At 32.3% G+C, this 143306-nt stretch overlaps 15 protein-coding genes, 2 long non-coding RNA genes and 2 other non-coding genes across 20 annotated transcripts in view; 13 read left to right on the forward strand and 6 right to left on the reverse strand.

Moving 5' to 3' along the window:
- Window positions 1-3209: 3209 nt before the first annotated feature.
- TRNAP-AGG (transfer RNA proline (anticodon AGG)) lies at window positions 3210-3281 on the forward strand. The gene has a single exon. It is a non-coding gene; the product is annotated as a tRNA-Pro (tRNA).
- Window positions 3282-5226: 1945 nt separating this feature from the next.
- On the forward strand, window positions 5227-9460 carry LOC112734597 (uncharacterized). Its single transcript, XM_025783984.3, has 2 exons — window positions 5227-8696; window positions 8794-9460. Exons 1-2 carry the CDS (start codon window positions 5411-5413, stop codon window positions 9135-9137), a joined length of 3630 nt encoding a protein of 1209 aa, XP_025639769.2. The 5' UTR covers window positions 5227-5410; the 3' UTR covers window positions 9138-9460.
- A 2848-nt stretch (window positions 9461-12308) lies between these two features.
- On the forward strand, window positions 12309-14237 carry LOC112734598 (tetrahydroberberine oxidase). Its single transcript, XM_025783985.3, has one exon. It carries the CDS (start codon window positions 12450-12452, stop codon window positions 14049-14051), a length of 1602 nt encoding a protein of 533 aa, XP_025639770.1. The 5' UTR covers window positions 12309-12449; the 3' UTR covers window positions 14052-14237.
- Window positions 14238-15147: 910 nt separating this feature from the next.
- Window positions 15148-17121, reverse strand: LOC112734599 (NADH dehydrogenase [ubiquinone] 1 alpha subcomplex subunit 13-B). The gene is made up of 3 exons (XM_025783986.2): window positions 16552-17121; window positions 15567-15638; window positions 15148-15471 (listed from the first exon to the last, which is right to left on the reverse strand). The coding sequence occupies exons 1-3, from the start codon at window positions 16764-16766 to the stop codon at window positions 15327-15329; spliced, it is 432 nt and encodes a 143-aa protein (XP_025639771.1). The 5' UTR covers window positions 16767-17121; the 3' UTR covers window positions 15148-15326.
- A 2722-nt stretch (window positions 17122-19843) lies between these two features.
- On the forward strand, window positions 19844-21285 carry LOC112734601 (probable small nuclear ribonucleoprotein F). Its single transcript, XM_025783988.3, has 5 exons — window positions 19844-19978; window positions 20071-20158; window positions 20336-20373; window positions 20477-20541; window positions 20950-21285. Exons 1-5 carry the CDS (start codon window positions 19973-19975, stop codon window positions 21017-21019), a joined length of 267 nt encoding a protein of 88 aa, XP_025639773.1. The 5' UTR covers window positions 19844-19972; the 3' UTR covers window positions 21020-21285.
- A 134-nt stretch (window positions 21286-21419) lies between these two features.
- LOC112734600 (urease accessory protein G) lies at window positions 21420-24444 on the reverse strand. Its single transcript, XM_025783987.2, has 6 exons — window positions 24018-24444; window positions 23845-23905; window positions 23359-23560; window positions 23074-23195; window positions 22857-22961; window positions 21420-21699 (listed from the first exon to the last, which is right to left on the reverse strand). The coding sequence occupies exons 1-6, from the start codon at window positions 24272-24274 to the stop codon at window positions 21616-21618; spliced, it is 831 nt and encodes a 276-aa protein (XP_025639772.1). The 5' UTR covers window positions 24275-24444; the 3' UTR covers window positions 21420-21615.
- Window positions 24445-25934: 1490 nt separating this feature from the next.
- Window positions 25935-28302, forward strand: LOC112734602 (uncharacterized protein At2g34460, chloroplastic). Its single transcript, XM_025783990.3, has 4 exons — window positions 25935-26554; window positions 26851-26970; window positions 27541-27813; window positions 27919-28302. The coding sequence occupies exons 1-4, from the start codon at window positions 26237-26239 to the stop codon at window positions 28072-28074; spliced, it is 867 nt and encodes a 288-aa protein (XP_025639775.1). The 5' UTR covers window positions 25935-26236; the 3' UTR covers window positions 28075-28302.
- Window positions 28303-29461: 1159 nt separating this feature from the next.
- Window positions 29462-29545, forward strand: TRNAL-CAA (transfer RNA leucine (anticodon CAA)). Its single transcript has one exon. It is a non-coding gene; the product is annotated as a tRNA-Leu (tRNA).
- A 364-nt stretch (window positions 29546-29909) lies between these two features.
- LOC112734604 (uncharacterized protein At4g18257) lies at window positions 29910-32092 on the reverse strand. The gene is made up of 3 exons (XM_025783993.3): window positions 31815-32092; window positions 31151-31471; window positions 29910-30477 (listed from the first exon to the last, which is right to left on the reverse strand). Exons 1-3 carry the CDS (start codon window positions 32090-32092, stop codon window positions 30303-30305), a joined length of 774 nt encoding a protein of 257 aa, XP_025639778.1. The 3' UTR covers window positions 29910-30302.
- Window positions 32093-32232: 140 nt separating this feature from the next.
- LOC112734605 (uncharacterized) lies at window positions 32233-33587 on the forward strand. The gene is made up of 3 exons (XM_025783994.3): window positions 32233-32355; window positions 32994-33276; window positions 33385-33587. Exons 2-3 carry the CDS (start codon window positions 33024-33026, stop codon window positions 33417-33419), a joined length of 288 nt encoding a protein of 95 aa, XP_025639779.1. The 5' UTR covers window positions 32233-32355; window positions 32994-33023; the 3' UTR covers window positions 33420-33587.
- A 189-nt stretch (window positions 33588-33776) lies between these two features.
- Window positions 33777-38741, reverse strand: LOC112734603 (DNA replication licensing factor MCM3). Of its 2 annotated transcripts, none has more exons than XM_025783992.3 (16): window positions 38572-38741; window positions 38364-38473; window positions 38048-38256; window positions 37629-37759; window positions 37310-37548; window positions 36988-37224; window positions 36684-36838; window positions 36394-36602; window positions 36111-36276; window positions 35834-36036; window positions 35578-35637; window positions 35213-35484; window positions 34961-35035; window positions 34620-34758; window positions 34470-34532; window positions 33777-34205 (listed from the first exon to the last, which is right to left on the reverse strand). In XM_025783992.3, the coding sequence occupies exons 1-15, from the start codon at window positions 38635-38637 to the stop codon at window positions 34473-34475; spliced, it is 2331 nt and encodes a 776-aa protein (XP_025639777.1). In that variant the 5' UTR covers window positions 38638-38741; the 3' UTR covers window positions 33777-34205; window positions 34470-34472. The 2 variants fall into 2 exon arrangements, with proteins under 2 accessions (XP_025639777.1, XP_025639776.1); XM_025783991.3 differs by having other exon boundaries at window positions 34429-34532.
- Window positions 38742-56056: 17315 nt separating this feature from the next.
- Window positions 56057-60177, reverse strand: LOC112734606 (3-oxoacyl-[acyl-carrier-protein] synthase I, chloroplastic). The gene is made up of 7 exons (XM_025783995.3): window positions 59389-60177; window positions 58439-58870; window positions 58064-58237; window positions 57382-57495; window positions 57142-57243; window positions 56558-56624; window positions 56057-56454 (listed from the first exon to the last, which is right to left on the reverse strand). The coding sequence occupies exons 1-7, from the start codon at window positions 59842-59844 to the stop codon at window positions 56387-56389; spliced, it is 1413 nt and encodes a 470-aa protein (XP_025639780.1). The 5' UTR covers window positions 59845-60177; the 3' UTR covers window positions 56057-56386.
- A 1240-nt stretch (window positions 60178-61417) lies between these two features.
- Window positions 61418-64327, forward strand: LOC112734608 (high mobility group B protein 14). Its single transcript, XM_025783998.3, has 6 exons — window positions 61418-61718; window positions 62220-62360; window positions 63099-63156; window positions 63480-63524; window positions 63866-63946; window positions 64039-64327. Exons 1-6 carry the CDS (start codon window positions 61654-61656, stop codon window positions 64087-64089), a joined length of 441 nt encoding a protein of 146 aa, XP_025639783.1. The 5' UTR covers window positions 61418-61653; the 3' UTR covers window positions 64090-64327.
- A 725-nt stretch (window positions 64328-65052) lies between these two features.
- On the reverse strand, window positions 65053-67887 carry LOC112734607 (uncharacterized protein ycf23). The gene is made up of 9 exons (XM_025783996.2): window positions 67412-67887; window positions 67104-67169; window positions 66767-66841; window positions 66494-66556; window positions 66286-66345; window positions 65974-66063; window positions 65771-65878; window positions 65526-65648; window positions 65053-65385 (listed from the first exon to the last, which is right to left on the reverse strand). The coding sequence occupies exons 1-9, from the start codon at window positions 67610-67612 to the stop codon at window positions 65254-65256; spliced, it is 918 nt and encodes a 305-aa protein (XP_025639781.1). The 5' UTR covers window positions 67613-67887; the 3' UTR covers window positions 65053-65253.
- Window positions 67888-80714: 12827 nt separating this feature from the next.
- LOC112735627 (uncharacterized) lies at window positions 80715-85523 on the forward strand. The gene is made up of 2 exons (XM_025785154.1): window positions 80715-80747; window positions 84945-85523. Exons 1-2 carry the CDS (start codon window positions 80715-80717, stop codon window positions 85521-85523), a joined length of 612 nt encoding a protein of 203 aa, XP_025640939.1.
- A 22745-nt stretch (window positions 85524-108268) lies between these two features.
- On the forward strand, window positions 108269-112005 carry LOC112735628 (gibberellin 2-beta-dioxygenase-like). The gene is made up of 3 exons (XM_025785155.2): window positions 108269-108531; window positions 108804-109146; window positions 111766-112005. The coding sequence occupies exons 1-3, from the start codon at window positions 108269-108271 to the stop codon at window positions 112003-112005; spliced, it is 846 nt and encodes a 281-aa protein (XP_025640940.2).
- Window positions 112006-121586: 9581 nt separating this feature from the next.
- Window positions 121587-126920, forward strand: LOC112734609 (uncharacterized). Its single transcript, XM_025783999.3, has 11 exons — window positions 121587-121897; window positions 122427-122597; window positions 122690-122745; window positions 123256-123321; window positions 123465-123572; window positions 123744-123810; window positions 124017-124101; window positions 124903-125063; window positions 125696-125797; window positions 126199-126421; window positions 126517-126920. Exons 1-11 carry the CDS (start codon window positions 121859-121861, stop codon window positions 126648-126650), a joined length of 1212 nt encoding a protein of 403 aa, XP_025639784.1. The 5' UTR covers window positions 121587-121858; the 3' UTR covers window positions 126651-126920.
- A 3481-nt stretch (window positions 126921-130401) lies between these two features.
- On the forward strand, window positions 130402-131945 carry LOC140182846 (uncharacterized). Its single transcript, XR_011879045.1, has 2 exons — window positions 130402-130706; window positions 131752-131945. It is a non-coding gene; the product is annotated as an uncharacterized lncRNA (long non-coding RNA).
- Window positions 131946-141777: 9832 nt separating this feature from the next.
- LOC140182848 (uncharacterized) overlaps window positions 141778-143306 on the forward strand; it is a 1917-nt gene continuing 388 nt past the window's right edge. Inside the window, exon 1 of the long non-coding RNA XR_011879047.1 lies at window positions 141778-142101. This is a non-coding gene — a long non-coding RNA (uncharacterized lncRNA). The remainder of the gene's footprint in view (window positions 142102-143306) is intronic.

Here is a 143306-nt window from a genome sequence, read left to right on the forward strand (position 1 = left end):
TCCAGTTGAACCTTCACCTATACCCATTGACCCAACTCCACCTAGTTCTTTATTTTCTCCAACAACCTCTCCTTCTTCCTCATTATCGTTTCCTAACCAAGTTGAACCCATGACCACCGAATCACTTTCAACACTAGACACCAGTCCACCGTCACCTTCTTCACCACCTGAGCAACCCTATCCTCGTCATTCCGACCGGCCTCACCGACCTCCAGCATATCTCTCTGATTACTTGTGTAATTCCTCTCTCATCTCTACAAATCAATATCCCTCAAAGTGCAAGTATCCTTTATCTTCAGTCATGTTTTTTTCTTCTCTTTCATCTTCACATAAAAAGTTTCTTTTATCTCTACATTCTGACGTTGAGCCAAAGTCTTTTAAGGACGCCAATCAACACTCTAATTGGCGTAGTGCTATGAAAGATGAGTTGGATGCTCTTGAGCTGAACAAAACTTGGCGTCTTGTTGATTGCCTTGCAGGGGTTAAGCCGGTTGGCTGTAAATGAGTCTATCGCATCAAACGCAAGCCTGCTGGTTCAGTTGATTGATATAAAGCACGCCTTGTGGCTAAAGGGTTCACTCAAATTGAAGGTGTTGATTTCTTGGAAACTTTCTCCCCTGTTGTCAAGCCTGCCACTATCAGATTAGTTTTGGCATTGGCCTCTATGAAGTATTGGCCTATACATCAGTTGGATGTCAATAATGCTTTCTTACATGGGGATCTTTCTGAGGATGTTTATATGACTCTGCCACCCGGATTTATATCTTCTCAACCGAATCAATGCTGTAAGCTACTAAAGTCACTGTATGGTTTACGACAATCTAGTCGTATGTGGTATGCCAAATTTTCTCATCTTTTGCTATCTCATGGATATCAGCAGACCTCATCTGATTATAATTTATTTGTCAAATTCATTGGTGATCAAATTTCTATCCTTTTAGTCTATGTTGATGACATTGTTCTCACTGGTAATTCCATTTATGAACTTGCTGCCATTAAGTCTATTTTACACCAACACTTCCGAATTAAAGACTTGGGCCCATTAAAATATTTTTTGGGTATTGAAGTTGCTCAATCAGAGAAGGGAATTTGCTTATCTCAGAGAAAATATTGTCTTGATCTTTTGGAGGATTCTGGTTTATTAGGTGCTAAACCTGCCTCTGTTCCAATGGATAGTACCACAAGACTATATCAAGACAAAAGTCTCTTGCTATCCGACCCTTTTGTATATCGTCGTTTGGTTGACCGTCTTATCTATCTCACCACTACTCGACCGGACATCATGTATGCCACTCAACAATTAAGTCAATTCATGACATCTCCTACTGAATCTCATCTTCAAGCTGCCAAGCATGTGTTACGATATCTGAAAACTAGTCCCGGCAAAGGACTTTTCTTTCCAAGGGAATCAGAAATTCAGCTTCTCGGCTTCAGTGACTCTGATTGGGCCGGATGTCCTGATACTCGGCGATCTTTAACAGGTTATTGTTTCTTCTTAGGCAGTTCTTTAGTCTCTTGGAAGACCAAGAAACAAACCACCGTTGCCCGCTCTTCCACGGAAGCAGAATATCGTGCACTTGCCAACACAACTTGTGAACTTCAATGGATACTAAATGTGTTACAATTTTTACGCATCTCTTCTATCCGCCCACCAGTTTTATATTGTGATAATCAGAGTGCTCTTCATATTGCTGCTAACTCGGTTTTTCATGAACGGACCAAACATTTAGAGGTTGATTGTCACTTGGTTCAACAAAAAGTTCAAGCTGAAGTGATGAAACTTCTCCCAATTCCTTCTTCTGGGCAACTAGCTGACATCTTCACCAAGCCTTTGTCTCCTCAACCCTTCCATCTTAATCTGAATAAGCTTAGTGTTCTTGACATCTTTCATCCTCCAGCTTGCGGGGACGTATTAAACCACTCTTCCACCTTAGCCCATGACAACAATAAAGACGTCTCACGGCCCATAAATTCAGCCCAACAGAATACACAAATTAAATGATAATTTAGTCTTTATCTTATCTGATAGTTATCTTTATCTTTATCTATATCTTATCTTTATCTACTTTTATCTTTCATAGGCCAATATTCTATATATACTTAATTTTACTTTCATAGTTTACAATTCATTCAATCAATAATCAATAAAATTTCTTCATCTTTTTCTTTCACAATTCTTTTATTTTCCTATTCTTTCACAATTTTATTAATCTGCATACCACATCAGTACTTCCTTTTTGATCTTCTTATTTGAATTCATTTCATTTTACTTTAAGCTTAACAAAATACTGGCCAAACAGTTGCAGTTGTTCACACGTTACTCAATTTTTCCATCTCTTAAATATCTATTGTTGCTGAACTGATAAGTTTTTCTCTTTGAAGGTTGAATCTGAAATATTCTGCTTTCATGGTGGGTTTTTCCCTTCAACATTCGTAATTTTGTTTGTTTTCATTTTTCATATTTGGTGGTAAATATATGGTGTCTTGTTTGCAGGAACAAAAGGTGGTTACCATGTTAAGTGCCTCTAATCATTGTTACCTATGTAAATGTTAGAATGAGTGTGTACCTGTCCTTATCCCTCTGCAAATGAAGAACTTTAATGAGGTGGGATCCATCATCCATAGGTACAACTGCATCTGGAAGCAGCCATAAGAAGTGTTCTGAGCATATTCTCTCTTTCCTTTAGTCTTATCATATTTTTAACACTCTGTCTCTTTAAGCATTGATGTAGCCATTGCTATGAAGGTTTTGGAGAGGATGCTTCAATTTTAGTTCTGCTAGCTTTGATAGGGAACAATCATACACCCCTTAGATATTGAAGAACAAAATAGTATATAAATTAGAAAGGTGAAAACCATGTATAGGAAGACAAATTTTTCTATTAAACCAAATTAAGGCCTTGTTTGGAAAAATAAAATATTGGACGCTTAACTAGTAAATACAGTAGGTTAGGGCCTAACTAGTAGTTAGAGTTTAGTTACAGAACTAAGAAGCAAATAATAGATGAAACTAATTGATAACAAAACAATAATTGTAATTATCTTAACTAATACTTAATTTCCTACAGTATCTCTCACCGTTTCTTCTCCTTATCCTTGTGTAAGGGTGCTGAATTTGCTATTATAAGTTACACTGTTACAGAGTTGGTTCTGACTTCTCAGGTAGATTCAGTAATTTACTAAAATTTAATTTTACCATAACCAACATTGGGCATTTGGTCTAGTGGTATGATTCTCGCTTAGGGTGCGAGAGGTCCCGAGTTCAATTCTCGGAATGCCCCTATTTTCATCTTATTTTATATTCCAGATTCCAGATACCTGCACGGATTTCATAAAATTACACACTTCGAAGTGATAAGTTTATTATCTTCTACGAGCTAGAACTCGAGGTTGCTGTCCAAGGGTTACTTCCTTATCTCCTTTGTTTGGGCTGATCTGTATTTGATATACAAATTAAATTAACAAAAGTGGCTTTTTTTTTGCATACCAAAAAAAAATTTTAAGTTTTTATTTCTTATAGATAACTAACTAGTCCACACTCATCCCCCAAAAAAGAAGATAAACTTGTCCATATTTTGTTGTGGGGGAGTTAAATTGATTTCTGAAATTTGACCTTTGTATAAAAAATATTTTCGAAATTTTAATTGTATTATAAAAATATATGAAATTAAAAAAATTATACCATCTTAGTCTCCGTCTCTTTTTCATTGAGTTATTTGTTATACCGTAAGTGATATGACATATAATTAGTTTTAGCATTAAATGTTTTTGAAATAATGTTATTTTATCTCAATAAGCTATAAAATATTTTATCCCCACAAAAAATGTATAATCATGAAGGATAATTATGTCGTTCATCAAACATTTAGCCCAAAAATAAAAGCAACTATGTTTTGTCTAGTCCAATATAAAAAAAATGTACAAAGTCATCACGGTATAAAGAGTAATTTGATGAAAAAGGAATAAAGAACTAATACGGTGTAATTTTTTTGTTTTTGAGAATGTTTACAGTGCATTTAGAATTTAAAATACCTTTTTAGTACAAATATTCAGTCTCAGAAATCACTTTAAAATTTAACTATTTGTTGTAGTGATTGGAGAATTCTAGTTTAATGATTAAAATTAAAATAAGCAAATATACATCCAAGCGTGTTGAACTTGGCAGAAATTCCATGACGTCGCAATAATTGTTAATTCTCAGAATCTATTGCAGAATTCAAAGAACATGACAGTTGACTATGATTATGACTCTAGTGACAAAGCCACTCCCCCCTCTTGTCCCATTTAACAATTAAATTAATCTCGTTAACAGCAGAAATATGCCACCGAAATATTTTTCATCATCTCCATTCCCACCAACTATTTCCACTCTCATCCCCTCACTTTTGAGAAGCAGTGGTTTCTCTACAGGGACAGTCCATTGCCGACTCAAATATCACAAACCTATACTCACCTAATAATGTTAAAATAATTTTGGTGGTTGTTATCTAAATTTGAGCAACTTGCATGGCAGAATATGTCACCAACTTGTGATCTTTTTCACACACATTCCGCAAAAGGCGTTCATCATTCATCAATATCATCTTAATTTATTAGCTTTAGCTTGGCATTATATATATTAATATTGCATTTTCTAAATGTATTAACAAAAGAATACATAATCCGTATAATACGCGGCTTATTAACAAGTTTGAGGAATTCAAACCATATTCATATTTAGTAATACCACACCGCACACAGATAACCATGTAGCTAGTTTATACTTTCTAGTCTATTAAATGCACTACCAACCCCTATTGTTCTTTTATTAAGGGAAAAATATAGGCAGACAATGAAAATATTAAACAATGTGAACAATGAATATATTGGATGTTCAATTTACTAAGTATGCGGATGGTTATTCTAATATTAAGATTTAGGTGAGTAATTTAGGAATGTAGTGTATTTTATTTGAATTGGGCCAATTTTAAGACTCGTTGTTTATATTATTCAAGAAATTGGTTACCTAGCATAACCTTTTATTATGTCCTTGGAGCTTATACATCTCTTTCCATCCCTTTAAATCTCTGTTACATACAGTAATTCTTTAATGTTCTACTCTATTTGTTCAACAATTAGTATATTGTGTTGATAAAAAACTTGGTATATCTACACATAATATGTTTGAAAGGGAGGAAATAGTATTTTCTATTTGCCTCCTCTTTCTCCCACTAGAAGCTTTTCCTTAAGGATATGCTTCCATGTTAGGCACTTAGGCGTGTCTATTTGACTCAAAGTCAACTTGATAAAACTAAACAGTCACGGATTTTTGTCCTTGCACTCACATCTCTGCCAATGACTCAAAGTACTCAAAGTAATTGACTTTGCAGCATACCATGTGGGTCCACACTCTCATTAAATTCACCAATGCATGTCCACTTTCAACTTCATCATTCGAATGCTCAAACTCAAGAGTGTGTATATATATATAGGCTTCATTTACTTCACATTTCATATCACCAACCAGCAACTAAACATTCTTAAAAATATTCTACAAATGATGTTGCTTTCTCCTAAGATTAGTTTGAGTATAGTCATAGCCCTTTCCATTGTAACCATACTTTCATATGCAGATAATAATACTGGGCTCTTGGAGGTTGAAATTGAAGCCTTGAAAGCTTTCAAGAACTCCATCACCCTTGACCCAAATGGAACACTTGCTGATTGGATTGAAATCCACCCTCATTGCAATTGGTCTGGCATTCAATGTGACCCTTCTTCAAGCCATGTGATCTCAATTTCTCTGACTTCTCAGCAGCTCCATGGAGAGATTTCACCATTCTTGGGAAATATTTCAAGCCTTCAGGTTCTTGATTTATCTTCAAATTCATTTACCGGCCATATTCCTTATCAGCTAAGTCGTTGCACTCAACTCACTGTGCTTGGTCTCTTTGAGAATTCTCTCTCAGGACCAATCCCTCCCGAGTTAGGAAACTTGAAAAGATTGCAGTATTTGGATTTAGGAAGTAACTTCTTGAATGGAACCCTTCCTGAGAGCATATTCAACATCACTTCTTTGTTGGGAATTGCTTTCAATAACAACAACCTCACAGGCACAATACCATCACACATAGGCAAGCTCCTTAACCTTATTCAGATGATAGGATATGGGAATAGCTTGGTTGGGTCTATACCTCCTTCAATAGGGAATCTTGAAGCTTTGAAGGCTCTTGATTTTAGCCAAAACCAGTTATCAGGTGTAATACCTAAAGAGATTGGAAACCTGACAAATTTACAATCCCTTCTCTTGTTTCAAAATTCATTGTCTGGTAAAATCCCTTCAGAACTTGCCAAGTGTAAGAATCTCTTAAACCTTGAGTTGTATGAAAATCACTTGTCTGGAAGTATTCCTCCTGAGCTAGGAAACTTAGTTCATTTGGAAACATTGAGGATATTCAGCAATAACTTGAACTCCACTATTCCACCTTCCATATTCCAATTGAAATCATTGACACATTTAGGCCTCTCAGACAATAACTTGGAGGGAACAATATCTCCTGAGATAGGATCTTTGAGTTCCTTAACATACCTAACCCTGCATCTAAATAAGTTTACCGGCCGCATCCCTTCATCCATAACAAGCTTGAAAAACTTAACATATCTTTCAATGAGCCAGAATCTTCTTTCAGGTGAAATTCCTTCAGACATTGGTGTGCTTCATAATTTGAAGTTTCTAATCTTGGGCTTCAACCATTTACATGGTTCCATCCCTCCTAGCATTACCAGTTGTACTAGCTTGGTAAATGTAAGCTTAGCTTTCAATTCATTCACTGGCAAAATTCCTGAGGGCTTTTCTAGGATGCCTAATCTTACTTTCCTATCTTTTGCTCACAACAACTTGTCCGGGGAAATCCCGGACGACCTTTTCAACTGCTCAAACCTTCATACACTAAGTTTGGGAGAGAACAATATGAGTGGAGTAATAAAACCAGGCATTCAAAACCTGTTTAAGGTTCAGACTCTGCAGCTGAATGTAAATTCCTTCATAGGATCAATTCCACCAGAGATTGGAAACTTAAGTCAGCTCATCACTTTAACCCTTGCTGAAAACAAGTTATCTGGTTCAATTCCACCAGAATTGTCCAAACTTTTTCTTCTGCAGGGGCTCTCCCTCCATGACAATGAGTTAGAAGGTACAATACCTGATACACTCTCTGGTATCAAACCACTAACAAAGCTTTTGCTGCATAGAAACAAGTTGGTTGGTCAGATACCAGATTCTATCTCACAGCTTGATATGCTTTCACATTTGGATCTCCATGACAACAAGCTGAATGGTTCCATTCCAAGAAGCATGGGGAAGCTTAATAAGCTTTTGATGTTGGATCTCTCTCACAACCACCTCACAGGATCAATTCCTAGTGATGTCATTGCACACTTCAAAGACATGCAGATGTATCTCAACCTTTCTTACAACAACTTTGCTGGAAGTGTTCCAGATGAGTTGGGCATGTTGCAAATGGTACAGGCCATTGATATTTCAAACAATAATCTTTCAGGTGTCATTCCCATGAGAATTTCCGGGTGCAGAAATCTGTTCAATCTTGATTTTTCAGGAAACAAGATTTCAGGCCCAATTCCTGCAGAAGGTTTTAGTCACTTGGACTTGCTTGAAAACTTGAATCTTTCAAGAAACCATTTAGATGGTAAAATCCCTGAAGTCTTGGCACAACTTGAGCATCTCATTTCAGTAGATCTTTCTCAAAATAACTTGAAGGGAACAATTCCTCAGGGCTTTGCCAATCTCTCCAAGCTGATGCATCTCAACCTTTCTTTCAATCAACTTGAAGGCCCTGTGCCTATGACTGGAATATTTGCACATATCGATGCATCTGATATGAAGGGAAACCAGGATCTTTGTGGAGCAAAATTCTTAAGGCCATGCAAAGAAGGTAATAATCATGCTCTATCCAAGAGGAGCATAGCTATTATCGCTGCGCTTGGATCTCTTGCAATACTCCTACTTCTAGTGCTTGTGATTTTGATTCTCAATCGAGGCAACAAACTTTGCAATTCTAAACAAAAAGAGAGTGGTGAGAATCAAGAACCAGATTACAGGACAGCATTGGCTCTTAAAAGATTCAGTCCAAGGGAGCTAGAGAATGCCACTGGCTTATTCAGCACTGACAACATCATTGGTGCTAGCAATTTGAGCACAGTTTACAAGGGCCAACTTGAACAAGGCCAGATTGTAGCTGTCAAAAGATTGAATTTGCATCAATTCTATGCAAATACAGATAAGATCTTCAAAACAGAAGCCAGCACCTTGAGCCAGCTGAGGCATAGAAATTTGGTGAAGGTGCTTGGTTATGCCTGGGAGAGTGGGAAATTGAAAGCTCTAGTTCTAGAGTACATGGAAAATGGGAATTTGGATACCATCATACATGACAAATCGGTCGATCAGTCTAGGTGGACATTATCTGAAAGAATCCGTGTTCTGATTTCTATTGCTAGCGGATTGGACTACTTACACTCTGGTTATGACTTTCCCATTGTGCACTGTGACTTAAAACCTTCTAACATCCTTTTGGATAGAGACTGGGAAGCTCATGTCAGTGATTTTGGAACAGCTCGAATTCTCGGACTTCATTTGCAGGATGGTAATACCCTTTCCTCATCTGCAGCTTTGCAAGGCACAGTTGGCTATCTTGCACCAGGTTAATATCCTGCACATTTTCTTCAATTTTATATATACTATCTGATGTTTTCAATATTGTGATTAATTTTCCACTCAAACATCTTTTTTACTCACAGAAATTGCCTACATAAGGAAAGTTACAACTAAAGTGGACGTGTTCAGCTTTGGCATCATTGTAATGGAGTTTCTAACAAAAAGAAGGCCAACAGGGCTCTCAGAAGAGGATGATGGCCTGCCAGTAAGTCTACCTGAGGCAGTAGAAAAAGCCGTCGCGAACGGAATGAAGGAGCTCATTAATATTGTAGACCCTATGCTGGCCATGGATGACACAAAAGGCCATGTTGATGTATTGGTAGGACTCTTCAAGTTATCCTTGTGTTGTACTCTCCCCAATCCTGAAGATCGACCTAACATGAATGAGGTGTTATCTACTCTTATGAAGCTTCAAACAGCAAGTTAACAAAATTATCTTGCTAAATGATACACAGAATGAAGCCACCTTTGTAGATGGTTTCTTGGCACCAACAAGGGGATGTACAAAAACACATCAACTAGTCAAGCTCTCAATCATAAGTAGTCTATGCAATTTTGCTTACCCAACCAAACCATTTCAGAGTATACTCTAGTATGTAACTTATATGCTTTTTTTTTTTTTTTCAAATTGTTGTTTTATGCCATATTATGTCTGGAACTTTTGGAGATAATCTGAACCTGTTTCTGTCATGGTTTACTATTACTTCTGTTGTGGAAATATCATTTTATGAATCTGAATTTCTGATGCAATCTTTTCTAAATTATTTAATTAACGGAGCCAAGAGAATTCAGTATTAACAGCAACAAATTAGGGAGATTCTGCAATACTGTGGTTCAACAGCACCATTTTTATGTATGAATCCATTTACTTGTCAATTTTCATCGAAAAAAATTTACCTCAGTTATTAACAACTCCAATTAGTTTCGAGTTGATTGAGATATCAACTTATTGGCAGTGTGTTATCTATCTATTTTTATTATATAAAAGTTGATACCAATTTTTTGTATATTAAATTTAAGCTATGTTTCTTCTTCTAACGATGCTATGTTATCAATTTTGATTACTTGACAAAACTTTAGAAATTAACCAATCAACTTTATAAAATATTTTAAGTTATAAAATATTCAAATTCCATCATATTTGACCTACTTATATATCATACATAAGACTTTTACCAGTATTACTTTATTTCACAATTTGTGATTCGCCTAACAAAAAAATTTGCACCAACAAATAAAAAAGAGTTTATCTACTTAGAAATGATTCTATTAGATGATTAGGTACAAAATAAAAATGTTTATTGTATTTTTAAAACAAATTTACAAAAAACAACTCTCTTATTATTTTTTTACTATTTATATTTTTTTTTAAGTTTTTGTAATACTTTACATATAATTATATTTTAAAATCCTTATAATTATACTTATTTCAATATACTATTTAAATCAAACAATCAATTTTGATTATTTTTTTAATATTATTTTAAATTTGTATCATTCGAGACATTGTCTAATAGAGTGAATTAAAAAAATATTAACAAGTATTTTTACTTTATACTATTTAAATTATTCTTATTAAAAATAACTTATTCAATATATATACACAAGACAATAAATATTCTAAAAAATTTTATTCTTATTATTATAGATATCATTGAAAATATATATGCACTAGGAAAAAAAACAAAAAAATGTCAAGAAAAATGTAAAAAAAAAATACAAAAAATGAAGTTTTCATGCTATAACATAAAAAATTATGATAGATTCAAATTATAAAAAATTTTATCAAATTCTGTCAAAATTATACTTATCACTAACTCAATAATTATTACATATTCAAACTAAATTAAAGGTTACAAATCAAAGTGCTACAATAATTTTTGTGTTATTTGATTAAAAAAATAAAAAAAATTATTGGGCACGACTGTCTTAAATCTAATTACACTCCAAGTCATCAAGGACACAAAAACACTATCTCAATTGAAAAATTTGTACAACCTTACACTTATATTAGAAGTCAAATTAAATGATTTTTACTTTAAAAAAGGCTCTCAATTGTTATCAAGATATTTGTTTCAACAAAAAATACTGAAATTTGACTCTTATTACAACAAATCTAACCGGTAATACTACAAAAATTCATTTATTCAAAATATCATTTATATTCTTCGTTGATTATAGAAACTAACTTCACCAACACTAATATTATCAGATCTAGATGACATACTAATTAAAAGATTAAAGAGAAAGAAAAGTAAATGAATCTAAGATATATCTCATGAAGAATATACATATAAAGATAGAACAAAAAAGACAATAAAAAATGTATACAAATTAATAGTTTAAAAAAAATATGTCTTCATAAGAATATATGAAAAAAGAAACAAGTCTAACAACAATTAAAAATAAAAAAAAAAGATAAATACTATATAAAAAGACTAAGTCTATCAATTAAATAAATACAAAAATAAAAATAATAAATAAAAATGTAACTTTAGATAACATTAATATTAAAAATTTTTATATTATAAAATATTGTAAATAAAAAATACATTAAATTTAATATTAATTCATATATATTTAATTAATTTTTAAATAACTTTATTAAAATATATTTTATACTATAAATATTTATTAATTTACCAATGGCATGAGTCTCAATCTAGTTACTTGAAATATCAATTATCAAGGTTTTCTTTCAATGTTGATTTTCAAAAGTGTAAATTATAGTTCACACTTTTAAATAGATTTGATTGTAGTTAACATCACATGTACAAAAGTCTTACATGTATATACTTTATTATTATTATCAATAAAAGTGTTTCAAAATCCTGGAATAAAAAATATTTGATAGTAAACTCAGTGTTTATAATAAGGAAGAATTAAACCTGACTATTGACCAATTATTGGATAATGGAATGAGATTTTCTTTTAGTGACTTTGAAAAATCACCACATGGATATAAGTCATGGTAGCGTGTTTGACTGACATGATCGCCAGTTGCTATGGCCCATGGCAGAGTTCAAGATATGTCTCATCAAATTCGAATAAATTAAATCAACTTTGAATTAGTAGGATTCAACTTTTTTATTAATAAATTTTTAAATAGAGTTTAAATTTATAATAAATTAATATTTGATAATATTTATATATTATTATAATAATTAATAAAAATTATAAATTTAACTATAATTATTTTTTTGTTTTATTATTTTACTATTTTTATTTTCTTTTAACTCTACTGTTTAAGTCTTTATCAAAAGTAAAATTAGATTAACTTTCATAAAAAAAAAAGTAAAATTAGATTAGACATTATCACTAGTTGTAACCTGCAAGTAATAAAAAAGATACGTAATATCTTGTGAACTTTAAATATTTGACCAGCAATATTTTAAATGAATACTCAATAGAAGATTTTGTAATTATCTTTATGATGTTTTATTTTAATTATTGAATGATGACTAAATAAATAAATATTATTTTTATTTAAAATATGACCAAATAAATAAATTATACTTTTAAATAAATTTTTTTATAAAAAGATGTTTTTTTTAATCTTAATTAAAGTAGATGTCAATTTTCTATAGTCATACCACTAGCCTAAAGAAAAGTGAAACTTCTCCAATTTTTTTTTGTTTAAGTAGAAGTTCTAAGACATATTCATCATATTAAATGACAGTGGCGTGGTGCTTCTCAATTTGCAAAGTGCAACCACTAATAAACCAACAGAGTGCAAGAAATGAAGCGAGCAGGAGTAAGCTCACATTTGATTGCCATAATTTATGCTCTTTTATTTTCATTTAATGCTTCTGCATTTGATGATACTCATAAAAACTTCCTTCAATGTCTATACCATAACAACTCCACATCACTATCCAAACTTGTTTACACCAAAACCAATTCATCTTACTCTTCAATACTTCAATTCTCCCTTCAGAATCTCAGATTCTCATACAACAACACTCCCAAACCCCTTGTCATCGTCACACCCCTGCAGCCTTCCCAAGTTCAAGCCACCGTAATCTGTTCCCAACTCCATGGCTTGCAGATTCGAATTCGAAGCGGCGGCCACGACTATGAGGGCCTCTCCTACGTCTCTCAACTTCCATTTGTTATCATTGATTTCATAAACTACAGAAAGATCCAAGTGGACGTAGAGAACAGAGCAGCATGGGTTCAAGTTGGTGCAACTGTTGGTGAACTTTACTATAGCATTGCCACCAAGACCAAAACTCTTGCTGTTACAGCAGGTGCATGCACCACCGTAGGAGTTGGAGGACAATTCAGCGGCGGTGGTTATGGATCCTTGATTCGAAAATATGGGCTCTCTGCTGATAACATAATCGATGCTCACATAATTGATGTGAAGGGTAGGTTTCTTGACAGGGAAGCCATGGGTGAAGATCTTTTCTGGGCCATTAGAGGTGGTGGTGGAGCAAGCTTTGGAGTGATCTTAGCATGGAAGATCAAGCTCGTTCCGGTTCCATCAACCGTGACACTGTTCAGAGCTCCTAGAACCTTGGAACAGAATGCAACGAAGCTTGTTCATAAATGGCAGAGTGTGGCAAGTAAACTCGACAATAATCTAGTCCTTGGTTTGTTGTTGCAGACGGTGAATTCAAGCATTAACAAAGGGGAGTTAACTGTGCAAGCTTTGTTTAACGGCTTGTTTCTTGGAGGTGTGGATAAGCTTCTTCCATTGGTGCAAGAGAGCTTCCCTGAATTGGGTTTGGCTAAAGAAGACTGCACTGAGATGAGTTGGATTGAATCTACTCTTTATTCATCGGGATCCTATGGTCAACAACCACTTGAGGTTTTGCTCAACAGAAGTCAAGTCAACACAGATAGTTTCAAAGCAAAATCTGATATTATCACAGATCCTATTCCTGAGAGTGGCTTAGAAGGATTGTGGCGTTTGATGTTTGAAGATGAGGCCAAAGATTTGGAGTTGGTTATATTTCCTTTCGGAGGCAGAATGAGTGAGATTCCAGAATCTGAGATTCCGTTCCCACACAGAGCTGGAGTGTTGTATCAGATTCAGTACTCTCTGCACTGGCAACAAAAAGGAGAGGAGGTTGCACAAAGGCGCATCAATTGGATGAGGAAGCTTTATAGTTATATGGAACCTTTTGTGTCAAAGTCTCCGAGAAAAGCATATATCAACTATAGAGACCTTGACATTGGGGTAAATAACATTCATGGCAACACATCGTATGAGCAAGCTAGCATTTGGGGTCACAAGTATTTCAACAATAATTTCAAAAGGTTGGCATATGTCAAGACTAAGGTTGATCCTCTTAATTTCTTTAGATTCGAACAGAGTATACCTACTCTCGTTTGAACTTCCAAGGACAAAAGATAAAATCTCTAACCTCTGAAAGCACCAATCATCTATTTATAATTTGTTAGTGATTAATATGTATTAATGTACTGCCTTTTATATGAAGTAAATACGTGTAATAATCACAAATATGAGGTTAGTCAGAATATTAAGTTCTTTATGTTTCAATAAAAAGTTTTTTGTTTATGTTATGAAAATAGCAAAACATATTTTTATGAATTATATATAATAAAAGACATTTAAAAAATTTATATACTAAATCTCTTATTTTAATTATATATTGTATAAATATATAAATAATAAATAAAAATCAATGTATTTTTAGTTTTTTACTGTAGGGTTTAGAAATATAGCATTCCTATATTTAGTCATGTCAATATTGTTATTCGACTCTTATAGTCATAGCTTCTACCATTTTCTTCTCATATCTTTTTATTCTTTTTTACTTCATATATTACCATACTTAATCACAACAAAACCATTTTTTGTTACCACAATTTCTTTTTTAAATGAACAATGCATTATGAATTTGGTATATAATTCAACTATAAATTTTACGTATTTTTCTCTATTCCCATATCTTAGACTCGTGCATTTTTTTCCTTCCTTCAATTGTCCTCGTTACATTACATTTTCATACCTTCAGCTCACTACCCTAATCTTAATCTTAAAAAATATTGACTTTTGTTAACGCTTAACTTTAAAGGCAAGCAACGAATAGTATGTATTATACACCGTGACAAATAGAAGAATTGGAGAGCGAAATTCAGAGGCAGCATAACTCCTTCTACCTTATCATCTCCAAAACATACAGACACACCCAAATACCTTTTCTACAAATTCCTTCATAACTCCAAATCAGAGCTACCATTACTCGTTTTAATGGTTTTTTCCACATCTCATTGCTGCTATTTCGACACATCTGGATATTTCCATAAAAACAAACAATGGATACGAGATCCAACTTACAAAACGTTATAAAAAAATCTCTTCTATCTTCACTTTGAGACACGTTACTTTTTCCTTCAGCACATAATATCGAATGCCAAGACTGTTCATTCATCTTGATTTACACAAGAAAGGAGGGGATCGACAATTTCAAGTAGAAAGTAATTTTTTTTTTAAAAAAAATCCTGTCTTCAAATAGTGCAACACAATTACAAGTGTATGGTTCCTGATACAACTTTATTTCAAAGAAACTTGACAAAAGTACCATATTTTAAACAATATATGGTGAAGCAACCAATTCTTAATAGTGGGCAGCTGAAATTAACATTACCAAACATCTGGACGCAACTCACCACTTGCCGGCGGCATCCATCTCCCAGAGTTATAGACACTTTCACCAACTTTCCAGCCGGGTACATCCTTCATCACTTCTGCTTCATACTCCAGATATTTATGCCACTCTTTTACAAATCTGGAGAAAGAGATGGGAAAACAATGGTTATGTTCGCAGTTAGCAGATTGAATTTTGTAAGTCTAATCTTAGGGGGCTGGTGGAGTATCTCATACCTCTCGTCCTCTTCAGCCTGAAGCACGGGTAGAATGGCTCGACGGGCAGAATATTTTTCTTCCTTCAGTGCCCTATGGAAGATGAAACATTTCAATATATCAGCTATATTTTTTATGAGGAAAGTAAAGAACCCCTCAATAAAATTATGTAGCTACAGCAAAATCCCAAGTTGCCATAATGCCAACTAAATAATTAAAAGTATGCACTTTAGTTTGCATAGCTCATGCCAAAAATGTACCCCAATTTCCATTCCTTTTTATAGGCCTGTCTCACAAGCATAGAAGAGATGAACGATTTACAATATCATGTTGATTAAATTAAGAGCATGTAAATTCAAAATATCTTGTTTCTCTACAAATTCAATATTGATATAAACAGGAGATACATCTGAATCTGATGCAATTAGCTTGACAAAATCAATCCAAGATAAAGGACTCCCAAAAATTCTTAGGGTCTGCTTATTGTGTTCTCTTGCACCACTTCCAAAGATCAAGGTTCAAATTATTAACTAGTTCAGCCAGAGTTAAGTATATCCTAAACTGTACTACCTATGAATATGATGGATTCAACATGGGTTTGATAAGATCATATTAAACATCGAGACTTATTTTATTCCCATCACAATTCAAATTAGCTTGAAGTTCTAGCGAGATTCAAAGCGGATGTGTAAATTTAACTCCTCGACCTATATGAACCCTGATGATGCCGAAGTCCAATATTCACAGGAAGCAATATCTGAACTAGAATTTTGTAACATTATGAAAAGCATTACAATTAACAACACATCCAGATTTTTGGGAACCTAATTCGCGGAACAAGCAAAACACATCAAAATGGAAGAATTAGTATTCACAAAATGAAGTAGAATCCAACGAAAACATCGAGATACTATCTGATCGAAGGAGCAATGAAACTGAATCAAAATCGGAAACAGAAAAATAAAAGATTGGAGAAAAGAAATAAAAAAAAAAGGGAAGTAAGTACCTTCGGATCTTGTTGCCCTTGCCGACCTGGTACATGCCCCAGGAGAAGGTGCCGAACGCAGCGAGGAAAATGGCGATGGCGCTGGGGCCCTTGTTTGGGATGCGGCGAGCGAACCGGATAGGGGCGAACCCACCGGGGGGCGGACCGTCCTGAAGGACCGGCATGTCCTTCACGCTCGCCATGCCCGGCTTCTTCCTTATCATAGCCTCCGTCATCTTTGCTACTGGTGGTGGTAGTGGTGATTCTCGTGCCTGCAATGTGCGAAAGAAGAAGAAGAAGAAGGAAAACACTGGCAAATACGAAAATGGTTCGTGTGGTCAGTGATGGACCAACATGGGTTGGATTTCGGGTTTTCAAGATTGGGCCGGGTTTGTGCTTATTCCTAGTAAAATTCCAAAATGGTTACTAAACTTTCTAAGAAGCCCTGACCCAAAAAAAAAAAGAGAGGCTAAACTCAAATGAAAAATTTCCAGACAAGCACATCAGTAATTATTAGTTGTACTTATCGTATTGACGAAAAAAAAAAAAAAAGTTGTACTTATCGTGGTAGCACAAGAAGAAAATGAATTCAGCTATTTCAAAATATTTAGTTATTTATGTACTGCATACTCAACGAGAATGGGAGAAGAAGAGAGCGGGAGTTAGTGTTTTGAGGACGAAACACAGAGAGGATGGCGGCCATACCGTCGAAAGAGATAAAGAACAGTGGATGAGGGTGCATCCAGTGCCAAAGAGGATTTTTTACGAGAGAATTTTTCAAAGTCTACAAATGTCTAAAGTCATTGGTCCAGAGAAATCAAAGACCTTTGCATTTGCAGAATCTCTAGCTGGGTATAGTATAGTGACAGTGGTGGGCAAGCAGGGCGATCTCCAATCCGTGTGTAAACTTCACTGAAGAAGCCAAGTGGCAGAGCCTTATCGAGAGATTTTGGTGATCAAGGTTCTTGATAAAAATTATAGTTACACAACTCTTCCACACAAGTTTCGGATGGTTTGGCGCATCAAAGGTGGCTTTGATTTGCTTGATGTGGGGCTTGGGTATTTCATGGTAAAATTCGATGTAGGTGAAGATCATGAGAAGGTCATGCTTGGTGGCTGTAAAATCGTGGGATATAGATTTCCGGCCATGTGAGCAATCCTTCGGGTCTACGCTTGTATGGGTTCGGATTTCGGGGCTCCCAATCTGGTGCTATCAAGAACAGGCCATGATGTTTATTACTTCTGTAATAGGAGTCCCCATCAAAGTGGACCTAACCACTAAGTTGACTGAGAGAGGACGATATGTCCAAGCATGTGTTCAAATAAATTTAGGACTGCCGGTGAGCATATCATATGCGTAACTCATGTAGTGGAGTATGAAAGTTTAAATTTAATTTGTAAGGCTAGCCAGGAAAGGGAGATTGCTTAATAAGGTGGGCAGACTCTGTTTGCTCAATTCGGTAGTGACAACGATTCCTACTTACCGCATGCAAGTATCTCTCTTCCCTGAAGGGATAACTAATAAGATAGAATCCATTATGCAAAACTTTCTATGAAAGGGTCAAGCTGATGGTAGAGGCCTGAATCTAGTTAACTGGAAGGTGTTGGTCACTCCTAAGAAGTTTGGGGGTTTGGAAATTAGAGATCATTTTTGTGCTAATATTGCTCTTCTTAAAAAGCTAGTTTGACAACCTTTTCACCATCCTGACAAGCTACGGGTTCAACTGTTGACGGAAAAATACCATTCTTCTAAGGATGATTGTCTCAGTCGGTCTCGAGGAAGGGGGATCTTATATTTGGAAGAGTATATGTCGAGTTTGGAATATCCTGAAGGAAAGTTTTATTTAGTGCATTGGAAATTTGGAACAGAACTTTTGGTTTTCTAAATGAAGAAGAGAGGGCGCGACTGTGTCATGAGATGGATTATGTTCACATTTCTGATTCGGATTTCAGGATCTTGGACCTTTGGTCATCTGGACAGTGGAACCTTGAGAATATCTATTCTCCTCTATATCAGTCTCTGTAGAGCAACATTAACTCTTACAACCCGGATGTTCAAGCTGGTTCAGGGGTCGGTTGGTGTTGGACTCGTGCGACTTCAAAGGTTTATGATACTCGTAGTGTTTATTTGTGACTCAACAAGAAGATGTTTAGTTGGGAGGATAGGGGTAAATGGGTAATTGGCTTTGGCTTTGGTGTCAACCTGTTCTGGAAAAGCACAAATTTTTGGCCTGGCTATGTCTTTGGGAGGCTCTTACTACTGCTGCATTTCGTTTTAGGAGGAACATTTCACACATGGATAGCTGTCCACGATATTTTTCAGGTCAAGAATCAATTTTACATTGCATTCGTGATTGTCCAAAAGCCCAGCTATTTGGCAAGCTTTGGGGAATCTCCGGTCAACTAGTGGATTTTATGAGTTGGTTCGTACATAATAGCAAACAGTGTCCCTTTAGATTCTTTTCTGGTTTCTGATGGATTTGGCGTTCGAGGAATAACGAGATCTTTCATCCTCACGAGGATTGGACCACAAACAATGTGACTAGTATGACTTTGTCCTTGGAAAAGGAGCTCCAGAATATTTTTGAGTTGCAACGACTCTCTATCCCCTCCACCATTAGTGGTTCTTGGATTCTCCTTCAGTGGGTACCTTTAAGATTAATTGTGATGCTAGCTATCCTTGCAATGGTGCTCGGGTTGGTTTTGCTTGTGTTAGCAGAGATTAGAAGGGAAGGTGCCAATGAGGCTGTCTGGGAACAATTGAGAGTCGTAGCATTTTGCAAGGAAAGTTGTTTACTATTTGGAGAGACCTTCTTTTAGCATGAGATTCGGGACAAATAGACATTATATGTGAGACATATTGTCAATAATTTACAGGATTGTTCTGGTTTTATTGATCATTTGGTGTTAAAAATATGAGATTTCATGTCTTGGAAATAGCATGCTGATCTCCGGTTGATTTTGAGAGATACAAACACAGTAGCAAACATCATGACAAAGACTGCAATGAGGACACTTTCTCAAGTAGAACTTTCGTTGCCTTAAAAAAAATTTGAGAGTAATATTTAACGGAACTGTCTTTCTCAAATAATTTTTTATTTTTTTTCTTTCTTTGTCATTGTTTGTTTTCTTTGTAAGTTACCAAAAAAAATTTAGTTATTTACTAACAATGAATGCTATGGTGCCTAAAACATGGTGCTTAACTTATTAAAAAAGACAAAAAAATAATATTTAATAAATTTTAAATATTTTATATTTACTTTATACATTTTATTTTTTACTTATAAAAATAACTTAGGCAATTACCATAGAATCCACCTTTACTATATTGATCAGAATTTATTTTAGTTTAAATTTTGTTTCGTCACTGAACCCTAACTACAGCTTCAGCAGTTGCTGCTTTAGAGTGCAGAGAGAACTATCGTTGCGATCTCCTCCTCCAATGGCGGTGAGTAACTTTCTCTGTTCGAACTCGCGCGATTCTTTTAAACCTTCCGTTGTTGCTTACTTTAAAAAACTCTTGTTTTTTGAGTTTTGCAGACTATACCAGTGAATCCGAAGCCTTTCTTGAACAATTTGACTGGGAAACAAGTTATTGTCAAATTGAAGTGGGGAATGGAATACAAAGGTATTATCTTCTTTCTCTCTTTCAATTTTCTTCTGTTGTCGAAAATACCTGAAAGGTTGAAATGGAAAATCAAGTTGCAGAAACTTCATAAAACTAGGAGTTGTTTTATCAGTTCGTTCGTTTCTTTTTTATTATTTAGATTTTAATCATCTAGTGGCTATGGTCTTTCTTTTCCAGGTTATCTAGTCTCTGTTGATTCCTATATGAATTTGCAGGTGCACTTTCTAAATCATTCCGTAGATGTTTGTTTGCTCTTGTTAGGGTTCTTGTTTGCCTAGCTATTGACATTGCTTTTCGTGTTTATGGATCTCTCTCTAGCTGGCTAATACCGAAGAATACATTGAGGGACAATTTACAGGAAACTTGGGAGAAATTTTAATCAGGTATGTGTTTTATCCAGATTTTGTATGTGTGGATGCATTCTATATAAATTTTCTATGGTTATGACTATGTCATGAGAATGAAATTGTTGTCTGCATTAGAAGCAATTCTTGTTCTTACCATCTGATTTCTAGCATTTTACGCACATATTTAGACATGATAACATGGTATGGACATTGTTAATTAAATTGTTATTTCAAGATTGCTTACCTAACCAATGTGGCATTTGTACATTTAGAAGATTTGGGAATTTGATCCAGAATTTGAGTATCGGAGTTAAACCTATTGTAGGGGGAAAACTTTCTTTTAGCAAGTTTATTTTATTTGGTTGCAGTGACCTCTTTGATTAGTTTGTGAATAAATTTCTTAGACGAACTAATTATGTTTTTTTTACTGTTTTGTATTTCTAGATGCAACAATGTTCTTTACCTTCGAGGTGTGCCTGAAGATGAAGAAATAGATGCTGCTGCAGAAGACTAGAATGATGAAAGCATCTCAGTGTAATAACATCATTAGACCTCTTAGATTCAGGTTGTGTATTTACGTGTGGATATTTGGGCCAATGGTAATCATCATTTATAATGTTACATTAGAAAGTATATTAACAGGTGGTTACTCCAATGAAGACATTATATGAAGATGTCTTTCTTTATGGAAGTAACCACCATATTAACATTGTGGAGCTCAGTTGAGACTTGAAAATGTCATTAATATCGTATTCAATCCATGCATCATTCAATGGTTCAGTTCTTTTTAAATTATTTTTTGAACAAGTATCTTACAAAAAATAAGAAGAGCTATTTGGTTTATTATATATATGCAGATGAGCGTTAATTTTTTGGTTGATTCAAATTACTATTCTTTAGACCCAGAAAAAAAATTGAACCTAAAAGTGAATTTATTCAAGCCAACGAATATACTTAAATGCGAACTGTTTAATCTGTCTATTCAAAAACCACCAAGATGAATTAAGGCACACAACAAAAGAGGTCCGGTTTACACGGGGAACATCATAGTTTCGAAGCTGCTAACATGAAAAGACAGACATAAGAGGGAGCTGCATTTCAAAGAAAATGTCAATGACGTTTCTTCCCTGTAGCTCTTTCCCAAGCCTGCAAAACATGATTCACAATGTCTTGCACCCCAACCTTATGCTTCACCTGCACAAAATGGAAAACGAGCTTTAACGGAGGGAGACACTAAAATTTGAAAAAGATTACAATCTTCCGTAATATAAACCAATACGTCAACCTTGACGGAGTTTCATAAATCAACGACGAAATCAGATAATGAGATAAGAACATGTTCGATTAACATATTACATATTCACGTCTTCGAGATTAGGCATTCACTTTGTATTAACGGATTCTTTTTTATTTCTGGCTAACTGCAATCAAATGCAGGGTACTTTTTCTCTCTTAACCTGTTTTGCACTCCAAGCAAAGGGTTTAATGTGTGAAAAAGAGGACATTCATTTTTTTTTTGGGAAAGGTGATACTTCTTTTCCAACTTCATTAATCGTTTTAATTCCTTTTGGAGTTAATATTCAATTAGACCCTTTGAAATTTGAAGTCGGATTCAATTTGAGTCTTAAAATTTCAATGGACTCAAATTGGACCCCGAAATTTATAATCGTAACTCACATTAACCCTTGAGCTAATCCCCGTTAACGATGTGTTGATTTGGTACATTAACTTATTGTGATTTGGATTTCTCACCCAGGTTCCATGTGATCAAGATTTGAGTTCCAAAACCTTGATTGTTGCTCCCAAAGCGGTAAAATTTTTAAATTGAACTTGTTATTATCGTCTTCACGAGAATGTTCTGAAGCCGATCAAACTTCTAGGAGGTCTAGTAGGTCTTAGTCACATGGAATAAGTAAGGAGTCCAAATCTTAACAAGTTAACGTGCAAAATCAATATGCCATTTACAGAAATCAGCTCAGGGGCTAACGTGAGTTACTATTGTAAATTTTGGGGGCTAAATTGAGTCAATTATAATTTTTGGGGTTAATTTGAGTTCGACCTCAAATTTCAGAGGTCAAATTGAATATTAACTCAATTTGTTTTACTTAGTCGCTAATACAAAGAAGAGCTAGAGTGAAATTGATTCAGAGACAGTTGTGAAACCTAGTATATACCATCCAAACAAAATCAATATGCTAGCATTTGTTTCATGAACAAAACTATCCAGTAAGTTGTAGCTATGATTTATAACGCCACAAAGGGTGCAAGAATTAAAAGAAAAAGAAAATTAACAAGGCAGATCTAAGTAAAATTAACACTAATTACCCAAATAAACAATGAAGTTAACTAACCTGTGCAAAGACAAATGGCCCCCCATCTCTCATCCGAAGAGCATCCTTTTCCATGACTGCCAAATCAGCTCCAATGGCTGCTGCAAGGTCAGTCTTGTTTATCACCTGGAATTGTCATGTCCAATCAGTTCCATAATCACATTTGAAAATTCACACATGAAGAAAATATATATCAATCAGTTTGGGTGCTAGTTCAACAGACATGCATATCACTTACAAGGAGATCAGCCTGTGTGATTCCAGGACCACCTTTCCGAGGAATTTTATCGCCACCAGATACATCTATTATGTAAATGATATAGTCAGCCAGTTCCCTGCTGAAATTGGCAGCCAGATTATCTGCAGAAGAAGTTCAGTGAGCATCCAAATTTTTTTTTATTGAGCTCAACTTCTAAGGTGATGAAATATATATGTGTAATATGATATATAACAAGCAATCTTGTTAAAGAAAACATTTAGCCCTATTCAAAGTATAGCTAACAATTATTCATGGAAAAAATACCTCCTCCAGATTCACATAGAAGTATATCTGCTTTGTATAAGTTTGAAAGCTCTTCCAATGGTCCAAGATTAATACTGATGTCCTCCCTAATCGCGGCATGCGGGCAGCCCCCAGTTTCTACAGCACGTATCCTTTCCTCAGGAAGAGCTTTGTGCTTCACCAAGAACTCACCATCTTCTTTAGTGAATATATCATTTGTCACCTGAAAACAAATGTAATTTCCAAAATGGTAAAAGAAAATGCATCATACAGTAAAACCAAGAACATGATAATATATTGTAGAAGAAAATTGTATATCTTTATAAGTTTGAAAACACTACAAGTTTTACTATCTCAATGTCTCGTCCTAGTAATAATTTGAGGATAATTTTTTGAAAAACAAAGGTCTCACAGAGAAAACAAACAAAGAAATTATGTATGAACTGTGTAAAAAACTGTCTACAAGATCAAATAATGACTTGAATGCCAAAATTTCATTACACTTACAGCAGCAAGACTGTAGTTATCTCGAAGATGTTCACAGAGTGCCAACATTAATGCTGTTTTCCTGCATTGCCGAGACCAATCAAAATGGTTTCCATGAATTTCTAATTCAAATTAGACGGAAACAATATCGAATTAAATGAATTGAAATTGTATAGAGAGAGAAAAAGACGGACCCGGTGCCGACGGGTCCACCAATACCAACAGTGAAGGCTCTTTCATTGAAGTCTCTGTCGGAAAGAGGTGGAGCTCTTCTGCTGAAGTAGCCAGGTGAGTATATGGGTTCGTGAGAATGCGGTGCGAGTCCATCGTGGCTATGGTACACCCTCCCATCTTTTCCTACCCATGAATTACTACCTGAGTCGTGGTTGTGGTGGTGGTCATGGTCATGGTCATGGTGATGATCATGGCTATGCTCAACCCCTGAAGCCATAGTTGAATTCGATGCTGCAAATCTGCAATACTGAAACTGAAAAGTGGAGATTCTATTGTCTATACAGTAGAAATGTACAATACAAACTGGGGACAGTGGGGTGAATGACTGAATGTTATTGTGCACCCTGTTATGAGAAGGTGCACTGTGCAGCTTTTCTTAAAGCGCCCTCGGCCCTTCAATGCTATTATTATTAGTTTATTAGTTATTACTGTTTAAAATAGGAATAAAAAATTTGGCCTTATTATGCATCTGATGATCTGATCCAGGAATGTGGACCCAAAGCTCTTTTCTCAATGTGAAAACGTGACACTCCATAGTAATAAAACAAGAAACTTGATATCACATTTCATAATGCTTTTTATTTTTTTGTATTGGAGTGCGACTGGTGTTTTATAATAATGTGGATAGTTAGTATATTTTTTTTATATGGACACTATAAATTTGATCGATTTGTGTTTTTTATTTTTTTTTTAAAAAATTTACAAATCTGACCTTTATATTTATACTTTAATATTAAAAATTTTTTAAAACATGTCCCATTTGAGGATTTTGAATTTTTTTTTTAATTTTTTTACTCAAAATTTATCCTCAGATTTTTATCCCTATTTAAAATTGACACTCAATTTTTTATTCTACCTAAAATCTGACCCTCAATTTTCTATCCTTATCCAAAATTTGAACCTCCCATTTGTAGTTTTTAATTAAAAAAAATAATTATCTCCATATCTATAAAAAATATACTAATTTTTTATAATTATGCATTATACACCTTTCTAATCCATTACCAATAAAATGAGCCCATTTCATAATCGTATTCGTGCCCGTGCAGGTGCATAACCAAGAAATAATTTTTTTGTTTTTTAGAGGTTTGAAAAAAACTATTCAAATATTTTTTTTAAAACTAACATTATCATTCCCTAAAAACTAGTTTCTTCTATAAAAAATTACGTAAATGCTACCGTGTTTAAAAAATAGTGTTTATTTATTAAAAAATATTACAAAATTAATATTTAATTTAAAAATATAAAATTAAATAATTTTAAAAATTTAAATTTATTATAAAAAATAAATTAGATAAAATTTAAATATTAACTCATAAATATTATAAAATTGACCAAAAATTTATTCTTGAAAAAATAAAAAAATATTAAATTAATAAAAAATTATAGCTCAAGTAGCATATTTTTTCTATTTCTATCTAAAGAATAAATTTATTATTTGTACTCATTAAAGATACATATACTGATAAATGTACCCATATAAGAATAAAACGACAATTATAACCACAGAAGATGGCTTCCATGTGCCAAGAGTACCCAGACGTTGGTTACACAATTGGTCGATTAGGGTATTATTAGCACATATCGTTCTCAGCGTTTTCTGTAAATTGCAGCACGTACGCGTCAGTCACACGTCGCATCACTGGACTTTTTACATGGTCACGCATAGGCGTCGGCTACGCGTGCGCGTCGTATGTCTGTCCTAGAAAATCCTAGAAAACCCTAAAATACCCTTAAAAAACCGCCGCGTCTTCAAGAAAAGGGTCTCTTTGGAGCGATTGATGAACTGCCGTAAAACCTTTTAGCGGCGGTTTAAAATCGCAGCAAAGACAAGGATAAAAAGCAATAAGAGAGAAAGAATAGAGAAGTGTTAAGGCGAGCTTACTAACTATGACAGAGCGCGACAGAGCCTGAGGAGGCAACCAGAGCTTGAGAAAAGCTATCTTTTGTGGATACAATTATCGTTTTATTCTTATATGAATACGCGTTTATATCTTTCATGGATACAAATGGTAATTTATTCCCCGTCTAAAAATGTGGTGTTCAAAAAGAATTGAAAAGTGTGGTTATAATATTACTCGTAATAATGTGGAGTACGTGGCAGATTTGTAGCGCCTGATTTGCAAATTACAGAAGACGGGGAGTGACTAATGCATGTTTGTGAGTGGCAGCAGTGTCAATGGCTGCTCCTCTTTTTCTAAGATATCCAAATTTCCACACACTCCTTCTCAACTCTACTGCACCCAAATCTCTTTCACTTGTCAATTTCGCCAACATGGAAGCGAGTGAGATCACAGAGCAAGTGGAAGACAAAACACGTGAACAAGAGGATTTGAATGTGAAGAAGAAGAAGATCTTTGTTGCTGGAGCCACTGGAAGCACTGGGAAGAGGATCGTTGAGCAGTTGCTGAAAAAGGGTTTTTCTGTCAAGGCTGGGGTTAGAGACTTAGACAAGGCCAGGGCCTCACTTTCCTCTAACAACCCCTCTCTTCAATTTGTAAGCTTTTTTTCTATTTCTCAGAAAATTTAAGAAATTTAAAGTAACAGTATTTGATATAGGTACATGAATACATGACTAAAGATGATGTTTTGTGTATTATAGGGTGTAACACACTAAAACTAGTCTCTAGTTGAACCAATGTTCATATCAAGATCTTATAATTCAGTTCAATTTTTAGTCACAGTGGCCATTTAGGGTTAATGTACAACTATATTCACTGGTTAGGTAACTCAAATGTAGCTACACCACTAAGACTAGTTGTATCATGAGTCAATGAGTGAGTTTGTGTGCAGGTAAAAGCGGATGTCACAGAAGGTTCTGACAAGCTAGCTGAAGCAATTGGTGATGATTCGGATGCAGTAGTATGCGCCACGGGCTTTCGGCCAGGGTGGGATTTGCTTGCTCCATGGAAGGTTTGTCATTTTGATAATGTAGTAGTTGAATGAATAACCTTGTTGTTATATGTTAGTGCCCTTCACTTTTAGTATTAGCTTATATTGATTACTGGTCTCGATTTGGTCAAGTAGAAATTTTGATTATGTGAACTCAAGGTGATCATTGGTGCAAGCACATTCGTTAATTCTGAATCTATGATGCTAAAAGTTCTGGAGAAGCTGGTTCTGTATGTACTAGAAAGTGGGTACATTATACAACAAAGTTGTGATGTGTTTCCTTCAATCGTGTGAAAGTAGCTGGATTTAGTTTTTCCATGTATGTTTTCTGCACTTTGATTTCATGCTGTGCCTCTTGTTTTAGTAAAGTGACATGATATTGGATTCCCTTCTTTGAGTTGCAATGTATGTGGATTCCCACACTGCATCCATTGTTGGAAATATTATGACTGTTTGTCCCGTGTAAACAAGATGAGTTCATGAGAACAATAACTGAATTACAAAGTTAAATTCACCATTAAAGCAAAAGAAAATTGTAGGAAGGGTGGATTATGCAGTGCTGTCATATAACCAAAGTCCACGTTTTTTCAGGTTGACAATTTTGGCACAGTAAACCTAGTCGAAGCATGCAGGAAACGTAATGTTAACAGATTCATTCTTATCAGTTCCATCTTAGTCAATGGAGCAGCAATGGGACAGCTACTTAATCCAGCTTATATCTTTCTCAATGTTTTTGGACTCACCTTAGTAGCAAAACTACAAGCAGAACAATATATCAGGAAATCCGGCATAAATTACACGATAATTAGACCTGGTGGTTTGAAAAACGATCCTCCTTCTGGAAACGTTGTTATGGAACCAGAGGTATTGACTACACTTCTGACCTTCTATTGCATTTCCACAAGGTAATTTTAGTCTAGTTGTAGAACCATTTTGGGAAAAAAAAAGAATTGATTTTCTTTGTATCAGGATACTCTTTCTGAGGGTTCCATATCCAGAGATCAAGTTGCAGAGGTAGCTGTGGAGGCATTGGTTTATCCTGAGGCATCTTATAAAGTTGTGGAGATAGTGGCTCGCCCTGATGCTCCTAAGCGCTCGTATCATGATCTTTTTGGTTCCATATGACAGCAATGACTTCTCAATATTGCAGACTGGCGAATTAGTTTTGGGGTTCTTTTGCTTTCTTGTAACAAATATCATGTCTTACTGTCATCTCTTCCCACGTTTGTTGCTTCACCTAATTGGTGTGGAAGAATGATATGTGTATATATTTAGACATATATTTTTTTTTACTGTGTATGAGTTAAGGCGGAATCATTGATAAAGAATTCACTTTGAGTACTCTTTATCCAACATTTTCCAGATTTAGATTCTTAGGAGTTTCTTGAAGTAAATATTAGCATAGATGGGACACTTGACAGGTACATAATTTAAATGTCAAATCACAATATTTAGATGAAATACATGTTCCAACTCTCCTTACACAAACCTAATGAAAATAAAAGAATCAAAGCATGCCATTGTCTACTCTCTCAACCAACAGATTACCAGGTTTAGATGAACCAAGCAACTGCAAAAGCTGCAACACCAAGAGCAGCTTCAGCACTGTGATACACTCCTGCGCTTTCCATCGGTGTTGGGGGAATGGCAGCAACATCTTCAACTACACGCTCCGCCACCTCACAATGAGCACAAACCAGAAACAGCATAGCCATAACATAAATAGTGAAAACTACGGCAACCCTGAAAGCTTCCATCTTTTCAGTTAGCTCGCTCACTTGATCAAAGAACTTCAAGTGAAGTGATGCTAACTTGTCTTTCAAATAGTCGAGATGGAAAATGAAAATGCAAAACTACAACTCCTTTTATTGTTGATATTTTAGACAAGTTAGCAACTTTAAGCTGTAATGTGCAGCTTTGACAGTAAACATAATGATTTGAATGTGTTGGGGTTAATAAGCATTTGAATCATAAGCATTATTAAGCATGCTAATACGATTGCAGGGTTGTCAATAGTAAAATATGCAAAATATATAGAAACTTTGTCGTAAAGTAACAAAGATAAATCATTTAAAAAGTATGCTGCTCGTGCAAGTGATGCAAAAACAATGCTACACGTAGCTTGGTATGAGTTTATGTTGCCCTTATTACACTTCAAATTATTGAGGAGGGTGCTTTATAAATTTGTGGGAACAACGTGTTAGGTAATCTGAGCCTCTTTAGCTGGCAAAAAGGATCTTAACAGATAAAAAACAATGGTCAGGATAATTCTTTATGTCTTATGAGTGATTAATAAATACCAATCAACAGGGGAAAAAAGTTCTAACTTCTAATGAATGAAGCTTAGGAGATAATAAAATATAGTAAGAGACACTGTTACCAAATTGCAGTGCCGGATATAGTATATATGCATATAAAATCAAACCCAGGGATTCTACACGATATATCTTCAATAGTTAGTCAATTATTATTTTTGCTTATCATTAAACATCTTACCAGTTATAACGTCGATGTCAGGATGGCCGAGTGGTCTAAGGCGCCAGACTCAAGTTCTGGTCTTCGAAAGAGGGCGTGGGTTCAAATCCCACTTCTGACATTTTTGCATGGTTTTTTTCTTTTCCGTCAGTTTTTCCTCATTGAAATTGTAACTTATCTTCCACTTCCTTCCAAGACAATTTCTATTAGATGCTAGTTTCTTGGACCAACATTACATTACTTTATATGAGTATTGAGAGTATTCAACCATTTTTTTGTTCTTTCGACCCCGAATATATCAATTTATTATGCTTCCCAATCATCGAACAATCTGCCTAGGAGCCAAAACTAGGTCAATTTTTTTCTCTGGAAATGTCCACTGAAATAGGTCAATGTAGGATCATCGAGTTAGGAATGCCGTAGTTTTGCTTTTAACAATTTGAGTATTTAACGACAAAAATGGAGATTAAATAAGAATATTGATATTTGGCAACATGCCTGAGGCACAAAGATATTAAGAGAATGACAACCAATATTTTCCCTCGTTTTAACTGTTTTACACTTTTCTTACCTTCAATCGAAATTCAATATTTCATGTAAACAATGACCAAACTACATCATGTACAACATGGGAGTAACACATTGTGGTTCTTTTGCCAACCCTTTTCCCTTTATCCTGTATCCTCACTTTCTACTTTTTGTTTGTTTGTTGGAACTAATGATTTTCGACATAAAAAAGGACAAAAATTCCTCATGATGAAGAGCTTTTGGTCTGCTTCACATTCAATTCCACATGCCCTTCTTCAGATAAGAAAACAAAAAATCGAGCTTCCCAGACACTGATTCATCATAAATTATTTTAGCACTTGGTGTAGTCATCATGTGTTCTTTATGTCAGATCCAAGTCCTTTGGTTGTGGCTTTCAGTTGCTCCAGCTTCTTCCGAAGATATGCTTGTTTCAGTTTCTCACGATGAGCAGCTACCTGCTCCTGTCTGCGATGTTTGATTTCAGAGGCCTTTTCTCTTGCTCGATTAGCTTCTTCATGAACTTCCCTGCAAAGCAAAAATCATTAAAGCAATTGGATTAGCATAGATTCACGATGTTAAACAGTAAAGTTCACAGCGGAAATCGAAACATAGAAGCAGCCTATGTTCCCCTCTTGACTTCCCCCAAAAAGGATAGAATGGACATTTTCATGGTTGCCTTCCTAGAGGTTCCTATACTTAAGTTATTCCAGAAGATCATAATAGAATGAATAATTACTTTACCAAGTAAAGTATTTACCATATTATGGTTGAGGCATGTATTATTATTATAATGCTTGCCAACATAATAGTTAACTCAATCCAGCAATTGAACTGGACACCATTCAACAACTTGCCCTTATGAAAGCCACAAAGAGGATGTGTTAAAGAAGGGTAAACAATATCAGCTACAACTTATTGTAACTACTTCCTCCAAAAACCAAAGCTCAACCTAAAGAATGCAGAGAATTTCACAAGAAATCCCAGTATATGATTAGATTTGGGTTTCTCAGTTCTCATTCCTGATTCGAACAGCTGAAGACTCAAAACACTACCATTTTCACCACTATTGCCAAACAGATTTAAAAGCTTTGCATTAACTCATCCTTCCTAACCACTAAATCCAAATAAAAAAGGCCTTTTCAGAAAACAAATCACTCCAACATTTATTTATATAAAAAGAAAAGGATCAATCCCATACCAGATATTGCGCTTATGCTCAGCATTATCAACAGCTCCAACTGTTCGCCCCAGCCCAACCTTTTTCACATCCAACATCACAGAAGCATCATTATCAGCGACTTCATTTTCTCGCAGCACAGTCTCAGCAGCATCACGATTTTCCAGCTGTGGCAACTCATCCTGCTCAATACCCTTACGAAAAAAATCTACACAATACTTCTCTTGATCCTCTTCATCAGACAGCTCACCTCTAACCAACTTTTCATACAGCTCGGCCTTCCTCTCCAGCGCTGCATAGCTCACTGATCCATCATTAACCGCTTTTAACTCAAGTTTATCCCTGCAAAATCAGCATCCAGACTTTAGCTCACAATAGCAGAATACAACATATTACAACAACAAAAACATCAAAGAATCAAGTAAGACTGCGACAAAAAAACAAATGAAAGCCAAATCATTACATCCAGATTAATCATCATTAGCCACAAAATTTCAATAAAAATTTTCACGAAAGCTAGCCGGTGCCAATTTCAATGGACATGACAATTCATAACATTGGAAAATAAAACATTCAAATCAAGACACAACGGAATTATCATAATATTCCAAATTAATTAATTGAAATAAACCAATCGGATTAACTTCTAATTAAGCAGAAAATGGAAGAAATTTCGGTAACATACTTGTGATCGCGTGCTTCAACACCAGAATTCTTGGCGGAGAAGGAATCTTTGGGAGCGATCTTGCTCTTGGCGCGTTGGTACTCGGCGTCGGGGCCGGCGAGTTCCCTAGACTTCTTGGAATCTTCCTGAGACTTGTAGAGCTCGGCCTTCAACTCCATCATCGACGACGCACCCACGCCCTCTATGGCGCGGTGCTTCTTCGGCATTATCGACGATTCCGTTAGCCATCCCAGCGATTCAACTACCATCCTCTTCTTCCCGTTCCCTTCTTCCCCCATTCCACTACCTAATTCGGAATGATTTAGGGTTTTCTGATTTTCTCCGATTTGGGAATTTCAATTGCTAGGGTTTCCTTCGCGCTAATTTCGTTAACAACGCTTTTTAAGTTTTAACCGGTTGGTTCACTAAGCCAGACTTAAATAAACCGGGTTAGTATACTCCAAAAATGCAATATTGCAATTTCACCCCTATTTCTCGGTGACCAGCTCTTTCATCACCTTTGCTGCTGCTTCTGAAACTGACATCTCTGGAGGAGTCTCAGGTATTTCTCTCACTCTTCTGTTTAATAAAGCAAGCTCTTTGAATTCAGTATTAAGCGGGTTGGGTTGATATTTTGCAGTCTCTATAATCCTGAACTAAAACTAACACTATTGCATTCTATTAATCATGGGTTTTAATGGGATTCTCCTACGACTCTGAATATGCCGAATGTGAGCTGCTTCCTCGAAATTGGTGCACAAGTATGATGGTTCTTGGTTTGATCAAAGGAATGATTGATAGTTCAAATATGTAGCTTGAAGGGGTTGTCTGGAAGGAATGTTTAGGTTGTGCAACGAAGGTGTTTGATTAAATGCCTCGAAGAAATATGAGTTCTTTGAATTTTATAGTTTTCTCCCTGCTTACCTTTACTAGGTTTAATTTTCGGGAAATTTTGTAGATGAGCAAGTTCAATTGATGAATTAAATTTAATAGCATTTAAAATTCTGTAAAACTTTAAAAATTCATTATCCAAGCACAATTTATAATGATTGGTGCATCAAGGAACCATTGCTACACCTTGAATCCAGATGCCGTTTTTATGAAAAGTCGTGGCTGCTGTTTCTTTCATTCGTGTGTTTTTATCCATCACTAACATAATTTATGCCCCCCCACAAACCATAAATATGCCGACTAAATCAGGTTAGAGCTATAAGCCTTAATTGAACTGTTATGGGGAGTGAAGAAGCAAAGGATCCCTTCAAAGGGGTGGATTGGAAAGCTGTTGGTGGTGAGATGCAGCAGAATCCTAGTGCTAAACCGGCCTTGAAGAAACGGCTCCCCAAGAAAGTTAGGCAAATCCCGGAATACTATTTTCTTCCTCGATGGCCATTATGGAAGGCGTTCGGCTTCTGCAGCATATGCATTGCTGGTGGAGTAGGTGCTGGAATGCTAGTGGAGGCCTGGATTGAAAAGAAAGTTAAAGGTATTCTTGCTCTCTTCTCTTTTGATTGTTTGGAAACCAGTGACTATGTTCTTAGTTTAAACTTCATATTGGACATTCTTACCATAAAATTGTTTTTTATTGCTGCAGAGGATGGAGGGGTTATATGGGAGTTCGATAAGTAAACTCGTGATGGGCAAGCAATGTCCACTGTGCTCCGCACACATTGAATTTAGGGTGTTTATGTGATCTTTCGGGAAAAAATTTAAATGTGTGACTATATTTTTCTTTTGGGGAAATTTGAGGCATTGAGATTTCAAACAGCACCTATAATTATGACATCCTTTTGCACATTTACTTTATCATTCACACTAAATCACACATATGAACTCTTATAGGGAAAGGTTAGTATTTTGCGGTTTTAGTATAGTATGAGAAAGAAATGGAAATGATAAACTATCTTTGCAGAACACTAGACTAAACACACCGCGCAAGCTGTATGCAGGATCTTGTCCGTCACTACTCTATCCCAATCCATGTAATGATTCGTTGGATCCCCTGGTAACATTAGGGTAGAAAATGGAAATTTAGTTTCACGAATCACGAAAATGTACAACTCAGCAACAAAAGATAAAATGTCGATTGCTTTAGAGTGTGCGGTTTTAAGCTAGTGGGTGACCAGAGAAATGCTCAAGTGAGACCACTTGCCCGTACTGAAATAGATAATCAGGCATATGAATATGGTGCCTTAATATGAACAGAGAACTACCCAAAAACAAAAAATAAACTAAGGTTAACAACAATCTTCATGGTCGATTACATAAAATTCTGACTCCTACAAGCTCCACTGCATTTGTTTTTTCCTTTGGTTGAATGTTACTATGAATGAAAGGAAGATGGACAAACTCTGGAGAATGAAAATCCCTTCCATCATGTCGACTGCAGAGGATGCGAACATCAAATTCTTCTCCCTGAAATTCATTCATAGTATGTTAAAATTAAAAAGCTTTAAAACTGCAAACCTCGTCAAAATCTTTCAAATAAATTATCTAAACTCATGCGTTCATCACCCTCATTTTTGTTTTTTTATTTCCTGGCTATAAGAATAGACTATTTGGATAAATAAAATAACAGGGCAGATACATTTTGATTATGACAAAAAAAAGCCATTGATCTATGAAATCGCATACTTGCCAGAAGAATTTTTGTACAAGAGATTGTTCAACCCATCTTACATCTTATGATATCATATGCACCCTTCCATCAGCTATCATCACTCTATTGTCATCTTCCAATTTCTGAAATTCCAAAAAAGACCCAATGATAATGGAGTATTGGAGTTCATGCGGAAAACAGGACACAACAAAGTATACGGAAGCTCATACCTTTAGTAGGTCCAATATATCTTGGGAGCTGTAACTGGAATCAGCTCCTTTGATAACAGTCTCTAAATCTGCAATGGATATAACATCCAGGCGATTGCCACGCATGTGCTGACCAAACAGAGAATTAAACGCTTCGATTCTACATGTCAATGCAGACAAAGTTACATCATATAAAAAACATGTAGAAATATAATAAATAATAATATAGAAAATCCCAAAGATCTTATTAAACATCCTCCAAGATGCTAAAGAAAATAGTTCTTCATTCATTTAGTAATTTAGCGGGATGTCAAAATCTCTTCGGAGGATAAATAAATTCTCAAACAAAGTTGTTGAGAGACCTTTCAGGAGTGAGACTGGCTGCAGATTGAGCAGCTGGTGTATCATCATCTACTTCCATGGCATCTGACGTTGACCTAGCAAACAGAAACAAAGAAAACGAGGGTCTCAAGATTTCATTAATAACCAACTAATTTACTGAAAGGAGACGTCAATGTCGAGGTATCAATAATGCCCTTATGACATAATTTAGCTTCTGGATTAAAATATGGAAGTATGAGTTTCTCCACAATGTAAAGTATATCATTGCTCACCTTCTTCGAGTTCTTGGACCATGATCAGCACCATCATCTCCACCAGCATCATGTTCCGCCTTACGCTTTCTCTCAAGTTCTTTTTCCCTCTCTAGCTCACGCTCCTCCATTTCTGTTAATTCTTTGTGATATATTGCAAAATTAAGAACCTTCAGAGCAGCATCAACATCAGACTTTGAAACCTGCCGGCTCAACTTCAATTTGGCATGAGCCGTTGAGAGACGTATTATAGTTTCTAGCGTTCTGGCAGTTATAGGAAGTGTTCCTCCAGTCTGCATGAAGCCAAAAAGATATCAATAAAATCTTAAACCATCTGTACAATAACAAAAAAACTGATATGCCTTCGGCTAGCAGCTAATGCTCACCTTTGCATTTGAGTTGGCACTTCTGAGCTCAGCATATGCTGTGGCAATTTGCTCAGAAGCCTGTAGATAAAATTCAGATCTAGTCACACGTGAATATATTGGATGGGATGTAATCGCAACCACCATTTAAAGAATCAGTCTTAAGAGGAAGAATTCATTTGTGGCAATTGCAATATAGATGAACAGGCTTTAAAATGAGCAAAAAATAACAGGATGGTAATGCTTTTGAAAACAGGAAGCGGAAAGGGCACATCACCTCATCAGAAAGTTCAGGTTGAATCCTATGCTTAGCATAATGGATATACTTTTTAAGAAACTTTATCGTGAGAGTATCACGTTTGCGACCCCTTTCAGTCTTCTTTCCATGCAGCATTCTGTTATATTTTACAAACACAGACGATTCAGTCTCTGCTTCGTCTTCTCTTCCATACCTTGAGCTCCCATCAAGTGCTGCCCCACCTGCTTTGGGGAGATAAATTAAATAAAAATGTTCACTATCATGTATATCAAGCATTTGAAAATGGGTTATCTACCTCCATCAGTAGCAGGTCGAAATCGATGCATACGCAAGACATGCTCCGATATATGACGATCAATATCGGGATCCATTTGATCCAACACAATAAACAGTAAATCAAACCGAGAAAGTAAGGAGTCTGGAAGTCCAATATTTTTTGTCGGAGTAAGTGATCGATCATACTGTAGAACCACACAGAAAAGCCATCTTGTTAAAAGAAATCATACATTCAGCATAAAATGTTCAAAACTTAGTAATTTTAAACTGGATGGCAAATTAAAAAATGGGATGCCACTTACACTTCCATATATGGGATTTGCAGCAGCCACCACACTGCATCGTGCATTAAGTGATGCATGAATGCCAGCTTTTGCAATAGTCACAGTCTGTTGTTCCATAACTTCATGTATGGCAACACGATCTTGATCATTCATCTTGTCAAATTCATCAATGCAGACAACACCTCTGTCAGCAAGAACCATTGCCCCAGCTTCCAGGCGTCTTTCCCCTGGTGAAAAGTAACTATAATTTGCATTGCAAACGTAATAATATATGTTCCATATGGAAATTAGTATTGAAGGATCTTTACCTGTTTCTTGATCTGAAGTAACAGCTGCTGTCAAACCAACCCCAGAAGAACCCCTACCCGTAGTTGATATGGCCAAAGGAGCAATATTCATAATTGCTCTTAGGAGTTGGGACTTGGCGACAGAGGGATCACCGACCATCATCATGTTGATGTCACTAAAAGAAGCAAGACAAAGTAGCATTGTGAATTTCATATGCAAAGAATATTGCAAGACATGAATGCAAAATAAGAATATATAAACCACAGCTTTATAATGCAACCTACAGCAAGTCAGCAACAGAGGTGATAAGGAAAAACAACTAACCCTCGCAAGTGAGTGCCATTCTTTAAGTTCTTTTCAACTCCACTGAGCATTAACAAAATCACAGCCTTCTTAATCCATGAATGCCCATATATAGAAGGTGCAAGTGAATTACCAAGTAGGTCAAATGCATCATCTCTTTCAGCTATCTTCTTTATGTTTTTCAGGTCTTCAGGACTGTAGATTGGCGCATTAGCCTCTTTGTTGAGAAGAGACACATTGTTGGCTATGAGCACAGTCCTGAATACATATGAATCAATCAAACTCATGTCTGAGGAATGCAAGGGGCGCAAAGGAATTGTAATAGTATATAGTCTAGAGTTACCTGAATACTCCATTTACGCTTCCTTTGGTTTTACCTGGAAGAGCCTTATATATCCCTACAACAGCCACACGATCTCCAGGCTTGCAAGAATCAACAAGGTCATCCTCTGCTATGACATCCACGGTCCTTGGGAGCTGACCAGGAGCAGAGTTCTCAGGAACTTCTTGGATGGACAAGGTTTGGTGATCTTTGTACTTGCACAACCCGTACTCAGTCACCAGCAAGTTGCCTCTTTCATCCTACAACGAGCATTTAATCAGTAAAAAACATCCGGTGGTAACTTATATATCATAACGGACAGGATGGAGTTTGAGATTACCCTTGTAGGATAAACAGACCCTGTGGGCAAGCCCATGTTGGATGTAATATCACGATATTCTCGACTGGTGAATTGTCTAGTGGTGGGGCAGAAATGAACACTTTTAACAACCTTTGGCCTTACAAGCGAACCTATAAATGAACTAGGTTGTTAGCTTCAGCATGCTAAACCAGAGTTTTATTATTCTCAATATCGTGATTGTTTGTACATAAATTCACTTTAAATCAAAGACAAATGGATACGACAACAAATATGGACAACTTCCTAAAGACAAAACCAAGTGAGTACTTGTACCAAAGGCAAAACAGTACATTGAAGACACTAACAAAAATTAAACAACCTCTTATTGATTGTAATAATTTAGTCAACTATTATGAAAGAGAAATAAATTTAGAGAAGAAAGAGGGATGTAAGCTTACATTTGGTGACAATACCCTCAACACAGACCATAGAACCAATGAATTCAGAGAGAAGCTCTCTTGGCGTGACTCGGCGAGAAACGAAAGGTCCTTCAAAACCCACAAGCACCTGTTCCCCTTCCTTTAAATACTTGGGATCAATAGCACGAGCAGCATCAGTCACCGCATCACAGAAAGCTTGCATATACTCGCTCGGATTCCTCAGAATCCTAAAAGAAAAATGGATACAAAATTTTAAAAGATATATATAAAAAAGAAACTTAAGAAGTAAGTATAGCTATAGAGAAAGTTTTAGTAGTGCGAGAGAAGTGGAAACCTGTTACCCAAGTCGCGGAAGCTGTGAAGATCGGAGATGTTGACGATGAGGCGGCGGCGCTTGTGATTGATGAGCGCTTTGATCTCGTCCATGTAAATTCCCTTCCCTACCTGCACTCATTCATTCAGATTCACTCAGCAACCCAACAACGAAAAAAAGAGAAGAAGAAAAGACGAGGGAAAATCGGAGAGTGTTGATGGAATCGTACATCTTGGTCCAAGAAATCGGCGAATTCTCGCTTGTGAGCTGCCCTGACTTCTTCGTTCAAGTCCATTTTGCTGATGAGAGAGAAAGGAAGAGAGCAGAAAATGGCGATGGAGGGAGAAGACTAGAAGAGTTTAGGGAGTTCGTTCTTTTTCAGCGATGCTAGGGCTTTAGATTTGGCGGGAAAATGGAGTCAGGTGCCCGCGTCGTGGCGGGAAAAAATGACCGGTCTGTCCGGTTCCGCTCTCGTTTTTTTTTATCTTGGTCTGGTCCGGTACGATCATGGTCAGCTTTCACTTCTGGGCTTTGGGCCTTTGGTACCCAAAGAAACTATAGTTTACTTTTTAAAACAACTAGAAAACTATCTAGACCCAATATCTTCTTAAAAATGATATCCAGTAAAAAAAATGTCTTGGCCTTAAATATCAATCATGAGAAATTGCTAATGACTTCATAATCAAGTGGTGTTTTATGAGACCGAATATCAGGGTCTGAATCTGGAAGGATAAAAAAGTAATTTAAGCCGGGGTTTTCTCGTCATCAACAAACTATGTTACGAGTATAACATGAAAAGGATTAATCCAATTACGTAGGCATACTTACCGAATGTTTAAAATAAAAACGAGAAAATATTTTTTTTCTTTGTCCTGAAATTTACTACAAATTTTAAAAATACTCATAAGGTTTACTTTGTTTTAATTTTACTTTAAAAAATTTCGATTCACATAAATTCTACCTTTTTAGTTAACGTTATTCAAATCATTAATAGATATTAGTGATATGGCAAAATAGAGTGTCTGATATGATAAGAAGAGTAAAATTTTCAAAATATCCTTACGTGAGTAACCATTTATCTTCTCTTTTTTAAATGATTTTTCAAATTTTTTCTTCTTAGCTATGAAAAAAAACAAAACCAGAGAACTGAGTCACACAAACACGAACAGACTTGGAGGGAGGAGAACGTCACACCATTCTCTTCAAACCACTGTGACAATGCCATCGACATCGAGTAAATCCTCAAAGTGATCCGTGAGATTGATGTCGTGTATTAAAATCGTCCCTGAGATTCCAATTGTACCAATAACGTCCCTAAGATTGAAAAAATTGCACCACATTAGTCCCTAACCCGTTTTCCGTTAACGGTGCGCTAACGTGGCTTGATGACGTGGACCTTTGGTGACACGTGTCACCTCATGGTTTAAAAAGCTTAAAGTATTAAACAGAAGTCATAAAAGGTGGTTCTCTAAGAGTAGCTAAGCCTATCTTAACTTAATCTTGAATCTAAGTCACATTGCCTTTCCTCCATACCTCCATCTCCGATAACATATCACAGACAAATAAGCAGATAAAGGCAAATACAAGAAGGTTACAAATACTGCAGATAGCAAATATACATTTAACATAGCAAATACACTTAGGCACACCCAGTTAATGCATAAACAAGTAATTCAAGTAATATGCACATGATGCATGCCTGTCCTATGGCTGATGAGTCTCATCTGTCGGTTATCAAGCCAACCCGACAAGTCCGGTTTGCTAAACCTTTGGACTGTCCTCCGACGCGCATCCCATGAGTCTATGCATAGCTTTTTCTCATATATATATATATATATATATATATATATATATATTATCAAGCCAACCCGACAAGTCCGGTTTGCTAAACCTTTGGACTGTCCTCCGACGCGCATCCCATGAGTCTATGCATAGCTTTTTCTCATATATATATATATATATATATATATATATATATATATATATATATATATATATATATATATATATATATATATATATATATCAAATCGCTCAATAGGGTACCATTCCCGGAAATTTATAAGTGCCCGGTCACCCTTACGTCATAGGGTCAACAGAGTATCGAGTTTTCAACCTGTTACACGTGGTGGCGAGCCACGGTATTTTACCTAGAGAATCTCGTATCTTAGATCATTTAATTATTCAAGCCAAGTATCATACATGATCATTCATTTGATTGTTATCACACATGATCTTTTGTAACATTTCATAATCAATTCGTCACTTTTCAATTTTACTTCACCTCCAAGTTATCACCATTTCCTAACTTCATCTGATTATCAGGTTTAATACTATTATTTATGACTAAAGGAATGAAAATAGAGGTTTAGAAGTTTGAAATAGAGTTTAAAACTCAGAAAAATCATGTTTGCTGAAAAAGAGGCCACACGTACGCGTGGGAGTGTAAAAATGCAGTTTGCGCGCGCGTCCCCTTGTCATACGTACGCGTGGACATGCATGCTGGCTCACTACGCGTAGGCATAGGGCCACTTGCGTACGCACAACCAAAATGTCCATGCCCATGCGTACGCGTGGACGTACGTTTTTCCAAAAAAACAGATCACCAGAAAGCTGCATAATCACCTGCATAATGACATAATTCACACCAAAACTTCCGACGTGCATAATTTAATTGTTTTAAATCGTTTTTCTTCCGTTCTTCAAATGGCATAAACTTTACAAACCCAATTTTCATTTAAAATAAATTGGAAACAAATTGAGGGTCCAGAAACCAAATTATAGCCCGCCGAAGTTCGGCCAAAAACTAATTTTTTATAAATCACATTAAACCTCCATCTCATTGCTTTGCCATTCACATATTAGCCATTCCTCACCTGTAACCAATTCTAAATCATACAATATCCCAGCCACATGATCTTACACCATTCTATCATCCATCACACATTAACAAGTCACATTCTCACTTTTCAACAATTTCCTCATACACTAGTTCAACATATATTCAAGCATACCACTACCAACATAATCATTTTCCATATCAAAACCAATGTAGCAACCATCATCATTACATATAACCAACCTCAACATAGATATCAAGAATACTAAGCTTTATACATTTCCACGCATTACAGCTTATCTTATGGTTATATAGCCTATGTTTTCATATAACATTATATATTAAATGCAAGAAACCTAAACCATATACCTTGGCCGGTTTCTTCGTAATGATCAAGGCAACTTATTAAAACCAATATAGCCCCAAAAACCTCCACAAAACATCTTCCTCCGCGTTCCGATATTCACAATTTCAAGCTCCAATTATTTATTCACAACCTAATACACATTTATAACACATATATACCCAATTTAATACTCAAAGCATAAATTCAGTAAATTAAATAGGATTTATGGTATCCTTACCTTACCTAAACTTTACATAAGCAAGAGTGAACGTTTTCCTCATGCTAATTGGATCCTAAAACATCAAAGAGCAAAGAAATTCAATACCTCCACTTATTTTTTCGAAATTTTGAGAAGAAGAGGCTAAGAGTGAATAAGCGAATTACCTATGAAATTGTTCCGGTAGAAAAATAGAGCTCGACGCGGTGGTCGCGTGGTCGCAAACGGTGCGGCGATCGGAGCTCGGACAGAGGAGAAGGGCTTTCAGCGTCACTTCTACTGAATTGGGGAGGAGAAGGGCTTCGGTTTACTTAAATGCTGGGCCGGTTTGGGCCACGGGTCTGGGTTGGACCCGATTCAACCGGTTTTGTCCGTTCGGTCCCATCTTGGGCCGAATTTTTCGAAATTAATGTCAAAATTTTCGTTTCGACGAGCTCTATCCTAATTTAATATAATATTCACATTTCTAATTTTCTTTATTAAAAACTAATTATTTACTAATTTAACGGGGTTTACACTATAGAGACCGAAAGAATAATTAAACTTTTAAGTAATTACTCAAAAAGAAAAAGCTAATCTAGTATACCACAAAAGCAAGGGAAAAATTTTATTATTTATTGACAGGATTTACATATTAAAAACTATAAAACGTTAGTCTTGCAAGTGAACAAATAGCCTTCAACCTTTAAATTTTAAATTGTACAATTATATTAAATATATGTCAAAATTAACTATAAATATAGAATATATATTAAAAATAAAATAAATTATATAAATATTTATAAACAAATATTTAGTGAATATTTGTTCTATACAGAAAGCATTTTTGGTAATTTTAATATCTAACCATCTCCTTAGATATGGATCAATTTCAGCAAACAAATGTATCATTATATGCACCATATGGCAAAACAAAATACTCGTCTATCTCACCTTCTGCACTAAGAGGAACCAAAAGCTGTTACTAAAAGCAATATCTTTTATATATATATATATATAGAGGCGAATGCAGATTGAGATCAAATTAGATATGGTCAAAATTTTGATTTGATCTGTACTAAAATTATCGGATCAAATTGGATTTAATATTTTCATTTTTTAAGTTTGGATCTGATCTGCATATTTACAGATAAGATCAGATATATCCATACTACGAGATATACCGTTAAAATCGACGACAACACTATTGATAATATTAAAAATCGACGGTAAAAACGGTCATTTCTAAATTTATCGATTTTTCAAAATTTTAATAAAATCGATGGCTTGCCTTACCATCGATAATATTTGAATAAAATCGACAATCTTCCCGTCTATAATATGAGTTCGAGAATTTTACCTACTTAATAAAATCGACAACGTTTCTATCGATATTTGATTCATTAAAATTGAAGAAATAGCTGTCGATTTAATTATTAAAATATCGACAAGTCCATCGTCTATATTTCATTTTCTTTTGTCTATTTTAAATTTAAAAAACGACAACGATGCCGTCGATTTTAATAGCCATATTTTTTAATTATTTTTTCATTTGAAAATTAGTAGACAATTAACGCAAATAAACTTTTAAATATAGAAATAAAATTCATAATAAATATTAGATACCAAGGCAAATAAACTTTTAAATATAAAAATAAAATTTATACTAAATATTAGATAATGAGTTTACAAACTTATCAAAATAATAAATGATTCTCTAACATAAAGATTCAAGATAAGATAAATAACTAAACTTAGACTTATATTCGTTTAAATTGCAATCCACTAATAATACAAAATATTCAAAGCAAAGTAAATAACCCTACTCGTACTCGTCTAAATAATCCTCATCTGAGTCATCAAGATCATCAGAATCATCCTTCATTTGAGAACTCTGTGGTTGTCCTAGTGGCTGCAGAATAGGTTAGAGTTTTCTACTTGGGGCTGTGCTTTTCTGGGAGCTTAGAAAAGTAAAAGGAGGATGTGGGAGAATACGCGATCTAGAACTATTAGGACCCATGGCCCTCACATACTCAGTCAAGCTGCTGAGTTGATTACTAAACTGATAATTACTGGTGTTGAGATCCTCAAGGATTCAACAATCTATTGCCACTCTCTTTTCTCTCTTTGGTAGTGGTCTTCAAGCTCTCTATGTTTAGCAGCACGTTATTCAATTTTTCTATTGAGTATTGTAATATGCTTTTTAAGATCCAAAACATCGGTGCTGGTGGTCATGGTTGGCCCATCAACTCAAGGTCGCACCATGGAAGAGTCCCTTACCTCACCCATACCATATACCCTACCTTTTTATTTTTCACCCACTGTCTCAATCCATATGCTTTCTTAGAGACAGGCGGTGGATCAATTACACTAGCCTCTATAGCAGCCTGCCGCTCTTGCTCGGCCTGAAACATGCGTTCTTGAAATATATCCTACAACGAGGAGAAATGATGGGTAAACTACTATAAGTATCAATAATGCAAAAGCTAAGGGGATATGTGAAAAAAATAAGTCCAACATTATAACGAAGGAAGGTATCAAGTCATTTATTTTCACACATTCCAATTTACAAAAAAGATCAATTACAATGAAAAAAGGTAAATTAACTTTGTCATTCGAGAGTATTCATCAACCCATTAAATCCTATCCACTTTGTGAGTATGAGTGTGTTCAAAAAATTTATCCATACATGATGGTCTTCCAAGCGATTAATTCTACATAATATAACCAAATTATCAATCAATATATTTATATATAACCATGTTTTGACAGTCTTAAGAAGGAAAGAAATAATCCAACAACTGTTATTACTACAACCTCAAATATTGCTAATAAATTTCTTCTCTTATTTGCCGTATGATTTGGTTCAGAAACATTAACACTATCCATCACTATCCATATTACTCCAAGCAATTGAAAACTGAAAAGTTAAACTTATATAGTTTTACAACAAAATTAAAGCAATTGATGAATGTACTGAACTAATCAACAATACACAATTGTACTATATATATATATATATATATATCAATCAGACAAATAATAACATCTCATTTGTTATATAGCAGAGACTTACACAGAGTTTATATTAATTAATAACATACCATTATTAAAATTCATTATTGTAGTACAAAGATTAACTCCGCCTATGTTACATACACTTGCGGTACATAGCCGGTCCCAAGCCTGGATAAAGGAGGAGGGTTGTGTTAGGTCTTCGGCAACCAACATAAAAATATAGCCGAACCCCCATGACATGAATCAAAGACATTATTGCGCTAAAGCTAGGTCGTTGCCCGGAAGCAACGCGCCGTATGGCTCGAGTACGGTGTCAAAGCAAGAGCCGCTGCATCGGTGCCCAGATGTAGTGTTAAATGAGCAAGGGTTCTCGCGTTTTCGTGAACGGACGAGGGTAAATAAGCTAGTTCACAAAGTAAAAGGTAAAGGTCGAAGTGACAGAAGGTTGAGATTTGGGACATGGAACATAGGCACTCTAACAGGAAAGTCCATGGAGGTGGTGGACACCATGACAAGGAGGAAGATTAACATTATGTGCCTACAAGAAACGAAATGGGTTGGTGCAAAGGCTAGGGAGTTGGATACTTCTGGTTTCAAACTTTGGTATACAGGAAAGGTGAAGAATAGGAATGGGGTTGGAATAATTGTGGATAAGCAGTGGAAGAAGGACGTAGTGGATGTCAAGAGGGTGGGAGATCGGATCATCTCTATCAAACTTGTGGTGGAGGGAGGTGCTTTCCATGTGATTAGCGCCTATGCACCGCAAGTGGGTTCGGACGAACAACACAAGATAAGGTTTTGGGAGGATCTAGAGAGTTTGGTTCAAGGCATACCTTTGGGAGATAAGATTTTCTTAGGAGGAGATTTAAATGGCCATGTTGGGAGAGAAGTGACTGGATATGGGAGTATTCATGAAGGCCATGGTTTCGGGGTGATCAATGCCGAGGGTAAAACTATTTTGGACTTTTCCTCAACCTTTGATCTTCTCATCGCAAATACATGTTTTAAAAAGAGAGACGAGCATCTTATAACCTATAAGAGTGGCATGACAAGCTCTCAAATCGACTTCTTCTTGTTGAGGAGAGTCGACCGGAAATTTTGCATTAACTGTAAAATTATCCCGGGAGAGAGTTTGACAACACAACATAGGGTGCTCGTCATGGATTTTCGCGTCGAGCAAAAGTTGAGGAAAAGACATCATACGAAGAACCCAAGGACGAGGTGGTGGCGGATGAAAGGTGAGGAACAAAGAAGCTTCCTAAGACGGGTAGGAGAAGAGGCAAAGTGGGATGGAAATGGAAGTGCGGAAGAGATGTGGAGGGAGATGGCAGAAGTTATTAGAAGAACAGCAAAAGAAAGTTTTGGTGAATCTAAAGGAATAGGACCAAGAGACAAGGAGTCCTGGTGGTGGAATGCGAGCATACAAGAAAAGATAAAGATAAAAAGGGAATGCTTTAAAGAGTGGTCTTTATGCCGCAATGCAGATAACTGGGAAAAATATAAGGCGGCTAAGAAAGAGACAAAAGTGGCTGTAAGTGAAGCAAGAACAAGAGCATATGAGGGTCTCTACCAGTCTTTGGGCATGAAAGAAGGAGAAAAAGGTATATATAGAATCGCAAAGAGCCGGGAAAGAAGAACGAGAGATTTGGATCAGGTTAAGTGCATAAAGGATAAGGATGGAGAGGTGTTGGCTCAAGAGGAGAAGATTAATGAAAGGTGGAAGAGTTACTTCTACGAGTTATTTAATGAGGGACAGAAGACTCTTCCGAGCCTTGGTCGATTATGCACAAGGGAAGAAGATCAAAACTTTGACTACTATCGAAGGATTCGAGACTTCGAGGTAAAAGAGGCTCTAAAGCAGATGAAAAATGGCAGGGCAGTAGGACCTGATAATATCCCGATTGAGGTTTGGAAGGGTCTTGGAGAAAAAGGCATCAACTGGTTAACCATGCTTTTTAATGAGATTTTAAGGTCAAAGAAGATGCCTGATGAGTGGAGAAAGAGCACCTTGGTACCTATCTACAAGAATAAGTGGGATATACAAAGTTGCGGAAACTATAGAGGGATTAAGCTTATGAGTCATACTATGAAGTTGTGGGAAAGGGTGATAGAACGGAGGTTGAGAAAAGAGACACAAGTAACAGAGAACCAATTTGGATTTATGCCAGGCAGATCTACCACTGAAGCGATATACCTATTAAGAAGGATGATGGAGAGGTATCGTAGTAATAAAATGGACCTACATATGGTGTTTATTGATTTGGAAAAAGCGTATGATAGGGTACCAAGGGAGGTCTTATGGAAGGTTTTAGAAAAGAGGAGAGTAAGGATCGCATATATTCGGACAATTAAAGACATGTATGATGGGGCCACAACTAGTGTGAAGACCCAAGGTGGTGTGACAGAGGAATTCCCTATTGGTATAGGATTACACCAGGGATCATCCTTAAGTCCATACCTTTTCACATTAGTCTTGGAAGTACTCACAGAGCACATCCAAGAGCCTGTGCCATGGTGCATGCTTTTTGCCGATGATATCGTCCTTATGGGAGAGTCAAGGGAAGACCTAAATAAGAAGTTGGAGTTATGGAGAGAAGCTCTAGAAGTGTATGGTCTGCGCATAAGCCGTAGCAAGACGGAATATATGGAATGTAAGTTCAGTCTGAGAAGGGAAAACCCCAATATAGAGGTGAAGATTGGAGAAAACACCCTACGAAAAGTTAAAAGTTTTAAGTATCTTGGGTGCATCATACAAGACAATGGAGAGATTGAACAGGATGTAAATCATAGGATCCAAGCAGGTTGGTCAAAATGGCGGAGTGCATCTGGTTTTATATGCGACAAAAAAGTGCCTTTAAAACTTAAAGGTAAATTCTATCGCATCGCTATAAGACCGGCTATGCTGTATGGTACGGAGTGTTGGGCGGCTAAAGGGGAACACGAACATAAGCTGAGTGTGGCAGAGATGAAGATGTTGAGATGGATGAGTGGTCATACGAGATTGGATAAAATAAGGAATGAAGATATAAGGGAGAGAGTTGGAGTAGCACCCATTGTGGAAAAGATGGTTGAATCGCGTCTCAGGTGGTTTGGACATGTGAGAAGAAGACCGAAAGAACATCCAGTCAGAAGGGTGGATGAGATGGAAGATGGACAAAGGGCGAAAGGCATAGGAAGACCTAAGAAGACTATCCATGAGGTGGTCAAACGAGACCTACATGTAAACGGTCTCTCTGTAGACATGATATATGACAGAGCACAATGGCGTCGTTTGATTCATGTAGCCGACCCCACTTAGTGGGACAAGGCTTTGTTGTTGTTGTTGTATTGTAGTACAAAGATTATAGAATTTTTAAGTCTCGTTTTATGAGTTACTTTCCAAGTCATTCATCAAGTTGCACATAAAAAGAAATTCAATAAGAAACTCCAATGACTTTAAGGGCAAATATACAAACAATACTATTATATACCCATTGTTTCAATTTGGCTCAAACACGATAGGCTTCCCCAATTATTTTTCTCTGATGCTCAAACAATACTACTATATGCCTTTATGCAGCATCTTTGATATTCACAAATTCTAATTTAAATACTGTTATCTAAAAATAATTTTTGGATTTTTGGATAAGAAATGACTTTGTATCATTCCATGTGTTATACCCTCTACAATAGTAACTATTTATTCACTACATTAACATATATGGTATATTTTCGATGACGAATACCTCCACACAATAATTCCCACAAAACTTGGTAATTAATGATATAATCACTAATTTCCTAAAACGTGTCTTAACCCTTCTAAAAAATGTGAGGCCAGATCAAATCTCACAAAATTCCAAACAAGTTTTCTCATGCGTTTTTACTTTAACCAAGTAACTTAAACAATGCATAAAGTAAAAAAGATGGTTTTATAAGCAACTTATCAAGCGTAATCTCACTTCTAGAAAGGTGGTGCTTTTTGCAATGTGAAGGGAAGTACCTCGAGTCGATTTCCTGGCAACTGTATTTCTCACCTGTAATTGTCTATAGGCATCCGTGTCCCAACATCTCATAAATTCACCAAGAACTTCTAGTGGGATCAAATATGCATGGGCACCTTTTTTTAGAATGGCATGGAGCATGCCTCACAGGCGCTTGGCAGCCCTAAACCTCTAAACTTGATAGATGTCATCCTCTTCCGTATCAAAAATGTCAAAGTATTTTTATTTAAAAAAGAGAAATAACATCTTGTTATCATATAACATACTATGATATGTAATATTGTAAAATACGTAAAACAAGGTAGATAACATTTACCCTCCATTATGTCCACCATATTTTTCGAGTATCATCATCTGCCTCATCAAAATTCAGCCAATACTTATTGTCATTTTTCTTAAAAACTTGAGAAATGCGCTTCAAGCCAGGCTTAGGTGGGTGCCAACTACATCAAAAAAAAAATGAGACATGATATTCATAAAATTTAAAGCAAATAACAAACAATTTGGCACCATCATATCTAAGCTTAGGAGCACTTGTGACGGAATGACCAGTGGTAGTGGATGTTTCTTGACCCTGAGTATCTTGGGTACCAGTAGATGTGATTTGTCTTTTTCCACAGGATCCTGCTCGACTGGGAGCTACAATAGTTGGATCACTCTGTGCACTATGTGAGGCAGTGTTGGGAGGCTCATTGGCTTGTTGAGTGCATGATCTTGGCGCATCCAGAGTAGGCATCATGTGTATCTGAGGCTCCTGACAAGAGGGGTAGTAGTAGCAATAGGTGGCGGTATCCCACTGGTCAGAACAGTCGTGCCTGATTCACCCAACAAGACTGTATGGATCCGCATGCAAGTCAAGGGAGCGACTGGTAGAAAGCCTAGACCTCCCATTTTGGCCTCAACCATGGCCACGATCTTCGTCTTTACTAGAGATATCTTGTATAATAGCTGGATCAATCTGCACACCATGTGAGGTAGTGTTAGGAGGCTCATTGGCTTGTTGAGTGCATAATCTTGGCGCACCCTTTCGGCCTTGGCCACGGCCACGACCGCGATCTTCATCTCTACCAACCATATTCTGTACACATTGAAATAAGTAAGTTATTATCCATAACATAACTGATACAAAAAATTACAAAATATGAATTAAAGTAAATTAACATATTTGCAAACTAAGAATTTACAACTAAAACCTCAATTCGAGAGTTCCGAACTTCTATCATCATCAATGTAAGCATCATCGTCATCATAGATCTCAATGTCACCGTCCTCCTCATTGTTTACATTAGGAACCTAGAGGTCAGCCACTTGAAGTTGTATCATATCAACATCTCATGACCTAGATGCTAATGATGGTGGAAGCTCGGTTTTTAAAATGATCCTAGTATGTGGAGGCTCATCATTTTGATACACCTCGGTTTCAGATTCATTTTGTGTTTCCTCCATTATTTTTCGTGGTTTACATGTAATCACAATCTTTTAATTAGGCTTACAACATTGTGGATATGTCATGTAGTTCACTTGTCTAGCTTTTTGCGTAAGGATGAATAGATCATAACTCCCATATCTCCTAGTGGGTAATACTTCAATTATTTTGTAGTCTTTGTGTCTATGCATTTTCTGAGGCCTGGTAGGGTCATACCATTCACAATAAAATAAGGTGACTCTCAAACTAACAAGACTTGGATATTCAACAATCAAAATCTCTTTAAGAGTGTCGTACCAGTCAGATGCATTATTCCCTTCATTACCCTTAACATATATGCATGTATTATCTATCTCCTTTTCACATGCATGCTCAGGAGTTTGGAATATATACACATCGACCTTGAACATATCAACACTCGTGGCCCTAGTTTTTGGACTGAATGCTAAACTCAATAGATGAGGACAAGTTATGCCATTGCTAGGATTTTTTACCTAATTTTGTCAAATAAAATATAGTATTTAGAGAATATTTACATTGACATATTTTGATCCAGTCAACAAAACGTAATAACTTACATGCTCATGAAATAATGATGAAAAGTTGGATAAAGAATTATTGCCCCCATGGATCTGGTCATAATGACTTCTAAATGTATCTACTTCAGGACAATTCAACAAGATATGTAAGTGAGCGGCTTTCATTTTCGGACAATTAGCTAGAGCAGCAGGTGCTGTAGCGAAACTGATTGAAAAGAGAGAAAATCGGCCACATTAAAATTACCTTCTGGGGAGGTCCGTTTGATATCCAAAAACTGCTCAGTAACAGTCGAACAAGTGGGGAATGTTGGGGTAAACTAGAAAACTTTGGGTATTTAGCAAGACGGGATGCCCCTGCATAATTTCTTGAAGGATTTCCCATACAATCGGTACTCAAACCCTTATTTTTGCTACTTTAGTTGCGGCTTATATAGGTGAATCCATGGAAGGCCCCTCCCTCAAATAAGTTTATTGGATTTTTGTTCAAGAATAAAATCTTACTGGAACTGTCCAATTCATCCTTCGGAACTATATCCCATCCCTTTTAACTCAGTGGTAGAGTAATGCCATAGTAAGACGTAAGTATCAGTTCAAATCCCATCAGATATGGACCGAACTGTCTCATGACGTTCTGAACCCAACTCACGTACTGCTTTAATGGGCCCGTTCCTCAAGATTCTATAGGAATATTTTTATATTCCCTTTCTACATCTTATTTCAAGCGACATTAATAGATCACTTCGGAATGGTATATACATCACATATACTGGATCAAGTAAAAACTTTCATACTAGTCAACCACCTGTATTTGTTGGCTCCCATAGGCGCACCCGGTTGATCAAAAATAGAAAGGGCAAGCTCAGATGAACTTTCAGCACCATCATCATTTCGATTCGGCCTTGTTCTCTTAGACACTACATTTAACTCAAAGTAATAGAACAATATCTTGATGTCTATCTACCCAAGTATGCTTGACAAATTGTACCCTCTACTCTAACCGATTCTTTACTGATCTCTTATACGTGCCTGTTTCACTCTCAAATGGATACATCTACCTATACTGAGCTGGTCTACAAACAGGTGCCTCTTATCCAACTGAATTGGTAGATGCTCCATTACGTCAAAAAAAGCAAGTGGAAAAATTCTTTCTAACTTGCACAAAATAACAGGAATATTAACTTCCATTTGTACACTGTTGCTAACCCGAAGAGTAGATGAACAAAGGTCCCTAAAACATTGACTTATTTCGGTCAACGGTTTCCACATGTGGTCCGGCAACTCTTTGAAGGCTAACGAAAGCAAACACTCCATAAATACATGACAATCACGAGTTTTCATCCCAAACAATTTTCCTCCCCTGACATCAACACACTTTTATAAATTTGAAACATATCCATCTGACATTTTCAACTCTTGTACCCATTTACAAACATTTTTTCATTGCTGGAGTGTCAAAACATAGTTGCTCGTCGATATTTTAAATACTAAAATAGACGGCATGTCCGTTGATTTTAAAATAAAAGTATTCTTGCCCCATGGTTCGTCGATAATGTGACGATAATAGGAGAATGGTTTAATGCATCATAAAAAAAATCGACGATGTGACTATCGATTTTGATATTTTATTTTTAATCATCTTTTTCAACAATATCGATAGCAGGCTATCAAAAAATATTGACGCGAGAGATAACCGTCAATTTTTAGCATCGAAAAATAAAGTTTTTCTTGTAGTGCCGCAAAACATAAAAATATTTTAAAAAATTATTTTCATTAAAAATATCAATAAAATCCATTTTTTTCACTCTTTTAAACATGTTTACTCCTAAAATATTATTAAACATAATTTTTTTTAAATAATAAAAATAAAATAATAAAACATACATGATAATTATTAGTTGAAATAAAACATAGGAAGAATATTTATTTACGTATTTTTTTTTTGCGGATCTGCAGATATGCAGATCGAATATGCGAGTACCTATCTAAAATCCGCAATCCGATCTATCAGTATATGAACAGAATCCGATCCGATCCGATAGCCTTGCGAATCAAATCAATATCCACAATTCTCGTATTAGATTCGTGTAAACACCGCGGACATGCAGATTGAATTCGATCCATGAATATCCCTATATATAATAGTTATCATTATATTATTATACAATGGATTATATTCTGGCGCCAAAAATATTAACATGATGCATTTTGGTATTAGTATATATGCATATATCTCTCTTAACTTATTTTAAAAAAGTATCTTGTTTATAATTATATGAACCTCAATATAATGAATAATTCTATTAATGGTCATTTTTTATAATATAATTGTCAATCATACTTAATTATCATCTATATAATATTTACGTTGGCGCTAAACATATTGACGTAGAGCATTCTGATGATGCAAGTATACTTACCTCTCTCTTTTATTTCTTATTTATAGAAAGTATTAATTTCAAATAACTATATTTGTTAGTATTTAATAATTAATTACAATAAGATTTGTTAATAATCATAATATTTTATATCATATATTTTTAATAATTATAATTATTCTTTCATATATTTCCATAAGTACTATGTATAGAGTATTTCATTTACCATTCATCCGTGTAAATTCCAGAGCCAAAATTTTTTATTTTATCTTTTAATTTTCTTTTCTTAACTATTTCTATACAGTAATAATGCATTCTTTATTTTATATTGAAATTGATCATTTTTTAGGTATAAATTAAAATTTTGTCATTCTTTCATAAATTCAACCTTATTTTTATTCTTTTAATTATATAATGAATGTTGTTACTCAATTGTTTTCTTTTGTTCTTACAGCAGAATTATCTTTTACCACAATCATTATATAATGCACCACATCCGTCAGGTGTGCAACTTGAATTGTTTCGTTGATTTGGGTGCGAATTATTTGGATGCAAAAGTTCAACACAGCAAAGACTGTGAATTTTATTTTGTTTAATGATGGTTTGATCGTTTTATATGCTATAACCAACCTAATAGAATGTAGATGGAATTATCTTTCTATGAGAAGCTGAATTTATCGTTGAGTTAAATGTGATTATTATTGCTTGCCGCATTATAAATTGTATGTATTCTAAATATTCAATCTAGTTAAACTATTTTCATTACTTGTGATTACAAAAATGATTATAATTATAAGGCCAATGCTACTATGTAAATAGCCAAAACTTTTTACATGTATAGATTTGAGGTGTCAAAATAAGATTGGACTTTGCCTATAATAACAAAACCCGCATTAATGAACAAATTATTATTGATGGGCCCATCATTTGAATTGTTGCAGAAAAAACACTAACATGAGCAGAAAGTTTCAAAGTTTGTGTCTTATTTAAATTAATTAATAGTTTTAGTTAATCTTTGACGAAATTTTGTGTGTTAGGCCAGTTACTGAAATTTTTGGATAGGACTTGAGAACTAACCTTCTACGTTAGTTCAATTTTTTGTTGCCGTGATAAAAATTTAGGTTTAAAAATTATTATTAATTAATAAAATTAATAAAATTATATTAATTTGTTAGAAATTTTGTTTTATCAATTTGAATAATATAAATTTAATTTATCATGTGTAACAAAAAATACTATGACTTTAAAACTTTATTTGGTAAAATTTTTTAATAAAATTAATTTTTTTTCTTCGTGCATAAATTTGATGTAACAATGGAAAAAAAACGATAGTAATAGTTTCTTTGATATAGAAATATATATATATTAGCACTTAATTGAGAAAAACTGTAATAAATCATGTAAAAGAAGGAATAGACATTATTTCATGACTATTTCCACCATCTTTTAAATTTTTTTCTTACTATCACATTAAATTTACGTAACAAAAAATATTTTAAAGTCATAGTATATTTGTATTATTTTTTTTTTAGAAAAATAATGTAAAATGTTTTTCATTTTATTTTTTGTCATTTAGAATAAATTAAATCTATATTATTTGAAATTATAAAAAAATTATCTTTAATAAATCAATCTAATTTTATTATATATATAATTAAAAAATTTTGTTCATAACTTTTTTAAAGGTAATAGTATTTTGTAAATATTCATAATTACAATATAAAATAAAAATAGCAAAAATATTATATAATAAAATTTTATTTAACAAAATCAATACAAATAATAATTTTTAAACAAAGAAAAGTTTTATATTGACATAGAAAGTATGATCCCAAGCTGAAGTCCAAAATTCAACTAATGTTATGATCGAACACCAACAAAAAATTATTGATACTAATTAAATCCAATTTATCTAATTTAAAGGATGCAAAAGTAGTAAATAGTTAACATTTTCTACATGCATCCTGTTTATGGTGGCCCATCAATAATAATTTATTCATTAATGCGGGTCCTATTATTATAGACAAAATTCAATCTCATTTTAACACCTCAAATTTATACATGTAGAAATTTTTGACCATTTACATAGTAGCATTGGCCTAATTATAATTAATTAATTATATGCATCTAACTATTTAAGCTCTAGAATTGAATACCATATATATTACTTAAATAACTTAATTCTAACATTAGAATTTGATTAGTTTAGTTCCAAAAGATTTTGAAAGTTGGTCTCACTTTATTAGTCAAGTCTATTTAATTTAGACATGTAATATTTAATTTATTAATTTTTAATTTAATTTTATTATTATTTATGAGTTTATTTTATCAGCAATATTTTAAAGTAATTTAGTGAAAAATGTTGCTAATATAATATGTCATATAATTTTGATATACTTTTAATTTATCAATAATTAAAAATCAAATTATTTAAAATAATAATTGTATTTCTTGGTCAATAATAATAAAAATGTATAAAAAAGTAAAAAAAGAATGCTTTTAAATACATGTTATGATACTTTATGTATATTAATACATTATACAATATTAATAATCAATATTATTTAATAAACGTAGATATTAATATATTGTTATGAGAAATGTAAACCCCGCTAAATTAGTAAATAATTAGTTAATAAATTAAATTTTTATAATAAAAATTAGAAATAAAAAGTTTTATATTAAAATAGGATAGAGCTTTTTAAAACGAGCATTTTGACACTAATTTCGAAAAATTTGACCCAAAATTAGACTAGACAGACCGACCGGTCGAACCGGACCAAACCGGATCTGTGGTCCCAACCGGACCCATCACTTAAGTGACTGATTTTAATGTATATCTAACCTGGTTCATTATAATATGTATTTAAGCTTACAAAACCACCCTGAATAAGAATAATGTACCATGGACTCAACATGTAATCAAGATTCAAAATGATAATCACTGATTAAGACCAGAAGATAAACTAAAAACAAATGGTACCAACAAAAAAAAAGGGAAGGGAAACATTTTATTCAAATAAAACCATACTGCGATAAAGATTAAACATCGTTACTAGACACTAAGGAAGAATGTTGAAGATAAGCTCTATAGAAATTTCTGTATCCACCACAGCACTCCAAACTAAATAAATATTCGAGCTATACGCAAAATGTTCTTTATGCTATCAAATCACAATTAGCACAAATATAAGAACTACAGGCCTTGCAGCTTTCACAAATCAAAGACTCAAATAAAGGAAGTTGCCTCAATGATGTAGAAAGAACAAAATTGCAATTAATTTATAATCCTGTTCTACATTTGTGGTGACAGACCAGACTATCAGGGCTTGAAAGCAGAAAATGCCACCACAGAATTGTGTCCACCAAATCCAAATGAATTTGAAATGCCTGAAATGAAATGAAAAAAAATCAACCATTAGCTGTTCAGATTATGGCATTTATCTTGTGTAACGGAAAATTACCATGGTTGTTGAATTATATAGAAACTTACCAACATTAATTTCATGCTGCTTCTTGACATTGGCAACTGTGTCAAAATCAACTGCTGGTTCTGGATTCTGCATCCAATAGCAAGGACAAAATGTTATTACGACAAAACATTTAAATGAGAAAAAACAAAGCACCATGAAGATCAAACTCAACAACTGAAGCTTTGTATGGTACTAACGGGCAATTAAAGTAAAAGTGTTAATAATAAGCAGCCATAATAACAGGATCCTTCTTGTGATCTGGCTCAGCCAATAGACCTCAAAGTAGTCAGCTGCAAATTAAAAATCTAATAGGATATATGCGCACTTATCCGTGGAGATTACTGCAATGACTTCTCTCATAAACATTGATGACACATTCAAGTTTCTAGATGAAATTTCAAATAACTCAAGGAAGAGAAGACCTAATCTTTTTCCCCAAAGAAAGGAGTCAACTATTACCGTCGTACATAAAATAAGGGATAAATATGCCGACATTGACCATATATAAAAAATTGTCAGACCATAACAAAAGCTCATGCTGTATGTTGAACATAGTTGACAACAAATAATCTTAATCAGATAAAAAAGAATTAAGTATACATACGAATTGATTGATTGACGGATGCAGCCACCCTGTTGTTATGGCTTTCACTGTTGCAATGGCTTCCAAACCTCCGGCTGCACCAAGGCAGTGCCCAATCATAGACTGATAAATAATTTCAAAAAAAAAAAAAATCCGTCAACTCATTTACCATGGAACTAATAGAATATAATCTGCTATAATTGACAAGTAGAAGACAGAAAAGCTTTCACCAGCAAATAAAGGCAAAAATTGGGATAATACCTTTGTTGCGTTGATTTTGATGCCATCAGTTTTCTTGAAAATCTTCTTAATAGCATTAATCTCTGCCAAGTCACCAGCAAGAGTAGAAGTTGCATGACAATTGATGTAGTTGACCTGGAAAGAAGTATTTGATATGCTTTCAATACACCAATTTAAGGCTTGCATGAATCCAAGTTAGAACATAAATTAAAAATAAAGCAAAATTTGCCTTCGCATTTATTTCCATTAGTAGTTCAAGCTCCTCTCTATGGGAATGGAGGAGGGTAGTTATAAGATAGTTAACTTAAGGCCATAACTCCCATTCACACTGTATGTGTTACTTATTTGGACTTCTTGGTCTCACTAATTATACCAATTGTCCACTAACTTCTCCACAACATTATCCAAACCTCAATGCTAGTGAATCATGGAGACCTACTCCAAGCTCCAACTTATACTACCTAGTAGAAACTCTCCAAAATATGTCGGCTATGTTGGATAGTGGCCTCCCCTATCATATCATATCATGTGCTAAAAAGATATTGATAACACATCCCTGACTAATAGATGGTAACAGGAAAGCAAACATATCAACTGGAGAGACATCCACGAGGAATGATATAAATAATTAACAGTAGAACTTCTTTCAACAGATAAAATCAGCAACAAAATTAGACAACAGGTGTCGGGAATAAAATCGTACCTCCTCAGGTGAGACACCAGCATCTTCAAGGCTGCTCTGAATGCATGAAGAAACACCAAGCCCATCAGATCTTGGATCAGTCATGTGATAAGCATCACAGTTAACAGCACCTCCCAAATATTCAGCAATAATAGGCGCACCTCGCCTCATGGCATGTTCAAGACTCTCCATTACCTGAGACCCAACAAATGAAGAAGACAACTATCTTTTCAGAAACAGGGAAATATATATTAGCAAAGAGCCACAGTACTAAAATATCAAATCACTTTTAATTGTCAATTAAAGTGACCAACATAAGGAAGATTGCCACTAAAGAATGAAAACAAAATATGTAAGCAGGAGTTTGTTCTATTTGCACTTTTTGGGCTGCCTTACCAGAACTCCAGAACCTTCACCCATTACAAAGCCATCTCGGTCTTTATCCCATGGCCTTGAAGCAGTTTTAGGGTCATCGTTTCTCTGAGAGAGGGCCCTGCATGCAACAAAACCCCCTAACCCAATTGGAATGATGGCAGCTTCAGTCCCACCAGCTATCATCAAATCAGCCTCTCCCCTGCGGATGTGATTTGCAGCAGCATAAAAGCAATAATTGGAGGTAGCACATGCAGTTGATATGGAATAGTTTGGACCCATGAAACCAAGATCAATTCCAAGCAAAGCAGAACCCATGTTAGTAATGGCATAAGGAATGAAGAACGGTGTTATTTTGCGATGTCCTTTCTCAATTAGAGCCTGAACACCATCCGAAAATACTGTAAGACCACCCATCCCTGACCCGACAAGAACACCGGCCTTTTCCTTGTCAAGCTGCAAATAATACAGAGTGATTTAAGCTTTTCTATATTGCTCAAAATAAGCAAAAACAATTCAAAGCACAGGTAGGCCTGATTCAAGTTTTTTAACATTAATACAAGAGTAGCAAACCACCATCAGAAGGAATTGAAAGAATTTAGAAAGTATGTACCAATTCAAAATCCAGATAGGAGTTCTGATCAATGCCATAAAAATATGATTCCATTGAAGCAATAAAAAGCCACAAAAAAAAAAAAAAATTTGCAGTAACTCACATTTCTAAATGAATCAAAAGCTCAAATATACAAACAAACAACGTTCTCATTCAAACTGAACTCAACACCTAGGTGACCAATTAAGCACCAAACTATCAGTGAATCAGTGACCAAATGCAGAAACTGATTCCTATTAACAAAACAAAATAATTAACAGATCTAAGATGCAGAAGCAGCAAAGAAGATTGAACCACATAAGTTAAAACACGACCATCACCGACCAAATCAAAATATGGGGAATTCCCATGAAAAACGCACCTTGTTGAGCTTTTCGCCCCCGAGGTCAGCGTTCTCGAGAGCCTTCTTACCGGCGACAATGCAGTACCGGAGACAATCATCGAGCCTGCGGTCGTTCTTGCCATCGATGTAGCCTTCGGAGCTGAACCCACGGATCTGGCCGCCGAACCTGGTGGGAAACTTGGAGGCATCAAAGCGGTCGATGGTGGTGATACCACTCTCCCCGGCGAGGAGTCTGTCATAGAAAGTGTCGACGTCGTTGCCGAAGACGGAGGCTAGGCCCATTCCGGTGATTACAACGCGCTTCTTTGGATCCTTCTGCCTCTGAGGAGCCGAAACCTTGGGGGAGACGGCGGCTGCGGAGACGGTGAAGGAGACCCTCTTAGATGCGCGGCGCGTGGATATGGGAGGATTGGTTGATTTGCGAAGTGGGTCCAACGGAGAGACGCGGAGCGTGGGTGTGTGAATGGCTTGCATGATGGTGGAACAGTAACAATTAGCGAATGCAACTCCAGAGAGACAGAGAGATAGAGAGAAGTGGTTTTAGAGCTACCAGGTGTTTGTGAAAATGTCTCTGTTAGTTTGTTAATTGCGTTGCGTTGCGTTAAGTTGCTTGACTGAGTGTGTTTTTCTATATGCTTCTTGTTTATATCGTATTGTTATGGTGTCATGAAAGCGGAACCGGGCACGCCCACACACAACCAAGCAGGAGGCGATAAAAACAAGGCCTTGACACATCCCATTTTTAGTATTCTCCGACACCATCACCTTCCACCATTGCATTTCCATATATCAATAAAAAAAAAAAAGTCTTACTAATTTTTTACGACTAATAAATAAATGCATTAATACAAATAAACCACTATTGAATACTAATTGCAATTGGGTTAATTAATTTTTTTTATGAAAATAGTTCTCTACTATTGAGTACTTCTTCATTTATGTATTTTTGTTTTATGACAATTTTTATGAAATTGATTAAATTTTATTTAAGGTTGCGGTTCCATCTAGGTAGTTAGTTAACCTGATTTTGGATTAGCCATGCCCAATCAAAATTAATATGGAGTACAACTAGTAGGTTACTAGAGATGTCTATATTAGGTAGCGTTTAGTGGAGAGATAGAGACGGAAAGATTGAGACTGAGAGACAGAGATTAAGAGATAGAGATCGAAATAAATTTCAGTATTTTGTTTGGTGCAAAATGAGAGACAGAAATTGAAATAAGAATAAAATTCTAATTTAATTTGTATAAATGATAAAATTGGAATTAATTAATTGAAATGAAAGTATTTTAGATATAAAATGTTATTAAAGTTTTAGTCTTCATCTCTAAAAATTTTAGTCCCCTGTGTTCCTATTTTTTAAGGTAGCGTTTGTTTTGAGGTACTGAGACAGAGAGTGAGAGACTGAAACTCAGTACTAAAATTTCTGTTTCTGTCTCTAAAATTTCAGTATTTCAATACCTCCAAAAAAGTAGGGACACAAGGGACTAAAATTTATAGAGATGGAGACTGAAACTTTAATAACGTTTTATATCTAAAATATTCTCATTTCAATTAATTAATTGTAGTATTTATAATATTTAAACCTTTTTTTTTGTCGGTGGATTGAACAATTCTCAATTCTAGATACACAATACACCCAAACACTTTTCACATATTTTTATTATATTTTTTCTCAATTGCATTTTTTAGGGTTTAAACCCTAGACCTTGAGGTGGAGAGGGGAAAAAAATGCCATTAGAGCCAAGTTTTTTTATGGTGTTCGAACTTCGACGTTCAATGAAAAGAACAAAAACTAAATCAAGTTTAGCACGTAAGTAAAAATATTTAAAAAAAAAAAAAGAAAGATACCAGATTTAGGTGTATGGTTTATCTACTCAATACCCATCAACTGTAAAGTAGTTAGCTCAACCCAACTCAACCCAACTCCATTTAATGAATTTTATTTTGGGCCAAGACTGTTTAGGAAAATGCAAAGCTCAATAAAGTGGACCCCTTCAGTGTAACGTCGTCACGATTAGTTAGCTCTACCCAAACTAAAAAAGGTCTGAAGATTTGTAAATGTTTTTATATTTACACACAAAAAAAAGACTCCCCCTAATAAAAAAATTCTTCTACAAACAAAATTGTATAAACGAGAAAAAAAAAAGAAGGTAACCATGACGGTGTCGTTTAGGTTTGAATAACGGGAAGCGTGTTTATGGGCTATGGCTTCCAGCACAGCTGACACTGACAGCTCTGCTAAACCGCACCACTGAACACGAAGAAGAAAAAGAGAGGGCGATGGCGGGAAGGGCTAAACGGAAAACCTCTGCTTCTGCGTCACCCTCTTCTTCTGTTCCTTCCCGGTACCACTCTTCTATTTACTCTCTAGTTTCTCCATTACCCAACTCAACTAATTTTTGCACTATCTCTGTATCAATGTACTCTCTTTCAATTAGGTCATTGTGTTCAACATAAAGTTGCTTACTTCCTTCACTACTGGGTTTTTTAACTCTTCCTTTGTCACTTTTTTTTTGTATTATTATTGTTATCAGTAAATTCGCGAAAATATTGCGATAAAAGAGGTCATTCTTTCTCTGGAAAGATTGTACTAAAAAAGTTCCATCCTGATAATTGAGAAAAATTGAGTGATTAGAAACATGAATTTGGGAGGTACTGTCTTATTTATTTATTTATTATCATATCTGCTTCAGACATCACACCTGAAAAAATAAGCAAGGGGATGGAGTTCTGGAGTTCATCTAGGTCTAGGTTCTCTGGATTCAAGTGTTGCTAGTGTATTAGAACAATGATTGATGATAACTACATTCAAATATCTAAATATGATGTTGTTGTGGAATTTTCAGCAAACTAGTGTTGAACATCAAAACAAGCAGGGGGATGAAGAGATCACTGCGGCAGGCTAATTCGAGAAAGAAACCCAAAGCAAAACAAAAGATTGATGCTAAGAAGCCAAAGAAACCTCCCACTGCTTTCTTCTACTTCTTGTAGGGCGATTATTTTTCCTCCATCTTTCCCTGTATTTAATTTATACTTGCTATTGATGATCTTTTATGTTGTCTTACTGGTAGTTATACTTTATATATGGTATTGCTAAGACTCATAATGGCAGGTTCTAACGTGTTACTCACCTGTTCACCACTGGAAACGCCATTTAGCTCCAGTTTAGTTTCATGTATGTATGTTCCAGGTTCATGGCATGGCATTGTTTGTATATCTTGAATGAAATATTAAGCTCTCCCAAATAGTTGGAAAAGTGCCGGTGTTTAATTTTAGAAAACAAACCTGCAGTTAGTGTTATATGCTTCTTTCTTTGCCCATCTTACTGATTACTGATCCTAGAAGTATGATCCACTGGAATTAATAATGTTCTGGAATTGTAAGGTAAAGTAATTGACTTTAGAGGGAAAAGTGCTGGGGAGGTAATCACTTGATGGAAAGTTTGTGCTTACAAGTCAGTTTGGATGCATCAGTATTTTATGTTCAAGAGTCAAGACAATCATTTGTATTAAAAATTATGGTTATCACAAGCCATTTAATCATGATTTTCCTGCTATAGTTTGCTTTCCTTGTTACTAGCTTGTTTTTTTGTTCTTTGTTCAGTATATTGCCATTTACTTCAGCATTGTATACATAAACCAACTGCTTCATTTCCATTGATGGAAAATATTGTAATTTTTCAAATTTATTGTGCTTACTTGAAGTCCTTTGTTGTCATTCTTAAGGGAGGATTTTCGTAAAGAATTTCAAGAGCAGAACCCCGATGTCAAGTCAATGCGAGATGTATGTATACAATCTATTGTATCTGTAGTAATTCTGATCTAGTTTATAGGTTTAGTTTGTCTTGAAGCAAGATAGTATTTGTTTGCAAATTAATTATTTATAAAATTCGGATAATTTCTAAAATTCCAATACAACATTAAATGTGATCCCCGCTTCTATTAAAAAATTGTCAGTTATTTTAGACTTGAGAATTTGCAAAACGTTTGTATACTTTGCATGAATAGCGACTATATTATTGCTGCTGCTGTTGTTGTTGTTACTTGTTATTCTTTGTAAATTAATGCACTTCCTTTTGGTAATTCTTCCTTCATGTGTTAGTTCAGATTGGCAAGGCATGTGGAGAGAAGTGGAAAACGATGACTTATGAGGTTAGGACTTAGGTTTAATGTAACCTCTCCTTTCCTCGTTTAGCCTGAATTGCATTATTATGGCTGCAATCTTTGGTGCTGGTCGCATTAGAAATGGTATCTTTATATGCTCGTAACACAGCTCTTCATTAACTGCACAAGAACATTTATTTATATTTTAAATGAGATCCTGTGACGCACAATTTGTGCCTTTGAGGAGACGCTCCTTTTTGTGTTAAAACGTTCACTTACTCGCATCAACTGCATTCATTCCAAATCTTTTAAATTCGTTCATTTAGATCTGAGCGAAAAGAAATATGGCTTTGGTTGAATTCTGTGCTAATAACACCAGTATCTTACAGGAGAAGGTTCAATACTATGATATAGCAACAGAAAAGCGCGCAGAATTTGATATGGCAATGGCAGAATATAATAAGAAAATGGTAATAATTTATTATGTTCATGGTATTGAACTCACTCTTGTTTACCTTGTTATGAAAGAAACAGTTCGTTTTGTTTTGTTGCTGATTGGCAGGAAAACGGTGAATTTGAAGACACTGATGAAGAATCGGATTTTGATGAATAAGACCCATGTAATTATTATTAGTTAGCTAGATAGAAGGTTTGGAACTGTTTGAATTAAAGCTGCTTGGTCTGAAATTGTACATCTAGTTTGTAGTCATCTCTGCTTTATCCTTGTGAATAACTATCGTTCTCTCTATCAATTTTTTGTGTAAAGTACATCTGTTAATTCCATTTGGATGCTTAGTAATAGAATTGCAGATTTTTGGGCATAATGCTTAATAGAATGTTTTATTGTAACATTATTTCTCTCAAGGTTGTCAAACTTGCGAATCTAGTGTGAGTTTACTTCTTGTGAATTTATTTTACTCAAATCTGATCATTTAAATTGAACAATTTCACCACATAACACATAATAAATTAAAATAATAGTACATGATATAATAATTACATTCAAATCTTTAACAATTAGTCAATTATACAACTAGTACAATGCACTACACAGGCACAAAGCAAAAGCAAAGCTCGAATCAGCGGCAAAAGCACAAGAGCGAAACAGAAGCAGGGAATAGAACTTAAAAGCTCGTATCAGGGGTAGAACTCAGAAGCAGATGCAACAACAGCCAAAAGAGATGAAGTAAAACCAAAATGAGTGAACGATGAAGAAGGACAGAGGAAAGAGAAGGTCGAGAAGCACGAAGAAGACGGAAGCTAAGAGCATCGAAGCTAGATGGCAAATGATGAGTTTTTTTTTTATAGCTCAAACGACATAATTTTGGCTCAAAATGGGGTAAAAATCAAACTCGCAACCTGGGGAGTAAACTCGTGATTATTGTTAAATCCAATTTTTTGCTTAAGTGGAAAAGCGTTGTATGCAATTATATGGAAATAACTCTGGAAAAATGCTGCTTTCTTTTTTTTTTAAATAGAATAGCTTCTTCATAGCGCATGTTCATTTTACTTTTAATGCTCTTCTTTATTAGGGAAATTTTAGAATCCAAAATTAGCAATTAAAGAAGCAAAAATATGCAGGGCAAAGTTATACTTTCCTCTGTAGAAACATCAGAATACCATAGCTCAGAAATAGAAAGGAAGAAGAAAGATGGATCCTCACACTTTTTTAACCCTATGTTGAAGTAAGGTTCCCAAATTTTCTTCATGTTTTATTCACTGGTATCCTTCACTTCTAACCTATTTCTTGTGACACAACCCAATGGATAGAACTGAACTACTGTCTACGAGTTTCCACTTTGCGTGTAGCATGCATCGGAGATGATGTCTGCAATGAAGTCGCAATGCTTTTAACCTCAGCAATCATAGCAACCACATCATTTAGCCTGTTAACTGCAGAACCTATACCCTGTGAACAGAAAATAGTAAATAGTATACTGATCAATAACTTGTCACCATAAGAGTAGAATATTACATAAGAAAAGTTGGTTTATGATTTTTCTGGACAGAATAAGATGGAAAAAAATTTGTTGAGATTCAGAAACATACCACACCAGCTGCCCCGGCTGTGATAGCCATAGGCGCTGTAACAGCACTTAAGCCAGATGAGCACATGACAGGGATCTTAACAGCTCTTGATATAGAATATGCTGCTGCCAAAGTTGGTGTTGCCTGCAATGACCAGCCATGAGAAATCTAATGGTTTAAAGAATGGTAAATTTATCAATACAACAGTAGCAGTGTGTATGACGATCCATTGAATTTAAAACAAGAGACATAAGTTATCTGTTTACCTTCTCAATCAAGCCTAAAACACCAGACTTTGTAGGATTTGAGCATTTTCCTCCCTCGGTTTGAATAATGTCTACACCTTCTTCTTCTAGTAACTCTGCAAGCTTGACCTGTTAAGGTTTTAGATTAATTTTATTCATCTGTGCAGGTAATTCATGACATCAGCTACATAGTGTATTCTGGAATTTAAAATACTGCTTATAACCTGATCAGGGAGGCTTAGTGTGTGAGGCACGGTGACGGACAATGTTACTGATGGAAGTATCCTCCTTGTCTCCTTTGTGAGACCTAGAATCTGCACGAGAATTTGTACAAAATGCTAATTAGTTAGCAATACTCTGAGAAATTCAGAAGGAACTATCTACATCTTCTTTTTCTTATGTTCAATTGGCTATATCATAATCGTAGTGTTTATCATAAGAAAATCAAACAAGATATTTGTGCTCTAATTAAAGACAAAAGCCACTCTCTTTGACAAATATAAATTCAATCTTTAATCATTAAATTCTCTCCATACCTGCTGCGGAGTAAAAACCACTCCCTTCTCATAGAATGAATCATAATTTCCAATCTCGACCTGTCAATGCAATTAATCATGTTCAGTGAAAAAATTCCCAGAAGCCCTATTTGATTATGGTTAATGGCTAGCATAACTTTCAAGGATTGTGCAACAACCAAAGGATCAAGTTAGAATTGAAGATAAAACTTAGACAAGTTAGTCGAACCATTAGTGCTCCTGCTTCGACTGCAGCCGGAAATGATGCAGGGTCTACAGATGAAACACAAACCTGCAAGAAGCATGAATTATATGCAAATGATAGAAAAAGAAAAGGATCAAAACCTAAATGTAAATGTCTTGTTCCACAATCCAATGACCAATGGATTTGGGATATAAAATGCTAATATACATGCTCAACATTAATGTAGTAAATGATCAATATGTTCCACAACTATAATTCTTTTAGAAGCTAACGGAATTTCGAAAAGTATTAATATACCGGACAAGAAGTTAAGCTGATAGCCAGTTTCACCAACTCCGGGTCGCACGCTATATCCACATGAGTTGCTCCACCCTGTAAAGCACATGGCATCACAATACAAACTCATTGGACATTAGTATGTTAGTTTGTAATGCTAAATATTTCATTGCAGAAAGCATAAGAAAACAGTATTCAGAATAATTAGAGATCTTTAAAAGAATAATCCACAATTCATATGTATAATTGTTTTCATGCATCTATCAGCTATCAAATACTAAACCAATTCATGGATACTACATAAATTAGTGAACTGATCAACAGAACAAATCTTTAAAGAGAAAAAAAAAAACCGAACCTTCTCTGCAGCTGTCACAACTGAAGCAACATTGTCCTTATCAAAATTATGCAGGCCTGAGATAATCTTCAAAACAAGTCAAAGATTTATCAATCGTTAACATGCATAGAATAAATGTACCTAAACACATGAATCCAAAATTTTGTGTGTGAAAAAACTAAAGCTGCATAGTTCAATTTCTATTAGTTAATCTCTCAGCTTAGGTTAAGATACTAATTTTTCAGCTGATCCCTGAACAATTCAATATCACAATATATCCCCAAATAAACAATTATACATAAAAGATGAAGAAATGGGAATAGGTTCACCTTGAGAGCTCTACATTCATGGAAGTCCTTCAACACAGATTCTTTGGTAGATGATAGTAGAGCTTTGGTAGAAAAGCATGGTTTCTTTTTCAAAGTTAGAAGATTAGGCCTTGAAGTAGGAGCCAATAGAGGGTTATGGTATGGCTTTAGAAAGGTGTAAGAAGAAGAAGAAGAAATTGTTATGCATGTTAAAGAATGCATGTCTATGTGTATGTCTAAATACTTTGCTATGTATCAGTGACTAAGGAAGAAAAGTTTTGAGTGAGGAGTGAGGAAAGGGTTACAACAAGAACAAGATAAGATGATGATGATGCTGGTGTTGGTAGCTTTGAAACTACAAAGTTTATTAGATATTTTAATTTTACCTTCTCTTTCATTGATATGGTAATTACTAATTACCAGAATAAAGTCAAATTAAAATTTAAAAAATTTTATTTGGCAACAAGCATTTTCCTGAAAAATGAGGAATGATGACCAATCTTGTTGGCTTTCTAAGAGACAAGTTCTAGAGAAGTTCCATTTTTTGTCATCTTTTATACAGTAGGAAACGCAGTAAAAATAAGAAATTGGAATTAAACTGTGACAATAAGAGAATAATTATAAAACTAACGTATCAACATTTTTATACATACTAAATTGAAATTAGAATTATAATTTCACGTAACATTTTATAAAAACTGAAAAATAAGTAAAATAAACACTTTTCCATTCATAACTCATATTATATGAATGGTTATGTTAAAGAAATAATAATTTAAAATTATTTTATTTAATTTAATATATATATATATATATATATATATATATATATAATATTTATAATTACATACTTATTGTTATATCTAATATTAGTTAACTATTCCAATAGAATTAAAAATAAAAAACATTTTATACTAATAATTTTTTATTATTTCTCAAAACAAAAAAGTCTATATCGCCTTCCATTATTTACACAGTGATAAATTAAGCGTACCATACCTAGTTTATTGTTTTCAAATATTGAATCATAATCTGAATTGAAAAAATAAAAGAAAAAAAAAAACACTAAATCAAACTTGATATCATAATTCATATTTTATTTATTTAGTCATTCTAACATACATTTTAAAGTTCGAATATGTTATGTGTACAGTAAAATTAATCATCAAAATTAATTATTAATATAAAATATATGTTAGAATTTAAATACATATTAAAAATAAATTAAATTACATATATATTATATAAAATATATTATTGACTAATTTTAGTATACAAATAATATTTTTATTTAAAATTTCATATTACAATTCCAATTTTAATATCTAATGACTTTAATATGGAATTATTAGAGCTTAGTAATTGAATTTCATGCATCTCATTTAAGGTTAAATTAAAGTTGCATTGTTCGACTCCCATTTTTCCCCAGCATTTTCCGAATCTTTTTATATTTCAAAACATAATTTGACATGGCCGAATTGCATTAAACTCTCTAGGAGGAATTATATATTTCAAAACATAATTTCTTAGCTACTGTAAAATCAAATAAATATTTTTATTTTTATTATATATTATATATTACTAGTTTTACAATCAACATGTCACTTTTTTATTATAGTTAAAATCAAATATTTTTTTTTTAAATTAAAGAGTTCTCTCCTTTTCATTTTTTTTTTATCTCTCTCATTCTTTTACTACTCTATCTCTCTTATATATCATTATCTATAACTAATTATAAATTTGACAATCAAAATGTATAACGAAAAGAAAGGAAAAAAAAAGATGAAAAAAACCTAATGAATTTTCAATTTATGCAAGATGCTTTTCTTTTAATTTCGAATTTCTAAAATATTCAAGATATGTTTTACATCTCCTATCCAAACATCTTCTATTTTCACAATACTTAACAAAATTAGCGTCTTATTTTTTTATTTGACATACACACATAGTTGATAGTTGAGGGGATTCTCCAAAGAAAAAACGGAAACGGATTATGAAAATGTGTGACTTAAACTATTGATTGGATCGCGTAGATGGATTCCCTCCCGTCAAATGAATCTTAGATATTCACGGTTTTCGTTGTTTCCATCGCTTCTCGATTGATGATTAATAATATTTTCTAATTAAAATTGAAATTGAAATATAGTTATACTATATTACTGAATTAACAACCAAAATCTATCACATGACACACTTTCATTAAAATTTTAATGAAATATTTTCCTCTAAAATTAATAAACTTCCTTATTATTCCATCATCTTTTCTACCTCTCTTCCCTTCTCTATTTCTTTCTCTTTATCTTTCTCACTCTATATATAACTTATAATTTATATTTATATTATTAATTTAAATAAATTCATAAAATTATAAAAAAATATATTAAATTTATAATTAAATATAATTAAAAAAATAATTTCATAATATTATTCACATAAAAAATATATTATTATTATTATTATATACATATTTTTTAGTTTTTTTATATAGTTTAAACTTTCACCATTTATCTTTAGAATCTATATTTTTATTTTTCTTTTTTCAAATATTTATTACATATAATTTAAAAAAATAATAATGTTGTGATTAATAATTAGAATCAAAATTCAATTGTCTTAAAGTTAAACTAATTTTAAGTTAATTTTATAACTATCAATATAAATTTTTTTATGTTAATATCTAATTCTTTTATTATATTTTTATATACAACAAACTTAACACCTAATCAAATGTGAGTATACACAATAAATTATTTTAAATTTTAGGTAATAAATATTAAAATAATTATTAATAAAAAGTTAAATTCTGTCGCATATAAATAATAATTAAAAAATTTATTATTTAATTTTTTTATTTACGAAAACTCTAATTTTCTTAATCAATAAAGAATTTTGTCATTTACAATTTTTTTATAAAAATAATTTGATTTATAAATTTTTTGTGCAATAATCTATAATGTTCTTGTAATAACATTATGGACAAAAATATTAGATATTATTTATTCATATGATACCTTAATAATACAACAACAACAACAAAGTCTTATCCCATTAGATGAAATCGGTTGCATGGATCAAATGACACTATTGAACTCTATCATATATCATGTTTAACCGTTTATATATAGATCTCGTTTGACCACCTCATGAATGGTCTTTTTAAGTCTTCTTCTCCCTTTCACCCATTGTTCAGCTTCTGTACCATAAAGCATAACCGTGCAATACTTAAAATTTTTAACTTTTCGTAAGATATTTTCTCTAATCTTCACTTCTATTTTAGGGTTTTTCTTTTGACGACCGTACTTACATTCTATATATTCTATCTTGCTAAACTTCTCTTCATAAATTCAATCTGACATATTTTTTAACTTTAAAATCTCATTAAAAATTTGGTTAACCAACTTCATTATTTAAAGGTTTAATTACTCTGTTGGTCCCTATAGTTTCGCGAAATTTTCAATTAGGTCCCTATACTTTTTTTCCTTTTAATTGAGTCTTTGTACCAATCTTTTTTTTTAATTGGGTCCCTACACTTTTTTTTCCTTTTATTTAGGTTCTTATACCAATTCTTTTTTTTTAGTTGGGTCCCTATAAAATTAAGTCAATTACTACTAAGAAGGACTTAATTGAAAAAAAAAATTAGTGCAGGAACCCAATTAAAAAGAAAAAAAAGTATAGGGACCTAATTGAAAATTTTATGAAACTATAGGGACCAACAGAGTAATTAAACCTTATTTAAAACTAATGAATATTATTTTCGTTATTTAATTTAAAACTAAAACTTCAATGAATAATAACCAAATTCATTATTTAAAACTAATGAATATTATTTTCCTTATTTAATTTAAAACTAAAACTTCAATGAATAATTCCTCCTCGTTGGTCCAATAATACAAGTCGTCCATTTCAAAATTATATTTTGAAATTAAAAAAAAAAAATTTGCAAGAGTTATGAGTCATGACCTTAACACACCACCTGTCTACAACCGGTAGCCAGCTGTTGGTTCCTCACAAAGGGCAATGCTGCTCACGAGAGTCTCTCCAAAAGCCAACCAACACCATTAACATAACTTATTTTCTTCTCCATTCTTGATTCTTCTACGCAATTATACCATGTTATCTTACACCCTCTCTCACAGGATCAGAAACTGGGTTGGGATGTGTGTGGATGTGGTTTAGAAAACTTGAAACGTAGAAATCATTATGTTATAGTATACACAATTAAATTTTACTAAACTTGTAATTAATATATATATATATATATATAATAAAAATTGATTTTTATTCGTCATTATTTCCTGTGTATGAGTTTCTTCCTCAACAATTAACCAACTCCAATAATATTAAAGAAAAATAAAATTCAAACTTATCTCATTTAAAATTTATTAATTCTAACACTAAATAAAATAAATTTGAGCGGTTTTTAATTAATTTCTTTTGTTAAGAAATATTTCCTTAACTAACCTCACCAATAGTGACGAAAATAATATTCTTCATTTTCACACTCACAAGTCACAAGTCACAAGCCTTAATGGCCAAGCAAGAATTAGAATTAGAATTCGAACGCGTTACTTTGCTTCCAAAGCTGGTTTCGAACTTTGAATTCTATTTCTACTGTTGAATAAGGAACACGAGCACCAAACCTCACAGCTAGAGTATTGGGTGATGATTTCGGATTTTGTTCTGGAAGGATCCATGTATAATAATAATAATATATTTGCATTAATTGACGAGTTAGAAAATGGAGATTACAAAATTCCAAGTACTTAAGGAGCAATAAATTAATAATAATTACATGATGAAATAGTGATAGATGAGAGATTGTGTATCTAGTCTCAGCTAGGATGCATGATGGATGAGATCAGAAGTTGCAGCCGCAGCAGAGGTAGAAGAAGCAGAGGGTGAGAACGAGGAGTACAGCCTCAAATGCAGAGACGAGCCTGAAAACGACGCCGTCCACGAAGGAGACGCGGATTGTGGAGAGGCTCTTCCACTTGAAAGCGGATGAGAAGAGATACTTGAGCCTGAGATTCCACGAGGAAGAAAGCCTTTTCTTGTTCCTGAAGAACCATGACGACGACGACGACGATCCCTTCTTGCTGCTAATTCCCACCACCATCTTAGTTACGTTTCTTTCTTTGATTTGTGTACGACAGAGAGGTTGTTATTATATATATTGAAAGGAAAGCTAAGGAACCTTCCTGACCACTTTCTTTTTTATAGTTGGGTTTTGGTGAGAGAGAGAGAAAGAGAGAGGAAGCGGAGGTTGTAACTACTTTGTATAAAGCTAATAAGGAATGTATCGTGTGAGAGTGGGAGGAGAAGTGGAAGGAATAAATGTAAAAAACTGCTCCGCGTTTTGATGGAGTCAATCTCTAAGGGCCTCCGCCGTCTATGCTCCACTCATATATTTGATCTGTTCTTTTATTACGTGCCACTTGGACTCTCCCGCTCCCTCTTATGTGTCAAAATACATTTTTAAAAACAATATTAGATATATAATAAAATTAATTATTAGTATAAAATATATATTAAAAATAAATTAAATTATATATTTATATATAAATATATAATAATTAATTTTAGTATATAAATTATATTTTTATTTTAAAAATGTATTTATTTATTTTTTCTTACTAAAGATAGAAAGACTCGAACTCGTGACTTTTTAATTGAGTATGGGGAGATTATGTCATTTGAGTTATAAGTCATTGACAAAAAATAAAAAAAATACGTATTATTATATTTTTTCAGTTAGTCAATCGATTAATATTTGTATATAAAAATACGTATTTAATATTTTACAAAAAATTATTGTATTATTATAAATAAGTTTGACTATTTATTTATTATATATCTAATTATTTAACTATAATATCTTTGATTGTTATAATATTTTATTATTTAGTTAAAAATGTTAATTAATATATATAAGTATACAAAAATATATAATTATGCTAATACGTTATAATTTAAATGGCATAGTCTTTCGTATTTATTTGACAGTAGTGAATTTAAGTTTTATTTCTAACTAAAAAAACAAAAATATATAATTATTGATTTAATGATTAATTTTTAGTGTATTATTTATAAAAATATTATGTGTATATTAAAATTAGTCATGATATATTTATATATAAATATATAAATTATTTAATTTATATATTTTTAATATATATTTTATATTTTAATATATGTTATATATGAATAGTGGTTTTGGTATTTGATTTTTTATATATGATGGAATGTTTTATGTTTTGATTGTTAGACGAATTGATTAATATATTTAATTAAACTATTTAATATAGTATGTATTTATATTTTAATTGTTATGTTTATATAAAGATATTATTTATTGACCAGTTTTACATTTGTTATTATTATACATATTTAATAAATAAAAACTAAATTATATCTAATATTATTCGCTACATGAAAATAAAAATATTTAATTTAATTTTATATTTGATATTTCAAAAATATATAGTCATCCGTCACTTTATAGTTCAATTTTTATTGTGTATTATGAGTCATAACTTGACTTTATTTGCTTTTATTTTAAGTTTGTAACGCACGATTTTAATAGTTATTATTTTGACTTAATAACTAATAATCATAACATCAACTCTATTCATCAATTCTATGCCTATATAAAAACATCTATTTCTATATCATCAACAACACATACTAAGTTCTATTTTATGTCTTACATTCTATATTTATAAAATTATTATAAATATACAGACACATGATAAATTTTATTTCATATCTTATATTCTATATTTATAAAATTATTATAAAATAACAGACATAATAAGTTCTATACATTTTAAACACTTATTGACTTACTTAAATATCAGAATATCTTATATAGGTATCTACTTACTTCTTTAACATTCGAATTATTCTCACTCTACTAAAAAAAATGTGTATTACAATAATGCAAGGTATAAACTATACCTCAAAATTTCATCCACACAAAAATATTTATTTTATAGATCAGAATAATTATTGCCTTTCATTGTCACCCTGTTTTTTTCTCGGGGCCAAGGAATAAAATTCAGTCAAAAGGCGAGTCGTAAAGGGGGGCAGAGAGAGGGAGAGTATAGTTTGTACTCAATATAATAAGCTTAATAAACTGTATCAAATAATCAAGAGTCAACGGTCACCAAAATGGACAATATCTTAATCATAGACGTAGTCAACTATCAACGACATCCTCTGCAAGCCTTTTCTTTGAATTTATATCTTGGGAGAATACTTTATTTCTCAAAGCGCCTTGATGCCATTTAAATCACAGTAGTTAGTATAATCCATATCTTTATCCATATATATATATATATATATATATATATATATATATATATATATTTTAATATCTTCATTGGATAATCTTTATCTAATTTTACTTTAATTAGTTCATATAATAATCACATATATACGGCTCACGTTTTAAAAAATACAATGTTGTATTCATATACCAGCCATAGTTTAATAATAATACAGATGCATTCTAAAATTAAATGTTTATATCTTCTTATATAAAATGTAACATCACTTTTGATATAAATTGAATTTGTGATTAACTAGTTATAACTAATTATTTGGATTAATTGCTAGATTACTTTGTTAATATATACGTAAAAAGCGTTGTGAGTTCTAACCATTGGCAGATGTTAGCTGTATTTGTTTATTAGCATAAAATATTGAAATAAAGATATATATTGTTCTTGTCCGGAAGCTATTTTTCGAGGAATAGTTCGGTGCTTCGCTTATTTTTTAGGGTTCTAATCAAGCGTCCGACCTACAAAAAAGATTTCGACATTCAAGTCAGTTATCATTCTTAGAAATATATTCCTAAGCGTATTATGTTACTTTGTGATTTTTTTTGTATATCTTGTCTCTATAACTGTGATGGTCTCTATTTATTATTGTTCGAGAGTCTCTGTGTTATACCAATTTTTCGAACTATTCGTGGTTTACTCGAGCAGTCTCTCAACTGATTATATACGTGTCGAGATATAAGCGAGAGCCATAGAGGTGTTCTGCAACGGTTATTTTATAAAAAAATTTTGATATTTGAATCTTGGATTCTGAGATATAGTGTCACTGACCGAATATCTCAGGTATGGGTCATAGCCCCAAGCTTGACTTGCTGTTGTGGAGAACAAATTGAGCTTTTTTATGACACCTATATTTCGGAATGATGTAAGGTTGGTAGCCCCAAGCTCAACGTGCGAACCTTAGAATAATTTTTCAAATCTTGGGGTTTCCTTTAATGCTAAATTGAAAACGTCAATCGTTTATGGCATTTTTAATATTATAAACGTATTTATTTCTATTTGGTGCAAGCAAGGTGTGATCAGAGCCATTTGCTTACATTTGGAGTAAGTGAACAGTTTCCTTGATCCAACAGTCAGGAATTGCGTGAGGCATGATCAATAAGTGAACAGTTTCCTTAATCAGAGCCGTTCGGTTATTTTTGGAGTAGTGGATTTTGGGTTGTATTTTCTTTCACACTATTGCTAGATACATTATGCAAGTTAACACTTATCTGTGCCAAGTTGAAGAAATATGACTTCAAGAGGTTAGTTTGTTTTACCTTTACTGTTGCCTGTCTCTTTCGCTTTCATTACTATCGCAAAGGAAAAGAAAGAAAAGGATAAGGTGGTAGAAGTAAAATATGACCTCTACACATGGGTTCACTCGGATGTCAAGTGTCATTCTTCTTTGTATGATAATGTAGAAAAATTACTGAACTTTCACTTTGTAGTTACATTAGGGTTAGCACATTAACAGGGGTAGAGTTTCTTCCTTGTAGCGCTGGAGACAGGGTTTGTGAAAGGAGAGGAGATTGGACTTATTTTTATTTTTATACGTGCGTAGTTTTTGAACTAGGTGTTAGAGTTCCGTTTACTAGTTTTGAATGTAAAGTATTGACACAGTTAAACTGTGCTCCCTCACAGTTGCATTCAAATTCGTGGGCCTTCCTGCGTGCCTACAAATGCTTGATGGAGTTCTTAGAGACTCCTCATACTTTGAATGTATTCTTTTCAGTGTTTCATTCGAAAGGACTTTGTAGAGAACTTTGGGTAAATCTTAGTAGTTATCCTGGACGAGCTCTCTTTGTGTTGTATAAATCATCTTTTAAAAGTTTTAAAGAATTGTATGTAAAAGTGAGATCTAGTGAGTCTATGCACCCATTTTACCTGGATGATGAGTTAGTAGAGAGGTTCCCTTTGTATTGGTGCCTTAATCCCATGCAAATTTTGGATGCGTCGGGGCGTGATGAGGAAGAGAATTTGACATTGGAGTTCCTGATTGACTGTTTTTCATCAGGGAAATTGTTATCTATCTCTAAATTGTTAAAGTTTGAAGGGAATAAGGTGGGTTTGGGAAATTATATTGGTAAAATTTTTTCTTTGATAAACTGTAATTTCTTTTGATAGACATCATTTTTGGCTGAATTGGTATTGGTTGTTCCTGGTTTTAGGTGGGAAAGTTATGAGCTTGTCATCTGCTCGTTTGAGGTCATTTTTGGATTAGAAAAAGAAAGGGAATAAGGAAACTCATGTTGCAGTTATCGAGAAGGGTCCAGGTCCGGGTGTTGACGCCGCTCAATCTAGTGCTTGTCGGTTGAAGAGAAAAAATCCGGGTCTAGAGGCATCATTGGAAGTTCTTTCCAGTGCCGAGGTTGACTTTGGAGCGGGTATTGAACTGGGGGAACAACTACGCCTCCATGGTTTTTCCAGGGGTGTTAGTGCTCGCTCTGTCTGGAACGAACGTTTTCCGTTTGCTGAGCTGGCAGAAAAAGTGGGTCAGCATCCTGCCGATGTTGCTATGCTAAAAGATGTTGGCCAGGAAGCCATCGGACAATATATGCAGGTATACTTTGTATTGTTTGGTTTTGTAGTGTATTGGTTAGCGTAGCTAGTTTCGTTACCTTTTTTGCCTATGTTCTTAGGTGATGGGTGCCAGGATGCTATGCCTAGGCCGAACCACTGAGATGCATGGTATTGAAGAAAGAAAAAATGAAAACAGAATACTGGATTTGGAGAAGTCTCTTAAAGAGAAGGATGGAGTGGTCGTGGAGGTTACTTTGAGGATGAAGATAATGGAACTGGAGGTGGCTCAGCTTCAAGAACAAATTCGGTCTCTGCAAGGTCAAATTAAAACTGTTGCCGGTGAGAAAGGGCAGTTGACAGCTAGAGTGCGCGAACTGGAAGAGGAATAATTGGAGATGTTTGCAGCTGGCTTTGACCGAGCGGTAAGCCAGGTGACCATGTTATCCCCCAAATTTGATTTTGGGAGCCTAAATGTTACAAAAATAGTTGTTGATGGAAAGTTAGTGGATGATGAAGCTGGTGAAGGGGCTGAGGGTGAGAATGGAGGGTCTGTGCAAAAAGATATTTGAAATGAAAAAACTGTAGTTTGTGAATTGTATGACTGTTTGATTTCTGACTTTTTGAATGATTATTTTAATGATATGACTTTTCTAGTGTTTTACATACCGATATTATGGATGTTTGACTTTCATTTGATAGGCGTTTGTAAAAAAATTTTTAGTTTGAATGACATTAGGTCTTTACTGATGATAGTTGAATTTGACAATATTTTCCCAAATGGGAAATATGAGGTGAATGGTCTCGTTAAACCTGTCTGAATAAAATCCTTGTTTTTATTTGGGAAAAAACCTTGGCAGTAGAAAAAAAAGTACCCTTCGACCTCATCTTTTACATGCAATAGAAATGTAGTGAAAATATATTCCATGTGTTTGGTAGTTTGGCTCCTTCCAATGTCTTCAGGGAGTACGCTCCTCGTTCATGTACTTTGGATACTCGGAACGGTCCCCCCCATGAGGCAATGATCTTTCCTTGTCCTGCGGGTTTGCAAACATCTTCTATCTTTCTCAGAACGAGGTCTCCTTGTTGCAGTGACCTCGGCCAAACTCGCTTGTTGTACTTTCGCTCGATGACATGCTACATTGCTTGCTGCCTGAGTGTGTCCATTGTCCGATCTTCATCTATAGTGTCCATCTCGGCTCTCCTTATATGTTCGTTGTCCTCAGTAGTCGTGAATTCGATCCTTAGTGATCCTTGTGAAATTTCTACTGGGATCATTGATTCCGCTCCATATGCCAAGCGGAACAGAGTTTCTTTAGTTGTGGAATGTGGTGTTGTATTGTAACTCCATAGGATCTCTGGTACAAGGTCGGCCCAGCATCCTTTGGCATCAGCTAATTTTTTTCGAAGGGCCTTTTGGAGCTCGTCTGCAGGAGTTGGTCGACACTCTCTATTTGATCTTGGGTCGAGCTCCACCATCATCGGTAAGTCGTCGACGTTGTATACCGAGTTCACATGTTGGATTGCGTCTGAGGTCGGCCTGGAAGACTTCAACCCAGCATTGTAACATTATCGCACTTCCTTGTAGTCGGAATGTACGGTTGTAATAATGTCATCTTGTACCTGAAATTTAACACACAAATGGATAGTAGAAAGAATAGCTCCAAATAAATTTAAAGACGGTCGTCTTAATATAATATTATAAGGACTAGCACAATTGACCACCAGATATTGAATATCTAGTGTTTTCGAGTGGGGTATTCCCCTAGGGTTGTCCTTAACCATACATGACCTGCTATCGATACTCTTTCACCAGAGAAACCGACCAACTCTCCTGATGAGGCTTGCATGCTGTTTGGATTCAATTGCATTTTCTTGAAGGTCGATAAGAATAACACATCGGCACTGCTACCGGGGTCCATTAGTACTTTCCTCACTGTTGCTTCTGCAATGGTGACCGAGATGACCACAGGATCATCCAGATTCTGGATTTTAGATTGAAAATCAGCATCATTGAAAGTTATGCCTAGCATTGTATTTCCCCTTCACCGGGATTCTGTTTGCTCGTTTGCTAGGGTTAACATGGTCCTGTAAGTTCGTTATTCCACCGCACGCGAATCCTCTTGAGATGTAATTTATGATCCTCCTTGTTAGCTGAGGCTGGTCATAATTGTTTTTTGTGGCTGCAGCAGCATTTGTATTATCGTTGGTAGATAGAGGATTTCCAGGAATTTTTTGCATCTGTCCTGTGACATACTTGTCTAATAGCCCCTGTCTTGCTAGCCACTCCAGTAGGTCTTTCGCGACTACACATTCGTTGGTTGTACGTCCAAACTTTTGATAAAATGCACAGTGTTTAGTCTTGTCAGCATACTTTTGATCTGATACGTGCCCACTCTACTGGGTGGTTTAATGATTTTGGCATTTAAGATTTCCTTAATAATGTCCTTCCTTTTTGTGTTGAAATGGGTATATGAATCAAATTTTGTTGTCAATCTGAATGGCTTCTTCCCTTCTTAGTTGTTAGGTGTTCTGTTGGACTTTTCATCTTCTTTTTGAGATGGTGGCCTTTCCATTCTTCGAGCCTCTCTCAACTCCTCAATTTCAATTTGTCTGATTGTCATGTCTCTGAATTTATCCAATGTTTTTGGTTTTTCTACCGCTATTGTTTCCTGGAACTTTTCAGGTCGGAGACCGCTTTTTAAAGCATGTAGGTGTACCTCCGGGTTGAGATTTGGAATTTTCATTGCGGCCATTGCAAATTGTATCATATAGTCCTTTAGGCTTTCGTGTTGGCCTTGTTTGATTGTGTTGAGATAATCTGAGTCTTTTTCGTAAATCTTGGATGCTGCAAAGTTGTTTATGAATAGCTTGGAGAATTTGTCAAAACTTGAAATTGAACGTGCAGGTAAGTTATAAAACCAAAGTAAAGCAGCTCTATCCAAAAAAGTAGGAAAAGACCGGCACAAAATAGGATCGGAGTCGCTGTTAAGAAACATCATGGACTTAAACTTAGTAACATGAACTTTATGATCTCCAATTCCTTTATATGGTGCCAATGTCGTCGGAAGTGTGAAACTTTTAGGTATTTCAAAGTTCATTATTTCTTCGGAGAAGGGGCCGAGTCTCCGCCTTTCTATCTTGTGGGGTGCTCCCCCTGTCTTTATGTTTGACTCAGAATGATGTTCTTCATGAGGGTCATCATTGGTATTCTTATGGTCATCCTTTTGTTTGCCGTTGTCTTGCTTTGCCGCCAATAGCTCGGCCATTCGTTGGACTTCCGCTTGTAAGGCGGCATTGGCGGCCAACAATTCAACATTAGTTGGGGGTGGATGTGGGTCACCGAGTGATCTGGTAAAGCGTTAGATCAAACTGAAAATGAGTCTCTGGCCCCACGGTGGGCGCCAAATATTCCTGTCTAGAAGCTGCTTTTCGAGGAATAGCTCGGTCACACTAGACGTGGTTTCCGCTTCCGAGCTTCAACGATGGCTTCACTTGTTCCTCAAGGTTCCGACCAGGTGTCCAACCTGCAAAAAGGACTCCGACGCTCAAGTCAATTATCACTCTTAGAAATATATTCATAAGTATATTGTGTTACTTTGTGACTTTTTTGTATATCTTGCCTCTATAGTTGTGATGGTCCCTAATTATTATTGTTTGGGAGTTCCTGTGTTATACCGGTTCTCCAAACTGTTCGTGGTTTACTCAAGCAGTCCTCTCAACTGATTATATACATGCCAAGATATAAGCGAGAGCCATAGAGAACTTTTGCAAGGGTTAATTTTGATATTTGAATCTTGGGTTCCGAGATATAGTGTCACTGGCCGAGTATCTCGGGTATGGATCATATATTATATTCAAAGATACTGAATTAAAATATTTGTCATTATTTTAGATAAAAAGAACATAAAGATACTAACAAAAATATAACTTATTTTTTCATTTTTCTTTCATTATTTCTATTAATTTTTTACAAGAGTAATTATCCAAATCAGTCCCCAAGGATTTTAAAAGTGAATATTTTAGTCCCTAAGAAAAATTAATACACAGATCAGTCTCCAAGGTTTTACTCCGGCAGACAAATCAATCCCCAATTCATTTTCTGGCAGTGTAATTACCCAGATCAGTCCCCAAGAATTTTAAAAGCAGACATTTTAGTCTCCAAGAAAAATTAATACACGGATCAATCTCCAACATTTCTATTCGTTAGAATAACAGTCTTCCGTCCAAAAAAAGTAAAATAAAATTATTATTATTATTATTATTATTATTATTATTATTATTATTATTATTATTAATTGTACAATAATACTGTACCATAATTTTTTGTATTTTTTTGGACAAAAAATAATAAATTTATTCATTAAATTTTTATGTATGTATTTATAATATAAAATATATATAGTCACTCAATAATAATAATAATATTCAATAAAATTATTAGAGATTATTCTACAAGAAATTCAATATTAAAATTAGGGCAATTCACGCATTTAAGTTAGGGGGAGAAAATTTACTCCAATCAGCCAAAAGCAAAACTGGTTCATGAATCAACCAAGACACATTTCTATGTAGTTCGAATTAACCTAATTCGAATTTCAAACTATATGTAATTCGAATCAACCTGATTCGAATTACACACACGCACACACCCACTAATTCGAATCAATCTGATTCGAATTACACACACACAGTAATTTGAATCAAGGTGATTCGAATTACACACACACACGCAATCCAAAATAATTCGAATTGGGTATATTACATCAAGATACGTTTCAATGTAAGAACCGCAACTAATCAACCGGTTAATTAGGTGATTATATTGCCCAAAGTAGGTTCCGAAATATTAGAGTAAGAATTTGAGAATTTAAGTATGATTTTTGGACTCAGTGGGTCTTTTTGAGTTAGAAAATGTGCTTCTGCGAAAAATCGTGAAAAATCACAAACTGGCAGTTGAACCGGTTCAAGTCTACCCGGTACCGCACGAGAAAAAGTGAAAACCGTCAAAAACCTTAGAAAAATATTAGAAGTTAAAAACCGGGCGTTAATTTTAAAGGTTTGCCCCGAAGTTGGGCCAAACGGGCTAAAAACGCTAACGGGTTGGACCGGGTCCAAGTTGAGCCCAAGCCCAACATATATAAGGTTTAGGGTTTAGGGTTCACATAATAATAAACTCACAAAGGTTCTAGATCTCTTACCTTTCCCAATAGCTTTGGGAGTCGACTCCCAATGCTAATCAAGGATTATAGTGAATCTAAACATCCAAAAACACAAAAACTCACTTAATCCCAAAGCCCTAAGAACCGAAATTTTGAAGAGAAGAACTAAGAGGAATTCGAGATTTTCCTTACCAGTTTTTTATATGGGTTTTTTAGAGCTCTTCACAAGGAACGTGTAGCCGCTGACAGCATGCAAATCGGAGTACCATAGCTCGAGATATGGCGAAGAGAAGAGAGGTGTGAATAGTGTTTTCTTCTTCCTCTTCTCCCCTTTCTCTTTTCTAGTGTGTGTGTGTTTATGAGGTGAGGGTTCATTAAATGAACCTTATATATGTTGGGCTTGGGGCCAACTTGGGCCCGGTCCAACCCGTTAGCATTTTTAGCCCGTTTAGCCCAACTTCGGGCCAAACCTTTAAAATTAACACCCGGTTTTTAACTTCTAATATTTTTCTAAGGTTTTTGACGGTTTTCACTTTTTCTCGTGCGATACCGGGCAGACTTGAACCGGTTTGTGATTTTTCACGGTTTTTCGCAGAAGCACATTTTCTAACTCAAAAAGACCCACTGAGTCCAAAAATCATACTTAAATCCTCAAGTTCTCACTCTAATATTTCGGAACCTACTTTGGGCAATATAATCACCTAATTAACCGGTTGATTAGTTGCGGTTCTTACATTGAAACGTATCTTGATGTAATCTACCCAATTCGAATTACTTTGGATTGCGTGTGTGTAATTCGAATCACCTTGATTCGAATTACTGTGTGTGTATAATTCGAATCAGGTTGATTCGAATTAGTGGGTGTGTGCGTATGTGTGTTGATTCGAATTACATATTGTTTGAAGTTCGAATTAGGTTAATTCGAACTACATAGAAATGTGTCTTGGTTGATTCATGAACCAGTTTTGCTTTTGGCTGATTGGCGTAAATTTTCTCCCCCCGGGCTTAAATGCGTGAATTGCCCTTTAAAATTATTTGATATTTTTGTATTTAATATAATCAAAAGATGTCCTATTTTAAAAAATATGTTTGTATTAAAAGAAAATGTTTTAATCTGAATTTCAAAGCATCATTATTCACCTTACTTGTTTTTAACGAAAATAGTATATTAATATGTTAGTGTTATCGTTCACATGCACTATTAATTTTTCTTAAAAGCTAAAATATCTAGAATTTTTTCATTTATAAAATAAAAAAATTATTATTTCTCCCAACATGATTTTTAGACTTTAATTCCCCAAATACGGTTTTTTTTTGTATTTAAATTGGCAAGTTCGCCTAACCCATGGCGAACTCCCTTTTTATTTTTTTCAATTCGACATTTTTAATCCATTATCATCATCTCCAAATAGTATATAGATCTATAAACAGTATATAGGAACACACAAAAATACACGGACAACAAGCATAGCTTCTTCAAGGATTTTTAATTATAAATTAAAAAATAAAAAGCCATATTTAACAATGGCAACCATTGTTATCGCCTCTAAAAATACATAGATACACCGGAATAAGCCACTTCATATTTTTATTTTTAAATTTATATTTTTATTTTTTTAATTAATTTATAATTTTATTTTTATTATTATTTTATTATTAGTTTTTAATATGAATTTAATTTTAATATCACATATATTTTTTAGATGATTATAATTCATATATATAATATAAAAAGTAGTTATTTTTACGTAATTAAATACAAATATAAAACTACTTTACCGTTTACATAAACAGTGTATATAAAAATTATATTAATATAATTATAACAACAACTCATAAGAAAAACTAACATTAATATAAACATATAATTTTGAAAAAGAACCACCAGCAAGGCTAATGCTAATGCAGATGAAGAAATAAATAAATTTTGGCTAAAATTATTTAGCTAAAAAAATTTGGCGGTTATAAATTGGGTAGAAATTAAGCACATTGTGTGATAATTTTGAACCAAGTCATGCACTGACAACGACTTTTCGTTTTTGGAAATACCATATTAACCTCTTAGCTTGCTCCTTAATTATATTAATATTTTTAAAATCAAGTATAAAGATACTTTAATTTTTTTAAGATCAAATTCAAAGTTTAAATTTTAATACAATTAAACTACAATAATAATCCCAAACCAACTTTCAAACATCACATTTGATTTGCATTAAAATATTTAGCTAAATTCTATCAAAAGATATTTAATTAAATTGTTTGAGATAAAGATATATCAAAGATATCAATCAATAACAAATTAGAATCAAATTTAAAACCATCTATGGTTAAAATAAAGATTGAATCTCTTAATAAAAGATTTTTTCCTTCAGGACTCTATAAAATGCTACATAACCAATTAACTATAGAGTATAGGAAATCAAGATCCTGAACCAGTTACTTTCACTGCCTTGCAATGGAATTCAACTCTTTTTCATGGGCAATCAATTCCATTGAATACCCAACCGTACCACAAGACTTCTATTTTTCTGATTTCTTCTCCATCATGTTCAGTCTCACCAAAGAATTGATCCAAATTACCCCGTCCACAAACCAAACCTCACCTCTGAGTTTGACTTTTCTTCTTCTGCAACTACTACTCTCAATGAAGCGTTCTTGGTTCCCTTCGATGTCCTGCGTAACGGAGAAGACACCGCATTCTTACATGAAATCTTCTCTTCAATGCCTATATCTCCTCAGATATTGGACCAAATTTTACCTGTCATGGGCAGAACCGCAAGAACAATTCTAAGCCGTGAAGGGTGTGACTCCAGCATGCCAGAGATTGTTGTGAACCTTTATGTTAGGACGCACATTGTTGTCCAAGATTCTGATTTAGTCCGACTTGTGAATCTGTTGGAAAGACCTAAAATTGATGAGCAAGATGATGATGCTGAACAATGCAGTATTTGCTTGGAAGAGTTTAGACATGGTATCGAAGATTCAAGTGTAGAAGTTGTTCGCACAAATTGCTCGCATGTGTTCCATGAACGCTGCATGTTCCGTTGGCTGCGGCATTGTGCCGACCATCAATCACCCTATTCTTGCCCATTGTGCCGCTGCATTATATTTCCAACTTCACAGAGAGATTAATAGGTTCTTTGAAGGAACTCTTCTTTTTTTTAGTTTTAACGTTCGGTAGGGTTCTTTAATTTGTTTTTCACTTAAATTTATGTTCTGCTTATGTACTATGTAGTATTATTATCCTATTTGTTAAAATGTTATTTTTTTTAGTCAGGATAAATCTCCAACTTTAAAGTATGATTTTAAGAGTTGTTTTGTTATATATTTGAGAATTATTTTTTTTTAATACATTGTCAATAGAAGTTTTTGTTGGGAGAAGTCTTCCCACCTTGTACTCTTGATACACATAACCAGGTCAATTTATATAGGCATATGAATGTTTATTTTTCATAGAAATGAGATGTTTATTTTTAATATAAATAAGATATTTGTTTTTCATATAAATGAGATGTTTATTTTTAATGTAAATGAGATATTTATTCTTTATGGTAATGAGATGTTTATTCTTAATACAATTAGTGATGGTTGGAGATGGTGACAATAGAGAGGGGATTTGAATTTGAAGGAAGTGTAATTAGAGTTAAAAGGGAGTAAGATGGTTAAAATTTCTAATGGTAGAGTTAAAAAGATTTTTTTTAACTTAATTTGGAGTGGTTTTTTTTTTTTAATCCTAAATGGATTAAAAAAAATCAACCTATTATTCACGTTGTTCAAATTTTTTATTGTTTATCTAACGAAATTTTTATTATTATTATTACAATAATGCTAGGGTGAATCCAAAATCTCTACGTAGATAGTACTTATGCTAAGCATTAGAATGTTTCTTTTCTTTGTAAATTAAATGGTTCTGAATCTGTTTTTTTGATTTATCATGTTTAGACATTTGGAGAGGGAAAGAGGGTGAAGAGATGGAAGCTAATTGAATCAGTTTCCATGATTCACGTTGCAATGATACTGAATGTATCTCCTCCTAATTTAAATGTGGTGAAACATTTAATAACTAATATTTTAAATCATAAATAAATAAAACTAATTACTATATTTATAATTAATTAAGTTGTTCCATTTTTGACTGATTTGGAGTTGGTTCTATACATTTTTGACAAATGTATCCATATAAAAATAAAACGACAATTGTACCCACAGAAGATAGCTTTCATGTGCCAAAAATAATTGTGTAACCAACGTCTGGATACTCTTGCCACACGAAAGCCATGTTCCGTGGTTATAATTGTCATTTTATTTTTATATGGTACATTTATGTATCTTTGATGGATACAAATAATAATTTATTCTATTATTATATATGTTGAAACATTGCATGCATCCTTGGCTTTTGAAATCACAATTAAAGTAGTCTAACTCTAATCGGACTTAACTATTTAATAAGATTTAAACTTACGCAGAACTAAAATGAAAGTGCAGTGTAAAGTAAACTTTACACGTTCATTGTATCATTACTTGACAATTTTACTAAAATGTTTATGTGAGCTGAAGTGCATGTTGCTCTAAATCAACCTTTCTTAGCTTTTATGATACCCTGAAGTCTGAAGTCAGAAGGGTATTGCAATAAAAAAAGCTTGATCTATCAAGCAAGGAAGAACTTTTAAGGGCGGAATTAATGCTGGAACTTGTAAGGGTGGAATTAAATTAAGGTGGGTACTCCCATGAAGATATTATAATTGTCTTCATGTGATAATTTTTCTTTTTGACCCTTAGATGATGGAGTGTAGGGTTAGATTTTGATATGTTATAAAAGTGTTGTTTTTATTTGAAGTGTGGTCAAATCAATAAATCACACTTTTATACAAAGCATCTTCATAAAAAGATGTTTTTTGCATCTTCATTTGAGTAGCTCCCTTAAATTAATGATCCATATTTTTGCAAACGCCTCTTGCCTCTTCGTATTGGATTTGAATTCTCTAAAGTTTGAATTTCACTTTAAAGAGTAAAGTGTGATTTCTCACCATTTATTTTATAGATAGAACAAAGAATAAATATGAGAGACAAACCATTTAAGAGTAGAATATCACACTTTACCCTCTAAAATACAAATTTAAAATTTAAAGGATCCAAATTCATTCATATTAATGTATTTTTTTTAAACATTAATAATAATAATATACTTTTATTTTTATTGTGTGTGTATATATATTAATAAAAAGTATTTTTTTCTTCAAAATACCGAACTAAACAGACACTTAATAATTTAATTAGTATAACTCGTAAGTTATTATATTTGAAAAATTTAAATATATAATTGAACCGTAATAAACAATAAATATTTTTCATGGATGACCTCGTGGCACTAGATATATATAAAGCATAATCCTTTGAACAAGTAATATTTGTTAGATGACTAAATTTGTTGAGGAGTTTAATAAAAAATAGTAAATAATTAGATTAGTTCTTAAAAAATTACTTATTTTTTAAAGATTTTAAATTAATTATATTAGTCTATTTATTGCTTTTTTTGTTAAGGTGACACCACAACAGATATATATAATAAATTTATAAAATTAGATCAAATTAATTTTAAATTGAGGAATTCAAATATCTCAAATCTCCACCAATTATACTTAACGTGTACTATTAACAAACTTTGATGCCGTCAATATAAAAAGTGACAGAAGGACAACCGTAATTAACTTTGAACCCATATCTTTAAAAACCAAGTGCTTTATCCAAAAAAGAAAATAAGAGTTTATTTTAGATTTTAGGTGACAGTATGCTAATTAAAACCTTCTCATGTTTTGTGCCTGCATTGCATGAGGAATAGATAATGTGCACTACCATTTGCAAGCTTGAGAAAGGTACACAATATTATACACATTCAATGATTCATTATAACTGTGATACAAAATGGACACCATTTTGTCCTAACCAGTAACCACCTTTGTAATTGGTCTTATTTGGTTAATTACTACAAAAGCATCCTAGACATCCATCTACTGTACATGTTCAAGCATTCTTCAGGGCATACCCTGCAACTTGGCCATTTGTGTGCCATGGCCTCCAATCATCTATGATGGAGTAGTTTAAAGATCTTATTCCATCCATGCAATAAAACTACTTTTAACATTGTGTTAGTTTTACCTTATGTATGTTCAGGGCACTGCGAACTTCGCCATCGTTAGCTCAATAACTACTGAGGAAGTACCCATAACTCTAATTATGGAGAAGGATAAATTCAAATTAAAACCAGAAACATTAGAAACGTCTTAACAGAGAGATGCATGAATAGTTAAATACAATGTTGTATTCATATACCAGCCATAGTTTAATAATAATACAGCTGCATTCTAAAATTAAATGTTTATATCTTCTTATATAAAATGTAACATCACTTTGATATAAATTGAATTTGTGATTAACTAGATATAACTAATTATTTGGATTAATTGCTAGATTACTTTGTTAATACGTAAAAAGCGTTGTGAGTTCTAATCATTGGCAAATGTTAGCCGTGTTTGTTTACTAGCATAAAATATTGAAACAGAGATATAAATACATAAAATTATATTTAATAGATAAAATATGAATATAGATATATATTGTATTCAGAGATATTAAATTAAAATATTTATCATTATTTCAGACAAAAAAAATTATAAAAACACTAACAAAAATACAACTTATTTTTTTATTTTTTATTATTTTTATCAATTTTTTATAATAATTTTTTTGTTATTATATATATTTTAAATTTTTTGTATAAAAAATAAAAAAATTAAAATATTATAATTTATTCTTTTTTATATTTAGTTTAATATCAAACAAAATATAAAAATATTAATTTTTATATTTTTATTTTTTTTATCTTATTTTTAATATCTTATTTTATTATATTCTTATTTTATCGATTTTTAACAAATCGAAGGTGGTTCGGTATTTAGTGGTTTAGGAGTAAAATTTACTTTTTTTTGTAAGTACCAGTTTTTTAAAGTGCATCAAAGGGTCTTTCAATTGAACAAAAAAAAAATGAAAGATAAACAAAGTAAATTTGAACATACATAAATTGACTATAATTGAAATGAATTGCATTAAAAATAATTGAAGCGGTAAACTGCCTTCGATGAAATCGAAGGACTTTTGAAACTGAAAATAAAGTACTGAATCTTGAATCTTAAAAGTGAACAGGAAAAATAAACTTACTTGAAAGATAAATTTGTAAGAAAAATAAAGATTGCAAGAAATTTAAAGGAAATTTAAAAGACAATGGAAGGAACCCTACAAAAAAAAAGCTCTTTGCAGACTCAGAAATTCACTGGGGATATGAGTGTACGAGAGTGTTTTCTGGTAAGAGATTCCAACCTTTTTCTCTTCGATCTTTCGCCCACTTATTGAAGTATTCGACCAATCAGATTTAAGTGTAACTTCCACGTGCGTTAATCCTTGAGTAATCGTTCCCTCTCTTTTTTGTATAACATGGGTAACTGCCAACAAATAGCTTCAAATATTCCTCTTCTTCGATTTGGTTCATCGAACAGCTTCTACTCCTTCTTATCGACAAATCCTTTTCGATCAGGATACCATTTCTCGAAAGAAAATTTGTTATACCTTGACCTAAGTGTTTCTCAAAATTACATTTTTTCCGATAAACAAATTGTCCCCTTGAGATTAATGCGTTTCCTCTCCGTTATCATTTGAAAATAAAATACTTAATCCTATTTTACTTGGCTAGCTTCACAACTATAATAAAAAAATTTGATTTAAATGACATTTATTAACCATTCATTTATTTGTACCCACTATGGCACGTTCTCCATTACTTGTCGTTTCTCTCTCTTTCACTTCGCCTTCTCAAGAAAGTTTCTTATCTCAAATTTTGAAAAAATGAAATACAAAACGACAGCATTATTTACCTCATTTATTTTCACTTAAGAAAAACTCTCACTGTTTCACAACGTTGACCTTTCGTCTCCCAACTTTCACTCTTCTTCTCAAATTCATCTTCTTTCAAAAAAAAAAAACGTTTACCAATCCTTTTCGGATTTTCTTGTGCGAACTTTTCCCTCCATAACTAAATCAATCATCAAGACTTTCCTTTTCACACACATCAATGGGTTCCCCCTCAATTCCAAGAACTTCAACTACCCAAGACAAAGGTAAACACATCATGACTGAAACTTTCGAACAGTTTAATTTGAAGATATTGTCTCGATTTAATAACGTTGTCATTGAAGATCTTGAGAACGTGCCAAATGACAAAAGGCTCTTCCTCTCTTCTACTGCCGACGATGATACTTGTTGCTTTGTTGGTCCCCTACAAACCCTAGAACAAACCAAAAAGAATGCTCATTTCTTTCCGAGTGTCGAAGGGAAAGATCTGCTTATTAAGCAAAATCTTTTCATTGAACCTTTCATCGACAGCAAAAAATTCTTCAAAAAACAATCCTAAAATCACTTCTAGAAATGTTGATTTTCTTGCCTGGTATCAACGCCTTGAACCAGTAAAAGGCAAAGATTGGAAAGCACAGTGTATTTATGACATTTTTCGTCTCTCTCACTTCACACCGACTACTCATCAATGGATGATTGGAGTTGCACTCTGATTTTGGAATAAAATTACAAATAATTTTCACCTTCCTTGTGGGATGGTGGGGCCCACACTCTTCGATATTGCTGCTATTATTGGGCTCCCAACAAACAACCCTGTCGCTACATTCGACATAAAACCTACCAAATCCTATATGATAATCCAAAAGAATTTTTATAGTGATTTCATCAATCACAATATTGGACATGAAAATGATCATGTTACTGATGATGAGAGTGTGACCTTTTTATATTACTGGCTAAATGTCATCATCTTCTGCTTGAGGAGAATCTTGATGCAAAAGTTATTTATTCCATTGGCCGTCTTAATTCATGAAGGCCACAAATTTAACTTGGCCAAGCTAATCTTAGGAAATCTATATGATGAACTGGGGCATTTAATCGATTGCCTCTGAAAGAAATATTCGACCAATGCAGGGGGCCCCTTTAGCTTTTGTAAATCTGGCTAAATGCCATCGAAAAGTATATGAAGCAAGATGGGATCACCACTTTGGAAAAGCAACATATTGAAGGATTTCGATGGTTACTTTTCAGCTAAACTTTAAAGATGCCACTTCGACTGAAGACATTTTCTAGGTCGTATTTTCATTACTTCATTCATGCAAGAGCTTTCGAAATGAAGAACTGATGTTAACCTCTTTTCTACGTCGAAATTGTGGCCTAGTTTGGTTGGAACGCCTCCTTTTCTCTACCGATGATGGTGACAATGCTTTGGATAATGCAACTTGGGCCAATTTTTTTGCTACTCAGGTATTTCCAATAGGAATACCCCAATACAAAAAAGAACAATTTAAGGTGTTCCTCCATGCTCCCCATTATGTTGCGAGACAGATAGGTTTTTTACAAGCTCTCCCATCTCCCGTTCCTCGAAAAAACAAATCCCTTTGTCATGTCAAATTCAAATCAAAAGAGGACATCAAAAGATGTCTCGATGTCAATGATGCACATCGGGCCATTACTCCTATCTACCTTACATTCATAGTGAATTTGTCACCAAGTCTTTTGTCGAATGGTAGGGCAATTACTAGTCTCGATATAGTCGCTCTTTGGATAAAATCAAGGAGTCTTCGATTAAAACTCCTCTAGGAGCTGAGGCATCTCCAAAAAGAACTCAGAAAAGAAAAATCGAGATCACCAAAACATCCAAATAACCAAAGCAAAAAGTACAAAAAGTTTCTGTCAAAACTACCAAATCGACAAAGGTAATAACTCGATTAATTCCTTCTATCGATCTTCCTTCTAAAACCTTGTATTAAACTCTACCATCTTTATTCCAGAAACAAATATTGAGTGAGAGTACCTCCGATGAAAGCCAACAGCCCTAAAAGAAACAAGTTTCTTCCCATTCGAAGATTCTCTCTTCCTCTTCAAGCAGTTCTGACTCGGATGATTCATCAGAAACCTCTTCATTTCCACATCTCCAACCCAAAAAATCTACTCAGGTATAAACACTTAATGAATTAAGCCATGAATTATCTTTTTACCAAAATCTTCATATTTCATTTACAAAAAAATTTTCTTAGATACCAAATAATAGATATGGATTATATTACATAGGTAGAGATCACTTAAATTTTTTATTAAAATTTTAACTTTTAGGGTTATAACAATTTTTTTTTTTTTTTGGTAATAGATAAAGGGCATAATCGAGTGTCTAACACTAAAGAGTTCAATTATGAAGTCCAACATAAGTATTTTATTTTTAGCTAATTATTTTCGTTTCTACTAAAATTTTGACTTTTGAAGTTAAAGCATGAATAATTATTTCTTTTAGAATTTTAAAATGTTAAAGGATTTGACTGTAGAACGTTTTTACAAAGTAAATTTTTATATATTTAATATCATTAAAATATTAAAATTTTATCTTTCTATAAACAATTTCTACATTTGCAGTTTCTACAATTAGGTAAAATCAATTGTTAAATAAAGGTACAAAAATAAATAAATTCATATCTAAGACAAATTTCATAAATTTTATTATTAAGCAAAGTTAATGTTGTTGGTCAACTTTGTCTTAATAATAATAAATGCTCAATTCTTCAATGTGACTTGTTTTAATTGTTTTTTAAGTAGATTAAATCATGGTTCAAGTTAACGCAGGAGTTATTGAACCATACCCTACTAATGTAAGTGTGAGTATTTTCTCCAACCTAACCTTTGATGATCATAATGCCCCTGTCCAACAAGGATATAATAGTCCATTTCTCTACAATGATAGTAACTGGAATGGTGCTGGGGGAAGCCACGGCGGCCACGGCGACCGCGGTGGAAATCATCCTTACACTTCAAATTATAACAATAATAACGCCGGAGACTTTATTGGTTTTCCATACAACAACAATAATAATCCATTTAACAATGATGGTTATGGCGGTGGAGGGTTTTTCTAAAGGAATTTGTAGAATAATAAAATTTGTGCTGATTAAAGTTAATGTTAATGTTGTTTTCCCATTATTGTTGAACCTTGGAAAATATATATATAAGACATATTATAGTTTGCTATTATTAATATAATGTTGTCCTAAATTAGATATCATGTTAAGTTGTCCTATTATATGTTACATGCATGTATGTGATGAAAATTGTTATTGCAGAAAATAATCATGAGTGTTTGTTCCAATAAGTGGGTCAACTTACTCACTTAGATGCAGTGGGTGGAGTTAATAATCAGAAATTTTTTTTCAAGGTCAAAAACTTTGTCAAGAATTATTCAAACACGAACAATGAGGCACGAATTTAATTTAAGATATTGTTGTTAGAAAATAATTTTGAATATCTTAACCATTGTGGGATCTATATATTTAATTTTTCAAACAAGACAGATGGTTAATTAAAATCTCAACGAGTATCTTTGACAACATTAATTAATTATGAGTTTATGTATCATTATCTATGATGTACGGATACTGACACCTGGAATACGACACAATATGAGACACGTGGATACGCGAATTTTAAAATCTTATAAGACATAAAACACGCATACATATCAAATATAAAGTATCTTTTGAATAAATTGTAATCATATTTTGATATTTTATTGATATTAAAATATAAATTAATTTCTTAAATTATTTTTAATGTCTTATTTTAATTATATCAAATATTTAAAATATTTTTTGTTTTAATAAATAATAATATATACTACATCTAAATTTATTTCAAAAATATATGTTAAGAATAAGATTGGACACGGTGACAAATAATGGTATTTAGGTGTGTCCAAGCGTGTCTAGAGAAGATTTTTTTATTGTTTATTAAGACACGGTTGGACGCAGTAGACACGCATGTTGGACGAGTGTCAGTAAATGTCATGTCTAAAATGTGTCCGACACACGGATACAACAACTCAGTAAAGTCTCCTTACATCATAAATTATTATTGATTGAGCATAAAAAAAGACAACATAATGAATAATATATTTTTTAGTTTTTATTTTTTTTACATTTTTAATACTTTTGATTTTTTATTATTATAAATTTTTGGAATTTTGTGTACTCCTTATTTTAAAAAATTTTTGATATTCTTTTACTATTAGTACTCATATTTTTAATAAAAATATTATATATACATAAAAAATTAAATACTAAATTAATCGTTATGCAATTGTGTATAAATATTGTTTAACTTATTTTAAAGTCAAAATTATACTTTTTTTATTTTTTTTATTTTAAGTACTTATATAAATGATATTATTTCTACTTATCACTATTTTTTATAAAATAGAAAATCTATAAATTTAAAATTGATATAAAGTAAAAATATTATATATAAAAATATTATATATAAAATATAAAGATATACATATAATGGACATTCAATGTAATTTGATGAAATAATAGATAAAAAAAAGTGTACCGATGAAAATTGTATGTGAAACAGTGATAAAATGAAAAAAAAAAAACATCAGTAATGTATAAATCGAATTATGGGATACGAAAACAAACAGTAAATCAAAATAATGGATGTCGATTTACAAAATCATCAAATCGAATTCATTGGTTTCGAATTACCTTGGGCGTTTTTGCAGTTGGCTAAATTGAATCTATTGAATTCGATTTACTCTTACTTATAAATCGAAGCAAATTTATTCGATTTGTTATCATTCTAACCTTACACTTAAATCGAATCCACTTGATTCGATTTTTGTTCAGCAACATTTTTCACCTCATTTAAATCCATTTGATTCGATTTACTTTATGTTTCAATATATAAAAATGTGTTTTAGAATTTTGACGCTGTATTTTTTTATTTAAGACATCCAAATAATATTGATATGCATTTACTTTAATGAGGTGAATTACCCTGAATTTATCTATCTTCAACCTATATATATTTAAATTTCATTTTAATAGTTAATTTCCTCAAAATTTCGTTGTTTTTTCTAACTATTGAACTCTATCTAATCCAACCTCTCGGTTGAGTTCTATGCATGTTATTTTTCTTAAACATATATTCTGCCACTTAAAGACAGATTTCTACAACATATATAATCTCTAAAATTAATATAATTAAGTAAATATATAAAAATAAATAAATTATTTTTTACTAACGAGTTATAACTCAAATGACATAATCTCTTTATACTCATCTAGGTAGCGTTTGTTTTTACTTTTGAGATACTGAGACAGAGATTGGAAGACTGAGATTCAGTATCATGTTTGTTGGTTTAGAAATTGGTAAAATTTTGGTCTCTTTCCCCAAAATTTCAGTATTTCAGTATCTCCAAAAAGTAGGGACATAGGCGACTAAAATTTTTAGAGATAAAGACTGAAACTTTAATAACATTTTATACCTAAAATACCCTCATTTCAATTAATTTTCAATTTTATCTTTTATGCAAATTAAATTAGAGTTTCATTCTTGTTTCAATTTCTGTCTCCCACTTTATACCAAACAGAATACTAAAATTTATTTCAGTCTCTGTCTCTTAGTTTTTGTCTTTCAGTCTCAATCTTTCAGTCTCTGTCTCTATACCAAACGTTACTCTAGAGATTGCAAATTGGAATCTCCTATCTTTGGAAAAATAAATAAATAAATTATTTTTGGTTGACATTCTACCAAAAGCAGTTGTTTCAAGCACATGATCATAATGAAGTTCGTGCACTGCATCATATTGCATTGGGTAGGGGACCAAATATGTAAATCCTTTCTAGTTTCAACACGTAGTAGTGTTAGTTGTGCATTGCAAATTGGAACATTCATTATTATTTTCTCCCTAGTTATATATACTAGTATTATATATCAAGATTCATCACCGGAAAAGCAATGCAAGTTTTGCTTTCTTATTTCAATTAAACCTCCCAAAAAGAAGAAGGGAATCTATATATCTAGCTAGATTATGAACAACAAAATTAATTAAATGTTTATATGATAAAAAATAGTTATTTTGTATATATATAGTCGAATTTGATTTTATAAAATATTGAGTTATAATTATTATTTTTTGTTTATTGTAAGCAATCATGCTTGTTGCGGGACAGTACTAGCAGCTAGGTATACTTTGGTACGTAACTTTCATGGGATTGTGGGTGTGGAATAATAATGGGGGTGCTGGCAAAAATGGACCCAATTTTATGGAACTGCACTTGTCTTTGTTTTCGAATCTTCATTGGCTCTTTTTTTTTTTCGGAAAAAAAAAAACTTATAATAAATAATAAGGGAAGAATTTCATATGTTCGTAATACATCAATGATCCAATACTTTTAGCGGTGGATCTCAATTATAATAAAAAATATAATATATATTAATTAAAATTAACAGATTAAAATTATTGAAATGTCAGTGTTTCAAAAGCATTTAAAATTTTTCAATAAGTACATATGCTGATATGCATGTTCTTGAGAAATTTATGGTGTATATGCTTGTTAACAAATAATGATGATATAAATTAAAGAAAAGAAAAATATCATAGCGACACATTAAAGAGATGGATTTTGACAGAATTGTTCCTGAAATTGATTCAATGGATTGGAAGCTAAGCGTGCAGAAGTATAATGACGGGAGATGAGGACCAATTATATGCGGCACACTACTTTAAAGACATCACAAAAATTTGTAGTTATTTCAGTAATTTTGTTTGCAACTATATATATCCCAAGATATTGAAACATGTTTGTCAACCAATCATAGTGTGATTAGTGTCTCAATGGCCATGCCAAATATTTTCAAAATACTGTATATATATAAAAAAAATATGTGAGAGATATAATTATTAATGTTATTTTTTTTATCGGTTTAAATTTTTAGAATAAGATTTAATTTAGATAAATTTTTTAAATAAGTTCTTTTGAGAAATGAGTTTAAAATATAAGGACTTTTATTAATAGCATATTATAAATAAGTTATTTTGTGTTTGGATTTTTAGTCATAGAAGTACTTATTTTAAAATTGTAGCGTTTGGATAAATGACTCAAAAAATACAATTTTTTTACACAAAGAGAATGAATATTAAAATAACGGTGATAACAAATACCTTTTAATATTGAATATTGATTTTACATAACTTAATCACTGAAATTTTATATCACGAACAATGTTAAATACAAATTTAATAATAAAAATAGAGTGGTAGAATGATAAAAAAAATTTTTGGAATGAACATATGCAACAGGTGGTTCGTAGATGGAACATTGTGTATGTGAAAATAGTGGTGGAGAGTCAGTAAATATTGTGTGAAAATGGTAGTGAAAGGTCAATACTTCTATGAAACATTGCGTAAAAATAATGATACAGTGTCAATATTTTCAGCATAAATAGGAAAATATTTTTCATGAGCCAAAAATGAAAGTAGCACAATGTTCTCTTTTATTTTGAAGTCAATTTTTTTTTAATATGAATGATGAAATAACTTCTGAGAAGGAAGAGGTCAATTTTTTTATTTCTTCAAAAGTTCATTAACTTTTCATAAAATTAAAAATATTTCTCAAAAGTGGTATCAAATATGCTTAATATAACTTTTTATAATCCAAATGTTAAAAAAATAATTTTTTTTGCTACTTCTCAAATGAATTCTAAGTAGTTTTATGACATGGTATCATATATCTGTATTCAAAAGGTCAAGAATTTGATCTAATAACATAAGGCAAATAAAAGAAAAAAAAGAAGGCTTATGCAAAAAATTAAACAAATTCAAACCCAAAAAAAATTCCTATTAATTTAAACTTTTGAAATGAGTTATTTTATAACAGAATCAATATATATATTGTTTAATATATTTTTGTTAATGTTTTTGGGGAACTTAATTAGATCCATAGTCATTTTTATTAATTATTACCTTAGATTTCATGTTGAAGCATATTTCTAGGGACCATGCCAAATATTTCGTTGGTATTGCCATAGCCATATTTAAGTCATCATTATATTATTGTACTCCGATCTGTCCATGATTATTTTTGAACAAGCTAAGCGTTCTTATCAAGATCAGATCCTAGGCAACTCGATCCCATGGCTATTAGCTATGCACGCACTTCTTTATTTTCTGATAATGACTTTGGTTATGATGTTGGATTAATAATTTACCCCTGAATCAAAAGTTATAACTACTAGCTATTAGCTAAAATACAATCTTTTACTTAAAATTATGTGACCAACATATATTAAATATATGGTTTGATTTTACTTGGAACTTATCTTGAGCTTTACTTGAATAAAAAGATATTAGCTATTTACTTATTATTCTATTTCATTCTTTTCATTTATAGGATCAGAATTTTTTAAACTGAGAAAATTAGTAAAATAATAAAACGAAGAGTTAATTATTTTTAAATTAAGATAATGAAACGTATATTTCATAAAAATTATAAAATCAATAGTAATTAATCTTTACTTTACTACTTTATTAACTTTCTCATTGTATAAATCTAAATTCTCATTTATAATACCTCAATTCCCAAACAGATTACCTTTCAAAATCATATTATATTAACTATATCAGTCAAGCAATATGATGAGAACGAATAACATAATCAATACATGTTTCTTTGTATAAACTACACCCTAAACCCTAATAATTGAAATGGCACATTATTGATACATTTACTATGACTTAGTTTTTATGCAAATATATTTATATATCGAAAATATTTGGTATCTAAAGAAAATTAGGTAAAAACAGCTATAACTTGCCTTATTTAGTATTCATTAATTGTTGCGACAATTAATGAATGTTAAATAAAAGAAGTTCTGGCGTTTTTTTTTTTACTCTCTAGCATTATCGATAAATAATCCCTCAACTTAATTTATTATGATATATCAAAATTCAAAAGTCATAAATGAACATAACTGAACATGGCTGAATGAATGACCAAGCTAGAAATCCATTTATTATATAATAATCTCTATAATGACATACAAGTCACTTTTTACTTCTTCGGTATTTTCTTTTTGTTAGATTATATTTATTGAATAAAATTGCTGTATCTAGCTAGACACAAAAGTTGTGATTACTTTTTACCCGTTGGAATGTTTCTAAAAAAAAAGAAGAAGGAAATAATGTAAACAACATATGAAAACGAATGGAAAGCAGGAGTCAAAGTGTGAAAGCTAAGCAGGTTCTCACAAGCACCATGATGAAATGGATCTTTCAAAACTTTATCATTATTTATGAAGCTACATTATTACTTCTTTTCTTACATAACTTTCCATATCAGTTATAATCAAGCATGTATATCTGACGGGACACTAACTATCGAAGTGCATGAATGTTAAGTTCAAAAGAGAGCACTTAGTTTTACTCATAATGGAATTTGTGATAGAAACGTGCACTTAATAAAGGATGTATGTGTCTACATCACATTACTCGACTTCTATACACATACATACAATTAGTCATTCATTTCGTATGTATAAAATTTATGGCTATATATTCCTAACCTTTCTTATGCTCACAACTTTTTTTTATTTTCAATTTAGTTTCTGAAATTGAGTTAAGCTCACTCAGTTTTGAATAATATATATTTTTGAAAATAGTATAAATTTTCTGGTCGCTTAAACAACGTGTCTTGAAAAAAATCGATATTTTTAAAAAGCAAATAATCAATGAATGTTTTATCATTAAAAATAGAAAGAAATTAAATTAGATATTCGTTAAATATAATACAAAAATAATATTTATACACTAAAATTACTAATTAAAATCAATCATCATATATTTATGTATAAATATATGTGTTGTTTAATTCATTTTTAATATGTATTTTATATTCAATATATATTTTATATTAGAAACTAATTTTGATAGCTAATTTTAGTATAGGTTGATATTAATATCTAACGTTACATAAATAATTAAAGGGTAAATACTCTATCCGGCCCATAAGACATAACGTATCTTAATCATTCTTAAACCTTAATCAGGCCTCACCCATTAAAAAAAATGATGGATCGACTCCTACTATTAGATGATAAAAGATTGCTGCTGACATGTCAAGTAATCCTGTCACGTGTCACCTCCAAATAGTTACAAGACTAAAAATTCTTTCCCTAGCTACTCTTCCTTCCTTCTTTTTTGTCAATTTTTTTTAATGGGTGGGAGTCTGATGTACTAAAGTTAAAAAATGATTAAAGTGTATTATGTCTCAAAAAAATAATCAGAAACAAGATAAAGTATCGAAAATATTTAGTAACAAAAAAAATTAGTCAAAAATAGATAATTAATACATGCTAAATAAGGCAAGTTCTGACAGTTTTTTTTGTCTTTCTAACACTATCGATAAAATATTTACCCATAATTAAATATCAGTGAAGATTTTTCATTGACAGTGATACTCATGGCCTGATATAATCTGTTAGGGTAAGGGTAGATGCTTTTATTTGTTGAGGAAGCTCTATAATTTAAATGGCCCCTCCCAACTCTATGCATTCTTGCCCTATATATATGCCCAAAAGGTTGTCATTGAATCCGCATGTTATTGGTGCTTCCTTGTGATAGCAACCTTCCGTCAGGGTAGTCACATGAAATCTTAGACAACAATATCACCCATAAAGATTTAGGATAGTGACCCTAATAATTTACTCTTTTTTTTTTCTAAGTCAACTACAAATTGGCTCGGAACTACCTCACATCAAATTCATGTTTGTTAATTGTTACCCTCTTTTAGTTAACACAGTTGTCTCTTAAAAAAAAAATTACTAGAGTTAAAACTAAATGAGTTTAACCCAACCACAAAAACAAGTGAGGAGAAAGTATAGAGGAATAATGATCATGTTAAACAACCTAAACAATGAAATAAAAAAGGGTTAAAGTGTAAAAAATAAAAATAAAATTTTTAAAAGAGTAATTAGGGGTAGATTGTTTTTTTTTTTTAAAGTATAGGTAGACAATGAAAATACTAAATAATGTGAATAATGGATATATCGGATGTTCATTTTACTAGGTGTGTAGATGGTTATTCTAATATTAAAATTTAGGTGGATAATTTAGAAATGTAGTGTGTTTTTATTTTATTGTTGGTTGTTCATATTGTTCAAAAAATAATTGATCATCTAAAATAACCTTTTTTTTTTTTACCTTCTGTGGTCTATTGTTCACAATTCTATTAGATAGACATCGGAAATTGGAAATAATGAATTACATCTCAGACTTATGAATAAATTTAATTAATTCAAAATTTAAATTTTAAAATTAAAATTAACCTTTTTTTTAACTTATTATGTTGTTTAAAAAAAAAACGTTATTTCTATACTTTCTCATAACTACATGCTTGATTGAACATCTTAGACAGAAAATGTATTGCCTTAATAACCCTTCGGAAAATTGACCTGGGCCAAAACCTTTTCTTTAACTCACATTACATAGCTAATAAGAAAACATATGCGTGGAAATTGAACAAAAGTCTCACCCATGACTAATAATAGAATTAAAATAACAAATATAGTTTTTTTATTTTTGTATCATTATTACAAGATGAAAATTCAGATGTAGTCAACTTCACATGAAGTTGATAGCTAAGAGCCGTTAGACAAATTATCTAACGGATCTCAGCTATCAACTTCACATGTCTAACGGCTCTCAATTATCAACTTCACGTGAAGTCCTGTATTTTCATCTTATTGCAAATACTATTAACATTTGAACCATATTGATGAGTTGACTAATGCGAGAGGCACAGAAATAACACTAAAAAAGGTTCAAAAAGTTCGTACGACTCTACTGATATAATAATATAAGAGACTTACCAGAGAATTAGTAGAATTTATAAAAATATATTATTAAATTATTATACTAAAAGAATTAAATTAATAATTAAAAATACAAATAAAAAGAAAATAAATTCGGATGATTTTTGAAGTTTTTATATAAAAAGAAAGAGAAGAGAGTATAAATTGTGATTGATTCTCGTCTAGTATTGCAAGGAATTGAACAAGAAAGAACACCATGGTTGTTAACGTTGTGTCCCACACAAGCGCATTAAACCGCTTTGTCCCCATCAAGCCATGCAAAACTACTCCTCCAACCATCTTTTCCGGCACCCCTGAGGTGGACCTCTTCCACCCGGAGGCCAAGACTGAAAGAGCCTAGCAGCGGAAACGACAACAATGTCCAACACAAGAACAATATGGAAGCACTCACAACACAATATGGCAGCAACTATAACAAGCAAATATAGCAAGTAAAGCAATAACAAGAACACACCGAGATTTTAACGTGGAAAACCCCCTCAAGGTAAGAGGTAAAAACCACGAGTCGTCCAGACCAATGAAATAGCTCCACTATAATCAAATGAGGTACAAGAGAGTCTCAAACAAAGCACAAAAATGTGCATATAACCAGCCAAAACATCAAAGCACCAAAGCTCACAAATGAAAAGCAAGAAGATGAAATATACCCAAAAAACAGAGCTGCTGTCGAAGCCAATTTCTCCCTCTGTAGACCTCCAATTAAAATCTCCACCGTCCAGAATGAAGAACAAGATGTGAAGAATCTACAGTTCAAATTTCACGTCGATCCAACGGTGAAAGAATGAGAAACTGCCGTTCCAAAATTGCTGCTCTGTGTAAAAACGGGAAACCTAATTTCTCTCTTGCGAAGCCAATTTCTCTCACTGCAAATCTCCAATCAACATCTCCACCGACCAGAATGAAGAACAAGATGATAAGAACATGCAGTTTAAATTTCAAGCCGATCCAACGGTGAACAACTGAGAAACTGATATTTGAAATTTACTGCTTTGGGCAAAAACGGGAATTTTGTTTTTCCCCTTCTCTCTCACTTGGTGGCTACTCTCACTCACTCTCAATGACCCCAAAAATCTGAACTAGGGTTGTGGCACAATGGGTGCAAGAGACACCCTCAAAATGTTGGGCTTGGGCCTCACAAAGGAGAGAAAAACCCAACAAATCTCCCCCTTCTCGACTAGGTGGAGGCTCTCGCCATTCCGGCGATCAAACAACATGTTTCAAACTTTTCTCTTGACAATGCTTTTGTCATCATATCAGCACCATTGTCATCAGTGTGAACTTTCTCAAGTTCCAACAACTTTGAATCTAACACATCCCGTATCCAGTGATACCTAACATCAATGTGTTTAGATCTTGGATGAAAAGTAGAATTCTTGGCAAGATGAATAGCACTTTGGCTATCACACAACAACACATAACGGTCTTGCTTGAAACCAAGTGCTGCAAGAAACTTCTTCATCCACAACAACTCTTTACATGCTTCAGTTGCTGCAATAAACTCTGCCTCTGTGGTAGAAAGTGCAACACACTTTTGTAGCCTTGACTGCCATGAAATAGCTCCCCCTGCAAACTTGACCAAATAACCTGAAGTAGACTTTCGAGAATCAATATCTCCTGCCATGTCTGCATCAGTAAAGCCAACTAGCAAAGGTTTCTCACCACCAAAACTCAAACTCAAGTTAGTTGTACCTTTGAGATATCTCATAATCCATTTAACAGCATTCCAATGTTCTTTACCTGGATTAGAGAGAAAACGACTCACAGTACCAACTGCATGAGCAATGTCTGGTCTAGTACACACCATAGCATACATCAAGCTTCCAACAGCTGAGGCATAAGGAATTTCATCCATTGCTTGTTTCTCCTCATCAGTGGTTGGACACTGCTTGGTACTTAACTTAAAATGAGGAGCAAAAGAACTAGCAACACATTTGGCATCATTCATGCCAAACCTTTGAAGCACCTTCTTTATGTACTTCTCCTGTGACAAATAAAGCTTCTTGGAATCTCTATAACGAGTAATAGTCATGCCCAAAATTTGTTTGGCAGGACCCAAGTCCTTCATAGCAAAGAACTTACTCAACTGTTTCTTCAACTCATTAATCCTCAAAGCATTCTTGCCCACAATCAAAATATCATCCACATAAAGCAAAAGAATGATAAAATCATCATCAGAAAATTTTTGCACAAATACACAATGATCTGAAGTTGTCTTACGGTAACCATGCTTCCCCATAACAGATTCAAACTTCTTGTACCACTGTCTTGGAGCTTGCTTCAACCCATAAAGACTCTTCTTAAGCTTGCACACAAAATCTTCCTTTCCTTTAACAACAAAGCCCTCCGGTTGCTCCATGTAGATCTCCTTGTCTAAATCACCATGAAGAAAAGCTGTCTTCACATCCATTTGCTCAATCTCCAAATCAAGAGACGCTGCTAATCCAAGCACAGCACGAATGGATGACATCCTCACAACAGGAGAAAAGATCTCCTCATAATCAACACCTTTTCTCTGGCTAAAGCCTCTAACAACCAATCTAGCCTTATACCGAGGCTTAGAATTGTGTTCTTCATTCTTGATTCTGAATACCCATTTGTTCTTCAAAACTCGCATACCCTTCGATAGCTTCACCAACTCATAGGTATCATTCTCAAGCAAGGACTTCATTTCTTCTTGCATAGCTTCAAGCCATTGAGCTTTGCTTTCATCTTCAACAGCCTCTCCAAAGCATTCAGGTTCTCCCCCATCAGTCAACAAAACAAACTCATGTGGAGAATACCTTGACGAAGGCTTTCTCTCTCTTGTAGACCTTCTAAGTGCATTTGCAGGAATTTCTAAAGCTGGTTCTTCATCTTGATCATCATCACCAACTTCATCAAGTATTGGATCAACTGTTCCATCTTCACCTGCACTTGTATCATGCTCATTATTTTGAGCTTCAACTCTACCATCTTCTACCATAGGCATAGAGGGAGTAATATCCAAGTCAGAAAAATCATCACTAGGCTGAACCATTGGCTTTTCCGCATTATCAACATCCTTCAATGTTTGGTCTTCAACAAAGACAACATCTCTACTCCGAATCACCTTCTTGTTAACAGGATCATAAAACCTGTAACCAAACTCATCCATGCCATAGCCAATAAAAATACATTGCCAAGTCTTTACATCAAGCTTAGATCTCTCATCTTTAGGAATATGAACAAAAGCTTTACATCCAAAGACTCTTAAATGATCATAAAAAACATCTTTACCTGACCATACCTTCTCTGGCACTTCAAATTGCAAGGGAACACATGGTGTTCGGTTTAAGACATGAACAACAGTGCTCAAAGCTTCACCCCAAAAAGGATTTTGCCAATCCAGACTGTGACAATAAGCACCTAACTCTTTCAACCAATGTTCTGTTCATCCTTTCAGCCAAGCCATTCAACTGAGGAGTCTTCGGAGGAGTCTTCTGATGTCTTATACCATGCTCTTTACAATAAGCATCAAATGGACCTGAGTACTCACCACCATTGTCAGTACGAATGCATTTCAACTTCTTCCCAGTTTCTCTTTCAACAGAAGCTTGAAATTGCTTGAACACATTCAAAACTTGATCTTTGGTCTTCAAAGTGTAAACCCATAATTTCCTAGAATGATCATCAATAAAGGTTACAAAATAGATAGACCCTCCAAGTGTTCTTGTCTTCATCGGCCCACATACATCAGAATGCACCAAGTCAAGTATCTCTGACTTCCTTGAAGGTGGGTGGCTCTTGAAAGAAACCCTGTTCTGTTTCCCAGCAAAGCAATGGTTGCACTTTTGCAAAGCAACCTTACAACCAGATAAAAGATTCCTCTTGGATAACATATTCATGCCCTTCTCACTCATATGACATAATCTCTTATGCCATAAATCAGTTTCATCAACAAACTCAGCAGCATTAACAACATCTTTCACAATCTTTGCTTGAGTTAAATAAAGAGTAGAGTGTCGAGTACCTCTAGCAACAACCATGGAACCCTTGGTGAGCTTCCAACTATCACGAGAGAATGAGCTATCCAAGTCTTCATCACACAACTTACCAACAGAAAGTAAGTTCAACCGAATATCTGGAACATGCTTCACACGCTTCAAAGTCAACTTGGTACCGTTGGAGGTTTCCAAGCAAACCTGTCCAACACCGACACATTTTGCAACACCTTGATGAGCCATTTTTACATCACCAAAATCACCAGGAGTATAGGACGTAAACAAATCCCTCCTAGATGTAACATGAATAGAAGCACCGCTATCAATCACCCAACTAGTGCTATTATCAACAAGGTTAACAGATTCAAACTCTTCAACAACAAGAAAATCATCATGAGTTACATTAACCTTGTCTTCCTTGCTACCATCATCTTTATTTGTGCTCTTATCTTTACTTGCCTTGGCTTTCTCCTTCTTTAGCTGCCAACAAAATTTCTTCACATGTCCCTTTTGACCACAATGATGACACTCAATATTCTTATACTTTCCTCGAGACTTGCTTCTACTTTGATCTCTACCTTTAGGACCTCGACTTTTGCTTCTCCCCCTAGACTCAGAAAGAAGAACATCTGAATGTGTAGTCGATGTACCTTGTGACTTTCTTCTCATCTCTTCATTCAAAACACTGCTCTTGGCAAGATCCATAGAGATTACACCATCAGGAGCAGAATTGGACAATGACATTCTGAGAATTTCCCACGAGTCTGGTAAGGAGCCAAGAAGTAACAATCCTTGAACCTCTTCATCAAACTTGATACCCATGGAAGATAACTGATTCATAATTCCTTGGAAATTATTCAAGTGATCTGTCATTGATGTCCCATCTGTATACTTCAAAGCCAACAACTGCTTAATCAAAAACATCTTGTTATTCCCAGTTTTTCGAGCATACAACTGTTCAAGCTTAATCCAAAGAGTCCGAGCATGTGTCTCTCCAATAATATGGTTCAACACATTATCGTCAACCCACTGCCTAATATATCCACAGACTTGTCTATGCAACAAAGTCCAATCATCATCAGATTTATCATTAGGCTTCTCTGTACCAAAAACTGGTTGATAAAAATTCTTGACATAAAGCAAATCTTCCATTTTTGACTTCCACAAATCATAATTAGGACCATTAAGAGTGATCATCCTACTAGTATTAGTATTAGCTTCCATTGTTCACAGAATCACAAGCCCAGAAAAATACCAACAAGCTCTGATGCCAGTATGAAAGAGCCTAGCAGCGGAAACGACAACAATGTCCAACACAAGAACAATATGGAAGCACTCACAACACAATATGGCAGCAACTATAACAAGCAAATATAGCAAGTAAAGCAATAACAAGAACACACCGAGATTTTAACGTGGAAAACCCCCTCAAGGTAAGAGGTAAAAACCACGAGTCGTCCAGACCAATGAAATAGCTCCACTATAATCAAATGAGGTACAAGAGAGTCTCAAACAAAGCACAAAAATGTGCATATAACCAGCCAAAACATCAAAGCACCAAAGCTCACAAATGAAAAGCAAGAAGATGAAATATACCCAAAAAACAGAGCTGCTGTCGAAGCCAATTTCTCCCTCTGTAGACCTCCAATTAAAATCTCCACCGTCCAGAATGAAGAACAAGATGTGAAGAATCTACAGTTCAAATTTCACGTCGATCCAACGGTGAAAGAATGAGAAACTGCCGTTCCAAAATTGCTGCTCTGTGTAAAAACGGGAAACCTAATTTCTCTCTTGCGAAGCCAATTTCTCTCACTGCAAATCTCCAATCAACATCTCCACCGACCAGAATGAAGAACAAGATGATAAGAACATGCAGTTTAAATTTCAAGCCGATCCAACGGTGAACAACTGAGAAACTGATATTTGAAATTTACTGCTTTGGGCAAAAACGGGAATTTTGTTTTTCCCCTTCTCTCTCACTTGGTGGCTACTCTCACTCACTCTCAATGACCCCAAAAATCTGAACTAGGGTTGTGGCACAATGGGTGCAAGAGACACCCTCAAAATGTTGGGCTTGGGCCTCACAAAGGAGAGAAAAACCCAACAAAGACAATAATGGTCAAGGCCTGCCAGGACTATGGCTTCTTCAAGCTCATCAACCATGGCGTTTCATTCGACCTCATCTCCAACCTCGAAAACCATGCCCTTAACTTCTTCAACCACCCGCAGTCTCTCAAACACATGGCTGCCCCGCCTCACGACCCTTTCGGCTACGGCAGCAGCCGAATTGGCTCCAACGGGGACGTCGGCCGGGTCGAGTACCTCCTCCTCTCCCCTAACTCCCTCCTCATTCTCCACCAGTTACCCGTACTCTTCAGGTTCCATGATTCATGTTAGATATACAATCATTTATTATATAATAATTTCATGACGCATTCCATATTTTTTATAAGAGAAATGTTAGGGGCAGCAAGTTTTGTGATTTGTAGCTAGGAAGTAGTCATTAATGATATTTTCAATGATATGAGATTTCATCTAATGGTGTGAGATTATTCACTCTTCTTTTGCTGGTTACATGCTAACCAGGGTGCTGGCACCTAGATTTTTTCTTTTTATAATAAAATAGACTCAAATAATTTTGTTGTTGAAGATGCGCGTTGGAAGAGTACATGGTGGCGATGAAGAAGATGTGCTGCGAGGTGCTGGAGGTAATGGCAGAGGGACTGGGGATTGGGGAGAGGAATGCGCTGAGTAGGGTGGTTGGGGACGAGAGGAGTGATTCGTGCTTTAGGTTGAACCACTATCCGCCGGTGGCGGCAGAGGAGGATGGGAAAATGTTGATTGGGTTTGGGGAGCACACAGACCCACAGATAATATCAGTGCTTCGATCGAACAACGAATCGGGGCTTCAGATATGTCTTAACGATGGCAGTTGGGTTTCTATACCACCTGATCCTACTTCCTTTTTCATCAATGTTGGTGACTCCTTGCAGGTACCCATTCACTCTTTCTTTCCTTCATCTTACTATCTTAGTGTTACTCTTTTCTTTGTTTCAAAAAGGAAAAGCATAGGTAAATAAAAAAAATACTAAATAATATCAATAATGTATTTATTAGATATTCAATTTAATAGGTATGCAGATTTTTAATTAGATGTTTATTTCTTTTAATTTGATTTATTCGTACATAGTTAATAATGGTTGGATGTTTAATTTATTATTTACTAGATGTGCAGATAGTTATCCTAATATTAAGGTTTAGGAAGTAATTTGAGGTGAAGTGATTTTTTATTTTATTGGGTCAATTTTAAAGCCCATTGTTCATATTGTTTACAAAAGTCATTGTCTACCTAGCAAAACCTTTCAAAAATGTTATTCGCACACTAAAATCAGTCACTAATATATTTGTATATAAATATATATGTGATTTAATTTATTTTTAATATGTATTTATATTCTAATATATATTTTATATTAGTGACTGATTTAGTAGCTAATTTTTGTGTATACATAACATGATCATTCTTCTTTAAGGGACAAAATAGTTAGGAGTGTCTAATTTTTGGGAATGAATCATCTCAATTGTTAACAAAATTTGAGAGTGTAAAGTGTGATCTTTAACCCTTTATTACTCTCTCTCTCATATTTATTCTTAGTCCCACATATAAAACTAATGGTGAGAGATCACACTTTACTCCCTCAATTGTTAAAAAAATTTGAGAGAATCCATTACCCTAATTTTTTCAACTATGTTACGTGTACATCAAAATCAACTACAAAAATTAATCACTAGTATAAATTATATATTATAATACAAATACACATTGAAAATAAATTAAATTATACATATATTTATGTATAAATACAGTGTTAGCTAATTTTAATGTATAAATAATATTTTTAAATCTTTTATATAAAAATATTATTTACATACTAAATATTCTTAATATTTGTATAAAAATAAAATTATATTAATTAATTGTATATTTAAAATATTTTTTAATTAATAAAATAAAAAATATATATTTAATTATTAAGATAAAATAGTTAATTTTTTTACTTATTTTTTATTTATTAAATTTAAGTAAGCATTTGATTATTTTTGCGATAATACTTGTTAAGATTTTTAAATATTTATTAAATTTAATTTTCATGCAAAAAAAATTGTCAAACGTTTATATTAATTAATATGTTCTTTTTTATTTTTTTTCTAATAACAATTATGTAATTTTAGAAGATAGAATAAGTATAATAATACAATACTTATTTATATTGATTAGTAAATTACATTATATTTTTATGAAAACCATTTTATCTTTTTGCATAATTTTCTATTAAGATCAAGATGTTTTAACTTTAAATTTTTGTATTTTTTTATCCCGTTTGTTATTCGTATTTTTTTTCACGTTATATCAATTTTTCTTAGACTATATAATATATAGATTATAGAATAAAGTATTATTTTAATTTTTAACATTTGAATTAAATCCTCATTTTATTCCTAATATTTAAAACATCTCATTTCATTTTAAATGTCTTATTTTGTCTTATTTTAATTATTTAAGTCAAAATAAATTAAAAATTTTTAATCCAAAATTACTATTCTATTATGATTTCCTTCAAGTAGCACCAAAAACTGTAATAGAAAAAATAATTTTTTTTGAAAAAAATAATTTTGACCAAGAAACAAAAAAATAACGTTTTAAACATTAAAATCAAAATTAAAACTTAACTAAAATATTGAAAACTAAAATAATATTTTATCTTATATTATATATGTCTAATTCTATAGTACCTTTTGTTTTGTGCTTAATTTATCTAACTTACCTTTTAAAATAAAAAATTAAATGTTTAGAATTCATTAAATATTACCAATTTAATTTTTTTAACAAATTAAGTACCATGCTAAAGGCACGTTAGCCAATAGCATTATATATATAGACTCCACATCACATTCAATATCAAAGAAAAATAAGTGATTGTAATCTCATAAAAAAAGAATATAGATATCATTTTAGACCAAATAATACCCTACATTCTCAAGGGAAGAACAGGAATCATGTCTCAAGCTTGTTCCTCATAATCTGCCAGCGACTGATGTCCTTGTTTAAGGGGTGTATGTACCTATGTGTCCGAAAAAAAAAAAAAATCATATATCCTTACTATTATATTGCATAGTTAAGAAAATGACATTCCAATATTTGATTCATTTTACTAGTTAGTAGTTAATTAGTCTTTTATTATTTTCTCCCAAATTTTTTTAAAGGATAAAATATATTTTTGATTTTTAACGTTTGTAATTTTTAAAAAAAATATTTTTAATGTTTAGTTGTATTTAATTTTGTTTTTATCGTTTTTGATTTATGTTAAAATTATTCTTAAACATTAACTTCAAATGTTATAGAGGCAAAATTAACAAATTTTAGAGTTGTTTTAATACAAATAAAAAAAGTTAAAAATAAAATTAAATAAATCTAAAATAAAAAATAAAATTAAATATTAAGAATATTTAAAAAAAACGCAAATATTAAAAATAAAAAATATACTTTATCTTTTTTTGTAAAATATATTTTTCTATTTGGTTTTATCTAATTTGGTTTTGCACACGTGAAGGTAATGACCAATAGAAGGTTTAAAAGTGTAAAGCACAGGGTATTGGCAGAGTCAAAGCAGTCAAGGATGTCAATGATATATTTTGGAGGAGCAGCATTAAGTGAAAAGATAGCACCATTGAAATCACTCATGTCGAAAGACGAAGAGAGCCTTTACAAGGAATTCACATGGTTGGAATACAAGAATGCTGCATACAAGTCAAGGCTTGCTGATAATAGGCTCAGCCTCTTTGAGAAATAATAATCTAATCTCAAATGATGAAATTAAATATAATGGCAGATTGAGTAAATCTTTAAAATAATCTTTTTTATTCACAATTTTTATTATTTTAGTCTCTTAAATTCAAAAATTATTATATTAATTTTTGAGATTCAAATACTATATTAATTTTTGAAATTTTTTTAGCGTTGAATCAATAAATAAAGTACTGAACTGTGACTTAACAGGTTGGACACATAATTAAATGCCACTGTTTTGTTTAATGCTTAAACAAGACAAAAATAAAAAGATAAAAAAAATATTTATATAATATACAAATTATTTTATCTTCGCTTGTTATTTAAAATAATCGATCTCATTTTTATTTATTTAAACATCAAAATAAAATGATATTATTTAATATTGTGTCTAACATGATAAGTCAGAGATAACTCAACATTCTAAAAAATAATGATAAAAAAGTCAAGAGACTAATATAACATTTGAAATTGAATTTCGATAATTAATATAATAAATTTTAAATTTAAAAGACTAAAACAATAAAAATTGTAAATTTCAAGAACTATTACAAAAATTTAGTCTGTCAAGCATATATAATATTACGGTTCCGTTACGTTACCAACAGCATATCTGCCAACTTCTGCCAACTCTTATTTATAATTGTGTTTCATAGAAGTATGTTCGTAGATGTGTCTAATAAAAATATCTTTTTTATAGCTGTGTTTAATAGACGTGTCTTTATAGATATATTTTATGGATGTGTCTCTTTATATATGTATTTAAAATATATTAATTATTAGATACATCCACGAACACACTTCCATGAAACACAATTATAAATAAGAGTTGGCAGAAGTTGGCAGATAATATATTTGTACCCTATACTTTTCCATAATATTATTATTACGTCGGATTGGGCGTTAAGCTTCCCAAGTTGCAATCAAGCTCAAATAAATTTGGATTCTCTAAATTTTAAATTTGTACTTTAGAGGATAAAGTGTGATCTTCTACCTTTGAATGATTTTTTTTTTATATTTATTTTTTATCCTACCTATAAAATAAATGGTGAGAGATCACATTTTATTCTTTAAAGTAAAATTCACACTTTAGAGAATTCAAATCCTATATATATTAGCTTCGGTCCTTTTTCATATTTTTTAATTGAAATTAAGAATGTAGACATATATTTGGAGAAGGAGGAATTATAAGTCAAACATACATGTGGGAACTCTTTTAAAATTAGTTATTCGTATATAATATATATTAAAATATAAAATATATATATTAAAAATTAAATAATATATATTTATACATGAATATATTATAATTAATTTTTAATATATATATAATATTTTTATTATAATATAAAATGTAAAAAAAATATACATTTATACAATAAATATAATTATAAATATCAAAATTAAAATCGATTCCAATCAATTTATACAAATATTTTGGTAAGTTTACTTTGGATTTTGATCATAGATTGAAATAGTAAATCGAATTAGTTAAGTATTTAGATAAAATTTTTGTTCAATCGGCTGGTTTAAACCATAGTTTTTTTTTTTTTTTTTGTGTGTGACTGGTTTAAACCATAGTTTAATAGCAATAACAACAATTTTAATACAATGAAGAGTAATATTAGAAAGAAAAAAAATCAAAATTTATTTTATTTAATATTTATTATTAATTATTACGATAATTAATAAATACTAAATAAAATAAATTTTAAATATTTTTATTTAATTTTTTTTGTTACCAAACATGTGCTTACTGCAAATACTAGTGCAACTTAATCACAATATATATCATGCATGGTTGTAATTATAATCTAAAATTTTAGTTTTTCAACTACAGCACAAACTTGTGGGCGCCATGTTTATTAAGTTCATCAATAAGTACAATAATGGTCGGTGATTTTTTCTTTCTGTTTGTTTGTTCTCTTCAAAGACATGCACATGCATGCATGTAATGTAATGTATTTGATGAGTTTTTGCTTTCAAGGGTCCAAATTTGACGTACCTTATGCAGTTATGCACATGCGATCATACTTAATACTATAAGGATCGAAGCCACAAATACACGTGTGCATCCCATATTATTGAGAACCAACAAACAAAGACCTTTTTTTTTTTTTTTTTTCATTTTCCAGCACAATAATTAAAGTGAGTTCATCTTTATTTGAAAATAAACATCATATGCTGCTATCTATATTTTGCTTGCCAAATTCATTGAACTTCCATCCATGTCCGTACGGAAAAACTGGACTATGTGCAAATAATAACAACTATTATACAATGGCATAATGCCAATGCATCATTGTGTGCTTTCGAATAATTTTGTTCTCAATTTCTAAGATGACACGCATAGTAGTAGGGTCATACTTTACGATTTGTTGATCATTTCTGATTCTTCTAAGTTTAGAGTTTGTTTGAAATGTTAAAAATTAAAATTCATTCGAGAATTAACTTTCTTTTTTTTTTTTTTTTAGAAGGATCAGAGTCTAAACTCTAGAATGTGTAGCAAGAGCTGAACTCAGTTCTAGAGAGAAGAGAGTGTGATTTAAAAATAAGAGTAATGTGATTGTCATTGTGAATGGGTGATTATTACAGATACTAGTGGAGGTATTTATAACACTAGAAATATTTGGTAATAAAAAAAATTAGTTAAAAATAATCAAAACTTATCTTATTTAATATTCATTGATTATTAAAAAAGTATAAAAAAAAACAACATATTTTTTGAATAATATAAACAATAAATTAAAAAAAGTTAATTTTAATTTTAAAAATCAAAATTTGAATTTATTAGGTCTAATCACAATTTTGAATCTTTTATTTTTGTCGGAACTACTCTCTCGCAATCTTGTGTCACCGCTGCTGTTGTATTGCGACTCTTGTGCCCCGTAACTGCTGTCTCGTTACTTATTTCTTATCAACTAAGTCGGGTGTTTATTTTACTATATATGCAGAAGGTTCTTTTCATTTAAATTAGATGTTTATTTGGGTATACCGTTGATATTTTACTTGATTTGCTTGATTCTGCATGATCATGCTCCGCATGATGTTCATTTTACTATGTATGCGAATGGTTTTTTTCACTAAGATGTGGATATTTATTTGGGTCATACCATTTAGGTGAACGAAACAAAGCGGCACGTGATGGAAGTGGCGAAAACACGACATACACAACGGTGTGGAAGCAAGGACAGAGATGCAGCGTTAGAGAAGCGGCAAAACAAGTTCTCTAGCTCGGCGACGGTGCGACGTCACGAAGGGGAGAAGAAGGCGCGCAGCGACAGCGTCGCTTGTAGAGAGAACAGGGGCGGCGTGATGCATAGAAGAAGAAGGTGCAGCGGCAGCGTCGAGAGTAGGGGGTGCGACGCAGGGAAAAAATAAGGTGCATCGGCGGTGTCGGTTGCAGGGAACACAAGGGTGGCGCGACACAGGGGAGAAGGTGTAGTAGCAATACGGTGCGTTGCTTCTTCAAACGATGGCGATGGCGGTGAGGTGCATTAGTGACGTGCGACAGAAAATGAAGAGTGAAACAACTGCAGTAAAATGAGAAAAAGGTGGAAGGTGAGAAACTAGAGTTATGATAGATAAATGGAGTTAAATATTTTTTAGTTTTAATGGACTTGGAATGGAGCTCATTGCTTACGTTGTTCATAGGGCTGGAAGTGAGTCAAGCCAGCTCATGAGCCAGCTCGAGCTCGACTCGTTAACAGCTCGATAAGCTAAGCTCGTGAGCTGGTGAGCTAAGCTTGAGCCTGAAATTGAGCTCATAAATTAAATGAGCCGAGCTTGAGCTTGGATAAGCTCAGCTCATTAGCTCGTGAGCTGGCTCGATTATATATATATAACAATCTTAATTATTTAATATTTATATTTATTTTTTACATATAATTTTAATATAGGACATAAATAAAAAATTTATAATTTATTGATAGATAAACAATATATAAAGTTGATCTTTTCAAATATTTTTAAAAATATATAAGTTATAATTTATTGATATAAAATTATAGATTATGTATCTATGTTTCTCTTATTTGAGCCAGCTCGTGAGCTCGAGCAAGCTCGTGAGCTTTTGGTGAGTCGAGCTTGAACTTAAGAAAATAAGCTCAAGCTCAATTTTCGTGAGCCGAGCTTGAGCTTAGTCTAGCTCGGCTCAGCTCAGCTCACTTCCAGCCTTAGTTGTTCACACTCTTTATTATCTACCTTGTAGAACTCGTTAATATTATAATAATTAATAAATATTAAATAAGATAACTTATGATTTTTTTATCTTTCTAGTACCATCACTTGACTTCTTAACAGAAAAATTGTAACTAACTCAATGCCATGTCATTTTCATTCTCTAACTAACTTCCAAAATCAGCAGCTTGGCTCTCATCACCTTTCTTCAATTCATAACTCCTAACATAATTAAAATGAATTATTTAATTTTCTTTGAGAATTTTAATTTTAATTTTTTATTTATAAGTTAGATTAAAAAGAGTTTAATTTCTAAATCAATTCTCGTACTTTTTAAATTTAATAGGTCAAATATTAAAAATGTTTTTATTTATAATTAATAAAATAACTTTGTGAATTCGAAGGATAAAATTATAAAAAAAAAATTAATTCATATATAATTGAATTTTATTTTAATATATTATAATCATTCTAAATAATAAAATTAAATTTTAAATAAAAATAAATTCTTTTATTAAAAAAATAAAAAAAATTGTATTAAATAATTTTTAAACAAGCTTAGTGTCATTTTTTTTAAAGCCATTATATGTTTTTTTCTTTTTTATGGGTCTAGACGTCTAGTTTCGTAATTAGGTAACCGTCAATAAGGACCCTAGCGTAATAATTTAGAATTTTAGATGTAACATTTTTTGGTCAGAGTTCTACTGTTTTTGTGATGTATCCTAGCTAGCTTCTTCTCTTGCTTTGAGTGTATAATCAACTAAAGATTTCATCGGACCCTTTAATTTGCACCTTCTCATCGCTACGCATTTCAAAAGAAAAAGTTTGTGTTACTAATATGATTATTAATTTTACTTTATTTTATTAAAAAAATATTTGATTGAATGATTTTTTTTTTTTAATATATTAGTTGTTGTTAGCACAAAAAATTCAACACAGCGTAATTACTTCTACTATAATAAGTAGTTGATAACACAAATTTTGGTCCAAGAGTATAGTCAAAATCGAAAGGGAGAGTTTTAATGAGTTGAACTAGTAAAATATAAATAATACCTGAGAAATAGAATTGATTCTTAATTAATACAGATGAATGTGAAAATTATTACTTGACCATCAAGATATAATAAAAACGTGGGTAATTAAACTCAGAAAATAAATAATACATGAACATAGGTAAAAGATAAATAACTACTCAAATACAGTATAAATTTCTTCTCTATAAATAGGAAAATCAAAAAAATTTAAAAAGACTTTTATTCAACATTTCAAATTACACTAAATTTCTATAAATTTTCAGTCATACTAATGCAAAAAGAAAAAAAAATCATAGAATGTCAATATATGTAAATATTTGAAGTCAATTTATTTTATTATTTTCTTTATGGCATTGCCTTTTTTTTCATTTGTTTATATTTGCCTTGTTTTCAATTCCCTTCTTTGTTTACTGTTTTTTTTTTTGTTTAGTTTTTTGTTCATTTATTAACATCTTTATTTAAGAATATTTTAATGGCATTCTTCAAGTTTTTTTAGTATAGCGTTTTGTTTAGATAGTTTTGATTCATTTATATTTATATAATTTTATCGCTTGTAAAGTTATTACACTACAATCAATAAATTTTGAGTTACTCATTTTTTTAAGAAGAATCGTATATATTCTTTGAATTAAGATATAGAATATAAAATTGATGGATCCATTTATAAAAAAAATAAACCAAAATCAAGCCAAACAATTACATATTGGTTATGAAATTATTCGTGATATAATATGACTCAATCCTCTTTTGTCGCTCAAATCTTCGGTTAATAGTTATGGCTAATCACGCAAGAATTAGCGATTGAATCCTTACAAGCTAGGCAAACTATTCCATGATTAAATTAACGGACCTACTAAAGTAATTTTAAACCATTCTCTGTGGTTGCACCATTTTCTTTTTTATTTTTTGGGATATATATGGCTCCAGTTTCTTTTCTCATCATAGTTTATGTTTATTCACAGGTGGACTGAGCGAAATGTACTTTTGCATTTTTTGGTCATGGTCGTTTTCTCCTCATAATTTGGGCTATAAAGGACTCTAAGGCCGATCGAAAACTTTTTTCTTTTCTTGGACGGATAAACCCATGTTAAAGAGCCCCATATATAGAAATCAAGCAAGTAGATCAACAAGACCCAAAAAAAAAAAAACCAAGTAAACAAAATTGGGTTAACAAAAAAATTAACTTAAGAAGGTTGAATAGTCAACTCACTCGTCCCTTAAATCAATACAGATTAAATTAATTTAGGTTAACAGTTAAAATTTTAATTAAAGTGACAAATTATATGTTTCTTAATATGCTATATCCAGATTCAAATATGACAAATGCTAAGTAATAAACAGAACTCTTTAAGTGTTATTCAATTTGAATTAGTAGAAACTAATTTATTAGCCAACAGTAAATTTTAAATAAAATTTAGATTCATTATGAATTAATTTATGTAAATGAGGAATTAATTATTATATGGGACGGGGGATTATCTCCAAACAAACAAGAAACATGAATTTTCCAAAATTAAAAAACATAAGACCAACTATTTAACCGATAAAAATAAAAGTTGAAAGATTCAATTGGTTGATCAATTGTAAATGTGTATTGGGAGAATTCCCTATTTGGGAAATGTAGCTGGTCAACCAACCCGCCCCGCTTGGACATTGGATGCAGCAGCGGTGTTGGAGTCAATGTCATCCAGGTAATCAAATCTGATGCGCCATCAATCCCTCTTCCTCATGCATTTGGTTGGTGGATTTCAACCCCTTGCTGAGTTTCATTAACTCTGCATTTTTTGTCACAAAATTCCTATAAATTTTAGAAGCTGTGAATCATTGAATTGGCCTATATAGAGTGGACTGGAGTGTAGGGGTGGCAATACTACCCGAACTCGCGGGTACCCATCCCGTCCTTATCCGCTTAGGGCAGATAATTATTCGACTCCGCACGGGGACGGATTTTAATGGGTCGGATTTTTGGGCTGGGCAGGGCGGGGCGGGGTCGGGTTTAGGTTGAACCCGCCCCTACCCGCCCCGCTATATATAATATATATGTAAATATATATATTTTTAATATATAATATATGTAACATATATAACATAATTAGTAAAATGATTAATAATATTATATCATATATAAATTTTTACTTTAATTTATATTATGTATGTAAATGGTGGTTATATAATTTTTAAAATTTAATTTTATTTATTGAATTTAATAATTATAGGGGCAAGTAGGGGCGGAGCGGATATCCGCAGGAGCGGATATCCGCAGGAGCGGATATCCGCAGGAGCGGATACCCACAGGAGTGAATTAGGGTTTAATATTTTACAACCCACAGATAGAATGGGACGGATTTGATGCGAGTTTTTTATAGGGTAGAGCGGAGTCGGATAGAACAAAAACCGACCCCTACCCGCCCCGTTGCCACCCCTACAGGAGTGCCTTATTTTTCCTTTTTTATTCACACGTTTCATTTGTTAAATTATATACATCAATTAAATGAATTAATTGTTTATTAAACATGTGTAGGACCGACAATCCATTCTGGCATTTTGGCCCAATTAATTTACACCAAACCTTAGCAACATACTGCCATTTAGACCAGTTTTATTTTAGACCACACAGTAGCTCTAAGTCTCTAATCAATTAGGGTATGTTTGATAAATATGTTGGAAGAAAAAAAAAAAACGTTACAACCTTTTGAAAGTTTTAATTTTTAGTTTGAATAATTTTTTTTATATAAATGTAGAAGTAATTTTGTAAACAAAATTATGTTTACAATAAGTAATTATTTTTAATTTTTGCATTGCACTAAAGAACTTTTGCTATTGATATTTAACATTTATTTTTCTTTTACCAACTTTATTCTTTATACATATTATTGTATTATTTATAGAATTCTTATTATTTCTCGAATTCTTTTTTTATTATTTATATTTTTTATTAATTTTTTGTTTCACATTATATATTTTTATAGTTGTAATTTTTGTACATTATATTTATTATTATCTTTTTATAATATAATTTATTGATCCCATTAGGTAAAATAAATTAAACAAAAAAATTAACCATAAATAATAATAATAGTAAAAAATTATAGCATACTAAAAAATAATACTAAGAGTACTAAAAATATACTATATAAAAACATATAAGAAAAAAGTATAAAAAAATTAAACATGTATAAAAAAATAATATTGTAATTTATTGTCATGTCCTTTTTAGTAATTATTTATCTAAAAATAATTTTAACTAATATTATCCAAATAATATTTATTTTATCAAAATCAATTTTAGTATAGAATTGCCAAACATAAATCATGTTGGCACAAATTTACTTCTATTTAAAATCAAGAGTAAAGTATCGTTTTTGTCCCCAACGTTTGGGGTAAATCCTATTTGTATCCCTAACGTTTAAATCGTCCTATTTGTATCCCTAACGTTTGTAAAAGTGATTCAATGTTATCCTGCCGTCAATTACACATCATGAGCGTTTTAGTTTGAGTTTTAAAAATCTATTTTTGAAGTTAGAATACAAATGTCTGGGATAGAATCGATGATCCACTCCCAAAAATAGCTCATCAAAAGTTGAAACTAATTCCTACAACATTTACATAATTCATTTTTCTAAGGACATAATTGAATCTAAACACAAATAGTGGGTATAATATTAAAATCGAACGCATCCACCTAATTGAGAATGAATACATCTAAGTGAAATAATTGAAAAATATAATCTGATTTGTTAGTATAATTGATAGTAGGATAACATTGAATCACTTTTATAAACGTTAAGGATACAAATATGACGATTTAAACGTTAAGGACATAAATAAGACTTACCCCAAATGTTGGGGACAAAAACGATACTTTACTCTAAAATCAATTCTATAAAATTACTTTCATTCAAACTTCGGTTTCACAAACCACAATTCAAACACACACTTAATATTATTATTATTTTATCACTATTACTATTTCTTTTAAGATATTTTATTTAACCATTTAATAAGTAAATAAATATTATATATTTTTTATTATATTTAAATTTAATTATCTTAATTTAAGAATAATTAATCTATCTATTTTTTTTTACTTTATGAAAAAAAGATAAATCGATTCTTGACTTTTTGGTCCATAAACATCTAAGATCCTGGAAATTTAAAAATACATTTAAATATCTAACCTCTTTAAAATTTGAACATATTGATCTGGGACTAATTTATTTAATTTAAAAAATTCTCTCACGTGTGGAGTCACATTTAATTTTTTCATTGAATATGATAGACCCTGACATACCTAAATAAACATGAAAAATCAATATGTTTAGATTTTTAAAAAATTACAAATTTAAATATATTTTTAAATCTTCAAAAATTTAAATATTTGTAGACCTATTTATCATTTCCTATTATTTTATTAACTTTCTCACACTAGCTTGAGCGTAGAGACGTGGTGGCAGCACGTGACTGAGTATCTCCAACTCAGTAGAAAGTAGAAAGAGTATCCCTTTCATTTTTTGTTGGTTGTCCTCGCTCATCACTCTTTCCAGAGTCAGAAGCTGTTGCTTTGCATACTATACTCTTGGTGTAGCTGGCCACGGAACTTCTAGAGAGAGAAACCGCTTTTCGCTTCAACTCTCTCTCTCTTACATGGCCGATGAACCAATGCCCACTCGCTGGTCCTTCCAGGTCTCAGTCTCTCTCTCTCCATCTCTGTTTGTTTGTTTCCTCAGAAGATCTTCAACGCTAAAACCATGCGCAATTCTCAATTTATTTTGCTGCTTTTTTCCCTTTTTGGCGCTACGAACCCTTGGACTGCACTTCCCCCGATCAACCTACTCGGACGATTTGTTGCGATGCTTTCAATTGCATTGTCATGCAGTTGTAGAAGTAGGATCGGTTTGATGTGTTTTTGTTAATCGGTTGTTTTTTTCTTCCGTTTTCTCGTCGTGCTAGTTGAGCTGTTCTACTAGATTGGATCCATTTTCCGTCGTTTAGTGTTCTAACTAGCTTGCAAACTTTCTAGGAAAATTTATTTCTATTTGAGAAGGCATTTACTGTCTGTTGTGTAATTTTCTGTCTGAAATTTCGTTGGTTGTGCTTTTGAATCTTGATCTGGTGGATAGTGTATTTGTGCCGAGGGTTTTACAATTTTTCATCTCTCTCTCTCTCTCTCTCTCTCTCTCTCTCTTGTCTTTTTTATTTATTATTATTATAGGACTTCAAATTGAATTATGATGCGATGTTTGGGAGGAAGAAAGTGGTGGAGAATGGTGAGGCTGCTGATAAAGCTGTTGGTAATGGAAACTCATTGAACCATGCATCCAACGGCAATCTGCAAGCTAAAAGATCATCTGATATGACAATCTTTGAGCAGTTTCAGAGCCAGGTTCCTATGTCTGATACATCAGATTTTTCACGTGAACCCTTCATCAATGCTTCAAATTTGACTCATCCGTGCTTCATTTTTATGTGTTTCAGGGGCAGAATCCTGCGCAGACAAATGGCTTTTCACCAAACCATGGGGACGAAAGGCCGTATGGTTTTTTGACTCATCACTTTGTATTATTTTCCAAAAGAATTCAGCACTTCTATTTTTCTGTATGGATTAATCGTGTAGAGAGAAAAAAAGAAGGAATGGTATTGGCATGCTCGAGTCGTGAATCGTGTTATGATTGGATATTAATTGCATCTCTTATAATTGTTGAAGTCATCATTTTCAATGCTTGAATCTATTTTATGAATTATTGGTTGAAATTGATTGCTTGGGTAATTGATAGTAGTGTGAAGTCTTTCTAGTTTTTCTGTTATTTATAAAATGAAACATTAAATCTTATTAACAAAGATGTCACTGGTGTATTCTACACTAATTAGAGCAGTTTATTGGAATCCTATGTATCACAAACATGTAGGTTGTTGTCCGTAATTAATTGAGCAGCAAATTAATTGGATTGTTGCTAAGCTCTGACTTTGAGTGATGTTATGGTAGATTGAAAAAATTTTCATTCTCTAAACTACTGATAATTAATTATCCTGAACATTTTCAGGCAAAAGTCTTTGCTTCCACCTTTTGAATCTGCAGAGATGCGTGCTTTAGCAGAGAGCTTAAGTAGGTAAATTTTCTCCTAATCTTTCACAAACATTTATACAACTGATGGTCATATGGAACCGATACATTGTGCTTGGATCAAGGATTTCATGTGTGATTCTTTCGTTTTATCTTTATCTTTATTATTCCACATCATACTATTGGCAGGGATATAATTCGTGGGAGTCCAAATGTGAAGTGGGAAAGCATCAAGGGGTTAGGGAATGCCAAACTTTTGCTAAAAGAGGCTGTTGTGATGCCAATTAAGTATCCCAAGTAGGTTTCGCTATTTAAGACTTACTTTGCCTAATATTGGTTATATAACTTGATAACGGTTGGTCTCATTGCATGTTAAAATACTCTTGAATATGGATGTTGTAGATCATTTACTGGACATATGAGGTGAAAACTTCTCGTAGTCACACTGATCTTTCTCATTTTGTCTAGGTACTTTACTGGTCTGTTATCTCCATGGAAAGGCATTCTCCTTTTTGGCCCACCAGGGACAGGAAAGGTTTGTATTAATATTTCCCCTAAATTGTATAGGGATTTCATCCTCAATGTCTACTAACATTGCAAGAGATTGTTGTTTTTCAGTGAAATAAAATCTTACTCTCAAACTAAACTAAATTCTTTCGACATAAAAATACAGCTTTTTCTGGATATCCATGTTTTATTTAAATTGTTGAAAGTTATATAACTTTAATTTGAATGATGCAGACAATGCTTGCAAAGGCTGTTGCAACAGAGTGCCAGACTACATTTTTTAATATTTCAGCATCATCTGTTGTCAGCAAATGGCGAGGCATGTTACTCATAACTCTTTTTCCCCCTTGTTTCCAAAGTACTTATTTTTCTTTTGTATTTTCGTTTATGTAAAACTTATAAGTCTGCAGTGTTCATTTTCTCAAGAAAGTGATTTAAATATTTTGGTTGCAAAGAATAATACTGCAATTCTGTTTCCCCGAACAAGAAGATAGACTAATCTTTTCCACAAGGTGATGCAACTAACTATTGTTGATGAAATAGTATGATGCAACAAGTGGCCTGGATCTTGTTAATTAATCTCATATCCTATTTGGTTCAGAAAAGACATGGTACTGCTGTCATCCTCTGTTACTTAGCCAAATATGTACACACAGGCACTCACATCATATATCATATTCAGAGTGCCAGGAGCTCAAAACGGCCACTTGGTATATTAGGGATGATTTGGATTGAAAGAAAGAGTGTGGATATATTTGTTTTATGAGCTTTGCAATGTCCTCCAAATAATCCTTCTAAAACAAGCAAAATGTTTTTTTTTAGAACATACTTTTTTTTTGAAGTTACTAAATACATTTTCAAAGCATTCAAATATTTTTCCTTGTTTGGCAATTATGAGGACTGTTAGGAGAATTCCTTAGGAGGATCTAGAATTATTCTTGTATTTTAGATGACATTGCTTCATTTGAATGCCTAGATTCCTCCTTTGTTTGGATTAAATTGCCTTCATCTTGTAAGGAAGAGAAAGAGCTTTCAAAGTGCTCCTTGTTCTTCTCTGTTTAGTTTATAATACAGTGGGCAACTGGGCATGCACATTTACAGAATTTATTCTAGATTGCAGGTGATTCCGAGAAGTTGATAAAGGTGTTATTTGAGCTTGCAAGACACCATGCCCCCTCAACCATATTTCTTGATGAAATTGATGCAATCATTAGTCAACGCGGTGAAGCACGCAGTGAACATGAAGCAAGTAGACGACTAAAAACTGAACTACTCATACAGGTGATGCTTTCTTCTTAAACTAAATATAATTTCATAATCACCAGCTTAATGATAATAACATGATTTGTATTGAAAACACTTTATATGTTAGCTGTCCTTGGATAAAATCAACTATGATAGAATTCGAAGTTATTGCATATATTGGACTTGTTTCTTGCCTCCTATATCTGGTCAGCAAAAAGAGAATGTACTGTTGAGAGTGTTTACCATCCAAAATATGACTGTTATATAGAGGTGGATCCACATTGTATATGTTGTGGGGACAATTACCTGGACTAAGTTTGAGGAAATTTTACTGAATATGTTTTTTATTGTTCATTTCACCCTTTAACTAGCTAGTGTGACTGAGATTCATTTGACCATTATTTTACCGGACTAAGAAAGATAGGTAATACTTTACTCTTATTGAGGAAACTGAATATTGCACTAACCCGTGATCCGATCAGATCACTACCTCTTGAAATTTTCACTCACATTATCTCACTGTATTTATAGTTCTGTATTTATACTACACAACGTACAATTCCTTTAGTTCCCTTGCAGCACCTTACAGCTCCTTTATCAATTTACAATGAAGTGACGTGTATTCTGTTGTGCTCTCTCAAATATTGATCATTTGCATTAGATTGCAGATGGACGGTTTGGCCAAGACTGATGAGCTTGTTTTTGTTTTGGCGGCAACAAATCTTCCCTGGGAATTGGATGCAGCTATGCTCCGCCGTCTTGAGAAGCGAGTATCCTTTCAACATATAATAGTTCATTGTTCACTACCAAAATTTGAACATTTTATTCTTTAAACAAATTGACATTCTGTCTTGGTTAATATATTAATTTTACTCCATCTGGAGATGCATTGCCAGCCAAGTAGAGCTGCATTTGCAAGCTCAGTATGCATGAAGCACACTATAAATTGGGCTTCTTTTAAATTAACCTAAGATGTTTGGGAGGCACACATGAATTACCAAGAATGTAACCAACTTCATAGATCCTCTCTTTTGATCAGCACACTGACTGTTCTTTCCTTTTAGGGTAGAAAATATATCTTTGTCCAAGTCATATTCACATGATACCTCCTAAGCAGTCTGATCATGCAATTTATCCTCTCTAATGGTTTTCCTTTGACCATATTGGAAAGATCCTTGTACCACTCCCAGAACCAGAAGCAAGAAGATCCATGTTCGAGGAACTCCTTCCTCCGCAGCCTGATGAGGAAGAGATCCCCTATGATTTGCTAGTGGAGCGGACCGAAGGATATTCAGGGTCAGATATCCGGTTACTCTGCAAAGAGACAGCGATGCAGCCTTTGAGACGCCTAATGTCTCAACTTGAACAGAGACAAGAGGTGGTACCGGAAGAAGGTATGTCAGTTTGCACAATCTACATGCACTGGTTACTCCTGGTAGTGCTGTTCCTTCAATGTTGACATTTGCAATTCGCATTAATTGTGTTGCAGAGTTGCCAAAAGTTGGGCCAATCAGGTATGAAGATATAGAAGCAGCATTGAAAAACACAAGGCCATCTGCTCACCTGCATGCCCATAAATATGAAAAGTTTAATGCTGATTATGGCAGTCAAATACTTCACTGAATAGATGTAGCCTTCACTTTCTTCCATTAGGTAGCTCTCCCAATTTGTATGCGACAAAATTGCGGTTGTACAACTACGGAACCCGAAACATTATTTGGGTGGAGTTTGGCGATGTTATTTGCATAATTTCATCAAATGGTTCTCAGGTTCTGGTTTTTCTCAAACCCCGGTCAATTTGTGTTTGTGCAACAATTATTACAAGTCCCGTCGTATTTAGGCTTCGGGATATGGCTGTGGGTAATTAAGTTTTTATGACTACAATCTTTATAATTGCTTGGTAGTTCTCTCTTTTGAGTTAATTTTTCGAGTCAGTAATTTTTCACTTAAATCCCTAGTTTATATATGGTTTTTTCTGTAACTGATACTATTTTTTCATGCAAACGTTAGCGTTAAATGCCTTGCATTTTTACGTTAAAAAAAATAGTAAAAGTAAATACCTCTCGGTTTTTGTTATAGTTAAAGAGTTAAGATTTTTTTTACAATAAAAAAATATGCACATTATATACAATTTTCACACTATTTTAAAAATTTAGTTATAACATTTACTTTTCAGTAAAGAACTCCTTTCTATTATCCCAAATTATCTCTTAAATTTTCATTTTTCACAAAATTATAAAATTTAAAAGTATTAAAAATAAAAGAAAGAAATAAAAATAGATCAAATAAGCCCTAAGGATTCATTATGTCTGGTAGATTCTTGAGTCATGAAATTGTTTTAACATGTATTATTTTTTTGGTGACTCTCTGGACTCTTTTTGGTGACTAACATGTATTATTTTGATATAGTTTATTTGACATTGAGTAAAACTTTTTGGTTTTTTTTCCCTCAATTTAACATATTAATTATTAAATAAGAATTTGTCAAAAGTTCTTTAATTTTATCTTAGCTTTCACATGTTTTTATGCGCAAGGAATTTGATGATCCAACAACCTTTGGACTATTAAATAGTCCTAACAATAAAATATATTTTTTAAGTTTTTAATAATTATTAAATAATTTTTATTTAATTTAATTATAAATTAATTTTTTATATATTATTTAATTATAAAATTTATTTTTTATTTTATAAATTATTATTTTATTATTTATCTATTTTATCTTTAAAATTTTATCTTCAATAAAAAAAATAGATGCCAATTAATATCTAACAGTTATATAAGTCTATTAGTGTTTGTAGGTAAATGTCTCCAGCAAGATAGATTTAAACAAGATGCAATACTATATTTATAAATTATAAATTTATGCAACCCACTACTAATTTAAAATTTGTAAGTTTTTTTTTTTGTCTATTCTTTGGTATATATAATTTTTCCTTAACAATATATATAACATTCATATTACAATTTTATGGTTTATATATATGTTCTCATTTAAGAGAATGAACACTGGTGTCTAATGATAATTTCTGTTGAGATCGCACAATCTATCACTCGGACATCTAGTTTGATAATGACAAAAATTTTTATCGTACGTGTTATTAATACATTAGTAATGCTAACAAAATGTTTTTTAAACTTCGTTTATTTGTACATATTAATTCACATGTCTCTAAAGATATAATAACACATACTATGAAGAGAGAAATTTTTTAGTTTTAGAGAGAGAAAAAAGTCATGTAAAAATGGGAGCTTTTGTTCAAAAAAAGAAGGCTGTTCAAAAAAAGGAAGGCATAATATATAGCGCAATACTCAATTCAATCGATTGTGTTATCCTTTTAATTAATTGAATAAAAAAATTTATATTTCCGTGCAAAATTCAATTGATTGTGTTATACTTTCAATTGCCCAATTCAATCGATTGTGTTACACTTTTAATCGATTGAATAAGAAAAAATCCATATTATCATACAAAATTCAATTGATTGTGTTGTATTTTCAATCTATTGAATACGAAAAAATTTATATTCTAGTGTGCAGTTTAATCGACTATGTTATACTTTTAATCGTTTTTTTTACACCACTCGTTTCTTATCAATGAATTGATGTCAAATAAATAAATTGAATTAACAACAAACACGATTTTTTTATTTTTATCAAGAGAAAAATTCGTTGATTCATATTGTCAAAATATGTATAGACATCACGATTAATAAAAAATTTATTTCGTTGTTATTTTTAATTGTTAATAAGCATAAACGATGAATAATAAAATAATAATTTATAAAATAGAGAATAAATTTTATAATTAAATAATATATAAAAAATTAATTTATAATTAAAATTAAATAAAAATTATTTAATAATTATTAAAACATTTTAAAAATATATTTTATTACTAAAACTATTTAATAGTCTAAATATTATGATAAAAAATTAATTATATGATAAATTGATTAAAAAGATAAATTGATTATACTCATTGAGTTTAAAAAGATAAATTGATTATATGATAAAAAAAATATTAAATGATTGTGTTTCTTAAAGTTATCACCTGATGGTACCATTTTTTCTAAAATATCGTTTATATATAGATTTATATAATATTTTGTTATTTTTAAACAAAATAGTGAATTAATAGACATAATACAAGTCACTGGTTTGATTAAACCAAGCATTGGCAGCCACCGTCCAAGGCCAAGGCAGGAAACGAAGGGGAGTGAATATCTCGATTTTTTTTCTGTCAATAAATATTATTGTCAAGTATTTTTTTTGTCTTATTTGAAAAAAATGATAAAATATTGTATTTGTACCAGCAATTTTTTTTTTTTAAAAAGGGATAAATTATCTTCTAAAAACCTATACCCAGTCAAATTGTTGAAGAATTACATTGCAATACACCGTCAAAAAATCTGCAATACACTTTCTATTGTTATGATCCGACTGCATACCGCTTCAATTTAACTATTAATATGGCCGGGCCGGACCCCAGAAATAAGTAACAGAATTATAGAAGAATCAAAGAAAATATAACAATAGCAATAATTTAAGGGGAATGCTAGGGGGACAATAACTTTGTTGAACAAAATGAACAATCACCAATCAAATAAAAACACACTATACCTCCAAATTAATCCTCTAAATTTTAATATTAAAATAACCATCCGTACACTAGTAAAATGAACATCCGATATATCTATTATTTACATTATTTAATATTTTCATTGTTTACCTATACTTTTCCATAATTTAATAAATAATGTTGACTATTCATCTATCTTTTTTAATTCATGTCCAACTACTCATTCTACATACACGTTACTGTAAATATCTTCACAATTCGCCCTTCCAACTTCAAACACGCAGGCGCACGGGAGTGGATCCTCTCGTACTTAATCTTCATACTGTATTTTTCGTGCAAATGACACTGAAATTCTTGTACAAATTACTCACCACCGTTTCTTTTACAGTTATTATATATTGTCATTGAGTTTCTTATAAAAAAAAAAAAGAAGTGTATTCCATGCATTTCTCTGCAGTTCCGTCGAAATGCAGTAGCATTTCTCATGCAATGCTCATCAGCATGAAGAAACAGTAATCTCTTTCAACAAAAAAATAAAAAATAAAAGTAATGACCGTACACGCCTCTCTTAGCTACCATGAGTTTCCTTAATTATTTTAGTTTTCTCAAGAAAGCTAAGGAAAATTCCCAACAACGCACTTGAACTATACAATTAATATAAGAATACAACAATATCAAAATATAATGTTTTTACAAGTTAAATTTCATGCAAAGTTTACAAATGTTGACACGCTCATATATATCATACATGTAAATGTACCCTAATGTACACATGCATGCATCAAAAACGTCTATAAATACGAAATGGCAGATCAAATACACAAAAACAAATACAGTTTTAATTAGTCCATTGATCACAACATTTTACTAATTACATTACATTACATTTCTCACAATGAATCGACAAACTAAACCCGAAAATGTGGACCAGGTCATATCCCTGCGCGATCCACCCCGGCAGTCCCGCAGCAGCAACCAGCAGTCTCGCAGCGGCGGCGGCAGCAGCAGCAGCAACAACAGAGCAGCGAAAACTGAAGACTTGGCCTATACGACTAAGATGACCACAAAACCCACATGATCACTAGGAAACAAAACAGGTACTTAAAGTATATATATTATGGGAAGTTCTATGGTGATATTGGTTTTGGTGGCTAAGAGTGGTATAAATTTGACCAACAAATAAAATATTGACACATGATAAAAAAATAAATCTAAAATTAAAATGATTCTCTCTTTCTTATAATTTCTTATAATTACTTTTATCAAAATAATTTTTTATAATTTTTTTATAATTATAAAAATAATTTAAAAAAATATTAAAATAAAATTTTAATTATATTTTTAATTATTATTTTATTATTATTTTTATTTTTAAAAAATAATTTCTTATAATTATTTTTATTATTATTATTTTTAATAATTTCTAAAAATAATATCAAAATTATTTTTTAATTATTTTTATTATTATTTTTTATCAAAATAAATTTTTTTATAATTATTTTTTCTTTTTGTAATTTTGGAAAACTAAAACCAAAATAATATTCTTTCTCTTATAATTTTTTATGATTATTTTTAAACTAACACCAAGAGAAAAAATATCATTTTGGTATTAGTTTTTCAAAATTACAAAACAAAATCATTATAAAAAATTATTTTTTAAAAACAAAAATAATAATAAAAATAATTAAAAAATAATTTTGGTGTTATTTTTAGAAATTACTAAAAATAATTAAAAAATAAAAATAATTATAAAAAATTATTTTAGTAAAAATAATTATAAAAAAATTATTTTATTAAAAATAATAAAATAATAATAAAATAATAATTATAAATATAATTATAAAATTATTTTGGTGTTATTTTTTTAAAATTATTTTTTATAATTATGAAAATAATTATAAAAAATTATTTTGATAAAAATAATCATAAAAAATTACAAAAGAGAGAATCATTTTTATTTTAGATTTAATTTTTTTACCATATGTCAATATTTTACTTGTTATTCAAATTTATACCATTTTTAACCACCAAAATTAATGCCATTATAGAACTTCCCATATATTATTATCTCATTGTTATTAAGCATGATGTGAAGAAGATGATAACTAAATATTATTCATCCTTTCAATATTTTTGTTGAAGGTACATGCACATGTGGAAGTGGGAATAAGCTTGCAGCAGCAGCAGCAGAGATTGTTATTGTTGATCAAAGATTATTCATTATTTGGTTAATTAATTGTAATTCGTTAATTATTATTGTTCGTTTCGTTCTTATTGGTCTATCTGTTTAATTTGTAGCTTTTGACCATTATTATATAGAAAGTGATTTACGAAAATATTTGTTAACAAAAAAAATTAATCATAACTCAGTTTTATTTAATATTTATTAATTATTGTGACAATTAATAAATATTAAATAACATAAATTTTAGCCCTTTTTTACTTAGCATTATCGTTATATTTATAGGAAGGTTTTGAAGGTTTAATTAGGTGGTCATCACTAACTCATTTTCTTTGGATAAGCTTTCAATTACTCCTTATATCATATCACTCCACCTATTTTAGAGCAAATATTCAATCCAGTCCCTATTCATTTTTAAGAAGGATAACGCGATTCTTGTTAAAAAAAAATACGTTCCGACTCCTGTTTCTATATTTCATAAGACATGGCAGCCCTTCTATGCCTTTCGGCGTTAAAAACAAATGAAATAAGTATATGTGTCACTTAAGTGTGATGAATTGGCTGTCAGGTGTCTATTAAGTGTCAACCTGTCAATTTAAAAATAGACAGGAGTCGATCTCTCCCTGCCTCCCAAACAAAAACGCTATCATTTTAAGTGGGTATAGTTAATTGAATACTCTTTTGAGTAACTATATTAGTAAGGGCTGTAATGATGATTCCCTTATTCTATTATTATGGTATCATGTGTTAAATTTCAACTTTCAGCCGATGGCTTCTTACTTTATTCAACAAATTTATAATGCCTTATTTTATTACAAAATTATGTATACTACTGCATTCTTTAAAATTGAATAAACAAACATATAAAAAAAAGTAGTTTAATTATATTTATATTCATGCATTAAAAGTGATCAATAGCAACAAATGTCATAGTCTAAACAACTTAACAACCATGATCACCATGTTTCACAATACTCCACAAGCAACATTTGATCTCTCTAAACTACACCACTAAACAAGTTTTCAACTACAATTCCAACAACAAATGCTAACATAACACATCCAACACTAGTGCATCTAATTTGACTAAAATTCAATCTAATTTTCTTCAAATGAATTTTTAAGCCAACTAATCTTTCCTCTAACTTCCTAACTTTGTTATCATCTGCAAAAGAATGACCTTCTTTATGATTCTGATTCAGCTTCAAACCTCCGAATAAAAGAGTCTTCATTTGCAACATCCTCATTGAATGATGCAACATAATCATCAAGCCAACAAAAGTATTTGCAATGAAGTGTTGGAGTCTATAAAATAATATTTTTTATTATAAATCTAATAGAAAATAAAGTGAACATAATTTTAATTCTTGATAAACCTACCTTGAAATATGAGCATCAATGAAAAACAAAGTGAACAAAATTTTAATTGTTAATAAACCTACCTTAAAGTATGAGCATCGAAAGAATAGTCTATTTGGGTTTATATCGGTTTCGAACATGAACAAAATTGCATAAATTTTACAATTACATTCTGGGACAACCCTCTTTTTCTTCCACCTTGATTCCACACTCCCAGTAACTTTCAAACTCCAACCTGATTCGTTTTCAACTCTCCCACTTCACCGATTTGATGTCGACCCACGTTCTTTACTATCAACCATGCCGTCCTAGGGTTTATAGTCGAACACATTGATGCATTTTCAAAGTATATAGTGAAGGAGCGCAGCATTTGAACCTCTCATCCCACTTAAAATAATAGCGTTTTTGTTTGGGAGGTAGAGGCAGATCGACCTCTGTCCATTTTTAAATTGACAACTTGACATTTAATAGACACCTGACAGCCAACTTATTACCTTTAAGTGATACGTATATTTATTCTGTTTGGTTTTAATGTCGAAAGGCACAGAAGGACCGTCATGGCTCATGAAATATAAAGATAGAGATCAAAAAGTACTTTTTTTCTAGACAAAAATCGCTTTATCCTTCTAAAAAATAGACAAGAACCGGATTAAATATTTATTCCCCATTTTATCTAATTTCCCACATGCTCAACTCTATATTATCAGTTTATCACTCTTATCAACCATTTAAGAAAAATTATTTTTATTACTTCGCCAAGTTTTATTCAACCTCAATAAAGTTTTATTTGTATGTGCACCTTGATTATGTGTACTAATTATTCACGTGTTTTTTATTATTAAAATTATTTTAGAATTTAACAAAGATTAAATTATAAATTTTTTAATCATAAAACTCTAATAATATATCATAAAATAAATTAAAAAATTAAACTAATAAAATAAAACCCATGAATAATTTTATATATTAACAAAATTAAAAATATTAAACCACATACATTTGACTAAAATATAAAACTGTATCAGAGAATATTTTTATTTTTAGTCATACTATTTTATTTAAGAGAAAATATAATTAGACAACAGTTATCAATTTATTATCAAATAAATATGTTTTCGCCCCATCTTATCAAAATACATGCTCAATGATGAGTTTTTAAGTTTAATGTATTATCAATGTAAAATATTTTATACAATCATATACTTATTATATTTATATTCTTGGATAATTATTTATACATTCAATAAAAATAATAATTTTTTTAAAGATAAATTATTAATTGGATTCATCAATAAAATTACTTTATATTAATAATAGATTAAAATTAAATTTCGTTTAATACCAAATATAATTAAGTTGCATTCTTAAATACTTCTTCTTTCAAATAGTATCTGCATATTCGAAAAAATATTAAGATCAAGTAATTTTGTGAAACTAACTACTATATTCAATAATAATGTTGCATTACTAATCAAATTGGTGTAAAATAAATAAATAAATAAATAATAAATATAAAATAAAAAAATATAAATAAATAAATCTAGTATTAATAATATCCACCACAATTAATATCTCAATATAATAGAAATGATATATATATATATATATATATATATATATATATATATATATATATATATATATGTAGTAACGTATATATAAAAGAGTGAGAGAGAAGAGTGTTTATATATTATGGTAGCATGTAAAGAAGAAGAAAAGTGCTTTGTTATTATTGTGTGATATGTTTCAGATTTTACTATTATTTATATAAGTACAAAATATTTATTTTTCAAATTTCATAAAATTTAGTATTTTTTGAGGAACTAATTTTTTCTATTAAAAAAAGTTAGCCGCCCAACATTGTGAAGAAAGTCACAATGTATTAAATGGGCTTCCATTCATATTTATCACAACATTTTTCGTTGGATGTCCATTTAGGATTATGTCTCATTCAAATCTTACTAAAGAAAATCCCAATGAAAAAAAATTTTAGTAAAGAAAAAATAGTACAATATCATTTGTGATGAGGACTGTCTCATTAAAAATCTTGTAAAAAAATTTATTAGGGAGAAAAACCTGACCAAAGAAAAAAGAGTATAGTCTCCCCTCTTTGCCAACATTATTTTATATCTTGAAATTGGCGCATCCCAATCTGATGTACCAATTTTTTAAAGGAGGATTTTGGAAGTGATTTTGTAAATAAATCTGCCAGATTATCACTTGAGCGGATCTATTGGATATCAATTGTTCATTGATTTTGAAGATCATGGGTGAAGAAGAATTACTTTGATTGGATTTTTTGGGAAATGTGCTTTTAATCGAATAATTTGCGCAAGTAATCTCGTAAACGCCAAGTTGCGAGAAGACAATAAGCACACATGTGACCATCTCAAATATGCATCTATTAGGACCATAAAATATCTAAAAGATCCACATGGTGGATTAATAGGTCCACATATATCGCCTTGATTTCTTTCTAGGAATTTAGGAGACTCAAATCTAAACTTTACTGGTGATGGCCTTAAAATTAGCTTTCCTTGAGAACATACAGCACAACAAAATTTACTAAATTTAAAAATCTTCTGGTTCTTTAGTGAATGTTCATGGGAGTTTTCAATAATTTTTCGCATCATAGTTGTTCCTGAATGACCCAATCGATCATGCCAAATTTTAAATTCATGTAGGTTAGTAAACTTTTGCAGGTTTACAATGGCATGTAATTCAATTGCACTCATTTTAGTATAATATAACCCAGATGAAAGTGAGCGTAACTTTTTTAATATAGTCTTTTTATTTGAATCATGAGTTGTGATATATAAATACTCATGATGTTCCTCATTCATTGTTTCAATATGATATCCATTTTGGCAAATATCTTTAAAACTCAACAAGTTCTTTAGAGACTTGGTAGACAATAGTACATTATTTATTATGAATTTTGTTCATTTGGGAAACAAAATTATAATTCTTCCAGAGCCTTCTATCATATTGCATGAGCCAATAATAGTATTAACATATTCTTCTTTTGGTATAAGATGTGTAAAAATATATATTATTTTTGAGAATAGTATGCGAACTTGCACCTATTCGCAAGGCAAATATCTTCATTATATGTCCTTGTCATTTTTTTCAAAAACAAATAATAATAATAATAAAATGAATAAAAGTATATGTGCAGTAAAATTATTTTAATAATTTTGAAATTCATAAATATAAACATTACTATTTTATTAAACATTATTTATATACATCATATTTAAAAGGGATAAGTATTGTTTTAGTCCCTAACATTGAGGGTCAGAATCGAAACTGTCCCTAACATAATTTTTTATTTAGAATCATCCTTAACGATTTTTTTCGTATTAAAATCGTTCTTTTTAATAAAATTTTTAATTTTATTCTTAAACTACCCCTACATTAATAAAAAATTATAATTTTTTTAAAAAAATAAAACAAAAGAATGGTGTGGGAGGGGGGAGGAAAGGAAAGGGAAAGGACGCGGGGTAGGGGTGGGGGGAAGGGAAGAGGGGGACGGGGAGAAGGGAAGGGGGGAGGGGGACGGCAGCGGCGAAGCTTGGAGTCGCCGTTGGGAATCGTGAGGGAGAGAGGAGACGCGAGCCACTGCCGCCGTTGACCTTGTTGCTGCACCTCGCCTTGCCGCCTTGCGTTTCATCTGCACCTCGCCCCCTCTCTTTTTGCTTCTTGCTTCTTGCTTTTTGGTTCTGCTTCTGCATCTTGCTTCTGCTTTCTTACTTTTCTGATTTTGCTTCTTGCTTTTGCTTCTTGCTTTCTTGCTTCTGCTTCTTGCTTTTTGCTTCTACTGCTTCTACTTCTTGCTTTTTGTTTCCTGATTCTCGATTCTGCTTCTGTTTTTGCTTTCTTGCTTTTAATCAGAAATAAAATCAAGGAGCATTCGAGACATCCATTGCACAAGGAGCATGATAAGTTTTCTGATTCTATGACTGCCTTTGCTTTCTCTGCTTCTGTGACTGCCTCTACTTCTGATTTTGATTTGTTGTTTTTTGATTTTAATGTTGTTGTGTGTTGATTTGATTGTTGAATTTGTTGAATTTGTGTTGATTTGTTGAATTTTCGATTCCTTGATTTGTTGAATTTATGTTGATTTCATTGATGTTGTTTTTCTTGGTGGTGGAGGTAAAGGTGCTGGTGGCGGTGGAAGTAAAGGTGCTGATAGTAGTGGAGGGTATTTTTGTCCAGAAAAAGTTAAAAAAGACAATTTTAATACGAAAAAAAATGTTAAGGATGATTCTAAATAAAAAATTATGTTGGGGATGGTTTTGATTCTGACCCTCAACGTTAGGGACTAAAACAATACTTATCTATATTTAAAATCCAAACACGTAGAAAATAAAATTTAACAAGAAGTTTCTTACATTATTTATTTACATGAGTACTTAACAAATCCACATATTAGACTTTTTCATCATTGAGAAAATGACCAATATTTTCTTCAAGATCCTCAAAGAAATCAAATACTTCATAATGAGTAGTGTAATTTTTAGCAACATCATTTGAAACAAAATTTGTTTCCTTTCCTTTGTCATTCTTTTTCAAAGATGCTTAATAAAGATCAACTAAGTGTCTTGGGGTACGACAGATACGTGACCAATGGCCCTTTCCACCACAATGGAAATATTTATCCACTGTTGGTTTATTTTGTCCATTATTTTTTTCTTTATCCCACTTTCTGGTGAGATCCTTTCTTGTGAATATAATTTTTCTTCCTTCCATAATTTTTCTTATTATCAAAACCTTGCCATTTATCTCTTTTGAAGTAATGATTTACTGCATTTGCTTTAGAAAATGGGGCGACGCCAGCTGGGCGTGCTTCATGATTTTTTAAAAGCAACTCATTGTTGCATTCAGCAACAAGAAGACAAAAAATTATCTCAGAATATTTTTTAAATTCTTTTTCTCGATACTGTTGTTGCAGGAGCACATTCGAGTCATAAAAGGCCGAGAAAGTTTTTTTCTAATATGTCATTATAATTTATCTTTTTTCCACATAATTTTATTCATGAGGTAATTCGAAACATTGCTGAATTGTGTATTCATTTATGGATATAAAATTCTGTAGACGTAAGTGTGTCCACTTATATCGGGTTTGAGGAAATATCATTATTTTTTTTATGATTATGATTATACCTTTTTTCAAGGTTTTTCCACATATCTGTAGAATGTTTTAGTGGGAAATATTCATTTTTCAATCTTCCGTCAATGTGACGACGAAAGAAGATCATAACTTTGGCTTTATCTTTCTGAAATGCATTTTTTCGCCATCTAGTATCCACGATAAGTAGTTGTTTTCAAATATATCAAGAGTATTAAATTCGAGATAAGAGAGCTTTAATTTGACATAATAAAAATTTATTACCTGAGTCTTCCTAAATTTTGATCAGAATCTCGTGCTGATAGCGTGTTGTAAAATAAATAAATAAAAAAAAATAAATATAAAATAAAAAGATGTAAATAAATAAATCTAGTATTAATGTTCACCACAATTAATATCTTAATATAATAGAAATGATTCATATATATATAATAGAAATGATTCATAAATTAAGAAGAGTGAGGCTGTGAAAACTGAAGACATGGGCTATAATATTCGTATGACTAAGCATCCCAAGGGACTCTACCAGTCTAGCGTGCATAATAGTTCCATAAGATACTGTTGATTCTCATAACAAAATAAGATAAGATTTTGAGGATGAGATATAAAGAATAAAAATACAATTATTTTATTTTTATATTTTATTTGATAATAAATTAAATATAAGAAAGAATAAATTTTAAAAGTCTAATTTATTTTTTTATCCAAAATATTTAGGAAGAAAAATATAATAATAAAAATTATAATTATAAAAGATAATAGAAATAATGAAAGAAAAATATAAAAAAATAAATTGTATTTTTTATTAATGTTTGTATCATTTCTATTAATAAATACACAAAATACATTAATTTAGTGTCTCTAAGCATGTCTCTGTCTGTCTTATCTGTCAAATATAATTTTATATTTTTGTGTTTATATTTTAACATCCTATGCTTAGAAACAAATATAGCTTAAAAGTTATGTTTTCTATTAATTGAAAAAAAAATTGTTTTTCTTTCTTTTTTTTTTTGTTTTTCTTTTTATGTCAAAAAGTATTAGAAATTAATTTTTAGTTAGTTAACATTAGTCAATTTTTTTAATTCTAAAAATTTTTATTTTACGAAGAATTTAGGGTTTAGAAATTATAATTTACAGTCTAATTAAGGTTAAAAATTTATAATTTTAAATATAAAATAAATAAAAAAATTAAAATTAGTTTATGTTAATTAAAAAATTTAAAAGTATCTAAAATTAAGAACATAATTAGATCTTTGATTACATATTTTTTGAAAAAAATATTCTATTGATTTTAATATTATATTTTTGATATAAAAAAGACCTAATTACAAAAGTAAAAATAATACAAGAATTCAATTAAAAAAATATAGAAACTTAATTATAAATTTAAAAAAATTATAAGGATAAATGGAGTAATTAAAATTTTTTTTTGAGTGTCTGTGAGTAAATTGTTGTCCAAGCATATTTAATTTTATCACTGTCAAATTTTAATGTGTTTTTTATTTTGATATTTTATCATTCTTATATATGTTGTGCTTAAATTTTCATAATATATATAAGTTTTTTTACGATATAGTTGACTTAAATTTTTCTTTAATTGCAAATTAGTTGCTTTTTTATCTAATAATTAAGACGATATATAGTGGAAACATAAACAATTTTGCTTTAAATAAAGAAAATAACATAAAATACATTTAATATAACGTAATTAATTTAATCGTCAGTATTATAAATTGTGATGTCTTTCAATTGTTGCTATTAGTCGTCTAAACTGGAGGAGGCAAGGGAAGGGAAATAACTAATTTTTTTTTTCTTTTGTGTGCACCGTGAAAAAAACAAAGGAACCTTCCACATGTAAGCAAACGGAAATCTGAAAAAAAAAATTCATTTTTATTATATATGGAACTGTAAAATACAGAGCCAATTTAATCGACCTGGGTCCTCTTAATTAATTAGCGAAGGATAGCAACGAAATAAAAATATCCATCTTTGAATAATTCATACTCAGAATACACGTTTTCATAAAAATCTTGCCCCATTAAGTTCAAATATACAAGCTAAGGTATATGCCTTCATCTTTCGCTCACATGACACTGAAATTATTATGAAAATTACTCAGTTTATCTCTCTATGGACTCAATTGTTTAACAAAACAATTTAAAACACAATTATACTATGTGAAAAAAAATAATCACTTATCAATCACTGTGTATATATATTTGGGATATAAATTTTTTTATAGTACTATATATTATAAACAAGTTTGGTTATTTTATTATAACAAGTTTATTGTTTTGTTAGCTAGCTAATTATTTAATTAAAATATGTAAATATATATTAATATATAATAATTAATTTGGTGATTGATTTTTAATTTATATATAAAATTTTTATTTAAATATTTATTATATGATGTTAGAATATATTAGGATCAATTAGATTTTATTAGAATTATTTAGCATATATGAATATTTATTTTAGGATATTACGGTCTTTATTATTTTGATTCCCTTACCACCTATAAATATCATTTTATATATCGTATTATTTCAACTTCAATAAACACAAATTCTTTTTCTATTGTTTTCTCTTGCCTTATCTGAAATGAAAAATAGGATTTGACTTCATTTTATGTATTTCACTTCTTAAAACGTTCATATAAAACAATTTCTAAGAGATCTTTGTTCAGCAAATTTTATATTTTGCTTAGTAATTTTCATATTATCTTTTCAGAAAATGAAAAATAGTGCTCTAATCACATACTTTGTTTTTTATTGCCCCTCCCTCTCTATTAGAGAGTATTCAGTATTAGAGTTTAAAACTATATATTAGATATAGCAAAAGGTTAAAATTTAAAGAAAAATAATTCATAACATATACTGTACGTTAAAACCTCTTAATTTTTATTATTAATATATGTTTAAATTATTCATATATTTTCAATTAATCCAAGACCGCATAGTAATGCTCTTCTCCTCTAAATACCGGATTAATTACTTTACTTTGATTGGACCAAAAAGAAACCGAGTCCAAACTATTGTGAATTAAATTAATTAACATAAACCTCACAAAAGAATCATTAATATTCAAAGTCTATGAAAGATTTTCATGTATATTCTACAAAAATGAAAAATTTACCAATGCAAGCTTTATGGATTCTGTATATATATATTATGTAATCGTCTTTCATGCATCTTTTACATGACAGTTTCCTTCGTTTCTTGTTGCCCTAGATTTGTTCTTAATTTTACCAACAATTTCGTTGTATATAGCTAATAAAATAATTATAATTAATAATGTTAAATTAAATATATATATATTTTACAAAATTCATAGGACATTTACATGGTGAGACGCGTATACGCATTTGAGACCTAATTTACCTTTGAATTACTATGGCACGTCATTCATGCATGCAAAAAAAAAAAAAATACAAAAAAAAAACCCTAACCCCTCTCTATTACTATATATATAGCCATTCTGTGAAGCTTGATCAGGAGCACACAAAACAAGAACTTTGTATTTCAAATTGAACATTTTCATTTATCACATTAGTGTATATTGGTTACATTTATTATTGTATTGATTAATATCAATTAATCTCCATGGCTGATCTCAACACCAAACCTCAGTATATTTCCAACCATATGAGCTTGGAAGACCCAAAAAAACCGCAGCAACCGAAGCCGAAGAAGAAGGAGAACGACAACAACAACAATAAAGCGGGAATTGAAGGCATGATGGGCTATAACCTTCGTATGACTAAGAATCCAAACGGACGAAACTGATTCCCAAAACAGGTCTACCGTGCAATAACAGTGTAATTTCTTAATATATAATGTTCTGCTCTTTTATTTTTTATTTTTTTTGTATAAATGGTGCAGACACATTTAGTTTTAAAACTTTAATTTTAATATGTTATTATTATAAAATATATTTTATACATTATTTTTTAATAATCATTTATATTGTGAATATAAAAATGATTTTTTAACGTAATATTATATAATTAATTAAATATATATGTAAAATTATTTTGTATATATTAGCAGTACATTAAAATTAAAATTTAATTTTTCTTTTATTTAATATACTATTTTAATTTATGATTTTCATTTTTATTATATATATTTTAGATTAATAATCAAATTAATTTTTAAAAGATGGTTTGTTCTTCAAATTTTTTTTTTGAAAGTTTTCATCAATCAAATGAGTCCTTCAAAGATCATAAATTAATTATTTTTATCATCCAGTCATTCAATTAATAGTTTTCGTCAACGATTAATGACATAAAACATTAACTCACATTATACATGACATTTAGCATATTCAATTAAACACTAAACAAATATAATTATAAAAAGAGGAATGCTAGGGTCAGCAACTTTTGTGATTTGTAGCCATCAAATAGCCATCAATTATGGTTTTAATGGTGTGAGATTGATGTGAAATTTCATCCAATGGCTCACTTTTTTTTGCTAGTTACATGCTGACCAGAATTTAACAAAGTTGCTGGCCCCTAGATTTTTCCTTTTAAAAATTTATCAATTTATTAGTGTCGTCTGGTTATATTAGGATTAGAATTTATATAATTAAAAAATTGACGAAATTGATAAATTTTTATAAATATATTTGATTAGCGTTCAATTGAACATACTAGAGTATCATATATGCTATCGGTTAACGTTCTATATCATTAATCGTTGATAGAAATTATTATTTATGTGATAGACGGATAAAAATAATTAATTTATAATTTTTGAATGAATAATTTAATTGATAAAATTTTTTAAGAACGAATTTAAAATATGAGCCATCTTTCATGAACTAATTAATTTAACTATTAATCCTGTGTATTTATACTTCATATGTAATACCAATTTTAACTGTCAAATCTTTTCTCTTCTTTTTTTCTTCTGAAAAAAATGATTATTTTTTACTTGTTTGCTATGTTAGCTCACCTTAAACATACTAATGTTAAGTGAAAAGTGATTATTACAGATTTTTTTTTTTTTTGATATGCTC

Source organism: Arachis hypogaea, chromosome 3 (assembly GCF_003086295.3).
Source record: "Arachis hypogaea cultivar Tifrunner chromosome 3, arahy.Tifrunner.gnm2.J5K5, whole genome shotgun sequence".
NCBI lineage: Eukaryota > Viridiplantae > Streptophyta > Magnoliopsida > Fabales > Fabaceae > Arachis > Arachis hypogaea.

Bases quoted from the DNA above. Each gene is read 5' to 3' on its own strand.
- LOC112734597 (XM_025783984.3), top strand. From the start codon at position 5,411: ATGTCCACTTTCAACTTCATCATTCGAATGCTCAAACTCAAGAGTGTG. The intron at 8,697-8,793 runs GTTAATATCCTG...TTTTACTCACAG, and splicing joins AGTTGGCTATCTTGCACCAG to AAATTGCCTACATAAGGAAA.
- LOC112734598 (XM_025783985.3), top strand. From the start codon at position 12,450: ATGAAGCGAGCAGGAGTAAGCTCACATTTGATTGCCATAATTTATGCT.
- LOC112734599 (XM_025783986.2), bottom strand. From the start codon at position 16,766: ATGACGGAGGCTATGATAAGGAAGAAGCCGGGCATGGCGAGCGTGAAG. The intron at 15,639-16,551 runs GTACTTACTTCC...CATCTTCCATAG, and splicing joins AAGGGCAACAAGATCCGAAG to GGCACTGAAGGAAGAAAAAT. The intron at 15,472-15,566 runs GTATGAGATACT...CTCTTTCTCCAG, and splicing joins CAGGCTGAAGAGGACGAGAG to ATTTGTAAAAGAGTGGCATA.
- LOC112734601 (XM_025783988.3), top strand. The intron at 20,159-20,335 runs GTATTATCTTCT...TTTCTTTTCCAG, and splicing joins GTGGGGAATGGAATACAAAG to GTTATCTAGTCTCTGTTGAT. The intron at 20,374-20,476 runs GTGCACTTTCTA...ATCTCTCTCTAG, and splicing joins ATTCCTATATGAATTTGCAG to CTGGCTAATACCGAAGAATA.
- LOC112734600 (XM_025783987.2), bottom strand. From the start codon at position 24,274: ATGGCTTCAGGGGTTGAGCATAGCCATGATCATCACCATGACCATGAC. The intron at 23,196-23,358 runs GTATTTTTTCCA...CTTCTTCTGCAG, and splicing joins TCTATGTGAATCTGGAGGAG to ATAATCTGGCTGCCAATTTC. The intron at 22,962-23,073 runs GTAAGTGATATG...TGACAATTCCAG, and splicing joins TCACACAGGCTGATCTCCTT to GTGATAAACAAGACTGACCT.
- LOC112734602 (XM_025783990.3), top strand. From the start codon at position 26,237: ATGGCTGCTCCTCTTTTTCTAAGATATCCAAATTTCCACACACTCCTT. The intron at 26,555-26,850 runs GTAAGCTTTTTT...GTTTGTGTGCAG, and splicing joins ACAACCCCTCTCTTCAATTT to GTAAAAGCGGATGTCACAGA. The intron at 26,971-27,540 runs GTTTGTCATTTT...ACGTTTTTTCAG, and splicing joins ATTTGCTTGCTCCATGGAAG to GTTGACAATTTTGGCACAGT.
- LOC112734604 (XM_025783993.3), bottom strand. From the start codon at position 32,092: ATGGGGGAAGAAGGGAACGGGAAGAAGAGGATGGTAGTTGAATCGCTG. The intron at 31,472-31,814 runs GTATGTTACCGA...CTGATTTTGCAG, and splicing joins GTTGAAGCACGCGATCACAA to GGATAAACTTGAGTTAAAAG. The intron at 30,478-31,150 runs GTATGGGATTGA...TTTGCTTTGCAG, and splicing joins GAGCATAAGCGCAATATCTG to GGAAGTTCATGAAGAAGCTA.
- LOC112734605 (XM_025783994.3), top strand. From the start codon at position 33,024: ATGGGGAGTGAAGAAGCAAAGGATCCCTTCAAAGGGGTGGATTGGAAA. The intron at 33,277-33,384 runs GTATTCTTGCTC...TTATTGCTGCAG, and splicing joins GATTGAAAAGAAAGTTAAAG to AGGATGGAGGGGTTATATGG.
- LOC112734603 (XM_025783992.3), bottom strand. From the start codon at position 38,637: ATGGACTTGAACGAAGAAGTCAGGGCAGCTCACAAGCGAGAATTCGCC. The intron at 38,474-38,571 runs GTACGATTCCAT...GAATGAGTGCAG, and splicing joins CCGATTTCTTGGACCAAGAT to GTAGGGAAGGGAATTTACAT. The intron at 37,549-37,628 runs GTAATCTCAAAC...TGCTCGTTGTAG, and splicing joins GGTCTGTTTATCCTACAAGG to GATGAAAGAGGCAACTTGCT.
- LOC112734606 (XM_025783995.3), bottom strand. From the start codon at position 59,844: ATGCAAGCCATTCACACACCCACGCTCCGCGTCTCTCCGTTGGACCCA. The intron at 58,871-59,388 runs GTGCGTTTTTCA...TATTATTTGCAG, and splicing joins GGGGCGAAAAGCTCAACAAG to CTTGACAAGGAAAAGGCCGG. The intron at 56,455-56,557 runs GTAAGTTTCTAT...ATTTCATTTCAG, and splicing joins GCAGCATGAAATTAATGTTG to GCATTTCAAATTCATTTGGA.
- LOC112734608 (XM_025783998.3), top strand. From the start codon at position 61,654: ATGGCGGGAAGGGCTAAACGGAAAACCTCTGCTTCTGCGTCACCCTCT. The intron at 63,157-63,479 runs GTATGTATACAA...GTGTTAGTTCAG, and splicing joins ATGTCAAGTCAATGCGAGAT to ATTGGCAAGGCATGTGGAGA. The intron at 63,947-64,038 runs GTAATAATTTAT...GCTGATTGGCAG, and splicing joins CAGAATATAATAAGAAAATG to GAAAACGGTGAATTTGAAGA.
- LOC112734607 (XM_025783996.2), bottom strand. From the start codon at position 67,612: ATGCATTCTTTAACATGCATAACAATTTCTTCTTCTTCTTCTTACACC. The intron at 66,842-67,103 runs GTTCGGTTTTTT...TGTGCTTTACAG, and splicing joins TTGTGACAGCTGCAGAGAAG to GGTGGAGCAACTCATGTGGA. The intron at 66,557-66,766 runs GTATATTAATAC...TGCTTCTTGCAG, and splicing joins TCAGCTTAACTTCTTGTCCG to GTTTGTGTTTCATCTGTAGA.
- LOC112735627 (XM_025785154.1), top strand. From the start codon at position 80,715: ATGGCTTCACTTGTTCCTCAAGGTTCCGACCAG. The intron at 80,748-84,944 runs GTGTCCAACCTG...CATCATGTTCAG, and splicing joins TTCCTCAAGGTTCCGACCAG to TCTCACCAAAGAATTGATCC.
- LOC112735628 (XM_025785155.2), top strand. From the start codon at position 108,269: ATGGTCAAGGCCTGCCAGGACTATGGCTTCTTCAAGCTCATCAACCAT. The intron at 108,532-108,803 runs GTTCCATGATTC...TTGTTGTTGAAG, and splicing joins CAGTTACCCGTACTCTTCAG to ATGCGCGTTGGAAGAGTACA. The intron at 109,147-111,765 runs GTACCCATTCAC...GCACACGTGAAG, and splicing joins ATGTTGGTGACTCCTTGCAG to GTAATGACCAATAGAAGGTT.
- LOC112734609 (XM_025783999.3), top strand. From the start codon at position 121,859: ATGGCCGATGAACCAATGCCCACTCGCTGGTCCTTCCAG. The intron at 123,573-123,743 runs GTAGGTTTCGCT...CATTTTGTCTAG, and splicing joins ATGCCAATTAAGTATCCCAA to GTACTTTACTGGTCTGTTAT. The intron at 124,102-124,902 runs GCATGTTACTCA...TCTAGATTGCAG, and splicing joins TGTTGTCAGCAAATGGCGAG to GTGATTCCGAGAAGTTGATA.